General features: G+C 41.1%; 7 protein-coding genes across 8 annotated transcripts; 2 read left to right on the top strand and 5 right to left on the bottom strand.

Annotated features, from left to right (window-relative positions):
- Positions 1-3,018: 3,018 nt before the first annotated feature.
- itga7 (integrin, alpha 7) lies at positions 3,019-36,198 on the bottom strand. The gene is made up of 27 exons (XM_061070146.1): positions 35,981-36,198; positions 19,559-19,686; positions 19,066-19,145; positions 18,617-18,872; positions 17,294-17,425; positions 16,530-16,637; positions 13,072-13,279; positions 12,653-12,849; positions 12,232-12,320; positions 11,969-12,096; positions 11,682-11,777; positions 10,828-10,889; positions 10,343-10,512; positions 9,920-10,069; positions 9,255-9,370; positions 8,676-8,862; positions 8,476-8,550; positions 8,265-8,344; positions 8,055-8,132; positions 7,527-7,629; positions 7,212-7,412; positions 7,139-7,147; positions 6,442-6,561; positions 5,996-6,109; positions 5,420-5,518; positions 5,106-5,231; positions 3,019-3,412 (listed from the first exon to the last, which is right to left on the bottom strand). The coding sequence occupies exons 1-27, from the start codon at positions 36,196-36,198 to the stop codon at positions 3,257-3,259; spliced, it is 3,486 nt and encodes a 1,161-aa protein (XP_060926129.1). The 3' UTR covers positions 3,019-3,256.
- Positions 36,199-41,078: 4,880 nt separating this feature from the next.
- On the bottom strand, positions 41,079-44,062 carry LOC133000573 (protein shisa-5-like). The gene is made up of 4 exons (XM_061070520.1): positions 43,954-44,062; positions 42,946-43,088; positions 42,090-42,239; positions 41,079-41,366 (listed from the first exon to the last, which is right to left on the bottom strand). Coding segments are annotated over exons 1-4 (444 nt in total). The 5' UTR covers positions 43,956-44,062; the 3' UTR covers positions 41,079-41,217.
- Positions 44,063-45,092: 1,030 nt separating this feature from the next.
- LOC133000429 (protein shisa-5-like) lies at positions 45,093-56,549 on the bottom strand. The gene is made up of 5 exons (XM_061070367.1): positions 56,350-56,549; positions 54,348-54,501; positions 52,684-52,823; positions 48,505-48,759; positions 45,093-47,158 (listed from the first exon to the last, which is right to left on the bottom strand). Exons 1-5 carry the CDS (start codon positions 56,414-56,416, stop codon positions 46,983-46,985), a joined length of 792 nt encoding a protein of 263 aa, XP_060926350.1. The 5' UTR covers positions 56,417-56,549; the 3' UTR covers positions 45,093-46,982.
- A 3,461-nt stretch (positions 56,550-60,010) lies between these two features.
- Positions 60,011-65,407, top strand: alas1 (aminolevulinate, delta-, synthase 1). Of its 2 annotated transcripts, none has more exons than XM_061070365.1 (11): positions 60,011-60,175; positions 61,222-61,433; positions 61,579-61,743; positions 61,845-61,991; positions 62,204-62,423; positions 62,944-63,128; positions 63,298-63,477; positions 63,590-63,754; positions 64,299-64,567; positions 64,710-64,872; positions 65,072-65,407. In XM_061070365.1, exons 2-11 carry the CDS (start codon positions 61,226-61,228, stop codon positions 65,230-65,232), a joined length of 1,863 nt encoding a protein of 620 aa, XP_060926348.1. In that variant the 5' UTR covers positions 60,011-60,175; positions 61,222-61,225; the 3' UTR covers positions 65,233-65,407. The 2 variants fall into 2 exon arrangements, with proteins under 2 accessions (XP_060926348.1, XP_060926347.1); XM_061070364.1 differs by having other exon boundaries at positions 61,203-61,433.
- Positions 65,408-75,775: 10,368 nt separating this feature from the next.
- LOC133000713 (B9 domain-containing protein 2-like) lies at positions 75,776-76,395 on the bottom strand. Its single transcript, XM_061070683.1, has one exon. The coding sequence runs from the start codon at positions 76,393-76,395 to the stop codon at positions 75,868-75,870; it is 528 nt and encodes a 175-aa protein (XP_060926666.1). The 3' UTR covers positions 75,776-75,867.
- A 3,011-nt stretch (positions 76,396-79,406) lies between these two features.
- Positions 79,407-80,117, bottom strand: LOC133000615 (B9 domain-containing protein 2). The gene has a single exon (XM_061070561.1). It carries the CDS (start codon positions 80,028-80,030, stop codon positions 79,503-79,505), a length of 528 nt encoding a protein of 175 aa, XP_060926544.1. The 5' UTR covers positions 80,031-80,117; the 3' UTR covers positions 79,407-79,502.
- Positions 80,118-81,460: 1,343 nt separating this feature from the next.
- poc1a (POC1 centriolar protein A) lies at positions 81,461-107,971 on the top strand. Its single transcript, XM_061070516.1, has 9 exons — positions 81,461-81,632; positions 81,844-82,023; positions 82,233-82,340; positions 82,818-82,933; positions 84,857-84,990; positions 88,377-88,445; positions 88,577-88,726; positions 100,065-100,337; positions 107,852-107,971. The coding sequence occupies exons 1-9, from the start codon at positions 81,472-81,474 to the stop codon at positions 107,969-107,971; spliced, it is 1,311 nt and encodes a 436-aa protein (XP_060926499.1). The 5' UTR covers positions 81,461-81,471.
- The last annotated feature ends 16,327 nt before the right edge of the window (positions 107,972-124,298 follow it).

The raw sequence follows: 124,298 nt of genomic DNA, 5'->3' as shown, positions 1-124,298 counted from the left end.
ACTTAACCCAGCTTACCAAGTAGCCACAGACAAGGCTGACACTTATGTCTCTATCAGCCTACTACTGCAACTACTACTTCTAGAACTATTACTGCCACTACTATAACTTATACTGGTGGATTACAAACTTACAATTACTTACAAACAAAGTATCAGAGTTTTGCAGGGACCCTTAAACTGCAAAATCTTTCTGATCAGTACATGAATGCAGGAGGTGGTCAGTACAATGTCATAAGGTACTTATCATAATTTCACTTTGTGGAGTAAAGATTACATGATGCACTTTATAATTGTCTCTTGAATTGTATAGCCATGTTTTTGACGTCAACTACGTCAAGAACAAGAACTTGCAAAGTGTTTCAACCACACCATCAGTCTATCCTAAAGAACAATCACACTCAATAGCAAACTTTAACTTCAGTTTAATCAGTCTATGGACGTGTATAAAAATGGATGACATGACAGTTCCCCAAAGTAAAAAAAAAGTGTCTTGATCACCCTCTGGTGGCTGGCTGCAGTATAGGTTATTAACCCCGCCTCATCTATGTTAGTTGATGGAATATGGACCCAACTAAAAAGTCAAAGTACATGTCAAACTAGAAAATGCATCCTCCGATGAAAAGTGTGAATGCTAACCTGCTGAAATGCTTTACTCAATCAAACTGAAAATTGATGAAAGTCCATGATTTGAATGTGGAGCTGCTGAAATGCTTTTCTCGATTAATTTCTTCATCTTTGTTTGGTTCAACAAACATACTTTACCGCCAAAATAGGAATTTGATGGCAACACATTGCCAAGATCAAAGGCATGTATAAGACTCCCCTGATCAAAGGAATCATGGGGATGTGAACATGAAAGGCTGATAGCATCATTTGATGGTATCGCCAGTAATATGATGTCAGGAAGAAGAGGCAGATCCACTGGATGGCAGTAATGTACCTTGACGCTTGTTGCCAACCGCAAATAAAACGAACAGAAGAAGAAGGTGTAGAGTAGATGGCAGTAATGTACCCTGTGAAAGAGAAGAGCTGCTGTTAACATGTGAGACAGTCTCACATGTTAACAGCAGCTCTCCTCTGAGCTAGTTTTCTAGTTTGACATCTCACTGACGGGTTACTCAGTTAGATGCTTCATCAGTGGAAGCAGGACACTTGGATATAGGGAGTTAGAAGCTATAGGCGAGTCTTCTCGCCACCAACTTAGTCAGTCTTAGAAACCTTATTAGAATAATATTCTACAGTGCTATAGACTCTGACCCTTCAAATGGAGACCTGAACCAGCCACCCCTGTACTGCGGTGGTACTGGGATCACACTGCCTTATGTAGCATTAGCTCATCTTGTAGAGCACTCGCTCAGTATGGTAGAGGTGGTGGGATTGACAGATGACCATTTTGCAAATTTCCCTATTTTGGGACTAATAAAAGATGATCTTATCTTATATCTGTGCCTGTTCTTGTATCTGTTCTGTTTCGTGTGTGCAGGAGTTGCTGCACGACTCTCAAACACAAACACGCACACACACACCTAGAAATTTTTTTTTTTATCTTGCTTAACTTTATTATCCTCTCTTTTTTTACTTCACATTTGTGTGAAATCAATTCACATCCACACAGAGTTATTACCTAGTTATTACTCCTGGCAACATGAGAATGGACGACTCACACCAAGCATCAGGCACACACAAGATTTCTCAGGAGGATTTTTCTAGTTTTATCTACAATGTTAAAACAGTGCAGCCAAACAACAAAACATAAATAAAATACAGAGTCTTGACAAGGAAAAAAGTTAAAATGGGGGAACGTCAGATCAGCAACAGGAGCTTCATGCAGCTAATACAAGATTGTCCAGCAATATCCAAAGAAACAAGCTGACTCTTCATGCTTTACAGCCACTTCATCCATTTAAAAAAAAAAATAGTGTCTCGTTTTGATAAATTCTTCTCTTTTAGAAATCTTCTCCTGTATTTGTGTTGTGTTGGAGAGACGTTGACGTCCAACAGATGATCCAGGGCAGCATGATCTCATTCGCAGTAGCCTCGGGCTCTTAACCTGTAGCTCACAATCTGCCGCTTTGACCATAAGGCACTTGTACGCAGTTAGAAACGTCAGTACAGAAATTAATGTACAATCTCACCCTGACTCAGGATCAGTGCTACGAGCAGGTTAATGTACTTCAACTAAATCTGGAAACAGCAAATTATGTCACCGGTGAAACATAGTTACATCTCGGTAAAAAAATAATGGCGAGTTATATGAGTTATATGTGTCATTTTCAATCATACACAGTATTTCAGGGTTTTCATTTTTTCACACATAATATGTTATACATGGTGGGAAATGAGCCAGGACATTCAAAAATCTATGTTTGTATCAGAAATTGAAATGCACATTTTAAATATTGCTTCACTCCTCTGACACTGGCTATTACGGGCTGTGTATTGGTGTTCTTGCTCTGATGACCAGTGCATTTGACATATAAACAAAATTAATGCAAAGATACAAACTTAAAAAGGTTCCTTCATTTAGAGGCCTTTCTTTTCCTTGAACAATGAAATACAAAAACCATCAAGTTAACTTATTTATATGCTTTTTTTTCTCAGCCAGCTCAGAGCAAACAGCAAGCCCAGAAATCAACATTCAATGCTTTGGCAGATATTATCTTACATACTGACATATCCCCCTCTGTTAACCAGTCTATGGTGCTAACTAAGAGAAAATCCCCAAACATCCAATTTGTATAAAAAAAATTATCTTATTTTTCCATCGCCTGTATCAGTTGTCAGTCTTACAGTAGTTAAGGCAAACAAGTAGTGTTGTAGTTGTGGAGGCAGTGGCGTCTTCTTCAACAGTGTCCAGTGTGTGTGTATGTGCATCTACTAAACTGTAATGTTCATTCATTCATGCAGTTCTTTGAGGTGTGGGTTTCTTGTCGTCCTTGTTGTGCCACTCAGACTGTGAAACATTCTGAGCAGCTGAACTGGTCCTTCTGCTAAACACTGGTTAAGATGCACGTTATAAATAGACTATCCAAGGCCAGCCATCATTGGGGTAGAGTATGGGAGAATATATATCCAGTGTAACAGGCCACCATGATGTACGTACTGACGCAGTACAGTGTGCATAGGATTTCACGATCTCAGTCTATGTGCACTTTTTATTTTTTTAGTCCGTTAGTTCCAATGCAAAGACAGGATGAGTGCCTCATGTGGTGATTTTTCTTCATGAATTCAGTCCGTCGGGGGGCTTCTAACAGAGTTACGAGGTCCCGTCGCTCCAGTGCGTTGACCATTCCTTTTTATGGACGACTCCCGACTTCTCAGTCTGGAACTGTGGCCTGTCCTCGCGAGGAATCTTCACTGCGTGGTACTGAGGCAGTTTTTCTTTGTAGTGGGCCCGGCGGAAGAAGCCACACTGTCGGCAGCAGGAGGAGGAGGAGAAGCAGGTGGGGTCACAGGTAGTAGAGGGGAAGAAGGGAAAAAACAAAGAATGAACTTATTGCATATAAGAGACTGTTTTTGCCCTCATTTGACTTGATAACATGGTCTGCTTCCAATATCATGCCCAGTTAGAGATCTATAAAATCTATTTTATTCCTATCAAGTAATGTCTTGTAGTTCATCTCAGACAGATGAAATGAAAACCTGATTATCTCTTGGTGACTTTGTGCAGTCACTGTGACATTTTAGTACAAAACCAATCCAACAAAAAGCATCTCCACATGCTCTTCATTTCTAATTCAGCAACAGAATTAAGTGACTTTGATTCACACACCAACACACGAGCAAAGTGCGATTAAGAAAAATCTGCACACATATGGGCAAAACACCAAATGATCCATTTAACACCTGGGATAAGCAGTCATTCATGAGATGCATGTGTAATGGTTTAATGAGGAAATTGAAAAGGGCATGACAAGCACGTCAGGAAATTGAAGTCCTACATTGACTGGTGTCAGATAATGATATATAATTTCAGCAGTACCTCGCTCTACAGTCCTCTCACAGCACAGAGGGAGGGATGACTGGATAGTGTTCAGGAGAAATAATGTCCTGAATCAATTTTTTATATCACTAAAACCCTCATTTAATATTTAAGCTCTAATAACAGAGAATAGCGCCACGGTGGCAAAAATGGATATTGCAGGTTATTGTCACTGTAACTATTACCTCTGCCAAGGAGGTTGTGTTTTCATATGTGTTTGTTTGTTTGTTTGTTTTGTTTGTTGGCAGGATAATAAAATACTTCAAAGTTATTGCTGATTAACTTTCTCATCGTGAAGTTATAAAATGTTTTTAATCTGCTCTGGCAAACACAGGAGCAATAACTAAATAATATAAAGTATGTTTAGAAAAATGGCTATAAGATTTCATCTGTATTTTTGTGATAATTATTGTTATTAGTTATTACTGTAACAAACACCACAAGCAACACCAGCGTGAGGTCGAGGAACACAGTGAGGATTTTTACCGCTTGCAGGGAGAGGAGGAGGGGAGAACAGGCCAGAGTGAAATATGTTTGATATTATAGTTCTGATGCCTGCTTCTCCACCTCCGAGGGTTGGACCCCCAAGTGGGCACGGTAGAACTCCGTCTCATAGTGTCGGCGCGGTTCGCTGCGTTTGAAGAACCCACACTGGTGCAACAGATCACCGTGGGGAAGTGAAGGAAAGGTAGAACAGTGGGAGAGAAACAATGAGAAACAGAATATAAGAAAGAAGGATTTAGGGACGGAGAGTTCCCAGATGGGATAGAGAGGATATAACATAAAGGGGGACGAGACAGAGGGAGGACAAACAGAAGTAGAAAAAGAGGACAGATGAGAGTGAGCTGGAAGGAATAAAATGATTACAGGACAGAACAAAGCAGATAGAACTAATTGGACTGACATGGAAAGTGATGAGAAAATGTCAGAGTAATTAGGTAGACGGGATGAAGTCAGGACGTCTGACATCAATATTTGATATAAAGGGAACTGTGAAGATTGTCTGTACCATAAAAAAACAAATACTGACTGTTTTGGGACTTGCAATAAGAGTCACGTCACCTGTGTGTATGCGTGTGGGTGTGTGTGTCTGTGTGTGTGTTTGTGTATGTGTGTGTGTTACCTTCCACAGGAGGCAGACCAGTAGAGTAAGCAGCAGGATGCCTGCCAGCACGGCTATGAGGATGATCCACCAGGGGATCGAGTACTGATCGACCAGACCAGGTTCAGGGTAGATCATCACTGGAACCTGGAGAGGAAAAGGACCCATTTCAAATACATATTTATCACTGCTGGATTGACACCATGTTTGTTTTTTTGTTAATTCATTTAAAAGGGATAATGCGTGTTAATCAAAGTGCATATTTGAGTCCAACAAGGTAAATGTGTGTATAAAAAACTCAGTAGTACATAGAGTGAGTGTCATGTGTTCAGTACCTGAGCAGCAGCATCCTTGAGGACCAGGTGCTTGATGCTGGACTTGACTGTGATGTTGACTCTGACCAGCAGCTCCAGAGCACTGACTGCTGGGAACTCCTGAGAGACACAGAGAGACAGTGAGCACTGTGAAAACTTGGTATTTTATAAGTTGTTTAGTTCCACTCGTTGTGCTGTCTGAGAATTCTGCATTTTCTCAAAAAGAAAGTCCCTTCTGTTGATGTCCAGTATCAGATCATTTGTAAAGTCACAATAATGTTCAAATCCACATATGGATTCACATGGAATAAATCAAACCACCGTAGAAAACCATGTTGGGTGAACAATGTATTTCTTGTTACTCTTGGATCTTTGCTGAATATTAAAGCTGCAGCTGCAGGTCACTCAGTGGTCAAAGCTGACAGTTGTAATCACAGACTGCTGACTGTTTTAACCCCTTATTACTCATTCAGAAATGCACTTCCTGCAGGTCTCCCTCATTCACACACATTACTTTCTTAAATCAGTGTGAGCACCGGCAGCTCAGAATGAGAGTATAATGTGTGATAACACAATGATGTTGTAATTTAATTTCACCTCTATGAAACTGCTATTCCACAGCCGGGCGTGGATCTTGAGGACAGCCTGACCAGAGAAGCTGTGGAGGGGACACTGGATCAGGACACAGCGTGCTGATCCCAGGAGACAGTCCTGGAGGGAAGAAAGCGACAGCTGAGCACTCTGGGTAATTATTTGAGTGAGACTGAGCACAAATATAAGCAGTTACAAAAAGTAGTGGAAACCAAATGGCCGAAGGCTGCATCTTTTTGTCTCACTGCAAACATCTATTCACCATAACACCCCCTTATTCTTGCTCCTTCTGTCCTGTGGCTCTTTTATATTACATTATATGTCAATTGTATCTATGCAGATGAATGAGAGATTGCATGAATGTATTTGTTTTTGTTTCTGTTCTGCAGAAACTGTATTGTCCACCTGGGACCATAAAGTCTTATCTTATCTTCTTCTCTTTCCCCTCTTACCAGTTTGAGCGACTTGCGTCTCTCTGAAGCTGCCACAGCTGGGGTGGTTCGTCCCACGCTGCCCTTCGTCATCACTTGACCTTCGTCCTCCGGATGGGAGCGGCGCGCTCGCCCAGCCTGCTGATGCGTTCAAACAGAAAGAGATGGATCAGTCACTTGAGACGGTTCAGGAAGAAGAATTAAGGTGTGTGTGTGGACGTGACCCGTCCGTGAACTGTGCAAATTTGGATAAGGAGGATGATGTTCCTGCTACGGTCTTGATCTCATGTTAGCTCAAATGCTGCTGAGATGCTGGCGCACTAGTGCGGCCCCTAGTGGCAGTGGATATCTCGGAATATCCTTTAAAAACACACATTTTTGTCAGTATCAATTACTGATCATTATTTTGTTTTGTAACTGAATGAATACTCAGTGTAAAAAAATCCAGAAAACATAAAAGTTCAGTTATTCTTTCCTAAAACACAGCAGTCATAAACAAAAAAACCTTGAGTTTACCATCGTATAAAACTAACAAATATTCACATTTGACAAGCTGATACCATCGATATTTGGAAATTAACAAAATCATTTATTCTCTAGAGGACGGATTTGTTTCCCGAAAATAATGAAACTGACATTTACAGTTTGGGTCAATAGGCTCAATAACAACAGAGATTAATCCAACCACGCCACTGAGAAACCTTAAGGGCAGCAATACATTGACTGACTGCTTCTTCTTTGCCTGAAAAGTTGAATCTACACTGTGAAATAATAAACTGTGCGCTGCTAACCTGTGGAAGCTCTGCAGCTGAGGACCTCTGTAGCTTCAGAGGATTCAGAGCTGCTGAGGGGACGCAGTGTGTGTCTGGGTGACCCTCAAACTTCAGGCTCGCGGGATACAGGAGCCACTTCCCATTGGCCAGTTCATAGGGCCACATGATATTCAGGAAGGCTGAGCCCAGCGTCTGCAGGGCTTGTCCGGTATTTGCCACCTGAATCAAAATGGCAAACACTGCAGTCATGCACTGACACACTACAGCACACATACAGTTTGAAGGACTCACACATTAGTATCCTCTACACACACACACACACTCATTCCTCACCACAAACTCGAAATCCACAGGGCTGCCGATGTCCTCCAGGCTGGTCATGGCACTCTCTCCCCTCACCGTGCCGCTGAAGAACAGCTGGTGAGGACGAGCGAGCCTGCAGTGAAACACAACATCACATCAGTGTGTCACACAGCTGCAAACACACTCACACACACTTACAGGGCTGTTGACTAGTTAAACTGAGTTTTATTAAATCAAAAACTTTTTTTGTTTTAACCTTCAAACTCACACTAACCTAGGAATGTAGTTTCTTTTTTAGGTTTCAAACAATAAAACAATAGTCAAGCTAAAGTTGAGAAAAAGCTTATAAAACAATACACAAGACAACTGGATTTTCAGTTCGATTGGTTTACATTCGGTTTAAGGTATTTTCTTTAATATAAAACATAACCAAACATCAATACGGAGTTGAAAGAAATGAATGGAAAACATGTGTGATGTTGGAATAAGATCATTTCAACAACTTTCAATCTTAGGGAAAGCAAAGGGAAGATGTTAAGGAAGTTATTAACAACTCACCCACTGACAGAAAGGGGGAGCTCTATCACAACTTTAGCTAATGCAGTGGCTGGGACCAGGTCAGGCTGCTCGCTGATGCTGAGAACAGAATAATGAACAAACACAAAGAGAGAGTCAGTGTTTTATCAGAACAAGTCAAATATCTCATATTTATATATATGAATAAACTGAAATAACGCACAGCTCCATCCTGTCGGGAAAATAACTTACGTTGTCAGTAGGAGATCTGCTGTCAGCTCAGTCGTCTCAATGGTGATGTTGGATGTGCTCAGGTTGATGGAGAATTTCAGCTGAGAGTCAAACACACACATACACACACACGGATTTATAACAACCAATATCAAGTGAAAAGACAAAAAATACACGAAATCAACAAATAGTGCAGAGCTGAAATGAACAGTTCTAAACTAACATTATTTACCTTAGTGTCTCGTTTCACAGGGTTTCCCAGCTCACATTCCACTTGGGAGCCATTCTGGTTCGCTTGACATCTCATCTAAACAGAACATTTTAGATTTCTAATGAGTACAAGAGCCAATATCATCGTTTGGTGTCATTGACATCATTGTCAAACACAGATTTCAAAAACTTGTTCCAAATGCTGCTGTGATGAACTCATACCTGAGGTGGGACCCTGGAGCCGGCGTACGACAGAGTGTTTGGCAGGGAGATAATCAGCTGAGCAGCGTGGGCGTCGTCTCCGTCCTCATCGGGGTGAAGGGGGTCAGAGGGTAGGTTGGTGACGGTGACCTCCAGCACCACCAGCCGCTGGTCTGACAGGGAGAACACCTGGACATCGTCCTCATCTCTACAGAGAGGACAAACGAAGAGAGGAAGAAGAGATGGAGATGAAAACACACGTGCACAGACGTCCAGCAGCAAATCAATTTACTGTGACGGCTGCGTACACATAATATCAAGCAAAAGTAAAACTGTATATTAATCATTGTATATTAGCAGGTCATCCCACAATATTTTATTTAAAAGAAAAAACACTATACAAAAAAACGTTCTAATTCGTTTTAAATCCCTTTCTCTACTATGATAATAGTCACTTTGCAAATAATATTCCCTTAACTTGTTTTTTCCTCTGCAGAGGCCTTATTGGAGCTGGGGTGTAGGTTACTAAGCAACAGTTTGCTGGGCAACAGGACACACTATTAAAACCACCAGCTCACACAGACTGAGACAGATACTAACTTTGGCAGAGGCGTGAAGAGGTCGGAGGTCAGGGGTCGTGTTCCAAACTGGTAGCTCAGCTTCAGGTTGCTCTGGCAGATTTTGTCACTGCCACATCCTTCTCGCAGGAAGTTCACCTTCAGGGGGTAAACGAGACAGACAGGAGGAATCAGAGTTCGTGTTTTGATACATAATAATGTAGAAAGACATGTTGTATTGCATTATACCTTCTATGTCTGTATAATTAATTTAGTACATTTACTGCTTACAGAGATGTAGATACTTTCCCTCCCATAAAAAAATGACCCCACACATCAAACAAGCAGTTTATTAAGACCTTGTTGATTAATGTGTTTTTATCCCTTCTTCAACTGAGAGTGAATTTCTTGTGCTGACTCAAAAGCTTCTCTGTTACTTTATGAAGAGGAGGTTCTTTTCAGACATGTTGTATTTAACATTTGAAGCAACTATTGTACAAACACAGGATCATCTTGAGAAAGATTTTGCAACAAAAATCCTGTGATTTAACAAAAATCTATGTATTTTTAGGCTAATTATGATTCTCTATCTATATCTAATGAGTGTGAAGTATTAAAGAAAATCTTATGTTGTTTATACAGATATGGTGCATTGTGAGAAGCTAACTGAGCAGTATGAAATACTTCTGCTTCCTGCTGGTTACTGACCTCAGAGTGCAGCGTGTTGGACGGGGACACACTCAGCACAGGCGCCAGCTTCTCCAGCTTCTTTGCACCCGAGTGTCTGCGTGGCGGCACAGGCTTGATTGTATGGGTTATTGCCAACGAGATGGGACGCAGTTTGTCCTGGATACTCTCCTGCGAGGACAGAGATGATGATTAGGGGTAAAGCAAAGTATCTGGTCATGGAGTTAGGCTGGGGAAAATGTAGATTGACTCCTATTTGTTAAAATGTTGAAAGAAAGGAAGTATTTGGGGCACCAAAACTGCACCAAAAGGCAGATTTTTACCTTGTATACATGTACCTACTATTTACCTATTATTTAAATGGATTTTTGCAACCAGAGCATAATGAAATAAACCATAAGCATGATGTATCTGACTAGGAACAAGCAATCAAATGTTTCTGACGTGGAGTTGGAAGACAGCAGTGGTGCACACTGGGTAACGCTGGAGATGCAGCTCCACCTCCTCCGTCTGCGTGTACTCGGGCTCGAGTGAACTGCGGCCCAGGAAATTAACACGGTGCGGGAGGCCCAGCTTCCTGCGCTCGGTGTCGGCTTCGAAGTGCACCACCAGGGCTTGATGGGAGTGAAGAAGAGGGTGAGAGAGAGGGAGAGAGAGAGAGAGAGAGGTTGAAATATCCAAAATTCCCGGACACGCACACAGAGAGCACTTCAGGAGCCCACCAGGGGCCGAGCATATATTAAACCCCTCATCTCGGGGAATACAGTGTTACACAGCTGTGAGTTAATCATAATAAAGTCTAACCTTACCACAGATAAAGTTACTACATCACTGTAAATAGAAAGGTCTCCTGTCACTGGGCAGCGTGATACGCAGTCCCACGTGAGAGAACGGACACAAACGCTGGTGAAGACTGAGGTGCGACTTACTGATGTGTGGTGAGTAGTGCTCCGGGTGGGCTGTGAAGGTGAGGCAGGCCTTGACCTCCACACTGAAGGAGTCACATGGGGGAGAGGGAACAAAATAAACCGTTAGAGGTTTAAACAACAATCACAGTTAGTTTTTAAAAGTTTTATATATATATATATGTATGTGATTTTAAACATTAATATAACAGCCAACAAATATTTGCTATATAAAGACAAAGAAGAATAGTGGCGACCTTGGTAGGCAGTCACTTTGCGTGTTGTAATCTGAGCTTCTTTGTTTTGGTTGCCAGTCTGGGCACACGTTCATGTTAGTGCATGTACATGTGCATGTTAGTCGTCGTCGTCCCCCCCCCCCCATGTAAAACCATTGGCCCTCCCCACGTTTATAAAGTAACATGGCTAAAGGTCCAATCAGCAGTGATATAAATTTGACACCCGGGTGGACAGGCTCTTTTTATTGTCTCTACTGCACACATCCATCATGGATTCTCCAATTAACCTAACCCCAATCTCAAAGTGTTTGGACTGTGGGATGTATCCAGAGTAACAACAGAAAACCCTCGCAGATCCTGGATCCCTCGGTTCTACTGAACAAAGGAACACTTTGTTTAGTTGTGCTTCTAGTTGTGTGTTTGGATACCACTTTCATTGGGCTTTGCAACACCCAAGGACTGTATATTTAACACCTTGCTGGGAACACACAACTAGGGGAAGGTGTGGTTGACCATTTGTCCGAGAGGCTGGTACCAGTGCGACACTTAGCAGCAGTTAATATCGTTTATCAGACCTTTGAAATCTGGGTTTGGTTATTGGTTAAGTTATACTGGATGTTTTATGACATTATCAGTTCTTACCAGTGTCCTTGTCTGCCCTTGCAGCTGTACTGCTCCAGATCAATGTATTGCGGATCAATAGATATATCTCTGATTACATGAATGACTGGACGAGACCTAGGGACACATAAAAACACTTTTTAATTGGTAACACAAATAACGCCCAACTGATGCTAAAACAGATTGCGATGGTAAAGACTTTGTTTCTAGCATCCGGCAAACTTAAGATTCTGATCGTAATTTTTCCAATAATTAAAATTTTATTGATATTATTGACAATCTCGTTAAGATGTAATTTCATTTCTTACCTGAAGAGAACCACTGAATCATTAAGAGAGCCCACTGCCATGTCTGGATATTGATTATTGTCAATGTCCAGACCACCTGAGATGGAGTATCCAAAACGTCTCACGTCAAAGTCCCGCCCGTCCAGCACCTGACGGGATGAGAAAAATGAGAATCAATAGTCTGTATTGATTTAGTGTAATATTTCCTGTTTCCTTGGTGCAATCCTTTTATTTTTATCCCTCTTTTCATCTATCCATTTACTCACTCGTCTTGTGAAACTCACCTGAGCAGGTTTCGTCTCAATTCCAGAATCTGATCCTCTGTAGATGAAAACTTTGCCGTCACCATCATATGGCGCTCCGACAGCAATATCTGTTCACATTCAGGAACAGAGTTTTATTAGACACCACAGTCTATTAAATTTCTTTATATCGAAAATACATTCTACCCTTTAACAGTTTAAGTTCAATATCAAATCCAATGCATGGTTTATTTAAGTTAAATGCAAATAAAATATATAATAAATATAATATAATCGAGAATTCCTACAAATTTAACAAAAAATTAAGTTTTAAAATTTGTAAATTAAGTAACTTAAAAACACAAAGTTCAACACTTGCATTAATGAGGCCTGATCCCCTGAATGAAAAACACATTGAGGTCATTAAACACTCTCTGGGTTTTTTGGATACAATTGTTCTCACCTCCATATCCATCCTGGTCCAGATCTCCGATGTTGCTGACCGTAATCCCGAACATGGAGTCATACGTCCCGTTGAGACGGATCGGCCGAGCGTGATCGTCCCAGTGGCCGAAGGGATTCAAGTAAACGTAAACGGCTCCACCGATCTCGGCCTTACGGTCGAAAAAATTGGGAGCACCGACGATGAGGTCTGTCCAGCTGAAGAAGAGAAACAGGGTTAGAGAAACCATCTCGTCATTTTAATAGAAGGTTTGATAGGGTTTTATAAGAGTGTGTAGACAAAATTGTCGCTGTCAACATTTCTTAAGGGCACTTCAGCCCATATCTTTTCCTGCGAGTCCAGGGAATCGACCCAACAACCTTCCCATAGCCACCCTACTTGCCACCAACTCTAAGACCTAGGCCTCAGCATTTCCTCACCCGTCCCTGTTCAGATCCGCCGTAGCTACCGAGTACCCAAACGAGGAGGCCAGCTCCTCCCCCCAGAAAATGTGCTGTGGCACCAGCCGGTACACGTTATCCTTCCTGAGCAGCACCACCGCCCCTGTGTGATTGGCCCGGGGTGCGCCTGCCACAAAAGTCAGTTCTCCGAGACTCGTTATCCCAAAGGCTGAGTCCACAGAAAACCCTGTAAAAAGAAGGAGGAGAAGGAGAAGGAAGGCAGAGTGGAGGAGCAGGAGGAGGAGGAAGGGTCATGGGTTAGTATTGAGCACGGGTCTCAGAGGCTAATCTCCTCTCAGTGTAGCGTGTGGTGCTCATCTTCTTACTAATGAAATGTGTGCCTTAAGTGACTATTGATTTTATGCCAAACTCATGAGGGGTATGAATGTCCTGGGTGCTGCGTTTGTGGGAGGAGAGCGAGCGGCTGTGCATCCACCAGCGGGAGCAGAAGGGCAGAGGGAGATGTCTGATGTCTCCTGAGATTCATGATCTTGTTGTTCTGTACCAGCTGCCTCTGGTGAAGACAGTGTGTAAACACAGTGAGTGGATATTAATCAGATTTATGGCCTAAAGCATCTCCTCCTTTGTGCGAGTGTGCATTGTGGTAGTGTGCATATGTATGCTTGTGTGTGTGTGAAGGAATGTGAGGATGTGTTTGCATATAAATCAGATAAAGCAAGGGATTGAACAAGTGGAAGGGCGAAGGGTGTGTGTGTGTGTGTGTGTGTGTGTGTGTGTGTGTCTGTGCGTGTGTTTCGTCGTGTTGTATTTTCTGATCAAGCTGTGAAAAATGGCACATCATATCAAACATTTCACTTTAGCAGAAGCAGTCGCATGCATTTGCTTCGCTATTTCACAAAAGAAAAACGTGCAGAGGGTGTGAAAAAGGAGGATTATCTATCAGGACATTTGTTAGTGCTGAGTAAACATGCAGAAGGAGACAAAACAGAGACAAACAGTGGGCAGCTCTAGGGTGGCAGGTGTGGAATGCAACAGTCTGCATCTCAATTCCTGTAAAAGCCCAATGGACAGAGAGAACGGACTATTCTTTCCACACAGGCCGGCTTTTAACACACAGGCTTACGACAAGGTCGACACTGTAAAACTAAATGGCCGATGGAGGCTTGAGGACCACAGAGGGCTTTTAAAAGGGGGTGGGGCCCTGCATCCGCCTATTAAAGGTGGGACCAGCGATAGTGATTTCAATTAAGTGTGAGGATTTCCCTTAATTTCACTGGCCTATAAGAAATCATTTGTAATAACTGGTTCGCATGTTATTCTTGAAGGGATTTTTTTTAAATCATAATGCAACTCTAAGGCATTACAAATTTATGTAATCCATATTAATACCTCTGCAAAGGAGGTGATGTTGTCATTTGCATTTGTTTATTTGTTTAATTTTCAGAAGGATTACGCTAAAGCCACAGGACAGATTACCTAGAAACTCAGTGGCAGGATGTGGTATTGGTCTGGAAAGAACCTATTCAAATTTGTTGTGGATCTAAGTTTACGATTTCTTTTCACTTTCCTTAACATTGAGAGATTTTTTTTTAATGTTTTTGTTTATTTCTCAAAGAATAATTAATGGATATTGAGGTGAAAAGCATATTTAGGGGACTGATATTGAAAACCTTGAAAAAGGTGCAATAAATGTAACAACCTCAATGGGTAAAAAAAATGGCAATTTAATCACTCCCCAGTTAAATTAACAGCCTATTAAATACAATTTTTGTTTATGATTTCTTTAAGCCTTTACAGAGGTAAAAAATGATGTATGCCTTTTATATCCAGCAATGCTCCTTGGATAAATAGACCGGTAAACCTATCTGTTGATGGATTTACTGTTTGTATACAATCATAGTAAAAAAAGGAACAACTGGAATCCTGTGCCATGTGAGATTTAACAACAGTTTAGGATAAGACTTCAGGAATATAAATAACACTGTCTGTCATTTTAGTAAACATGCAGGTGTGGCATCTCATCTGGTTAGGATCAATGGAAGCATGTGAGTTATAAATGGAGGCTAGAAGGTCATGTGGGAATTAGTGTTGTCAAGGAGACGGCTCAATATGGTGAGTGGGAGGGTAAACAGGCGTGGAGGTATGTGAATAAAGAGATTTATTGCAGATCCAAACACTTAGTCAAAGTAGAGATAGGAAGCACATGGCAACTGTAAACAAATAAAAAACAGCCTGACGATGAGTCATTGCACATCGACAGATTATCTTCAAAAAATTAAACACATTGTAATCCACCACCTTGTCCACACTAACTTCCAAAACAATAGTAGCTCATACTTTTTTGCTATTGTTATAAATTGGGTATGGCAGTGGCCTGCGAATGCCGGTAATGTGGTAATGCTAAATTAAGCTGCAAACTTCTATTTAGACCTAGCAATGGTAAGCACACAAAGAATAACCAGTATATATCCACCTGTGACATTGTTTTTCCAAATACTTTGATTTGCATGTATACAAGTTTGATGAAAATCTGAAAGCATTTGTATAAAATCTGATGGGAGGCCCAAACGCCTGCAAAATATTCCCACTCTTTTGTGGACAGGGCATGAAACAGGTCAACAACTGCAGGATAGATTGTTGTGATAGTTGATACCAACATTCATGGTCCCCAGAGGATACCACTGAGTTTTGTGATCCCTAACTTTCCTCCAGCACTGATTTGAGATCAATGTTCTCACTTATCCAATGAAAATATCTTGTTCCTTGTTTCCATGACGATGCATCGTAATAACTTTGGTGATCCTTGATTTTTTTCATCTAGCATCATCATCAGGTCAAAATATAAAAAAAATTCCAGTACTTTGGTAGCGACAGAACTAACCTACGCATTGTGTTAGCTTTTGTGTTTAGTGCTATCAGAAAATGTTAGTATTTTAACATTCTAAACTAAGTTAACACAGTAACCATTATACTCACTGAAAATCAGTACGTTCTCATTGCGAGCATGTTAGCACACTAATATTAGCTCAGAACACTAGACCCGTAGCCTTGATTGTTAGTTGAACCCTTTTTATAAGTAAAACGACGACAAACCACGGGAAAACCACCGCCACCTGGAAAGCTTCGAACCGACACACACATGCAGACTGACTCGACACGCGACAGACATCTACAGACACAACAGACAAACACCTGCTGCTATGAAAAGAGACAACCATCTCTAGAATTAGGCTACTAGTTAAGGATGAAACGGAAAAAAAATCATATTCAAAAACAATATATGAAAGGGTTTATAGTAGCCTTTTGGTTTTGGATGGTTGTCTCTTTATAACAGCGAAGGTGATACTGTCCCATGTTGTACACACTCAATTTTATACACGTAGACACGAGGTAGACAGGATTAAGACAAAGAGGGTGGGACTACTTCCACTACAAGCCCAGTCCGGTCCAAACAACAACACGCCACGCCTACAAACCTAAGTAGCTATTATGAGCTACGTCCTCAAATGGCGTGGGCCGGCTGGAGGGCTCCAGAGTTTTGTACAGCAGTGCATCTTCAACAGGGCTAGCCATGAACAAGAGCCCTACGGCCCGAGACAGGAAGAGAAAGACAGAGAGACGTACAGAGTGCGGGAGGGGAGTGATGGGGTGGTGAGGAGAACAAAAAAGAGTGAAAAGAGAGAAACAAAGGGGGAGAAGGGAGGTGCAGGTGAGACAGGCTGTGATTGATTGGTGTTTTGTCGCAGCGGGTTTCTCTTCCCCCTTGGAAACCACTGGGTACCCAGTAGAGAGATGACGTTCATGGCTCAGACTGTAGCCCGACACTGGACAACACCCACATAACTGTACGTTTTGACATGTTTTCCCACACTTCATTTCTAGAAGAGGGCGGAGGATGGCATGGGGGTGACATCATTGTTTTGTTTTTTAAATTCATGTCAGGCCACAATAAATTTGGACGTATTTGAGGAGTCCACCCACATTCATATGAGAAAATGTTGGAGGAGTCTTACACAGGGCCTCATGACTCACAGCAGAAATACTTCGCCGGGAATTACAGGGACACTAAATCTAATTGTTTCTCTCTACCAGTCAAAAGCAGTTGCTACTGTTGCTGTAGCCACTGTGGTAATGTCCGTCCTGTTTGGGGTACAGTCTGAGCCCTGGTGTCGCCCCTCCTCCGGCCTCTCGCTTTCTCTCCCGTGCCCCGGCAGCAGTGAGCAGGGAGGGCAGATCCTACCCAGGTAACTGTGGTAAGGCAGAGGGATGAGCTGAGCATTAAGTTCTTTCTGATCTGCCACCTCGTAGGGTCCGTCGTCATAGAAACCGAGGTCAAGCAGAGTCTGGTTTACGAGCTGGACGCGCATCTCACCTGGAATGGAAATAGGTGAGGACACAGGAAAGCAACAACAGAACTTTGGCAGAAGACGTAGAGCTACAGGCCCTCATGCTCTTTGCTTCAAAAATACACGCACTTATGCTTACTTACACAGTTTCATATTGTATACACGCAGAGGAAAATATACAGTTAAACATAGCATTAATCTTCTGTTCCAGACGATGACGATATGACTGAAGAAGATAAATCTCAGTACTTTCTTTGATTAGCTGCATGCTGCTGCTCTGCATAGGTTCACTGTCCAATCACTAGATTGGCTTTTGAATCAATTACTTCCCCCCTGAGTCCTGTCAGTAGTATGTCTATAATTAGATTGTTTATCAGCTGCTGGATGTAGCTTTATAGTTACCATATATACATGTCATTGTTCTAATATAACTCTTTTTTATCTTAATAAGACACCAAATAAGTATAATTGCCTCATTATTCAGTCATAAATCAGAGAAAACTCTGAACATGGTGATGGCAAACGAGAGAAAGCACTGCAAAGTACGGAGTTCAATAAAATGTCAGTATTTCATATAGATACCGATCAAACATCTAACATCACATTCTATCTGCTGAATGTGGCCAATTTCTGACAAACATATAACAAACACATTGGCAATAACATCTAGGCCAAGAAATAAAGGCTGGTAAATAGCTTAAGAGATAGTTCACCCAAAATTTGAAATGTACTCATTATCTAGCACAAACTCTCACCTCTATGGTCTTGCCCAGGGGTGCATGCTTTTGAGGTGTGTGCATGTGAATGTGAATGCGGCTCCAGAGGAGAATATCAGAGGATATTTAGGATAAAAACATGGTGTAGATTAAGTCTTGCGAAGTCTAATTTGAATGGTAGGGCTTGCGGACACTTTGATGACACCACACAAGCAGTATGGAGGCATTTTATATATTTTTTACATTTGAAGAAGCGGTCACCATTAACTTCAATTGTATTGGATTTGGCTGCAATGCTGATTACCCCTGAAACTCCAAAAGTTTTTTTTGTTGACTCAAACACTTCACCCACCCCTCCATAGGATGGTTGTGAGTAGATAATGACTGAATTTTCATTTTTGGGTGAACTATCCCTTTAGTATGCTTGTTGTTGCCACCTAGAGGTATTACAAGTCTGTGTTTCTATGATCCAACCTTCAGAAGGCCAATGAGACTCCATACCTTTCCAGTTGTATGTTCCCGGAGCACCAAACAGAATGAAGTTGTTGTCTGGGGTGAAGCTGACAGACAGGCCCTGCTGACAGAAACCAAACTGCTCGTGTCCCTGCGGTCGCCCCTCGCAGAACTTCCACTCGCCTCCGTCCAGGTCGTCTCGCTCCGTCAGGTCCTCACTCAGGACGTAGCAGCGTCCAATGGGGTCACGAGTCTCCGAGGGTTGATTTACACGTTGCCTGAGCTCGTACAGGTGAGCGCAGGTCTGATAAGAGACAGGCAACAGCACAATATATTTATTTTCACAATTTTAAGGGAGCGATGACAAAATAAGTTATAAAAGTTAATTTAATGGGATCCAAGGGAATGTATGTCCATGACTGCAGAACAACAAGGTAGATTATCACTCTCTTGGATTCCCTGCACTAATGAATTTACATGATGTGGTCTTTACTCACCACCACCTTCCCTCCAATCCCCTGACTTTTCACAGTCACTCCCAGCCACTGGTTGTCTTTGCTCTCTCGGTCCAGACTCACTGAGGGAAAACACAGAAGGAAACAGCAAACATGGACCACATTTTAAACCAATTAGAAACTGAGCCAACGCAAGAAAAAGCACGTTGTTATACAAGTTCAAGGTAAAGGTTATTTTATGTGAGGCAGATGCAAAATTCAAAACAGGAAATGTAGAGGAAATACGTTTTATAGTTAGTTTTGAAAACAAAGGTTTAACAATGTGCACATTTTTCTGCAGCCACCCAGTGGACCTGAAGGCTTACATCCGGATTCAACAGAAGGAAGGAAGTTGCATTAAATTCAAGGATCGTCTCAGTGGAAAAATTTAAAAAACAGTGGGTATGTTTTTAAAAGTGCTTACATTTTTATATAATATAATTGTGTGTGAATATTCTTTGAACATTAATTGACTGATCATTTCAGTTTTACTCACCTTCTCCGTCAATATCCACCCTCTCACAGTCATACTCCTCTGGTGTGATCGGACACCTGAACAAGGCTCCTGGTCGACTGCCCCGCAATTGACCTAGCCCTGCTGCCTGCGGCGCCCCCACCAGGATCCTGAAAGAACATCAGTGACAATTAATTTAATCACATGGTGTAATGACGGAAGTTTGATTCCACGTCAATTTCTGTTGGCTGAAGGATAGTTTTATAACAGCAAAGAGCACTTAGCTTTTCTGTCTTTTTAACTGTGAGTACAAATATAGATTTTTTTAAAGCATGAAAATGAAAGTTATTTTTTAGGTTGTATAGAACCCCATACATTTTCAGAAGTAATGTAGGCTAGCCTGTATGTAATAGGGAGCAAAGCTCCTGAAGATTATTGGTGTGAGTGTCAGTTCATAATCAGAGACATCAATTAGCAATTTGTTTATTGACCTTCTCCTGTTGGGACTGTAGTGTTCAAGAAAACTTAAGTGATGAAAATACCCAGACACAACCACAATGCCCTGGGCAACAACTGAATTCTGCAAAGTGAGTGTGCCTTGTTACCCCATCTACAAAGGAAGTTACACCCATGGTTGTTTCACAATTTTCGCCCAATGATATCCTGAACTTACTGAAGCAACAGTTGCTCCGAAGTATAAACACTGCTGCAGCTCAAACTGAAATCCTGCTGACGGCGCCTTCAGGAGAACTGTCCTGTTATCTTGGCCCAGAATTGATTCAAAGCTGCTCTGTGGAGTCTCCAGCTCCTGTATCTTACTATCAATGGAAGGAAAAGTTTTATGCCCAGTGAGGTGGTTGCTGATATTCTGGGGCCAGTGTCAGTGCCCTCTGCCTTATTAGGACCGGCTGATTCAGACTAGGATGCTATTTAAAAACTGAGCGTTGAGCCACATTCCACCCAACACCGTCAGCCGTGGCACAGACTACCCTATGCATGGAAGCGAGACATGGGGAAAGTGAGCGAGAGCAGACAGAGCACAGAATGTAAAGATGGAAGGAAGAAAAAGAGCAAGAAAGAGAGGATTTAAACATAAACAATAAAAGAGACCAATCCTAAATTTGGTGCAACAGCAGCCGTTATAATACAGCTAAGATTTAATTCAAACAATGACGTTGGCCAGGAAAAAGCTCGGCTCCACGTCGTGGCGGCAACTATCTGCACTGCCTGTATTAAAAGTTCCCTCCCTTCATTTCTACCTTGTTATGTACACACTTAAATTAGAGCTCTCTGTGGCTGTGAAGTGTTTTTGCCTATAAATACAGAGTAGCAAGCTGATAGCACTGCACTGACACAGGCAGGAAAACAGGGAGTAGACGTCTGAGTGGTGTCAGAGTGGCAGCCATAACAGACACTCCTCTTCACTCTTGTGCTGGTTGATGGTTGGGTGTTTGATAGAACTCATTATAATATCGGTTCCACTCTGTTTTTGGTTTCAGTAAGTGGATAACGTTTGATAGAAAGGCAACAGGTGAAGACACAATACTATTTACAACTAGCCTAGTGGCGAAGGCATAATGAGGTTTCTAAATCCTCGTTCAGTAACTGCACAAGTGTTAGATGCTGTCCTCATCTTTTTATGTTTTCATCTGGAAGCAGCATCTCTTGGTAAATCTATCGGTACAAATCATCTTTAAAGCATCAAATCGAAACCTATATTATGTTAAGGCACTAAACCCAACAGTTCAGACAATGTGAACACGAATGGCGACAGTGGAGACAAAAAACTCCTGTTCGTGTGGCAGAAAGAGTTGATTCAGTATAATTGCTCCAAAACAGCGTGATGTCACCTGGCAAGATGCTATTGGCCCGTCTCATGAATTAAGGCTCATTCCCACAACTGCACTTCCCTGTCTCACTGGTACATGAAACAACACACCCACCAACCCAGCCTTTGGCAGTGTTTTAATGAAGAGCAAATGTCTGTCTGAATGTGGCTTTATGCTTTGTCCAAAATCACCCACTCATTCACTTTTCCCTACCTCACTATATAGAGATAACTATATAGGGCACTACATCGAGAGATCATCTGGAAAAGAAGGATAGGACGTGCAACAACCTAAACGTCGACAACTGGAAAATCCCACAGTAAATTTTAAATGATCATCTTTAAATGTAGAAATAAACTTGTCCTAATGCTCTTGCTCCTCTTATCTCTCCACCATAAGCACAATAGTTAAACACTACTTTTTATGATGCATTATGGGAAAAAAACGTGTGCACTATATAGTGTATGAAAAATTTGGACACGACTACAAAACGGAGTCCGCACTATGTTGTGAGTGAATTCAGACACAGTGTTTGTCATGGAGTGATGTCCCAAGTGCTGAGGTCACAATTGGGCTCATGCTAGCTCTAATCCTACTGTTAGCATGGCTAAATACTATGACGTTCCACAAAACCATCCACTTTTCTTCTTGCCAACTTTTGACAGTAACTTCCATCCACAACCATTGTGGGACATTCAGCATTAACATTGGGGCCACTAATCACACAGAGAAGCAACCATGGGAACCCTGACATGTTGAGGGTGATGGGAAAGTAAGATGGACTCTAGTGTTCTAAGTTACATTATTGTTGTAATTTACAATCCAACAACAGCAGTAAATATTGCTTTAACAGATACACAAATCAACTGTGATACCATCCAGACTGCCACACAGCTCTTTTCTCTTCTACTCCGGCCTCTGCTGCCTCTGCTGAGGGGAAGTCATGCATCAGGAGTGATTTCCCTTTCCTTACTGAATGACAACCCACAACAGTGACCCAAAGCAGAGACATCTCATGAGAAATAATGACCACTAAACATCACCGGTGGTCCAAGTGAAAAATCCATCCAACCAGTGTTGATCCAATGTAAACATATTAAACAAAAGGGATCTGGATAAGAGGAAGAACGTATCACTAAAAAAAGCTGATTAGATCAGCTCAGCATTCCAGGGGCCTCTGGTTTATGTTTAGACGTTACGATGATACCTCTCTCTTTACCCCCCACATGTAGATACACAGGCAGGTGTCGGGGTGTGAGGGTGGGAGGTCTGTTAAGCTGTCACACCACCACTATTTGGATTTAAGAAGTGGGATGGTTTATAACATGTCTGTGCAGCAAAGCGTTATCTGTGGTCATCTGTACTGCTCCACGAGATGGAGGTGATTCTTCGGCTAGAAAACATCTTACTGTCAAATAAAAAATGATGAATGCTAAAATAGGCTAAGGATTTATTCTTGTTGGCGTCACATTTAAGTGATTGTAGATGAGAACATGGCTAGTTGTTGATTACTGCACACCAGGGCATATCAGGTGAGGGACTTAATATAGGGAAAGACAGATGTGTGCTAATGTCATTAAGTCTTTTTCGTCCAAACACTACAAAGCATCACTTGCTGTACATGCTGTAGTTTCGTTTGCCTGCCTTGAAAATAGTTAAGTATGTTTACTCCACTTAATCTCTAATAGAGTGAAAAGCATCCTTTTGTAGAAAGAAGAAAAACATTTTGAAGATGCTTGGTTCAGACCAACGTGTAATGAAATTTTGCTCCAACTGTTTCTGATATATCGTGTTAACAAGAACTGGAAGGACATGGTGACCTTTGAACCTCAACACCAAAGTGTGTGAAAGTGAAAGGGTGTGCCAATCTGAAGCCATTTGTAAAGACATTCCTGAGATGTCACACTCAAGAAAATAAACCCTCTTGTCCAGACAATTGGGTTGACAGTCTACTTTCTCCAAACCTTGCTTTTCACATATGAAGAACGCAGCAGGAGATTGTCCAAGTCAGACACGTTCACAACAACAAGAACAAGGGTTCAGATAAAGGATGGTGGTCAGAACTTGCCTGAGGCAGGATTTGAAAGTCATGGCTGAGTAATGCTTTCATATATTTGCCCTTTACCCACTGCTGAGTTCACTTCATTGTTCACGACTGAGTCAGATAGTATGATCACGATTTCCACTGCCAAGCTCATCTTTCAGCAAACCCACATTTAACATGGAGTTACACAAGTGCTTGTGTGTCGGTGTGTGTGAGTCTGTGTGTGGGGGTGTCTGTGTGTGTGTAATGTGAGTGGTTACAGGTATGTTGTTGCTGCTGCTGCACACTGAGCCTGGAGGAGATATCAGGATATCAGGGCGTTGAGTGTGAAGGTGATGGAGACTAGTGAAATACCCACATGGACCCAGACACCACAGGCACCAGCATGGCTGAATTGTTGTGTGTGTGTGTGTGTGTGTGTGTGTGTGTGTGTGTGTGTGTGTGTGTGTGTGTGTGTGTGTGTGTGTGTGTGTGTGTGTGTGTGTGTGTGTGTGTGTGTGTAGATAAGGCACCTGGGGCCTTACAAATCTGATGAACTGATTAAAACAGAGTCTGCAGTAATTCTGGTTGTGCAGTTGTGCTTAAATTCTAACATCACTATTCACTATGCTCTTCATTTGCGTTTAGCCTATGCTAATAAATGTGAATATTCCAGGTATTTGGTTTGAAATCCCTTTACTGGACACATTCAATGTTTAAACTTGATTATATCGTCAGTGGAAAACGTAGACACTTTGAACAAAAGAATATAGGATGTATCCTCTTGGTCATACATGCATGTATGAATTCATGGCAATCCATCCCTTCATTATCAATCACAGTGACGAATGGATAATTTCCTTCACTATGAACTTTTCTATATGACCGTATGAAAGTAGAGGCGTAAATTCACCGAAGACACATGAGAGCAAGTTGTGATGTTATCCGCCAAACCAACTCCGGAGATGGTCAAGGACGAATTGTGATGATACTGAATGTGTAAATGCATTTTCATTGTCAATAAACACAAACACATAAATGGGTAACTGCAAATAATCACATGTGACTGAAGTAGCTAAGCACATAACAACCATTAGCCAGTAGGTCCACAAAGATCCTCAGTCCTCAATTATGGACGTTGCTCAGGAAATCCGAAAGCAAGCAAATAAAACAATCTCACATACTCTCACAAGTGACAGGAGGACGTTCTCCATGTGCCTGTGTGTTAGTCTCTATTTTCTTCTCACGGTCAGAACATGAAGGTTAAATATATTCGGGAATCCAAATTGCTTGTAGGTGTGAATGTGAGTTTGAATGGTGGTTTGTCTTTATGTGTCAGTCCTGTAATAGACTGGTGACCTGTCCAGGGTTTACCTCACCTCTCACACAATATCAGCTGAGACTGCGTCCAGCCCCGTGCGACAGTTAAAGGACAGCTGATAATGGACGGATGAATGAATGCCATCACGGAACCAATAGCAGTTTACTCTGTCAAAACCATGTTTGACAGTGTTTTATAACCACACATCCTCGGTCATCATCCTCATTCAAACACAACACAACCCACAGCGGCCTCGTTACACTGCACTCACGCTCATGTGTTTTTTCATTCAGGGGTGTGTGCAGTGACCCCAACACACTCTTTCCACAATCCTGTCTGCCCCTCCCCCTCGGTCAAACCCCTACACACAGACACACACTCAATCCCATCTTCCTTCACCCCCCCACACTATTATAGGAGTCACATCCCTGCATAAACAGCGTCAACAAAAGTGACAGAAAGACTGTACAACAATGTGGTAGAATTTAAGAAGAACATCACACAATTCAGACCAGCATGAACTCTGCAAATATCGCAGAAGTAGACAAGAAATAAAATGTGTGCGCGGGCTCATCTCATTTTAATGAATGACTGACAACCTTGTAACATGATTAAGTCCAGTAATCTTCAGTGTGGCGCCCCCATACACTTTCACTTGCAGCTTGTTAAAAACCATTTGGGCTGTTTTTATGTTTTACATCGCAGGATCACATGCTCCTCGAGCCCCGGCACAATTCCCCAGCTCTTACGCTGCTAAAACATCACTTCATTCCCTCTGAAAAGTTCACTAACATGAGCCTGAAAACAAACGTACGTACACAGTCAAACAAAACACGCAAGCATCTGCAAAAGGATTTTCAGTAAAGCCTTTTTCCATCTTCCAGAAAATGTCCAGACACAACGGAAATCATGTTTTTTTTGTTTACAGCACTTTGAACCTTTTTCATCCTGGCATATTGGCTACATTTGTTTAGTTATTACAGTTGTGCATCTGTCGCATGTTACAAACATCATCACTCACTCGCTTTAAATTTCCCAGACGTTTCCCTGCTGTATTCTCCCATGGGCTCACACAGACATTTTTCAGGACATTTTACTTTGGGGCAGGAAACGTACAGGAAAATGTCTGAAGCAACTGACTCAAGTATTTGGAGGTGGCTCGGAGAGGTGATTCGCACAGCTCAGACTAGTTGGCCAATCAACTCTCTCCGGATTCAAAAGGAGGAGAGACTTCATGAGAGCTGAGCTGCAAAGCTAGGAGCATGCTAAAATAGCTGGCAAGCTTATGTTAAGTGTTTGTGAGCTTATCTTTGATATACTAAAAATATGCTAAGAAAGGAACTGGTTTGTCTCTGGCTGTTGTGGTGAGACCCCGTAGGCATCGTCATATGCCAAACAGCCCCTCCAGAAAATTGTCCGCAGTTCAATACACACCTAGTGGCAGCTTACAATATTTCACAAATGTTTTAGAAAATCCAAAGAAAAAAAAAAAAGTGGAAAACACATCCAGGCGCTTTACATCAATGTGTAAAGGACTCAAATTTGTTTTTTCACTCTCAATTTATTCAGAAGATCCTTTTCAAGAGCAACTTAAACAGCAGATACAAACTTTTTCAAAAGAAAACCCTTCCTTGGTATTTTCCAGGCGTGGGTATTTAAACCATTAAAACGTTTGTGACACAATGAACCAGTCACACCCCAAATATTTCCAATACTTCGTTTCCAAACCATCTCAGTCGATGCCTTCTAATCCGCCTGCTCACACCCTTTAACATCTGTCCACCTCAGAGCAGCTTGAGGCTGCGGCTCTTTACACAGTGGCTCTACAGGATCAGCAAGGGGGCCAGGGGCTCTTTAGACCTTCTGTTGTTGCCCTGAGGCAAGATCGTGACCTCTGACCTACACACACAAACACACACACACACACACACACACACACACACACACACACACACTCACTTACACACTTACACACGCAACATGTGCAAGCATGCAGACATTAAAAGAAGCGCAGGGTGTGCAAATAACCAGAATTTATATGCACACACACAAATATGCCAATGTGCGGATACACACCAGACAACAGAAGGCTGTGCAGCAACTGTGTAAGCTAGGGATCGACACGCTGGCTGCAGCCTGTCCAACAACATCCACTGTGACAATCGCTCCCATAAAACTGAGCTAAAGAACTCGTTCCAGAGAATCCCTGCTCTCACACCTGACCCCTCTGCTTTCAGTTGTGCTGATGAGAAAACAGCAGCTGAGAATGAGGGGACCGAGCTCTGAATCATCTCGTTCGTAACATCTCAACTCTCTCCCCCAAACAGGTTCGGTAATGTACAAATAATGTGCAGACAGTGAGTGAGAGAGACAGAAACAGCTGCCAGTCCCTGCAGAAACCCCTTTGGGACATTGAGGTTCACTGCCCACGGCTGTGACTCAACTTCCTGCTTAAACGATTCGTTCAACGGGCATCGCAGAGGGCACTTTGGTCTTCCTTTATGAAACTGAAACATTCAGCGAATTAAGCCCCTTTTAACATCAGCCCAGAAGCAAAAGTATATTTCAGGAAGGTTGAAAGCACAAACTCCATGTTTTCCAGTGTATTAAGAGGAGGAAAGTAACTCCATCCTCACTTCACATGCATCTTTAAAAACCCCTGAGCTCACCACCTGCCCCATGACGGATCAATACATGAAGGGCGGTTTCCAGGCAGAGCTGAGGTAATGATTGGCCCTCAGGTCCAAAGTGAAGATGACACAGCCCTGATACCGTCCCTCCCCTCTTTCCTTTTATTCTCCTCCTTTTCTCCTTCCCCCTTATCCACTCATCCATCTATTGATTTGACCGTATAGATGCTTACTCAGTTCTCATATTACACCTTCGGTTGCTCTGTCTGTCCTGTTCTTGATGTCTTTCTTCAAAAATAGGCAATTACCACATGGTTCAGCTAAGGTCATGTGCATCATCCATCCATCTTTTCAGGTTTCCACAGCTCAGTTAACGAGAGAGAACAAAGAGCAGAGAGACAACGAATGATTTCTCACCAAATCACAAATAAAGCCTGATGTGAACCTCTGCTAATTTCCGATTTAACATTCAAGTCATATTGACACGGATGTGGCTTAATAAAAACCCTGCAGCTCAACCCTGACCAATATTTGGATAATTATTTGTAGGTTGACAGTCATGTTCCCTGTAGCTATGGTTATTCTCCTGGGTCTACTTCAGTTCACTTGTATTGACTTCAATGAGATGAAAAAGCTACTTAGATAATGTATTTACCAAAACATGGTGTATTTCTGTCTGTTCCAAAACAACCCAGACAATAACCAGAGGTTTTGATTAAACTTTGAAATCTATGACAGATTTGACACCATGTCCACTATTCACTTAAAACCTGATTCAGTTTTATCTCTCATTCAGCTGATAATCAGCTCATAACTGCTGGAGGAAATTAGAAAAGGGCTATTGCACAACACAAAACCACAAACATCCACAATAGATTCTCCCTGCCCATGTTTCCTGTCCAATAACAGTAGAATGCCACAAAAGGAATCTTTAATGGATGCAAAGGGAATATATATAAATAGCTTTTGAATCTTGACCATTTAAGGTTATCCTAATATAAACAAAAAGCCTCCACTATCTTTCGCAATTTCCTGTTTCTTTTTGCTTTTATCTCCGATGTCAGTTCAGATCAGTTCCCACTGAAGCTGCCACCCGCTGATTGATTATCCTGCATCTCTATCAGCCCGATTGCCTTCAAATGCACGCAAACACACACACACGTGGGCACACTTAACACACTCGAGGGCACACATTCTCCCTCTCTCTCTCACACACACACACACACACACACACACACACACACACAGACACACACACACACACACACACACACACACACACACACACACACACAAACACACACACACACACACACACACACACACACACACAAAGATCTTTAATCAAAGGGACGGCCTGCCATGATTTATTCATCCCTGCAGCTCCCGTTCCCATCCGACCCTCTCCCCCTCCCCCACACACACATCATACGATATTCATAGTCATGTCAAGGTAATGCATTAACAGCTACTTTATCAAGCAACAGGGAAAGCAAGCGGCACTAGCACGAGCAATTCACACCAAACATAACGATTAGCTGCTCTGATAATGCAGCGAGACGCCGGCAGACATGGTGACATTGCCAGATGACCCCATGTTCATCTCCTGAAGTGAAGATGCAGAATCTCACTGCTTCTCCTTTCCGCTGCCAAACTATGTCTCTGCATCTCCATCAGGTCTGAGTTGCATGTTTACCCCTGACTCTGCAGATTGTCCCTTTCACTCCAGGGAACACGTGGTCCGCAGAGTAATATTCCTGAAAGCTCGGGGCCAGGCAGCGCTGCTCCCCATCGAGCTTTTGTCCAAACCGAGGCAGTGGAGGAATGGGAGAATGCTAAATAGACAGAGAGTAAGTGGGAGGTAGTAAAGAGCATTAACCGTGTGTGTCTGTGTGTGTCTGTGTGTGTGTGCGTGCGTGTACTAGACTGTAAAGCCCATGCCATATACCCTTTGCTCTTTCTGATTTCTCAAGCACTGCGACAGGGTGAGTTCCTACATTTACGAGGCTTTCACTTGAATGGCCTGAGACATTTAGCAACAAGAGTTACTGTGGGACAAGCTGAAAATGGAGAGGAGAGAGAGAGAGAGAGAGAGAGAGAGAGAGAGAGAGAGAGAGAGAGAGAGAGAGAGAGAGAGAGAGAGAGAGAGAGAGTCATGAATTGAATTAGGGAGGAGAAAAGGGGAAGGTTCATTCTCAACTGTTAAGCTGGGGGCTTATAAAGCAGCTTTTATCTCGCTATTTTAATGCAAATCAGCAGAAATTCTTCTTTGTGATATGAATGTGAGACGCAGTTATGCTGTGTCCCATTTAAACACAATTATAGATGTGTGCATATGTAAAATGTAGGGTCCAGAGGATATTGAGTTTGTCCTCTTATCCATTTCCAAGAAAGTGGAAACTATTGCTTCAATACAAAAACATGTTATCTTTAAGTGTCAACAGGAGCACTGCTTTGTTTCTTATCTTTTGCATTTCACTTCCTCTTCAATCTCTGTAACCTTACAGAGGTCGTCCGAAAATGACTTCCATGCACCACTCTTGTTTTTTTAAGCTGTGTTCATCAAGCCTCTAGTTCAATAAGAGGATTTGTTCAGCTTCAGAAACCCTATGGTCGATTCTTATTCAGCCAGTGAAACCGAACTGCAGACTCGATGTCTGGGCTCAGCTACCTGCGGCCCTGCTACCAGTGAGACTATTCTGGCTCAGAAAGGAAAACCAGGTTCTGAGTAAACATGAACCTTGTTGCAACCTGAGACTTTCTACCTTCTTTGTAAAAGCAACCACGGACAGTTGTAGGTCTACTGACGCACTGATGAATCCCAGTCTGACAATACTGTCAATGACACGTAATATGCGGGACCCAAAAGAGACAAAATCGTTGTTTAAAATGTATGAACTTGCCTCAGAAAAAAATATTAAGGGAAAGAGACAAGAACCAGCCCATAAGGTTTCTCTCAAGGCGAAAATAAACAACAACAGATAATTTGTGTCCTCCATAAAACCATCAAAGCAGACCTGCCTTCCCCCCCCTTTGTCGATGCGCTCTCATACAGAACCTTTACATTAAATCACAAGATCAATTTAAAGAAAGACATGAAAATGGAAAAGCTGGAGGTTTTCCAGCCAATAAGAGTATGCATTGACCTATACATTTCTATCTGCAGAATGCTTCATGCTTTATCCTGCTGCCATGGGGCTGTGGTATGTTGACTTATGACATTAAAGACTGCAGTACTCTCTGCTTATAGTGAGTATCTGTGTTTTCAGGCAGAAGAGCAGGGTGCTTCTAGGGACTACTACGGTCCTGACTAAAATAATTCAACAAATATTAAATGAAATACCTTGAATGTCCTCAGAGTGATGATTCCCCAGAGTCTGAATCTGACTGACGTTTTATCTAGTTTGAAGTTTTATGTGAAAGGTCTTGAAAACTATTTAAGGTACAATAATGGTATGGACATTAATGTTCTGTCAGAGCTTTGTTGATTTCATTATGTTAAATGTTTCTATTTGACCAATATATTGGTTTATTACCAAATACCATCCAAGCTAATGACATATCAGGTTTGCTAATTCAGGACAGAGACGTAAAGAGAGTTTATGGAGATATGAGCCGACATCAGTTTCCGTGTGTTTTCAAGAAAATCACGTGATCTATGCAGCAGAGTTAATACGTCACTTCCTTCCTCTGCCTGCTGCACCTGCCTGCTCCACCTCTCACCTGGGTAACGTGGAGGATTTGATGTTGTTGTGAACGCGTCTGTGCAGAGAACCTCACCATGTGTTCTGCATGTGTGAAGGGCAAACTCTGGGTAAACCACAGCCACTTCTTGTGGATTCTTGTGGCTGCTCTTTAGACCAGTCCTGCTACTGCCCACGATTCAGGAGGACAAATACTTCCTAGCTAGTCCAGGTCAGACAACAAATCATTCTCAACCAATTTTGATTTTTTAATCTGATTTTCCTCAACCCAGTACACAACATCCATCTGGCTACAGGAGCCCTTTGGCTCAAACCTGCGGAATATGCCTTTTACTTGGGTGAAATAGAGTTTGGGTCACGTTGCCACCACAAATAAACCGCTCCAGCATTTGTTTGTGACTAACCACTAACTGTAAAGGGTCTCAGTGCAGCTGCTTGATTTGGTCCACACCCAAGTATGATGCTGCGTTCAGATCTGCACAAACTCCACGTGACGAGCAGGAAGACAACAAGAGTCTGGTTCAAACGAACAACACCGGTTAGACATCTTCTTTGAAGTTAAATTGTAAGAACAACATGAACATATACAGTGTTTTATCCATTGCCAACACAACTAATTCTCCTTTTTCATTAGTGGTCGTATATAAACCGGTATTTTCCCGTTATATGTTATCTGGCAGATTTATGACAGAACAGAAAGAAACATGCAGAAGCTGTGTTAAGGAACACTGGCAGATGAGGGATTAAGGTCATGGGGCCTTCCTGTCTTCACCAGGCAATGAAACTATTCGTGGAAGCACGTCTCATAGCAATACAAATAGCAGACCCCCACATAACTCAGACTCAAATACCCTCTCATCCCATCCTCTGTCTGGCATCAGCAGTAGCACAAGAAGCCCCCTAAGTTCAGCTTGGGGCCTCAGCTGCAGGACGACAACAACGGAGATGGAGAAAACAGAACGTTTGCAGAAGTCTGAGATGCCAGATCAAGGCTCTGTGTGTGGCATAGCCCTACTTCCTCCTGACATGTCACTGAGCGGGATCTCCTTACTGGACGTCAATCATCGTGAGATCATTGTGTCAGGAGGGTTGACCTTTGCCTTGGTCTTTGGTACCATATTGAAAAGGAAGTGGAGGGAATGGAAACAACTACAGTCTTGTACTGAGCAGATACTGTAAAGCTGAACAAAGACGCTCATTCCATAGACCTGCCATATCTGTTCTTGTAGTTGACTCTTTGCGTTCCCGGATGTTGTGCAGCTTCACTTTGAAGAAATAAGCATAACTTCTCTGAGGCTCTAATATGACGGAGTATAAGGGTCATATTGAAGGAAAGAAAGGGAGATTTCAAGAATAAAGTAAAGTTGTAATGTAACAAGAATAATTTGTGGTCTCATGAGAATTAAGTTGTGATTTAGTGAGAAAAAAAAACATATTTGAAGAAAAATTCCAAAAATCTGAAATTACCAGCATGTATTCCCTAATATTCTGACTTTGCCCCTCTAAAATAGCACATAGCCAAAAATTACAAAAGTGTTCTCGTATTATTATGACTTTATTCTTCTCCTTTAAGAGGCTCTACTATACTGTCATACTTGAGAAATCAGCCTCAAAACCCAAGAGCTGTGTAACTCTACAAGAGCGACCGTATGACTAAGCGGATCTGTACGAGCACTTTAACAATAAAAGACTGCGTGATACAATCGTGAGTCAGCACAGGACAGCACATCAAAGCACATAGATCATTTTCAACCTCGAATCCGGTGGCGTGACACAATAAGCGCGACATAGTGTGGCCACCGGCGACAGTAACACAAGCCTCCAAGATACAAAGAGAGGATGAGTCCACAGCGTCTCATTACAGCAGGTTTCAGGCAAACTGTTTCATGAGCGTATATCAGAGGAGATATGAGCAGAGATGATGGGACAACCTTGGAAACTAAACTCTGATCTGAGGCGCAATGGCACAGAGAGGGCACTATCATAATGCTTAATGGAAAATGTATTATTCAGACAGGAAACATAATTGCTCTGTTGCACTACCTGAATAATACATTATCTGAAAATGTAACAACAGAAACTCCAAAAATATTCTGCACTCCAAATTCCAAAGTCCATCTATTTTTACCGGGCATTTGGGGGTTTGAGGGGCCTGCAAATTTAGATTCTATATTAGTGGTTGTTTTATAATCTAAACTTCTTATTTCACTCGACAACTTCAACTTGCAGTAGATTTAATCGATATGTTTTTGTATCAAATTAAAATATGAAAAGTACTATGACAATGAGAAAGGGGCTTGTTTATGGTGAGGAATCTAGAAAATGATTTATTCTATTTTATTCTTTTTTATTCTATTTTATACTTGAGCATTGCTTAAAGAGAGTGTGTGACCCAAGCATTTCATTGACAGTGACTACTTCATGTTATCTCTGTTCATTTGACAATAAAAAATCTTGAATCTTGAATCTTAACTGTCAACATAGTATTCTTTAGACTTTCATGTTGTTTTCAAATGCATCATGAAGCAGTTTTCAGTGAACTAGGATTCAAAATCAACTGTTCATTATGTTTCAGCACCAAACAACAGACAGTCACAGGTCGCAACTATAGCAGGTAAACGTAATGGAGCATGTAGCATCTAAAGATTCAGAAAAGTCCCTCAGTTGCTGGTGGAGACCAAAAATAGAGCTAAAATAGACTGAATATTGAACTTAAACTCACCTAACAGCCAGAGGGATGTATTTATAATGCTACTGGATATGTAATTAAAAGCATATCCTAATTGGCCCTCTCAGCTTATAAGGTAGTGATTTATTGGCATGTGTTTAAAACTTCTAACTGCTGCTCCCAGTACAAAAAGTAAGTTATAGTTTATCAAAGGTTCCTCTATCGACTGAGAACACATTCTACTTTTACATTTAAAGCAAATCAGACTTTTTCTGAATGAAATTAACTGAATCACAAAAGGGAAAAGGGGTTTTCCTTGATCATGAGAAGTTGAGATTGAGATTCATATTTTTTACAGAGCAGAAACTTTCAAGTTGGGAAAAAGGAATATTTACAGTTAATGAAATGAATAAAAGGTTAGGAATGAAAACGTTTTTCAAAAATAAGGCGATATAATCAATTTGGTGTCAAATGTTTTCTGGGTAGGGGGCACATTGACCCATGACCTCAGTATTTCTACAGCAAATCATGTACATGTCCAGGAGGTGTGATGTCACCACGTACTGGAAGCAGAATTATTCACACCACTCTCTTTCCAGTTGGTGCATCACATCAGCACTTCGGGTTAGGCTCATTTATGCCCCATCTCCTGGCACTCGCTGCATCAGCTCCTCTGATGCAGCGTGGGCCGTTTCTCTGCTGCACTTTGAAAGAGGCTGCAGCAGAGAACACTTACAGCTCCTGGTCAGCTTTTTAAATAAGTTCCAGGAATGCTGCTGGACGATGAGCAGCAGGTTTCAGAGCGGTGACACAACTCTCACTGACCGACTGTGTGACTGCTGATGTCATTCCCCCTGTCTTACCAGGCGACAGGGTGACTGCAGCCGCGGTTAAACTGAGGAGCCGACTGTTAAATTTGGAGCTCTAAAACAGGGACCTGTAGTAGACTAACTCCTGTTTACTACTGTTGCTTTTCTTTCACCCACAGGTGGAAATACCTATGTGCAGTTTTGAGCAATTTTAAGTAACTTTATATTTATTTAGCACCACATTTCTGAGGGAAACATTGTACTTCAAACACTTATTTTACTACTATTACTAGTTAGTGTGCAGTTACCAATTTTACACAATATTTAATGTATTATAAAATGAAATATCATAATTATATATAATACGAATTATGATTATAATAATTAAAGTGTTAATCTATAGTTTAATACTCACTAGGGCCATTGTGTCTGTCCAATAGACTTGACTTTTGATACTTTGTTACCGTAATGGAATGTTTTATATTTTGGTGCTAAAGGAACAGACAATTTCTTTCATCACTGGTGAGAATTATATACATATATGTATTTACAGTCTGTATCTAGTCACTGGGTTGATGTCTCACGTGGGATGCTTATTTTCTTCTCTTCTGAAGGCTGAAGGCTTTTTGGGTTTAAAGGGATGTGCATGAAAACCAAGTGAAGTTGAAGTTAAAAACAGCAACAAAGACCTACGTGTTTTTGAGAAAAAAGTATTTTGTATGTAGGCCAATTACAAAATAATTCTCCATGGAACTTAGTCTGAAACATCTCCATATTTGAGATAAAATAAGGTTGACCTCTTGTTTTCAGCCTCGCAGTAAACACTTCAAAACATTTACAAGCAAACCAATTGTTATGACTTATTCCTAATTTCTGGAGGACTTCCAGTCACACTGAAAAACACACAAAAATAGCTGTTGGCGAATAGCAGATCAGAGAACAGGGGACAGTCACATGGACAAGCAAACAAATATGCACCAGTCAGCCAACACACACAGTACACTTTAGAGTCTCCTCTCTTTGTCCCATCTGAGGATGTTCAGCATCTTCACCTGAGCTGCTCTGGGACGATCACACACCTTTTTCTCCCTTTTACCGAAATCACTGATTCAGCAAAGCTCCTCTCATCCACTTACTGTAAATCATCATCTATTCACTCAGAGCTCAGGCTGCTCCCTCTCTCTCTGGACGTGTCTCACATAAACATGCTAAAACTCCTGCATCCAGCTCACAGTTACGACTGTGGCAGGGACTGAGCAGATCCCAGGATTGGTGCAGCACAGAAATGCTGACTGTAGTGACCACACAGCTAAAACAAAACCTGCTTTTACTATGACAATGCATGTGTTTGGGATCATTTTGTATTGTTGGTGAAGAAGCAGGTGCAGATACACGATATCACACATTTAAAGTGAGCATATAACCACAAAAAGTCAGAAATCACACATGGACACACACTCAAAGCCTCATCATCACTCACCAGCTCTGAGGCTTAGGGGTAAGCTGCTGGTGGAGGGCTAGGGAGAAACCAAAGAAGGTGCCGTGGTCTCCCAACTTGTGCAGAGTGTGGGTAGTATCCAGGTTGAAGCCCCTCACTTGGCCTGTGAGGGTCAACAGCAGCCAGAGGAGGGTAGTCCAGCCATGTGAGGAGCAAGATGAGAGGGAGACTATGTTCCCACGTCCCACCGGTGCTGCCATAGCTGGGTGCAGGTCCTTCAGCAAAGCAAAGTTCAGCTCGAGAGGAAGCACAAAGGGGAAATAAGAGGGCAAATCCTGTGAGTGTCCTTTCCCTCCTTCCCTCTCCCTCGTTTCCAGTCCTCCCTCGCTCGGCCGTGCTGGCTCTCCGCTCCGTGTGCTGCTGTCAGTCTGGAGAGCAGGCTGTGAAAATGTGGCTGCTGCTAGTATGTGTGTGAGTGTGATTCTCCCAGTGCATGTGCGCCTCCCCCCTCCTCTCTGCTCGCAGGGAGACAGAGGACAAGTGCCTTGAATAGCCCGCTCACTCCTCCTCCCCCTCCCCTCTCTCTTTTCAGCCTCCCCCACCCTCCATCCCTCCCTCCCCTTCTCTCAGCTGACATCAACACTCAAGGGACTGCTGCCAAAATACCAGGCAAGGTTGTCAAGATACTTGGAGGCTATTGAATCAAGAGGAGGGAGAGAGCAGACTGTTTTATCTGTGGAGTTCACACGGTTCCGAACTGCAAAGCTCCTTCCGAGGCCGCACGTTGCTGCAGGTGCTCGGGGGGGGAGAGAAACACTGAGGGACAAACCCTGGAAGTTAAAAAGCCACTGAATAGAAGGGTTGTGTTTTGTCCTGCAGGACTCTGGAGCTTGAAAGGCCTGATATCTGACTTCTGGTGGCAGCGATCTGGAATGAATGTGGAAGACAAAAGGGCCCGAAATGTGCACAGTGACCCGGGAAACTTTATTACGGCCTTTTCTGTGAAGGCAGAGGGGGAGAAACGGATGAGCTGTGACAGAGCAAGGTTTAGACAGACATAATCAGGAAGATTGCAGGATTATGACACAGCAATATCCTCTGATCTGATATGAATGTGTCTTGTCTTAGTTAATAGCTCAAACAGCAGAATACCAGACTCTCTGCATTGTCTCCATGAGCTTCACCCACAGCTGCTCCGGTTTAACCAGCTGATTCTTTTTTGTTTCTCTCGAGTCGATCTGTGCGCAGCTGTCAGTGAGTCACCTCAACTGTCCCGCACTATAAACCTCACACTCAACAGTTGCACTGACACAAACAGGTGAAATGTTTAGTGTACAGGGTTTTCAGGAGGGTCTATTTCCTGCAACTTCTGGTAACTCTCTTAAAAACGAGCTGACTGTGGTTTGAGGTCGTCAAGGGGGATGAGACCTGAGGATTTGAGGATTTCACACAACAAAAGAAGATAATGATGGTGAAAACAATCACAAGAGCCTGCCCAGTTGTCATAGAAGTAGTCAAATCTTTATTTTCAATTTCTAAAATAGTGTCTTCTATTTAGTCAATATACAGCACCCTTTATTTAAAGTTGACCTTTAGTATAAATGTATTTTTGACAGTCATTAGCTATCTCTTGTCGAGCTGATTTAAGTGAACTTGTTCCTTTTCAATCTCAAACTAATTAGAGGAGAGAAGGGACTGATTTATTTAACTGCATAACTGGGCCTTGGGGGGGAAAGCCCAAATTAGACAAAACTATTATTACCTACTTGTGCAAATACAAATTAGTGCAATTTGTCAACAGCAGTTGAAATTTTCATTTAAGTGTTTTCATTCGTATTCTTGTGGCTAGAAGTGCTCGATTAATATATCTATTATTCAAGTGATCCCAGTTGTCTGAAAAGTCACTGGGAAATCCAAATGAAGACTCAAGGATTTAGGATTAATTACAGAGCATCAGAAGCCTGAAAAAAGCCTGGTTTAACAGCGACAACACAAAATATCCCAGAGATCATGATGTGGAGCTTCAGTGGCGTGTTATATATGTGGTGCATTGTAGATGCATGTGTTTTCAAACAGAAAAATGGCGTTAAATAATGAATTAAAAACTTAGTTGAAGTGTTGACAAAAAGGCAAATCTGCACATTGAGGAGGACTAAACTGACATAAAATGAGTGTGTTGTCCTGAATGTTGTCTACACTCACCAGATTCCGGGCAGACGAGGTAGATCTCCTCTCATGTGATCTGGCTGGCATCACGAACAAGCCTCTGGTGTCTGCCCCCTGCTGTTCTTAAGTGGTATTTAAAAACAGCCAAAGAGTTTTTCTCTTTATTCACCATAATGACAATTCTGTTCATGATATTTACTCTTACTTTAATTCACTTTATTAAAAAACACAAACATGGGCCTAATGTCAAAAAAAGGGAAATTTAGGAGCTTATAGAAGTCATTAGGATTCATCCACTGGGGACAATGAATATCTGCACAAGCAGCTATAGCATATGAATGAAAACAACACTAAGAACTTCAATCTTTTGAGACTGAAGCTTGTTATCAGGTATATTTATTTGGGGAAAAGATTTATAAAGATCCAGATATAAATAGTGGCTTCATGTCTGTTTGTGTTTCCATGCATGAAGGAAAGTTTCCATCTCTTTGCAGCACCCTGGCCGGAGACACACTGTTTTTCCTCTGTCAGCAGCTGCTCCCACACACAATTCACCAATTTAGAGCCCTGAATCTTAAACCTGATCAAAAAGTAGATTTTAAACGGATATCCACAAACACACTGTGTTCCTTGTCCATTGTCTGTGTGCCCGGATGTGAGATATTCTGTAAATATCGCAGTGGAACAAGAATAAAAGGGAGTGGAATGGCGTGGGATGTCGAGAAAATGCTGAAAATATCATAATGGCTCCTCGGGCTGGAGGCCAGAAAAATATCGGCTTCAGACAGAGGACAAGGAGAAGAGATAGAGGAGGAGAGAGAGCAGGAGAGTGGAAGAAAGGGATGTGAATACAGGAAGAAAACAGTGATGGTGGGATGTAAAGATTTTGTGCCACGCTGGCCATGACATCTCTACACCGTAGAGCTCATTAGCAGTTTGAGCCACACTTCAAGGAGAGAGCTTATTTTAGATGACAGGCAGGCGGCAGCAGCACATGTTGGGGTGGGGGGGGGGGTGGGGGGGGTCATTTTTCCCGTTAGGAGCCCAGTCACGTCGATGACTGAAATAGCCGCAGTCAGCACAATTGCTGTATTGATTAATGGATATGGTGCGGGATGCTTTAAGAAGGAGGGGCCGGGGTTAATATGGAATTAAATGCGAGCATGGCCACTCTGACTCTTTAACCGCATATGATCCCAATGTAGCTTTTTCATAGAGTAGGTGGGTAGAACATTATGGATCATACAACAAACACTGATTTCATTATAAGATGATTTATGAAGTAGGCTAATAGCAGAGTTTCTCCAATGCTTTGATGCACTGTGACACAAACACAAAAACAAATTTCCATGAGCAAAACTGCAAAGCTTCTCTGGATAGTTCTGATTATGCATTTGCAGTTGTGATCACTGCGTTTAGAACCTTTATAATACAGCCTGTGATTTACAGTGTACGTTTGTGTGGTGAGATACCATAATACTGCTCATTTCAAACAGGTACTTGAACAGTGGAGGAAAACAAGAGAAAACACTTGAATTACAATTGGAGATTTAAAGGAAAGAAGAAATAAATGAATTATTTAAAAATGTAAGAAAAGAGGAAAACTGCAATATATTCGATTTGAAAGAGAATAAATGAAAACACCTCATTCTCACACATATGTTTGTTCTTTATTCTCAAACTGTTAACTTTAGTGTTAAACTGCAGCTTCCCTAATGCTCAATTACATAATTTATGTAAATAAAGTAGTTAAAAATATTTACGGTCAGCACTTTTTATCACCGATACACGCCTGCATTGGGAAAAACATTGCACACGTTTTGAAACCTAAACATCTGTCAGGTCTCTAGTATTATGCATGTTGGCAGAAGAAGGTCATTGTTCCTCGTGAAAAAAAATGTCCACGGTGAAGAAAGGCCTATTTGTTCATTTTGTACATCACCAGTATCTTTATGAAAGAGACAAGAACTTTCAAAAAACTGTTGTGCAGTTATTTTAAATGAACTAAAACCTTGTGTGATTACGACACCAGGAACGAGGCATAATCACCAGCGTCATTATCAACCTCATAACATTATAGGTGCAACTGTTCCTTAATGTACAATCACACAACCGAAATGGACTCAGGACGACAGGATAAAAAGTTTGTTTTAATAATTCAGTCTACATACTTGGGCTGAATAGGCAAAAGCTTGTACTTTAATGATCTCTGGAGATGCTTTAGTTTACACAACACTGAAAGTTTTGTAGGAGCCTGTGTTCTTTTGTTGTGCTGCAGATTCATCCAGTGTAAGTGCCGCAGCATTCTGGTAAAAATTGCATAATTTTAAAGCAATTAAAGGCTTCAGATGATTACACTGTGTATTTCTGTTATAGACATCGAACTGAAAGTTTCAAGGTGGGAGTGTGTCCGCCTTGATAAATTCCCCTAAACTTGAAACAGAGCAGTAAACCATGTTACCCGGTGCATCGGTTGGTTAAAATGAAGGCACCTGTGATTTTTGAATCCTGGATCTTTGCGAGAAAATTGAACTAATGTTTTTTGTTAGGTTTATTTATTAAAATTTGAAACCACAATCCTGTGTAAAAACAGGTTAAAGTGTACCCTTCTTTATACAGAAGTGGGTTGGTGGCGACCTCTAGTGGCAGTTTGAGTTCAATAAAAAAAGCTAAAGTGGACTCGTCGTTCAACTGAGAGAATCTATACTTCAGGGCATTATGAATATTAATAATGGAATCTGAGTTGTACTGATGAATGGATATCAGTATAATTGCCCTTGATGGTTGTGCTCTCACTGATTTGAAACGTGTGTCTGATCTTTCCCTTTTTTTATACATTCAACACTAACATATATACATGATCATATTTTAAAATGGGAAACTGCTGAACAAATGTACTCTGAATAATTAGAATAAGGTGTCCACATACAAAAAACAGCAGCAATACGCAGCAAAGATTTCTGGTAGTGAAGTTATAAAATTTCTACTTTTCCCTAATAACATGAATGTGACATCGAACAAAGCAGCTTTACAGTAATACACACATCCACTCACACAGTCCCATGAGAAAGGTGCTGCAGCCACACCTAGTGTCTTATTATCTGGTAGGCAGTTCAGGCCTTTGGGCCAAATGATGGGTTGTAGGGTGGACGTTCCCTGTCGTCTGAATAAGGTGGCGGTGGTGGATAATACTGTCCAGGAGGTGGAAGCAGGTTCATGGGCTGGCCCGGAGGAAATTGAACTGGAGAGTAAGCTGGATGAGCTAGAAAGGCAGAAATACATATTAGTTTATTGTTAGCCGGCTAAAAAATGAATGAATTGTTTTGTTCTGTAACAATCATGATAATAAAAAATCATGAAAGGAGCAGCGTGTTGTTATTCTTTATATTTGCTATTGTATATAAATCTATAAATGAGTTTAAATATTGCCTCAAACACCTGGGCACTGTAGTTCTTTTAGAAAATATTACTCTATCAGCATTAAATAGTGGTTGCGACTATTAAGATGCAGATGTATACATATTAGTATTATGATGATATAATTTTATATCAGGCTTTAGTTACACAGGCAGTAGATGTTAGTTGGATTAATTGATTTCTGGTTTTGTGTGCGTGTTTGTTTGTGTGTGTGTGTGTGTGTGTGTGTGTGTGTGTGTGTGTGTGTGTTTGTTTGTGTGTGTGTGTGTGTTTGTTTGTGTGTGTGTGTGTGTGAGTGTGTGTGTGTGTGTGTTTGTTTGTGTGTGTGTGTGTGTGTGTGTGTGTGTGTGTGAGTGTGTGTGTGTGTGAGAGAGTGTGTGTGTGTGTGTGTGTGTGTGTGTGTGTGTGAGTGTGTGTGTGTGTGTGTGTGTGTTTGTTTGTGTGTGTGTGAGAGAGTGTGTGTGTGTGTGTGTGTGTGTGTGTGTGTGTGTGTGTGTGTATCGACGCTACATAGATATGCTTTATAACCAGGCCTTTATAGCTTAGTGTGTGATCAAACAGCACTCACCTGCGTCCATGTATGAATGTGGTGGTGCTGTGGGTCCAGGCAGGGCTCCATATCCATGCAGGCCAGGCACAGGCTGGTAGCCTGGGTAGGATGGATGAGGGGGGTGCGGCTGCATGGGTACGTTGACTACATGGGTGGTGGTTGTCACAACTAAAAGTGAAGTCATAGATTTAGTTTGACAATAGGTTAGACTGAGATACACTGTCATTTGTTGGAGAGATTCAACATTTCGGGAAACACCCAACTGTATCTGCGTCCGTGCCAAGTTCCGAAGGAAAGAAAATATTTTCTACTGGCCCCACTGAAAGTTTATTAATCTGCACTGTGTTTTACATCTGGTTATGATTGGTTGAGCAACTGATCCAGCTTCTCCAAAAATATGTAGTATGTACTGGTTTGAAATGATATGACTAGAATGAAACATGACTTAAGTTAGCACCTACAGCTATTGGCTTTAAGGTCATATTTAGCTTAGCATACTGGCAGTGGAATCAAACTTTCCCAAAATGTTGAACTTTTCCTGAACTGTAACTGTGGTCACCATAGATTATATTTAAAGATGGATGACACCTCTCCACTTCTTCTCACCATCCAGCAATAAAGCCAAAATAAAATACGAATGCTACCATCTTATGGAGTCTCATGCCAATACACATGTCACAATTGTTTTTTATAAAAACTAACCTTTGAACACACAATAGTGTGATAAGAACTACCAAAATCACAGTAAACATCTTTGAGTGAAATGTATTTAACGTCTCCATATCCAATCCACTAATGTGGAGGAGTACATTATACCGTTTTTACAGTGTAGTTGCCTGCACAGAGTAAACCTCAACAAAGAAAGTTATCCTACCTTGGTTATGTCTCTTGTGACAGCTTTTGTAAATCAAGCAGCAAGGACACGCACAGCAGATGATGAAAACGAAAAGCAGGACAAAGGCAAAAATTGATCCAAAGATGACTCCAAGGATTGCAACAGGGTTAAAACCTGAATACCTGGGGGGGGGGCAGAAACATTTAGAAATGTTACTGAATTAATTTGATCTTCTTTTAACCCTTTCAAGCATGGAGGTCACTACAGTGGACAGCTATTCAAAAGATATTTTATCGCATGTGCAGGGTTTTTTTATGGAATAGTTGCACATTAGCCACTACACTGGACACTAGTCCATCGTCCTATACACTTCCAACCATTGTTTCTTTAAATCCAAACCAAGATGGCAGACAGGCAGCCAGAGATGCCTAGTTGCTCCCGAATATCCGTCTCATTCTGCTATGAGACCCTCGCAGATAAAACACATTTGTCACGTCAATTAACAACCAAGGTCATGTATTTGTAAAATTTTCCAAGTATTGATTTGAGATTTGGAGTAGATTTTGATCTGCAGCAGTATCTTGTGTCAAAGTGTCCACAGCAGCACCACAAGCCACATTGCTGAGTTTTATGGTAGAAACCCTCCGTGACCAAATAGCTACTACAGTGACTCATTGGTTTGTTTCTTCAATTGAGTAAAAGCATCTCAGAAAAAAGGCTCATTATTCATGCATGAAAGGGTTAATACTCAGAGTAGCCAGTGAACTGATAGGAGACACAGATTTAAAACCCCAACACACCTTCGAACACGGTATTCTTGTTTTTTACGAGTTAGGCGGGTGCTTTCTAGTCCACTACAGCTTGTGTTACATTCTCCACTTCAGTATCACAAGCCACATTGATGAGAGATTACAGAGTTACAGTACAACTCCGCAACTCTCATTCACATACAGTACATGTCAGTACAAGCTCAAAACAAATGTTAATGGTCCTCGTGTGAATTAGAAGTTGAAATCACAAAAGTGTCGCGCCCGATTATGAACTCACATTGCTTCACTGGATCCTTTTCCCTCGGTGACTCTTGACAAAAAAAGATAGAGCGTGTCCTTATACCTGTTGAATAAATACCGAAAGAGAACTCACCCCATACAGACAGGAGCAACTGCTATAAGGTGTATTAGCATAAGGAAACGACTCTGACTACTGAGATAACCATTCAGCCTGACTACCTGTGCCACCCAGTATCAAGTGACCCAACAACATTCCTCAGTTCATGTGAAAGAAATACGCTGGAGAGTTTGTTCCAACACCCATTGCTGCAATAAATGAATGTAGGTGGTAATAAATACAACCGGCCTAACCCTCTCGATTTTTTTTTAATTCTTTAATCCAGAACTTAATAAAATGATCTTAAGACTTGAAACTGAAAGCAACTACGTTTCAGTGGAAACTCAGTTAAGGGGTTGGTGTAGCATTTTGATATTTCAGTTTCGTTTCCTGTCAAATTGAGCAATAGGGTGAAGTAGCTCCACCCAAATGCCGTGCCTGCATCACCCACTCTCCTTTGATTCAAACACTAAATCCTATGTATCAGCTTTATTCTTCATATACTGTCAAATAAATTCAATATTTGAACCTGTTCAGTTGACCAGCAAAAAAGCATCTTGGTAACATGTCTTAATTAATTTAAAAAATGAATTAATCTCTAATGATCATTTAATTACAAAGTACTGTATGGTTGCTTTGTTTTTATATACATTCAAGTTTATTTTACTAATCTATACAGTGTTTGCATTTTTGTTTCTAGTTTTACATTTGGTATATATTTTATATTTTTAAGATAATATATATTGTTTTTATGTGTATGTGTATGTTGCATATCTTTGTAACCGTCCTAAAAGCTGCTGGATCCTAAATGTCCCTCTGGATCAATAAAGTACTAAGTATGTATCAACCAATTAATCAATCTTAAACTACAGAGCCCTGAGATAAACACTCGTCATATTCTGTTCTAAGATGCATAGAAGAACAACGGAGACTTATTAATTCCCTCAAATTCTGTCTATTGCTTCAGGGTTTTCTTTTATCAGAACAAATCTGTCAATTCAGATTTGTTTATGTTATTTGTTATGGGTAGTGTTTATACTTGATACAAATAGCTGACCATTCAATGATTAAAGTTGGGGGAAGCTGAAAATATATATTTTATTGAACTCTGCAGGAAAAGCAGTGTTTTTTTGTTTTTTTTACAAAATGAAAGTTGCACATATATTCTCAAAGTAGCATCAACGGCAATTATTCTTCAATGGGAAACAGAGGGAACAAGAATGGCTACAATATACAAATACAAGAGAGTCACCTTGAAGAATCAACACTGGCCAAAGGACGAAGTTCACGGGCAGATTTGACACACAAGGCAAATCCACGATGAGATACAGGCGAATCAATTGGTCGATACAGGGAACATGCACACTCTTCACAAATAAACTACTTTGGATATGTCACGATATTAGACCCTTGTCATTAGCTGATGTCTGGTCTGGTAAAATAAGCCACAGCATAGATATGACATTCTGAAGACAATACCTGTGATACGAACATATAATGTAATTCTACTACTTTCTTTGACCACAATCAAAAGTTGAACAGTCAGGCATCTGGTCGGTCACATGAGCTGTGACTTCTTACGAGAAAAAAAGGTCACTTTTGTTAAAACTATATTCAAGTCATTTCAGTAGACAGAAAGCAGGACGGGGGGCTTTACTGCAAAACACTAACAAAAGTTTTTTAATCTAAACAATAAAAACAATTGCTGTAAAATCCTCACTGCAACATTAGTGCGACCAAATAAAAGCTATGGTGAGAAAACAACTTAAAATGGATGTGACGTGGGCAATAACTGAATACTGCATAAGAAAAGAATCATAACAGTTTGGTTTGTCACTAGAAGAGCTGAAAGGTTTCAGAACAGTAAAGTACACGCTGAACATGACACACTGCAAAATATTGTATGTTTTTTTTTTAATCTGAGCCTTTATGAGGACAGTTAAGTACAAGTAACAGAACAATATTAGAAAAACACAACCAAACACTTGAGAATAAATAGAAAATTTGACTGTAACGTGTTCTATACGACATGCACACTGTTAATAAGGTGTTAAGGCTAAGAAGGCACAGTTGTTGAATTCGCAGACGAGCTTTGATGAATGTTTGGTTGATTGAGAAAAACCTGCCGCTGCATTTTAGCTCAGTTAGACATGCATGGCAGTAAGATGAGAAAATTAAAGTGATTTAAAATAACTTGAAACACATACAAGTTCAATGTAAATTTGACCTTCCTTGTGAGCAAGGCTTATCTTTGTATGTTGAATATTCCCTTTTGCTAAGCAGTTAAACGACAACCCTGAAACCTCTGAATATCGATAATTGAGGAGGACATGATTCCTTTCTACATCCTCCAGCGAGAAATAACACATATTTTGCCGGTTAGTATTGTGTACTAACACGTATGAAGCATAACACCAGAGAAAGTACATGAGAAAAGAAAGGCTTATAACAATTTATCGGTCTGCAGTGAGGTCATGGCAACAGACACTAAAACTTCTTCTCCCAAATTTGAATGTGACGGCACTGAGGTGGTTGGATTAAAGAGGTTGAGCAGGTTCGGCTGGTGCACGTCACAGACAAGGACTAGGAGGGAGATGTTGAGACCTGTTCAGAAGGCTGGAAGAATGACAAAGCACTTCACATACGTTTTTCTTTTACAATCAGGCTCAGTGGTTTTATGTTTAATTCACTGAGATGACTAAATTGGAGGCATTGAGAAATATAAAAACAAAAGTAATCTCACCACTTCTATATCAACTCGACGCAATATGAGGCAAGACGTGTCAACATTTTCACCTGGATACTCTTCTACAGCACTTCTACAACGGCAGGTTCCCATATTAACACATGGATGGAGACCCTCCGGGACAACTGTCATCTTGATTTAGATCGAACATTTTTCAAATTATGCAAAGCTCCTGAATGCTGCAGCATGTTTAAAGTGGCTGAGAGTGTGGCACTGTGGTCCATTATCCAGTCCGCGGTGCCATATATTCTGGGTTGTATGCAGGCTGCGTAAGGAAGTCTGTGTGAGGTGGGGCATTGGGCCCCGGCTGTGCAGGAGGCTGTAGAGGGTACGCTGGCTGGCTGGGGGAGAACGCAGCCTGGCTGTAAGGCATCTGGTTGGGGGGGTAGGGAGGACCGGCTGCAGAGAAATAAGAAACACAGCATGAGGACGAAAGGATTGAAAATGCTAACAGACTAACCACAAGTTAAGTTTTGCAGAGAAAAGTCACCATAAATGTATCATTTTCCTGTTTTACAAAATCCAGACATGACTAACTGTAAACCATCAGCAGTTATTCCACCTCTGCTTCCTGAATGCAGCTATTTAAGAACCAAAATTGCAGACTGTGCTCAGCCTAATGTGACATTACCTTGTGTTAAAGACTGCTTTTCTATAGAATGCTGTGCGTTGCTAAAACACTTTACAATCATCAACTCTGCGTAATGAGAATCTTAATCCTAAAAATAAAAGCATGTTTTCTGTCCATTCCCCGTTTGAGAAAAACTGCCATCTTAAATTAAACAAATTTTTCTTAAATGAGGAACTTGAGTTTCATTTTTCATTTGCAACATCAGAAAATCCAAGATGTGGCCGCCGTTAAAAAGAGTTGAGAAGTAGGTCCTCATTCATACTGTAGGTGGAGCCCAAGCTCAGAGGCCTTTCTAATTTAAATTTAGTTGTAGTCATTTCACAAAAAGGCAAACAAGCTTTAACCAATTTTAATCAAATCAAATATATACAATTAACCTAATTGAAATCAACAAAAACTCCATGGTAGTCTTGTTTTATTAGTGAATTTTGTAGTTGTCTAAGTATTCTAGAGCTTCAGTTTTCACCTTCATGTAGTTTTCATCAATCATTTTAGAGAAACTGATTATGGTTAATATCAGACTGTTATGTTTCACACACACCATCCCACTCTTCTCTGCGGTAAAACTCATCTCACCGCTAAAACACAGATAACTCTCTGCTTTTAGCTTAAGGTGAGCAGCTACAATATTGAGTAGCACAATCTAGATTGGATGAAATTTATCACGAAACACATGAATGTCTACTTATTGAACTACTAATAAAAAAACAAGGTTGCACTTATGCTACAATCACATCTACTGCCAACAAATTAACAAATGTCAGTGTTACTGTCTTATTTCCAGTAGGATTATATGTAAATGTCATCCTCCAAAAGATGCAATGTGCAATTCAACTCTGCTGCAAAAAGGTTGAATAAGACTTTGCATTAAAACAATAATCGGCTAATTTGTCCATTCATTTATCTTTGGCATCATCATTTAGTTTTTAATTTATTAAAGGAAAATGTAAAACTTTTCACTTTTGTTCTTGTTTGAATCTAATCAACGAATGATTATCATCGTTGTTTTTGCTTATGTGTAAACAGGAAGGCGTCTTTACCAGGACAACAGGCTATTGTCACATCATATCGGTCACATTCTAACTATGGTTATGAAAATAAAATGCACACTCACTGGCTTCCTGATATGTTGGAGGTGGCCCTGCTGTGAACGGCTGTCCCGGGTATTGTACTGGGGGCATGGGCTGAGCTCCATAAGCCTGGGGCATGGGCTGAGCTCCATATCCTGGCTGCACTGGTACGTGCTGGTAGGGTTGGTACTGGGCTCCCTGGTAGGACTGAGGGTGGCCGGGTGATGCAGTCGACTGCTGAGGGTAATTCTGAGGCGTGCTGGTGATCACTGTTGTGTGGGTGGTGGTAGCTACCACAGCTGTTAGTAAAGAAAAGCAGTAACAAGTGAGGACATACACTTTGGAAATACATGCAGGCTTATAAAAAAGGTCACTGGGGCTGACAGAATAAAAGTACCCCACACATAAAGAGACCACACTGTCTGCTAAAATATGTAACTAGGTTGACCAGCATTTGAAAACGGGAAGTACGAAGTGTCACCATATTACAAAGGGAAGTTTCGGTTTCACACAGAGAGATTTTATCTTGTTATCTGTTAAGCTTTGGTGGGACTTAGTTCAGACAACTTCCCCATTAACTTAACCAATTATATAACACTTTAAGACTTTTTTAGACCATAATGAATTCTATTTAAGACCTATGTCAAGACAAACATACGTAGGAATATCAGTCCCAGGATTAACTTAGTAGAGAATAGCCCCCGAAACACCAAATTATCTTGCAAAATACAGGAAGAGACAGATATCCATCGTCTTTCCCACAGCCCCACAGGGTGAACTAAGATCAGTTCTGACCGGGGTGTTTGTAGTTTTATTACAGCATTTAAATATCTGTAGTGATGACAAAGGCCTTAAATTCAAAGGATTCAATTTTAGAATCTTAAGACCCGTATCAAATCAACAAGACTGCCAAAAAATTTGCTGTCCTATTAAAGTTAACTATCACTCATATTATATCACACTTTTACAGTTTTATTTTAATTTATACTCCAAAAGTTATCTCAACGTTTATACAGTGATCTGAGTTTTATCTGCAAGAGAAAGTGCGTGTGTGAGGTGCAAACTGTCCAAATTTCACAAAGAGTGCGTTTGGATTTCGTTTGGATTTGTGAGTTCAACTGCATGTCACCTTAATGTGAAGCGTGTGAATTGATTATCAAACTGATAATCAATTCACACATTTTTTTCTGTTTTGTTATATACCACCAGTCAGGGAAAGCATGTTACTGGAGTCATAGAAAGGCATATAAATTCACAACCAAACCAGAAGAGAGAGACAGAGAGTGGGAGTCAGTACGACCACTTCCTGTAAATGACGTGGGAAGTTTCCCCCGCTGCAGTTGTCATGGAAATTATGAGTCAAACGAGGTGGAGCTCTCACATTCCTAGATGTGATCCTAACATGCATCAGCCCGATTCAGGGAATCCAGATACTTGCTTGTGTAGCATGTGCCAGAGCAAAGTGTCTGCATGGCACAATGTGAACAAGCTGGCTGAAAGTGCAAACTGACAGGAAGTGCAAGAGTGTGTGTATTATTAACAGGAGTTTACATGAGAGAGAGCCAACACAAATACACACATCGTTCAAGTGCTTTTCCCTACAGTGTGGGGAGTTTTGAGAAGAGGGTCAGAGGGGAAAAACAATTGATATCTAGTTGAATAACTGAAGAGAGAAAAAACAGCTCTCTGGAAAGAGCAGTGGATAGAGACTGTCTGTCACTGACAGCTCATAAAAAATGAGGCGTCTCTTTATTCATATTTCTCACAAATCATCACACAAATGTAAAACTCCAAGTGATAATCGCACCCTTCATCGGGTTTAAATAAGGGATTTTAACATTTTTGGTCTAGCTTGTGAATTAGTACTTGGACTCTTATACGAGGAAATCTCTCCGTTTACGATACATCTATGTAAAAGTTCATGTATGTCTTTCTTAATATGTCAAACTCTTCAGTATGAAAGAGATTTGATTGACAGAGCGAAAATAAGATATATGATCTGCCTCTGAGACGTAGATGAAAGTAAGAAGGAGGCTTTGTTACAATCCTCGAGGGAGTAATTTAAAGATTTTTCAAAAGTCACACTTAATGATGGGGTAGGTTGACTAGTTGGATTCTGACGTCTTGGCTAAAAAATAAATCTTCTTGTGGGAACATGCAAGTTGCTCAAAAGCAGGAGTGGTCACAACCAACAGCAGCAGTAGTTAAACCATAATGTCTGTTCAGATAACGACCCACTCGCATGAGAACAGGAGCACTAACCAAAACGCTGAGGCAGGAAGATACAAACAGAGTGTGTGTGAAGTTTGGTGCACTAATGAGAACAGTGAGATACAGACAGTGTGTGGGATTAACTCTATATACAGTAAACTACAGTGGCCAAGTTCACCGCCATGAAGGAACATGTCGTTCCTAAATTATGTGATTAATCGCAGGCCGTCTTTTAAAGACAAGGACTCAAGAACCAATTTTCTATACATTTTCCAGACTTTGTCTTCCACGTATGAAGAATGCAGCAGGAGATTGTTCGCGTTAGATGCATCACAACAACAGGAAAATATCCGGAAATTCAGAGGAGGGGTGAAGCCTGGTTACAGCATGAAGGAGGCTGGGCATGACGTATAAATTCCACTGTGGAAGTCATACGTTTTTGTTTACAGCACATCACATGTCCATCCGGCATTAGAATTGTCAACAACACAGCCACTCGCTCGCTGGGAGGTTTTTCAGACATTTTCCTGCTGTGAACTCACATGGCAGGGAAAAAATGCGAAAAATGTCCAGAGAAACTGACCTGGACATTTGCGTTCTCAAAAACAGCCTCTTGAAAAGTTCAGGAAAATGTTGAGTGCATGCCTGACAGCAGCTACAGAAAGGAATAACATCCTGGCTCTGACGACACAGAGGCTGATGTATTTCTAATGGGATTTGTCAACTCTAAAAAAGATATGGATAAAAACTATACATTTTAGGATAACTTCACAGACGGATCTTCACAGTCCTTGACTTGAGTGAAAAACATATTTTTAATTTTGCCAGCGTCTTATATAGTTGTGATTTAAGAAACATTAGATCAGTTTGTTCTCTGCGAACCCAATGCCTGTGTTGTTAGTCAGACCAAGTTACTGCAGTAATAAAAGTCATGTGGTGGGTGGGCCAACAAACCTCTAATGAGTTCCCTCATGTTCCCCTTTTAAAATGAGACAAATACTCCAACACACTGGAAACCAAGAGTCTGACTCCTTCTTTTAAATGGAGAGAAAACAAATATGACACTGCATGTAGGTTGAGAAGCTCTCAACACCCAGACAGCCACTCAAAAAATACTGTATGTTGCTTGTGTGCAAGAAACCAGCACATGTATAGCAACTTGTCGCTGCTGCAGTAGCAGCACATGTCTACAAGCTGTCAATGTATTTCTGTTGTATCTCTGCTGTGGGTTATTGAGGATTAACTGCCTGTTAATGTCAACGTTTAAGTTTTGGCACATGGATGTTTGTCACTGACTCTAGACTTTCAGACACATGGTCAATGCTCAGGCAACTTCAACATTCAAGTGAAAGTGAAAGTGGTCTCACACTTTGGACTAAAATCTTTTTTAATTGGTCATTTAATTCACAGATTAAAAGAACCTGGAAACATTTACATTTGAGAAGCTGACAACCGTATTTTGGGGTACTTTGACTCACTGACAAACTGTTTCAGGTTAAAAATTCCTCAATTTTGACAATAAACTGCTGACACTTGAATTATCCGATTATTGTAAGGACATAGATCAGTACTACCTAAAATCACAGAATTAATCTTTAAGAAATAATTATATGTACTTTTACTTGTAAGTTTGGTTCGTGTCCCATCCACTGACATGGAGGAAGCAGGGTTTATGACCTATACTGCAGCCAGCCACCAGTGGGCGACCAAGACGCTTTGGCTTCACTCTTGAGGAGCAACCATGTTGTCGATCTTTCTATGACATCTATAATAGCATGCAAAATTATACCTTCGATACATCCCTCTACATTATCTGTTTTGGTGTTTAAAGTACGGCTTACAAATATCAACACTGCTAAGAAAATCCAAAGACAATTGAGACACCAGTGCCTCACTGATACGTAAATGTTTGTATGTATAAAAAAAACTAAACAAAACCGTTCTTGAAAATCTAACTTTTGGCCAAAGAACTAACACCAGTCAAGATGAATTGTTGGTGACAGGCTACTTACGTCGTGGCCTGCGGCACATTTTGTACAGGCAGCAGCAGGGACAGACACAGCAGCAGATGACGACGAGCACCACGACGACAAGGGTGACACTACCGATGATCATGGGGAACTGGGGAGCATGATTCTCAAACAGCGGGAAACTGAAAAAGTACAAAAAAATACAGCAAAATGAATCTCAAAAACATTGAAGATTAGTAGAGAATAGGGGTGTCACGATACCAAAAATTCAGCAGTCGGTGCCAATACCAGTAAAATAAAACGATTCTTGATGCCAATTTAGATACCACGGTAAAAAAAAAGGATTTACTAAGATTCCAAAAGTGCATTCTTTGGATGTTGTTAATTTCATATATGGTAGTTTAATGTGCTTGCGCATATAATGTGGGTTATACGGTAGTTGCAGTGCATTTGATTGACGTATGTGAGTGACACATTGTTGTGAGACACGTTACGCATTAAAGCGAGCTTAGCATTGATTTACAGTTAATATGAACCAGAACTCACCTTGAATTCTTTAAACAAATCCGGATGACGGTCTTTCAGGTGCTTTGATAAATTGGAAGTATTACCTCCCTTGGTCTGAAGACCACAGTAGCATCGTTTGCATAATGGCTTCTGCGGATTAATGATAACGCCTGGGCATCTTCGGTGTTTTGTTATTTTAGCATCGAAAGGTATTGTAAGTATCGGTTCTCGTGACATCCCTAGTAGAGAAGATGCTGAATAATGTCAATCCTGCATCATGGATATAAGCTAGACAATCTACCTCGCGTCAGCTATGCCTGCTGCTGCACACTAGAGAATAATCGTCATGGCACTTCAGCTTTCCTGACTATCGCAGGGGCGTGGCTGATTTTAAGGCTGATCTGAGCAGAATATCTGGTTAAATGATCCTGAAGATTGACGGGTTGAGAGACATAATCTTAATGTCATTTACTTAATTGGGGGCCTCCCTGATTGTAGAAACATTTTTGATATTTAGGTCTTGAAACCAGGGAGACTCATGTAGTTTGAAAGGGACAGCCACTGGGCGAGTGAGCTGAAACCCACAATAGCCAATAGAGCGAGCTGACTGTGAAGTGCCACCAAACAGCTGTTGCGCTTACGTCCTGGTGTTTGGAACCAAAACATGGTGGCCTAAGGCATAAATAAGGCTGTGCCAGGTGTAGTGACAAACTTATGGAAATGTGGCAACAGTTTGAGGGCTTGTTTAATATTTCCTAATGTTCATGCAAGACATTACACAAACAAACCCAACTACCTGACGACACTGTTTGTTTTTTTTACCCAAGTCACCGAAATCACTGGAATCCTGCGTCTCTACAGGAGCCTCGAGCTTGTGCAGTATCACGAAAAAAGATTACAAATCGGTTACATCTAACATTATGTTTGTGGTTTCCAGTGATTTAAACAATCACTTAAGATTTGAAATTCCTCTAGTGTGAAGCAGGCATTAAAAAAGTTAAAGACTGCTGGAGCAACATTTAGCTGGTTCACCACAAATTCATGCTGGTGGTCGTGCACAGGAAGACACTACTTCCTGTTTTATAAGTGCATAAACTTTGCATCATGGGTTGCAACAACACATCTCTCTTATAATCACACAGGAACAGAGAGGGCACACAAAGACAGCTCATCATCAAGGAGAGAATAAAATACAATACCAGTCTTCTTGTTCGTCCTCAGAAAGGTACTGGGAACGTGAGCGACAACAATGTCTGTTGTAGCAGGAACCACAGCAAAACCCAATGTAGCACGTTTGGCTAGAGTGTGAGACTTGGTGTGTATCTCTGTAGGCCAAACAGTTCGAGTCCTCAGCTGTAACAGAAAAGAAGAAAAAAGAGAAAGGTTAGCCTCTGTTACCTTACTGCCAAAAATACCGGGTCAGCAAATACATAAATATGTGTATAGATCCAATACCACGTCAAAGTTTCTAAGATTCTCCTCTATCAAAATGCAATTTTCTGTTCCCGGAAATCACCTCTTCTTCTCTGCTCAAAAACAACACCTGCACTGTACTTTCACCGGCAAGTGCTGTTCTTCAAGCGGTGAAGAGGAACTGTTTAGTGCTCTTAAAAGGTCTTTTGTTTTTATTAACTGTGGCTGCAGTCTAACAGCCATGCAAAGGAAGTAACTGTTGTGTATTGCTAGATGTATTTATCATTCAGTTGTGACCGCCAAACTAGATAATAAAAAAAGGTATATTCATAGCATTCATTATCTTGTATTTGTTTTACATTAGGGTTTAACCTGAGCCTGGCCATACAACAATGATAGCGATCATCCCTTCCATGCCGGGTTAGACAGGGTTAAAAGGATGTCATAAGGATGTGTACACAAGTTTGAATTTGTGTGTCTGGTTTTTTTTTTTTCAAATTTGTCTTCAACCGTGTTCTGGATGTATTTCTTATTTTTTATTTCTTCAGTATTCGCTGTCAAGTTGATGTTCCCCTTTTGACTTAACATTGGAAGGATCTTGTCTGTACATAATAAACTTCTGATCCTAAAATGTTTTAGCTTGTGCTCTGTATCGACTAATACCAAAAGGATGAAACATCTCTTCCCCTGGACCCTGGGAAATAATAACAGGCGCTAACTGGTAGAACAAAGATATTACAATACAACGGCAACTACATCACTAAAACATTGCATTTTTGTTGAAACTGTTTTAGAGGTGTCAATTAAACGTTGTGGTTGTTTTAGAGGATGTAGTCTTCGGTGCTGTTGACCCGCATCGTGCTATACACACACGTTTTCTTCCTGTATTCCCCTCACGTTCATTACAGCATGCATCCATCCTTTGTTCATCCTGTTTACACTACATTACAATTGCATTCAGCACAACAAGCTAAAACTTATAAATCGCTACCTTCATGGAGCTTGGTTTCCGGTGTTGATTCAGCTGGAGGTTTTTACTTTGTGGTGCTTTTAAATATTACTTTAAAAATCAAACGTTATACCTTTCATTGGGGCAGGGTTTAATTCATGGCTGCCTCAGACTTTATGGGCTGTTTGTATGATTTCTGTTAAATGCATTGTTATTTTCACTCTTTAGTTTCCCATTTAATTTGGTTTATTCTCTATTTAACTCATTTGGACCTTATTTTGTAAATTGACCATTGTCTTTGTATCGTTGCTCTCACAATGGGCCGTGCTTTATTTCTGTGTGATGTAAAGCACTTTGAATCCCCTTGTGGTTTGAATAAGGCCCGAGGAATAAAGCTGCTGTACTAGTAACTGTAATAATTGTTTACTGAAGTCTGAACACATCATTACTTCGACTTTAAGTGATTCCAGTGATGAAAAGGGACAGGACCATTGGAACCAGCAGCCACACTGACAGCCAGCTAGCTGACTGGTTTCGGTTTAAACCTGTTGTCTTTTTCTTTGTTAACCTTCGAGTCTCAACACGTGGAACTGGGTTCGGTTGTTTATCAGTTGAGAAACTAATACTTAAAATAAACAACCATTATATCTACGTTAACTTTCCCCCGGACAGCTCTGGAGCTAACGTCACTGGCATCGCCCCGATTCTAAATAAGGTTCGTCTGAACCATGGTCTGAACCCCCCCGCGTTAAAGAACACCCACAAAACCCGAGTTCCCGAAGCAGCACCGACGAAATGACGATTATTTACTCTTTTAAATGTCCATAACTCGCACTTACCGAAGACATTAGGGGCCAGAACGGCCCAGAGGACGAGCACAACAACACCGCACAGGCCGGACGCCATGGCTTCTGATAGAGATTCCCGGATCCAGGCGCGGAGATGGGAGTCTCCGTGCAGAGCAGAGAGGAGGAGCTGTGTTCCAATGAGCTGCTGACGCCAAAGATCGTCTATACGAGAAGGTGAGTCACTCCGAAAGAGTCCTGCCCTCTTCCTGGAAATGGCTTCTCTTTCTCTTTTCTTTCTCTTCTTTTGAAATAAAGAATAGAACAAGAAAGTAAACGTGGGGTTATATACAATAAGGAACAGGGGACATATTCACAAACAAGCCAGGGGTGTTTTTGTTTGTTTTCTGTTTCTATTGTAGTCATGTCACCTTGTATTTTGTCTAGTAGTTAGTTGAGTCCATTTTCCACACTTTATGTATGTATAAGTCAAAGTATTTGTTTAGTCAAAGAAACAAAATATGTCAGCACAAGAATAATAACAACTTTAAACCCACATTTTAAGTCAGTGCTTTAGTACATAACAGGCCCGAAGGTAACACCGTGGCTGCCACTTTGAGATTCATCTTGTGCTTTTGACTCCAAACTAATTTCCACATAGTTAACCTGATGCCTACAGGCCCTTCAATGATTTAAGGCCTGAGAGCAGTTATTAAGTTTTCTCAGCAGTTATCCAACCTTGTCCCAAGGTGACAACTCTCCAAATGTTTAATTTAACTAATTTACCTGACCAACAGTCCAAAACACAAAGATGTTAAAGTTGTACCCAATCATGACCAACTTTTGCTTGATAGATGACTTTAAGTTTGTATATGAGCTCTAACACATTAAACAGCAGCTGGCAACTGATGGCTCCCTGAGCTGTGAAGTCACACATGTAAATTGTAATTTGAGCGTCTCTCCCCTGTGCTTTTCTAACCGCCGCACGTCCATGTGAGGTGTTTCTTGTCAGATGATAGTTATGATGAAGCTCACAGCCTGTTCCTGATTTTTTCGGTAAATGATAAATAGCACTTTTCCAGTCTTATCGACCACACAATGCACTTTACAGTAGAAATCACATTCACCTATTCACAAATATACTCCTAGAGCACTTCACCTACCGTGCTTATACTGTCGGCACAGCCATCAGTTGAATTTCAAGTTCAGTATATTGCCAAAAACACATCAGTAGTTCCACCTAAAACAGCTTAAGAAACATGTTCAGACTTTTCATGTCCCGCCGGATCCTTTCACCAGTTGCCTGAGTATAGTTTTGCACAGTCACCAGTTTATTTGGAAATCATAGCAGCCTTTTGTTCTTGCACAATTCGAAAAGTATTCACAGGGTTGGCACACAATTTCACAATTATTACCAACTCTGAAAACTCTGAAGTGGCATCAAGGCAATAAAGTAAAAAAAAAGTCAACTAGCCTTCATGAGATTTACAGTTCTCCCCTAAAGTGTATTTAAGGATCCATGTATATAGTATGCTGGATTTATCTGTATCTGGACTGCTGATAATAACCATTCAAATCTCTCCATTCCGACTGTCACACAAGTAAACCGTTTTCAGTCCGATTGAACTATTCCGGTTAATTTCAACAAAATACAACCTGCCACAGGTCGTCCAGATTACATAGAGGCCAATTGTTCAATTGGCTTACGAGATCGGTAGGGGGCAGCAAAAGACAATAGAAAGCACGTAACTTGGAGTTGAGGTTCAAAACACACAAGAATCCATTAACAGACCCAGAGAGATAAGGGCTGCAGCCGCGGGGGACAGCGAACAGGGACCGGGCGAAATGCTCCGTAGTGCTGCGTTTTGTGCAAGCCATCAAGAGCAGACACGATGAAAATGTAATGTATATCGAATTAAAGTTGTGAAACGAGGCTTACCTCCTTTTGGCAGTAGGTGGTGCTATCACTATCTTTATCTACAGACTAATAGATCTGTTCAGGTCAAAAACACTCCTGTTTCTCTTTAGGTCGTATACATCTTTCACTTTTGCATCAGGCTAAGACATCAGAGATTCCTTAGAGGTCATGATCACTGACACTTTGAAATTAAAGCAATGAAAAGGAATTATTTGCTTATCCTTTACTTGTTTTATATGCTGCATGGATGGAGTTAAATAGTAAGTCACAAACAAGTGTTGTTCTTTCAGCTTTAACCGTTTGATACACAACATTCAAAAGTTAAGCAGCTCAAAATTGCATCATTCAGTATTTCAGGTATCCCTCAATTAACCTGTTTTTGATCATCAATAATCTTTATTTTAATTTTTCCTTAGTTACTTTTTGAACAATTTTTTTTTGTGTATCACTACCCTTCTAATGCCCAACATGTCTTTGTATTCATTTCCTGTGTTATTTCATGCATGAGGGTTTCTTTGCTATATGTATGAAATAAATGAATTTTATCATTTAACATTCTATGTAATCATTAAAGCCTGACGCGCCCATGATATTGGATGAGTTTTCGAGTATGTTCAAGCCGACAGAAATGCTCATTTTAAAATAGTTTCTACAACACACACAAAAACCTTCCAAAAAGTTGCATTTATGGCAGGGCCGCTGGGTCAGACTCCATTACTTTAAGCAGTTGTTACTGGGCATAACTTATAAAACGGTAACTGTCTCTACTCTGTTAATGCATAGTGAGTTTAATTACATAATGCATGTAGTTTAAACGTCTTGGATATATTGTAGGTTGAATAACCGGAGTGTAGATACTATAATCTTCCGATATATAGAGAGTTTGATATCCACACACATTGTACTGTCTGTGATCAAGAACCAGCTAATGAAGCTTCAGTGACTCTGTTTCAACACCTGAGGTCTCACCTGCACAGGTAATACATACAGTGTTGGAGGATTGGGAACTGTAATTTCTGTCAACTTATATTAATCAATGAGGGGGGGGGGGGTGCTTTAATTATTACAATTATTAATAAAGAATGTCTAAAAAACACGATTTACAACCTTCAGCAAAGAGTCTAACGATACATTTATTTCAATTATCACTCTGTTTAAAAAAAAAACAGGGAAGTCTATACAGCAGCTTGTACTGTTTTCAAAATATAAAAACGTTTTTCAAAGCGTTAACAATGAAAGCATGAAGATTTATTTTTATTATTATAATAATGTCAATAACCATTTATATAGCACTTAAAAATAACTGAGTTAACCAAGTGCGTTGACAGCAGAGCAAGAAATGTAAACATAAGACAAATACCAATCAGCAGGATGCGATGTGACAAGGAGAGCAGACAACCACGTTTGAAGTGGTGTCCAATTTAAATGTATAATTATAGAGCAGTGAAAATTTGAACACATACAAACATTAGTAAAATAAAAGGTGATAAGAAAGCTATAAAAACACATCACATAAAAGCAAGTGTATAAAAGCAGGATTTAAGAAGTGATTTGTTCATGTGTGTTCTTTCGTATGTGCTGTGTAATTGTGAATTGTTTATTTAATTGTTTAATAATTCACCTGACCTGACCTTTACTCTTGACTGAACTGGTATGACCGGTGTGTGTGTGTGTGTGTGTGTCGCGCCCCCCCCCCCCCCCCCCCCCCCCCCGTGCGCTTGGGCCTGTGACTCACGCAGTCTGGAATCTCGCGAGACTGGGGCTCGCTCACCCAGCTCTTAAAAGCGCAGGCGCGTGCTCGTCCCCTTCGTTCGTCCTCAGTGCAGGATAACGAGACAGCAGCGCCGGCTCCTCACGCCCCCCACACCCGGGTCTGCGGTTCTAACACCTCCGATCAGCTGCTGCCATCTTCACCGCTTCACCACCGAGCAGCAGCCCCGAGAAGATCTGCTCCTTTTACCGGTAAGTTCCCTCTTAACCACCGTTTCACCTCCACTCCTGGGTGTAGCTTCCGGAGCTAATGCTAGCAGCGGAGCTAAGGTGAAGCCCGAGGAGACGAGCTAAGCTTCGGGCTCCTCTTCCACCAGAGTTTCCGAAAAAAAAACAAAAAACATTTAGCCACAACATGTCTTGTGTATTTTGTGGTGTCCTCTCCACGTTGGTCAAACACAGGAGTCGTGACTGCTGTTCTCCTTGTGCGTAACTGTGCGTCAGAGCCAAGTCGCCGGTGAACGTGACTGATATTCTTCAGCTTTTTATAACCACAGCGACTGATCTGCTCCCAGTGCCTCTGCTGCTGTTGTGTGGATGGGATCCACACACCTTTGATCATGTGGTTGACATAAGGATACCGTCTCCAGGGGAACACATGGGTCCAATTAGTGGATGGAAATCGGTAAATGTGATTTTATAAAGAGTGTCGAGTTGTCTGGTTATCTATTGGCTCTCGTTTAAACGGGTTAAACTGGTAACTATGGTGTCTACGTGGTTTGTGTTACTTGTCCTCGAACATTTTCCCATAACTTGAGATTGGAAAAAAGTACGCGAGTGATTCCTCTCTCTAGGAATGTGTGGACTTGGCTCCAGCTGGGGGAAGGGGGATAGCAGGGTCATACGTAAGCCTCGAAAGTTTCCCGTTTTACGCAATCCCACTTGAGCTCTTACGTGCCTGTTACCTTGGAATGATCACACACTTGTTGCCTAAAGTAGTATTTCCTGTGGGAATGGAGGCGTGGCCGAAACCTGTTACTCACTAAGCCAAAGCACTATTCAGAAAACTCAATCATGATTTAATATCATGGTAGGATGATATTCCTCTAATGTATATCAAAATTTAAGATCAAATTTCTCAATTGCAAGCTGCTTTTCTTTGGCACATTTATAAGTTTGATATTAGGGAAAAAATCTGTAAATGTACTTTGTTGAACTTGAACTTTGTTGAAAGTATTTTTTTTTACTATTTTTAAAAATCCTACTTTTATCTAATCAGATCTCTGGACAATCCTCAGGACTATGGATGTCATTGTGCGCCGCTGTCCGTTCTTGGCTCGCGTGCCCCAGGCCTTCCTCCAGCAGTCCAAGGCGTCTCTGGTGGTGTACGCCCAGCGATGCCCCATCATGATGGAGCTGGCCTCAAAGCCCATGGCTCCGGCCATGGTACGGGCCCTCTGCTCATCCTCCTCCAACCACAGGACTGAGGACACCATGTCCGCTGTTGAAGGTATGTTTTATCATTACAACGTGTTTACATTACATATGAGGTAGTTAACAATCCGAGTTAATATAATTGATTAATTATTGCTGGCTTTTATATTGTTTGCAAGTTTAGATAAACCCTTAGATCTTAACTTCCCTTTTGTTTGCAGGCTCCAGCCGTCCTGCTGGTCACCCTATGCCCCCCCAAGGCCAGGCCGCGGCCTCCAAATGCCCTTTCCTGGCTGCTGAGATGGGCCAGAAGAACAGCAGTGTGGTCCGCCAGGTGGGCATGGAGTACCAAGAGGATGTTCAGGAAGTCCGCACTGTCCAGAAAGGTAAGAGTTGTTTGGAATTGATTTGATTATTCCGTTTCTTACCCAGTAATTCCCCCAGTATTCAATGCTATTCTGTTTTTTCCTCTCTTTGCCATTTCCAGAGGTTTCCCCTTCCCAGCTGAAGAAGCCGTCCTTGGCCAGCAGCATTCAGGGCATGGGAGGAGAGCAGGCTGACATAATGAAGACCCTCTTGAAACAGAGACCTAAGAGGGTCTCCCACTTGCTGCAGGACAACTTGCCAGGAAGTCGTAAGCTCTTTTTTAGGTTGTTTTACAATATTATAATGGGAAGGTATTGACACAGACCTGCCAAACCAGTTTGAAAGGCAGAGAGGTTTACTTACTGAACCCAGTCCAAGTTTATGGGCATACTTGCCACAGCTGTGAGCAATTTGTTCACCCATTTAAATGCAAGGCGTGTTGAGCCACATCAAGCTAACTTTTGTTTCCTGTTCTCACAGTGTCCCCCTTCCATTATGATGAATTTTTCGAGAAGAAGATTGAGGAGAAGAAGAGTGACCACACGTATCGCGTGTTCAAGACCGTGAATCGTCTGGCCAGCGAGTTCCCCATGGCCGACAACTTCACTGACTCTCTAGAGGAAAAGAAGGAGGTGTCTGTGTGGTGCAGCAACGACTACCTGGGCATGAGTCGACACCCTCGGGTCGTGCAGTCGATCATGTGAGTGTTTGGGATGGGGGGGGGGGGGGGGGGGGGTTGTTTGTGTTTGAGATGCAGGTAAATACACTTTAAGCAGCCCCTTGGGTTCAGATGTGTGGACATGTAATGGAAAAACCTGTTGCAGTTTACCTTGTGTCCCACTGAGAGTGCATATGGAAAGAACCTGATAAAGAAGACACAGCACCTAATAATTGAATACAACCTGACACCTGGAGTCTGTTGTTTGTGGGGTTTAGAATGTTTCTTGGCCATAGTTCACATCTAAACCCCAAAGGCCCAAGTGAAGGTGTTTTGTTTTTCTCAGCGCTTGTTTGAGCTTGCTCAGATCCTATTCCCTCTGCAGCAGTGACTGCTTTTCTTTAATCATGGTGTCAATTACTCAGCATCTCCTGTGCTATTCTATCAAAAATGTCCCACCAGGTACCCTTATCTCAAATCTACACCTAATGTGTGAACCATATTTCCCAGTGATGTCGCAGAAAAACAGGTCAATAACATTGTTTGGTCTTCCCATCTGCAGGGACACTTTACGAAAACACGGGTCGGGGGCCGGAGGCACCAGGAACATCTCTGGGACCAGTAAGTTCCATGTGGAGCTGGAACAAGAACTGGCCGACCTCCACAACAAGGACGCTGCCCTGCTCTTCACCTCCTGCTTTGTGGCCAATGACTCTACCCTCTTCACCCTCGCCAAGATGTTGCCTGGTATGGAAATATTCCAATGTGTTTGCTGTACAATAAATTGAACATTTCCCTAAATATTTATCGCCGCCACTAAATAATGGTTGTCATCTGTGATTGAAATGGTCACAGTTATTTAAACCCATTTAAGCATTTACCATTCTCACCAGCTCTCTACTTTGAACTGTCTAAGGTTGTGAGATCTACTCAGACGCAGGCAACCATGCCTCAATGATCATGGGAATCAGGAACAGCGGTGCGAAGAAATTTATTTTCCGCCACAACGATGTTGCCGATATGCGAAAGATGCTGCAGAAGGGAGATCCCAGCAAACCGAAGATCGTGGCCTTTGAGACCGTCCACTCCATGGATGGTGAGTTTCAGATGTGGATCTATTTAGTCAATGAAACGTGGTTGATGATAAATGTAAGAGATGGGGATTTACTTTTTTAACTTTTCTCTTCAACCCTCTTTCTGTAAAACAGGCGCTGTGTGTTCGCTGGAGGAGATGTGCGACGTGGCCCACGAGTTTGGTGCCATCACCTTCGTGGATGAGGTTCACGCTGTGGGCCTGTATGGCCCCAGAGGGGGGGGCATCGGAGACCGAGATGGTGTCATGCACAAGATTGATATCGTATCAGGGACACTAGGTCAGCATTTAATCTCTACTCAATTAGATAACTCGTGGTATTATATGAATCTTTTTGACTGTCAAGCCGAAACTCAAATGTTACTGAACCATTTCTGGTTGTGAACGTGCACAAATCTAGTGTTATAGAATATTCTATACTCGTATATTTCTATTAACCCAAATAAATGCTCACAGAAATCCAGTAGATGTTTGTTCCTACACTGTAATAGGATTCAGCTGTGTCACCCATTATGCCAGAGGGCTTAAAGAAGCTGGAGCAGCTCTGTTGTTGCTAGGAGACTGTGGGCTTTTGTTGTTCACTTATTGAATTACCCGCTGTCGCTGTGTGTCTTTCAAGCTGAGGGGACAATTATGTCTGACTGAGAGCACCACAGCTCTTGTACTTCTGCAGCAGCCATTTCCCAAATCTGGGGTGTAGGATCAGAGTGGGCGATTATGACAAGGACCACTGCAGTGACCTCTTCAAGAATCATAATGGTTTTAGGGCTGTTCCATCAATCAAAATGAAATGATAACCACCTTCATGTCATGTCCTCTTCCAGGCAAGGCTTTCGGCTGTGTGGGCGGGTACATCGCGAGTACCTCATCCCTGGTTGACATGGTGCGTTCCTTCGCCGCTGGTTTCATCTTCACCACCTCCCTGCCTCCGATGCTGTTGGCGGGAGCCCGGCAATCCATCCAGGTCCTCAAAGGGGAAGAGGGTCGCACTCTGAGGCGCAAACACCAGCGCAACGTCAAGCTGCTCAGACAGATGCTGATGGACTCGGGGCTGCCCGTGGTGCACTGCCCCAGCCACATCATCCCCGTCCGGGTAATTCTCTAAGAAATCTAGGGCTCAACTGAGCTTGTAGACAGAGCCACATTAAAATTTATAACAATTATGAAGATTTAATTTGTCTGTCTTCAAAATGCCCCCAGCCTCATTATTCTATTTGTTTTATTGTAATTTCCAGGTGTCAGACGCAGAGAAAAATTCTGAAGTCTGTGACATCATGATGAGCCGTCACAACATCTACGTGCAGGCCATCAACTATCCCACCGTGGCCAGGGGAGAGGAGCTCTTGCGCATCGCACCAACACCTCACCACACTCCTGAGATGATGAAATTCTTTGTTGGTAAGATGGTGTTTTAATCTTGTTAATATCAAACGCATTCAGAAATGTAACTACGTGTTAATTTACAATGGCATAGAGTTATCTTTTTAGTTACGGTCCTGTTTAAACAGTGCACCTTTTAATAGCAGTACCTGTAGTTGTCTGTAGCTTTATCTAGATGTTAAATTAACCTCCCTTCTTCTCTGTCTCCCCTCTTCAGAGAGGCTGGTGGACACATGGAAGGAGGCGGGCCTGCCGCTGAAGCCCCACTCCTCGGCAGAGTGCACCTTCTGTCAGCAGCCGCTGCACTTTGAGGTGATGAGCGAGCGAGAAAAGTCTTACTTCAACGGCCTCAGCCATCCCATCTCAGCCTGTGGCTAACCAAGCTCGCCACCGCTGGCTCGAGACGGCACATATACACACATTACCCATTCCTCTGTCACTGTCATAGAATGTATTAATTATCTTTGGGATGTCCTCCTACACATATTATTTAAAATATTCTATGTTCAGATGTTCTATATACCCCAAATAAAGTATCAGAAAAATGAAAGAATGTGTGTGGTGTTTTTTTTTTCTTCATGTTTTAAAAAGAAAATGTAACCTAGCAGAGTTGATGAGGAACCACGAAAAGAATATAATACGAGATGGTTAATATCCCTCGTATCTTCTACCGCTTAAGTTCTTAATGACTACCACTGGTTGATGTGAGTGACATGTATTTCCAATGGTGGAAGGTAACATAACTCAGGCTAATTATAAAATGAGTTCAGATGATTGAAGACAATTGATGCAATTATCCTCTCTACTGGGTTAATGATGCTATGAACATATCACAACAAGGTAGACAAAGCTACTGATGCTCACAGATTGACCACTTACTGGAGAAAATTTATTAAAATCTACAAAAGTAGGTCAAAACAATTTGTCTGATTCAGCACAAACAATGTCCCTGTCTGTGGTGGTCACCCACATTTTTGATCCACTGACCTACTTGGGCTTGTGGGACATTAAAAAAGATTGTATGCTACTGATAACAAAAAATATATTCGTTTGTTGCAAATTTGCAATGAGTCCATTTCGAAAAGTTCTGATACACATTCAGGAATTGTAATGAAATGTATTAATAGTGAGTATCGCATATGACTACACATCTCAGTAAGGTTTGAATGGGACTGACCAACATAAGGTACTAATCCTTTTTCTTAGTTATATGCTATATAACCTTCGGAAACACAACATGATATGAATCCAGAACGAACAGGTTAAAAGGTTTTTTTTCTGAATGCGAGGGAGACCTACTTACCCACTGTCCTTTGAATTCAGACAGAAGTGACATAAATGCAGCTATGACACTTAATATGACGCAGATCCACAATATTAAAGGCTCCACTGGTCACAGCCAAGCAAGCACACATCCTCCAGATCCACTTAAGCCTCACAGCGACTCAGAAGGCTCATGTTCGCCATCAACAGTGTGTTCGGACATGAAACCACACCAGCCTCACCGTCCCCCACCACGCGGACAACCTGTGATATTTTGTGTCTCGCTCTTATCAGCTCTTATTCATTCAGATCACACACCGGTACCGAGAGTTTGCATAATTCAGATCAGCTGTCGTAATAAAGCCACAGTTGCCTCAGAACTACTGTGAAAATGGAAGTGAGACTAATACTTGCAAATGTTTTGTGTAAATGAGGTGACTTCTGCTTTTCAGATGACTCTTCTAATGCGTGACCTGTCAGTAAAATCACAACATTAATGTGGGATTTATATGGTAGTGTAAGAACAAGAAAAGGTGATGCTTCACCTGCTTCCCTACATTGTAGAAATTTAAAATGATTTTATTGATAAACAAAAACTACTACATAAATATGTTTCATCTTAGATGAACATGCAAACAAAACAAGGCAAAATCCAACACTGTGAAGACCTATTCCGCTACAGTGTGTAATTTGAATAAATATTCAGATTCACTCGTGTCACAGTTGTAATTTTGAAATGCAGCAGTGTGAATGTGTACAGTAGAGTCGCACTAACGCAGTATTTCAGTATCATCTTGTTAACTGACTCCTCAGCTATTTGTATACTCTCAACTATGCTACTCACACCTCTCCTCCTTCACACATTGATACATCAAAATAAACCCACGTGTATAGTGCCAGCATTTAAAAACAAGATTCAACACATTTAATCATACTTGCAGTTGCCATGAAACAATTGTTTGTGTGTGCAATAAACAAGCATTCATACTGTAGAAATAATGAAAGTAATATTATAATAATAATGATAATGATGGTAAACTTAAGTTTTTTCATCCTTTGTCATCCTTACTCTCTCATTTCACTCGTACTGTTCTTTCAATAAAGTCAAAAATGCCCAAAATATATTTACTTTTAATGTGTTTTACAAGGGGGGGCTGTGGTTCAGGAAATAGAACAGGTCATCGGCTAACCAGAAGGTCGCAGTTCGATCTGCCCCATGGTAGAGGTACAACTACGGAGTGCTATTCTAGATCTGTTCCAAAACTGTATCCACGTTTTCTGAGAGATAGTTAGTGTGGCTGTAGTGTCTTTGTTTATTTGTAGCACAGAAGGAACTAGGCCTCAGGAACCAACTGTCCTGTGCGTCAGGCAGAAGGAAACAGCCCCTGGCTACTGAGAAATTAGCCGTGCAGCTCGACTGATTGAAAGATTGTTGTCTCTTTTAGAAAGGTCACTTCCTCATTACACAGAGACAAACAGATGCCATTTAACGAGGCTCCACTGTATGTTTAGCAGACGCACAAACACAAACATCATGAATACACAGTATGTAAAATGTATGTATTCTCTGCCTCTGTCCTTGTCATTGTGTGTCTTTGTAGTTCTCTTGTGCTGAATGAATCTTATTAAAAAAGGATATAATTTTTTCATCTCAAGGATTTAAACATTCCTCAGGGAGTCCCCCTGGTCGCAGCTGGGTCTGGAAAACAATTCATCCCTTATGAGGTTTGCAGAGTCATCTTTCAAAATGAATTTAGTTTGAAATGTAACATTACTGTCTCATCCCTCTGTGTTCCCTCAGAGAAGCAGAGGGAGGCGTTTCTTTATTGGGATCAGTAACCTTAACTCTACATTTAATAGCTTAAAAATAGCTGAAGGAGAGTTTGACAGAGACAAACAGACAATAAACAAATGACATAAAATACAAAAAGACAGTGATGCAGAGGGTAAACTTGACACCATTTCTGCTTTTCAATGATTTAATAAATTACTTCCATGCCTTTATCTAAATAGATATGACTGTTGAATTCATATACTGCTATAGCTATCTACTCATTGAGGTTTTATTTTAACAGGAATAGTAATTCTATCCGGTCTCGTGCTTCAGTTTTCTTTGGCACTGACCTCATCACTCTTTATCTGCGTCGGTGCAGCCGTCAGGGTCCAGATAAGTGCAGGTCCTTGAGGCCTCCTGGAATGCTACCACGTGACTGGCTAGTTTGGAAGGTGAGGAGGGCATGTGTCTGCACAAACTGCGTGCAGTCATATGCATAGTAGAAAATAAACCATAAGGATACACAAGGACTGTGCTAGTGTTACAAAAGCTGTGTAACCTTGTGGTTCTATAATGCATTAAAGACTATGGAGGCCCAGGTAGTCTGATTGTGTTTGTAATTAACCATTTGAATCTTAACATTAACACTTTGCACAACGATCAAATGATGTGCTATACAGTTTATGAGTTATATAATATTATTATTGTACCAAAAGGTGCCTGTATACAGCACAAACTCCATTATATTCAAGGCTGCACACTGAGCAGCCATGAATAGTTTGATTGTGGTGACACGCACAATTATCAGTCATCTATAAGCTGATGTAGGCTATTAAATGTATTAAAGCTTATTTCATTACTGTTGCATTAGAACCTCAGCCACTGCATAAAAGGTAAATTAGTTGATAAGCAAATAAAAATACACAGAGCAAACTGAAAACACAGAATAATTTGTCCTTGCATGTGTAAATGTGTTGACATTGAGCCCCGAGGACAAGCGGTTATTGCACTGACAGTTGCACAATTACAATCTGTTGTGAAGAAAAAAGAAAAGATCACAAGAGACATGTTGGTTCCCGCAACACTGCAAAAAGGAATGAAAAACCCCCGGAGAGCTGTAATTAAGACTTCCTGTTAAGAAACGGGAAAGACACATTTTCCGGAAACTCCAATTTGATGCACGTAATGATAAGAGCAGGTTAAAAAGTTACAGCAACACAATACATTCTCACTTTATAGCCTTGTTTGATAATTACTTCGTTAAACAACTGATACCAAATGCGTGCAACATGCAGTATGTACTGGGTGCAGCCATGGACTGTATGTGTGCAACACACAACTACAATGATAAGCTTTGTTTATTTACTGCAAATCTTTTTGTTTATGGCAGCAGAAGTTTCCTCTTTGGCATGAGACCACAGAGGATTGAAACGCAGAATTCTGGCTGCTCAATGAACCCAACCCTGATGTGTGTGGAATGAATGACAATTATTTGTTCACTAATTAAGTGAGGCATTCTTCAAAGATCACTGACAACGGGCATCATTAATTCAAAGAGGAATATATTTGTGTCTTTTCTTTTATGTAAGCCTAGGATGTTATCACCACTGTCCGTTTGTTAACATTTATTTTAGTTTTTGTTTGTGAGCAAGATTATGCAACAACAACTGGACAGATGACCATGACCCTTGGAGGAAGGATGCATTATGGGTCTGGAAAGAACCCATTCCATTTTTTTTTTTTATTTTGTCATTTTCCTCAATTTCCAAGGGAATGATTCATAGTTATTGATGTTAAAAAATCAGGCATGTTTAGGGGACAGATCAGCTGTGCGATTGTGAAATTTGCTCCCGATCCAAATAAAAATCCAAATATAACAGATGTAAATGTTGTTTCAATTAGTTCCATAATAAGTGTAAAGCCTTGTGGCTTGATAATCGGTCCCAGAGCATGAGATTTAAGAGTTTGAGGTTAAAGCTGGCCTTGTTCCTTGCTCAAAGACATGGACACAGTGGGCCAGTGTCCAGAATCACCAGCTGGACATTCCTCTCCCTCTGTGACCTGTCATGTCCACTGACCTGCTTTAGAAACACCTCCACAGACACACAAGGTCATGTAACAGATGAGGGCAAAACAGGGCAAACCTGAGAAAAAGAAAAACAACTGCTATTGCTTCTCAGTTTCATATTTTCCTCTAGTAAGTAATCTGTTATCATTATTTGTCAACAACATTTTTTTATGTTTTGAAAGATGAGTTGTATATTAGTCTGTCTGTGTTATTATTTCTAATGGTAGTAGTAGTTATCAGTATAAGGCCACACCAGGAACAAGGATGTGTAAAAGTAATGTAGCTCTCGTAAAGGCCACCACCTCCGTCACTGACGCTATTGTTCAACAGTGCTGGTAACTTTTCACTATTTAGTCCACCCCTTCTCCTCAGGCTTCTGGTGTTCCCTTTCCGGCTATTTTATTTTGGTGAAAAAAAGGCAATAGTATTTACTCATGCACATAAAATGTTTAGGAACTAATAAAGTTTATGGAATTTTACATTTTACTCACAAAAGTGGGAGAAATCTGAGTAAAGACATGTCTCCTATTGCACACAGCCAGTAAAGTGGAAAAACAATACATTGTGTGTTTTCAATGACATATAGAGCAGGAGTATTGTTTTACAGTGTACGTGCATGTGCGTGACACCATAGCAGAAGCTTGGATAAGGTCAGGCTAAGCAACACACTGGTCTTCCTGTGTTTCATAGAAGCCCTGCTGATAAAAAAACAGTTCATTGAACAAATCTGTCACGCAACTAATGCCACTCAAGCAAAACCAGAGGTTAGCATAATCATGAAAGTGTTAGTTTGATTTCACAAATTGTCCTTTCATGGCCAGTGTAATCTGTGTTGGTCCTGTGATAACACTGTAGGTGAGAAGGCATCACAAATATCAGCCAGATCATGACCGCTGCTCCGTGTTCTGACTTGTTTCCATGCCATGCAGGCAAAGGGTATCTGGCAAGAGCAGCTGAACCTTTGCTCTCATAACAAACAAGGCCACAGGTGAGTCTGTTGGATCATTGAATGACACATGACTTTATTGCTTGGATCTCCATGTACTGTGCTTCTGCCATTCCTTCTCAGAATCCTTCACAAAGGTTAGAGGAATCTGTTACTGGACAACAGGAATGAAATGCCTACTATGCCTGCTTGGTAAGGCGACGCCCTTAGGTTGCACATTTATTGCCAAGTTCAGCGTCTCCACTGCCAGTATTTACTTCTTTCATCAGCTCTCAATGTGGGAATGAGAACTGCTCAAACTAACTTCAAAATACAAATCATTCATTCATAATTCAGTTCTCTACATTTCACATTATTATGTTTTTTTTTGCACAAGAAGATAACTATGCTAACTACATCTGACTGTGCTTCAAAACTCTGACAAGATTCACTGTGACTGTGACGCAACTCATGTTTATCAAAAAAATATCCTATTTTGTGGTTGTTTGTCACAGATTGGTTTTTGCTTCTCACCTCGACAAAGCAGAATCCCTTAAACAGGAAGATTCAAAACCACATTTAAATTCACTGGATCCAGATTATTAAATATCAGTCCCCTAAACATGCCCGATTTTCTTCATCAAGATCCATATGTTATTCTCTGATAAATCCATGAAAATGATGAAAAACGCCCTAATTCACAATGTTAAATAAAGTGATAACAAAATGCCAAGGTCGTATCTAGATCCACACCTACATGTAATGAGTTCTTCCCTGACCCATACTGCATCCCTCCACCAAGTTTCATGGAAAAGAGGATGATCCTGTCTAATTTACACTTAACACTGAACAGTTGGCTGCAGAAAATACAAAACAACAAATCAGGCTCATATTCTTCCTAGTTTCCTTGAGATTCAAAACTTGTTTCTTGTCAAATCATGTTCACCTTATGCGTGTTGGTTACTCAGCTTTAATTTACACACATCCTTCAGACAAAAAGCTCAGTTTGAACTTCCTGAGCACTGAAAAAGAAAAACAAGACTTTATTGGAGAAGGTCATGAACTGACCAACAGTGCTGGGCGCCTGTAGAGAACATGTACCTACAGTGTATACTTTGTTTTTAAGTTCATTTCCTTTTGTGTTGCACAAGCACTGAAGTAAACCTTGTTGTGACAGACAACACTGCAACTGCACTGTACCTATCCGGAGCAGTTTAGTGCATCTGTGAGTCTTTGAATTTCCTCATTCTTGAGTTCTTTCACTTTTGTCTCTGAAAAATGAAGCTAAAATAGATCACATTGTTTTGCTTGTAGGCGACACTCTTCACCTAACGCTGTGGAACAATGGAGTGAAATTCCCCCTTTGCGTTTGTCTGGCTCTGTAGGAGCTGACAGGGTGAAGCTGCCTTTGAGCAATCGTGGAAGAAGGATGTTGTGGAATTCTTCTCTCACGTAACTTATCCATCACATGCAAAGCTATTGTTGGTTACAAAGCAGCCGTCAAACAGGGCAGATTTTTAGTTTTCCACAAGAAACCACGACGGGTGTGAGTCAAAGTCTGTTTTGTGAGACTTTATCTCACACACCTCATCGCCAACATGCTGTCATCAGTAGACACTCATATGACAAACATGGTTACACACTGATTATTACAAAGTGAGATGAGTTGTTGTTTGAAGAACTACCAGTGAATAACATTACCTCAGTCTCAGTAATAAAGACAACCTTTGTTTTCACACCATTTTGTTTTCTCTTGCCTTACTATGTTTGACCTTACTATCAGAAATTAATTTTGTCTCTTGATGTCATCATTGCATCTGACAAGTTTGTATACTGGACTAAAGTTGTTTAAAGTAATTGAGATGTATCATCAGCGTAGGAATGGTAGGAAACATTGAAGGAGCATGTATTGATGGAGGTTTGAGACCCTTCATAGTTGACACTGGACCTCAGTGGTGCAGTGTTTCTTACAACTTTGTGTTTCATAAAAATATTTTGACCTGATTTAATTTGTCTTTCCTCCACATCATGATATGGAGCAAAGCTGACATCTGGGTGTATTCACAGACTCATTAAATTGTTGTTGACAAGATTCCAGTTAATTGACCTGCTCTTCCTCGTTCCTCCTGCTCTTCCTCATTCCATTCATCGTCTACTGGAAATGAGTAATTCACATTCATTAGTACAAATTCATCAGGTGTTGATTTATTGAACAGAATCATTTCAACCTTGAAAGCACTTTCTGCACATCTCATGAGACTTGCACCAGGTACAGGAACACTCGGGAATGGGATCAGACAGTATAACAATGCAACTGTCTACATCAGCGTCGCTTTGCATGATGATGTTTTCTACTGTCGTGTATCAAAAGTATTTAAACCTCTTAACTGTTACTTTGAAAAAAGAGAACATAAAGCCATGGTTCATGCAGAGTCTAAAGCGTTCACTCTCCATTATACTCTAATTACCTGTGTGAGGCTGTTATAGCTTTATTTTTTAATTATTATAATATCAATTCTTCCAGGCAATTGTATTGATTAAAGCCAAAACCGGTAATGATTATTATATGTTTGAGAATGTCAGACACTTAGGTTGAAAAGAATTAACACCTTCAAGATGCAATAATTGATGTGAACCCACTCACATACAATTAGTTGAAAATAGGATGAGGAAGTAATTATGATTCTGAGAAAATGTCTCATTAGGTCAGAACAAGTTTGGTAGGTTTTGTAAACATCTTCTGCTGAAGGCCTCAAGGTACTCAGAAGTAAAAATATAAAGACCGTTTTTATTTTATTTGTATTCTTTTGTCTGGTTGCTTGTTTCTTGGGTTAACTGTATTGGTAACTTGCTCTTCCTTGAAAGGAAAAAAAAAAAAAATCCAAATATGTAAAGAACGTAGAAAATGTTTTCTAGATTGTTAGCAGATGCAGCTTGTTCCTGTAAATGTATCCTACAAACAGAAATGACTTGGTGTGAAGGTAACATGAAAACAACCTGTTAGCCCACAGTTTGTCATAGTACACAAATACGGGCAAAGGAGGTTGACCTATTTGTGGTGTGTGAACTGTTGGATATGTGGCATAACATCCCTACAATGGAAAAGACCCACAGGGGATTTAGTTAAAGAAAGGGTTATGTTGCACAAGTAAACAGATTTGATCCTTTTCTTGAGGCATTTACAACTGAAAATCCACACTTGAATACCTACACCATGCGTTTGAATGTGTTATATTTGTATACCACTTAAAAATTGACAAAGTGCATAATGAGAGCAGAATATTAGCATGAAATGATAAAGGCTTGGGTCCCACTAACGGATGTTGAAGTCCTGTCTTGTGGAAGATATCTGTTTCAAAATCTTCCACTTTTAGTTTTGTACTTACTGTATGTATGGTGCATTTTCCAAAATATGTGTATAACCATGAAACCTAGGAGGGATGGGGATTTGATTGGGGATAATAGCTTTTGCTCCTGGCCTTTCTCGTATTTTACTTTATTAAGTATTGTTGGCGAATGCTGAATTTCGGCAGAGGAGGAACTTATAGCGGCTGTGTGCTAAATAACCTGTTGTGCAGTAACAGCATCAAGGCAAACAGTGTGAAGAAAGGCCACTGTCAGTTTTACATTATGATTCTAGAACTTTCTGAACCAAGAGCCTTACGTCAGTGAACTCCTGACATCTGGCGGTGAATGTGGTCACTACACTTTGAAAATGGCCTGCACGAGGAACTTCAAGCCATTATCTAGATCGATGGATTGATTGGTTAGTTAACCTCTTCAATGGCCGTGCAGCACTTTAATGTCCCCAGGCGTGATGACACGTGTTGTTAGCTCTTAGCTGTTAGCTGTCAGCAGTTAGCTTATGTTAGCAGCTTGTGCTTTATTTCTGTTTGTCCGCACATTTGTATTTTCTAGCTCAGCTCCTCTTCTTTTTCACCAAATCATGTTTTTGCAGTTTAGAAAATTCCTTCTTATCTCAGCTCACTGCAGCAGAAAACCTGTTGTCCATGAAGATTATCTTTGGAATTTTTTTTTTTTTTTTTCTGTGGAATGTTTAATCATTGCACTTCAATCTGGTCACTTTATATATTTATATATTATATATTTTTAGGTAATGTAAATCACTGGAAATGACATGAACATGGAACCAAATTTGTTTAGACAATACTTTTATTTATTTACATTTACCTGGAATATAAAACACAAAAGCATTTTTAGAAAACAACACAATACTCAGATAAACAAAGTGGCCCTCTCCCAGCACAACCAAGTAGCAACCTAGCGTGACGTCACCTATTGGTTTTCCCCAAGTCTAACCGCTAACTGAGATTAGCAGCCTCCTAGGCTCACAGCTCACAGTTAAGGCAAGCCCAAATTTGCCATCAGAATCAGAATTCTTTTATTTGCCAAGTATATTTGCACATACAGGAAATTGCCATGATGTGGTTGGTGCACTGTACATAAAACATAAAACAACAATTGGACATAAAATAAACAATATATACAGTAAGACAACAATAAGTTATGGGCAAAAACTGTTCAAGTGGCACGAGGTTTTAGCCCTGATAGCCCGGAACCTTTTTCCGGATGGGAGTCTCTGAAATAGGTGGTGACTGGGATGGGAAGGATCAGCAATGATCTTGCCTGCTTTCTTACTGGTCCTGGAGTGGAACAGGTCTAGAAGAGCCGGCAGGTCGCAGCCGATGACCTTCTCAGCTGACCGAATGGTCCGCTGCAGTCTGCCCTCGTCCTTGGCAGTGGAGGCAGCGAACCAGGCGGTAATTGATGCGGTGAGGACGGACATCTTGATTGTTTGGAGACAGGCTGAGGGTTTAGGATCTCCACGGTATTACACTTTTAAGCACTTCTGCATAGGCTTCTTCTTTTGGAGCCGGAAGACCCGTCCATCTTGATTTACTGTCTATTATAACAAAACGCAGTCCATAACATTGTTCAGGGAGTCCCTTTCATTTCACTGCGTTAACTCTCAATGCCATATTTGTCGAAGTTTCTCATGATGATGCCTAGCTCTAGCTCCACGGTCCCCATGGCTTTGGTGTGCAGTCTGTATCTATCTGCTCCACTGTATATGAGCTCCGGGCTGCGGAGCTCGGGTCCTCCGCCAACAAACATATGTGCGAGCTGCTCCTGCCAGGAGCTGAGCGGCCTCCAGGTCACACAGCGGACCCGGTGGTGTCCGGGGCTGGACGGGAAGTGGCAGTATCCATACCCGAACAACTGGCAACGTCCAAACCAGTCCTGGTGCCACACCTGGAGGTGAAGCATCGGCCAGCCCTGGATCCCCTTGGTTGCATAGTGCAGATCTATCGGGTGACCCCAGAACGCCATTTCTCCAATCTGGGGGACATCCACCTGGGTCTGACCCTCCTTCAGCCCGGAAAGAAGCCGCCATATTCCTCCCATGTGAACTCCCCATTTGCAAAACAGGCTGTTCTCTGGGAAACCACTTGCCCCGACAATCTGGCCAATAACATGAAGCTCCGCCATGTTACAAACGCTTCTTCACAAAAAACATGAGACAACAAAGATCCTCTTTTCCCAAGTTTAACAGCTAACTGAGACTAGCATCCTGCGAGCATCACAGCTGCCTTTGTTGTCACTCTGCTAAAAGTTAACTGCCTTTGTTGTCACACTGTTTAAAGTCCGCTGCCTTTGTTTCCACACTATTTGGCATCAACGGTTTGGGGTCAGTTGTCACTGACCGACACTGTCACTGTTATTTATTCAATGAGATATAAACTGTTTTATGAAAGTTCATTAGATAGTTATTTAGCTCTCGGGGGGTTGGACTCAAAATGAATCAAGAAAAGCTCCACATCTACCAGATCCATATGCCTGATCTCGGTGTCCATGGATAGGTAAAAACTCAAAGACTGATACTGTGCCTTTATCCTGTTAAAATAAAGGGAAATGTACTGATATTGAACTGTTATGTATACTTTCCTGGTAATTTCCAGGAAATCTCCACTAAGGTTACCAAGTACAACTTGAAAAATAAAAATAATGTTGCTTTTGATGGAAGATAGATATTCATGTGTAAATAATCGCCTTTTATTTGTTATATTTGAGTAATTTATGCAAATGCTTTTCATAATAACTAAATTAAAGCCTTGTATTGAAATGACATATTGTAATAAATGTTAATGGAACCTTAAAAGCACTCAAGAGCTGCATTATCAGAAATTGCACAAGCAAACAGATTTGATCATTTTCTTGAGTGAATTTTGTTTGAAATACCACATTTGAATTCTTACATCAGTTTTTTTACGTGTGGTATGTGTCCACCATGATCCCTGGATAAAATTAGGTCAACGTTATTCGTGTTATTTTATATTTTTTGTCTTCAGTTATTGACAGATAAGGGCAAAACGAGAGCAAAATATCAGCATGATACGATAAAGGCTTTGGTCCCACTAACTGATGTTGAAGTCCTGTCTTGTGGAAGATATCAGTTTCAAAATCGTCAACTTTCAGCATTTTACTTACTGTATGTATGGTGCATTTACCAAAGATATTTGTATTAACCATAAACCTCACAGCAATTCTGGGGTGGGTGGTTTTCAAGTATAATAGCTGCTAATAGTTTTTGTGTCTGGCCTTTCTCGTATCAAGCACTGTGGCATTATGATACAATCTTGTCATAAATATGTGAGCACTTTGTTAAGTACTGTTAGCGAATAAGGAATTGCTGGAATGTAACCTCTCTGCAGAGGATAGACTTAAAGTGGCTGTGTAAGAAATAATATGATTTTGTAACCGTAGAAAAAGTATCATCATCATCATAAACATCATCATCGCACCAGTGCCATATCCATTATAGGGCAATGTTTCATTGAGGACAAGATATGTGACCCAGTGAGCACCCACAGGGGATTGGAGAGTCTTGCCAGAGGGAAACTGAGCAATGGTGTTGATTCCCTACTTTTGTAGATTATCCTGGGTTTTGCCTTCTTTCGGCAAGTAGAAACATTCTCACGGTGGCCCTGTTAATCTCTCCCGGAGAAACCAGTTTCTACACCAAAGACTGCGCCACATCCAAACAGGGGCGCTGAAAGGTCTAAGCCCTCGGCCCCTGGACACGATTTTAAATGTGAAGAGAAAGTAGCAAGTTCTTTGATCCAGATAAACATTTCTGCTGTTCAATAATAGAATCAAAGCAAACAGTGCAAATGAAGGCCACTGTCAGTTTTACATTATGTTAACAGAGATTTACCCAACCAAGAGTCAGTGAACTCCTGACATCTGGCGGTGAAAGTTTGTCACTACACTTTGAAAATGGTCCGCGCGAGGAACTTCTCTCGATTATCTTAATCGATCGATTAATCGGTTAGTTCAACTCTTCAGTGGCTGTGCAGCCTTTAAATGCCTCCATGCGAGATGACACGTGTTGTATTTGGTCGCCAGGGACGCTAAAGGTGACGCGTCCCCTTTAAGAAGTCTGTCAGCTGCTCGGCGCGGCATCACGGCGCGGAAACTCAACTGTGTTGTGGCTGGTTAGCAGCTAGCTGTTAGCTTATGTTAGCTTATGTTAGCGCTATTCTCATTCTTCAGCGTTAGCAAAGTGGGACCTGGTTAAATATCGGTTGTGACGATCGGACCCGACGACGAAAGGCTCTCAGCGGGCTCGTCTGCAGGAAACATGGCGGTGAGTGTGGCCGCGGAGCTGGAGCTGGTTTGTTACCGGTGGTTTCACTGGTTTCACTGGTTTCACTACTTCAGTTCTAATGGGACAGATTCATAATGATGGAATATAAATGTGGGAGCTTCCTGGTCAGCCTGAGTTTCCCAAGTGCTGGACTCATTTGTTAACTGTCTTTAATTAATACTTCAGCAAATAATTATTATATCATGATGTATTCTTTTGGTAACAATTATTAGAATTATAATTATATTGTTTTCCAGCGAAACACATATGATTGTATTTAACAAAATGTAGGAAACAACTTTAAAGAATGAGCTCACTGCAGCAGAAACACTTGTCTATGAACATTATCTTTGTGCAAATTAATTAACACAATAATCAGCTTAGATCAGATCGTTACCAGGTTTTAATCAGTTGTGTCTCCATAACGTATATTATCATGGTCCGTTATTAATACACAAGTGTTATTTACAATAAAAAAAATGCTGAAAAACAATTGTTTTGAAATGCTCAAAAATAGTGAAAGGCATATTTGATTTCCAACAGTATTCAAATGTGTAAAGTTTAATATGATGAGTTAGCACGAAAAGCATTAACTCCTTATATCTGAGAATATAGAAACATAAAATACTTGATAATTTCATATAAAAAAGGATTTAAATCAAAATTCAAGAATCAAAGTAATTGCTGTCAATTACGTTTAATCATTGCACTTCAATCCGGTCACTTTGTGGTGTGACTGTTATTTATAGGTAATGTAAATCAGTGGAAATGATATGAACACGGAACCAACTTAATTGAGACAATAGATAATTTATTTACTTGGAATATAAAAACACAAAAGCATTTAATAAAACAGTACAAAGCTCTGATAAAAACAACATGATCCTCTCCTCGCACAACATGATAGTCCATAACACAGTAATAACAAAGTCCCTTCCGTTTCACTGCATTAACTCTCGACGCCATATTTGTCGAAGTTTCTCATGATGACCCCGAGCTCCAGCTCCACGGTGCCCATGGCCTCGGTGTGCAGTCGGTATCTGTCCGCTCCGCTGTACACGAGCTCCGGGCTGCGGAGCTGGGCCCCTCCGCCGACGAAGGTCTGAGCGAGCTGCTCCTGCCAGGAGCCGAGCGGCCTCCAGGTCCCGCAGCGGACCCGGTGGTGACCCGGGCTGGACGGGACGTGGCAGTACCCGTACCCGGACAGCTGGCAGCGGCCGAACGAGTCCTGGTGCCACACCTGGAGGTGAACCTTCGGCCAGCCCTGGATCCCCTTGGTCGCGTAGTGCAGGTCGATCGGGTGGCTCCAGAACGCCATGTCTCCGGTCTGCGGGACATCCACCTGGGTCTGACCCTCCTTCAGCCCGGAGAGGAGCCGCCATGCTCCTCCCGTGTGAACCCCCCATTTGCAGAACAGGCTGTTCTGTGGGAAACCACTCGCTCCCACGATCTGGCCGATAACATGAAGCTCCGCCATGTTACAGACGTCCCTTCACACAAAAACATGCGGCGAAGTAGAGCCTCTTCTAACGTAGATTAGCAGCCTGCTAGCAACACAGCTCACGTCTCCTTGGCAACTCTGCCATCCGGTGTGCCCTCAGTTCAGCCTGACAGGCAACACTTCCTGTCAGGCTGTTTTCATTTCGAGTATTTTTAGATGAGGTTTAAAAAATATGAAGTCAAATCTGTGCCACATTAACTGAGTCTTATTCACGTAAATATAGTGAATTTGGCTGATAGCGTGCGTTTGGGGCAGTTTACATTATTTGAAATTGTACCTGACAAGCAAACTTAAGGGCAAATTACTCCAATCTCTATCTGGTTTCCTTGTTTTGCAAATTTTCTAAAACAACACATGTGGACTCTATGCAAAACAACGCATCACAATTTGTTACTGATCTATAATTAAAACACTGAGTTTGGCATCAGTAGCAAATCAGTGCAAGTTCGTTAGTTTGATCACAGCCTCTGATCGAGCATAAGAACAAATACATTGCAAAACAGCGCCCCCCCGCGGCTTCATAACGAGTTCTCTTTGCAGCAGAATACGTGCAATACATTTGAATGCAAAAGTTTGAATGAATTATAAATATTCCTCATTTGTAAGAACAAAATATGTAATAAAATAATTAAAAAGTGCTTGCCTCAAATATTAACGCATTGGTCCTTTATTTATTTATTTCATAAACTTAAAAATGACTTTAAAGCATGTAAACAGTGATTGTTTCACATTTAAAAGTGTGTCCAACCTATTGAGTCAGTACTAATCGAAACATTTGAGGAAAACTCATGGCCATACATAATGCCATGCTAAGAATCCAGGTCTAGGCACTCAAAATGTAAAAGGCCTTTTGAAGCATTAAAATACACCTACGCCTATCGGCTTATGCCTTCATCCGGGTGAACTCTGAGCTGATACGCGTTGGTGTATTTTCATGCTTCAATTCCATTTAAATAAAGGCATTTCACATTTTTCAAACAACTTTGAGTGCCTGGACCTGGATTCTTCTACAATTATGTTTGGACACAAGTTTCCCCCGTATTCCCTTCTATGAGCACCGATGGTTTGCGGGACACCAGTAGCGCTCCTGCCACTTCTCTCTTTAAGTCAGTACTTCGTTGGAACAAAGCTTCCGTTCTTTGTCTGTCTTCTATATGTCACTACTGCAGTCTCTTTGTCTCTTTTTCCACATAGACCGATCCAACACTTGAGAGACATTTCAAGGGTCACAAGGACAATGTGACAAGTGTGGACTTCAGCTGCAACATGAAGCAGATCGGTAACTGTTACCTCTTTCTTTGTGTTTGTGTCTGCTTCGCTGTTGTCTTCTTGTTTTATTTTGTTCAATGCTTTATTGGTCACACGCCGTGTCCCTGCTCCCTTACCTGTGCCTCCTGCTCCACCAGCCACAGGCTCCATGGACTCTTGTGTGATGATCTGGAACATGAAGCCTCAGATGCGAGCGTATCGCTTTGATGGACACAAAGATGGTGTGACTTCTGTTCAGTTTTCTCCCTCTGGCCAGCTGGTGGCCTCCGCCTCCAGAGATAAAACTGTACGTCTTTGGGTGCCCAGCAGGTAAGTTTTTATATGGAACCTTCTGTAAGAAAAATACCACAAATGACATTTCTTCTAACTCATAAAAGCAACAAAATGAGATGATCTTGCCAAATAAAATTCCCCTGCTGCTTCTACCAGCACAGAGGAAGGCTCACGTTGCAGAACACTCACTGCTTTTTATTGTTGTCTTCAATTTTAATGTTGTTTTGGTGTTTGTGTGTGTGCACAGGAAAGCTGAGTCATCAGCTTACAGGGCTCACACGGCTACTGTGCGCAGCGTTAACTTCTCTGGCGATGGACAGACTTTGGTCACAGCCTCTGACGACAAGACTATTAAAGTGTGGACGGTCCACAGGCAAAAGTTCCTGTTTTCTCTCAACCAGCACATCAACTGGGTCCGCTGTGCCAAGTACGATACATGCGCATACATACTGTTTCCACAATTAGCCATCAACTGCTGCTCCAGATATTTAGACTTTACATATACTAAGATTCTATATTTTACGATTCTGAATTGTTTTACACCTTAAATTAATGGACCTACGTGTAATTAATAAAGATGTAGCTGGGCACTTCGCTGAATGTGAGTTTTTGATTTTAAAAATGTATTTCTTGCAGGTTTTCTCCAGATGATCGTTTGATTGTGTCATCCAGCGATGACAAGACTATTAAGTTGTGGGACAAGAACAGCAGAGAGTGTATTCATTCTTTCTATGAACATGCCGGGTGAGCAGTTAAGACCAGGCTGATGTGTGTCTGTGTGGGAGAAAGAGATGCACTAACAACAGAGACCAAGAAGACTCTACATGAATAATGTATAGGAATATATTATGTACTGTAGTAGTATAGGTTATGGGACACTATCACTTCAGATGATTTCATAGTAGTTGTTGTTTTTAGTTCCTCTAGCTGCAGCCAGGACATAGTATTTTAAGTAGACTTCGATTAAATCACATGTTTCAGCAACAACAAGGAAAAGAGGTGACTCCTGATCATACATCCTCTTGTTAAAACACTATTCCTGTTTCAAGTGTTAAACATATTCCAGGTCAAAATATCCTCTCCTTCGGTCTTCCATCAACATTTCAGAAAAAAATGGATTATGTTAGTTCAATAACCTACTGGAATGACTAGTGATAGATCTGTAACAGTTGGACTAAATGCCTTACTACATTATATCTTGTGTTTTTTCTTCCTCTCAAGTTATGCAAACCATGTGGACTTCCATCCCAGTGGAACCTGCATTGCTGCTGCCAGTACTGACAACTCTGTTAAGGTTTGGGACATCAGATCCCATAAGATGCTACAACACTACCAAGGTGAAGCAATGCAATTTGCACACAATCAAAGCATATTTGTAGCTTTATTTATTTTGATTTGAAGTTATTATTTGTTTTAACTAGTGTGCGTTCTACACCTCTCACAAATCTGCTCACCTGTGTACTCACAGTCTGGTGAAGCTTGATTCAATACCAGGACCTGCACTGGAGAATCAGCTGTGCGGGTCCGAATTGCACCAAATTCCACACTGCACGTTGTTTAGCCTTTAACAACACACATGTCAAGTGTGAAGTCGATAAGATAAACCGTTCTCGAGATATACGAGCTACAGACAGACCAAGAGATTTGTGAACTTTTTAGATGGATTAGGTGAGAGATTAAATAGGAAACCACATCTCAGTGAAGACTTGCTATTTGTTTTTTCTAAGGCTCTCAAATTATTCAACCCTGTTGCCTTATACTTAATATATTCATGAAACAACACAAGTGACTTTTTCAGATGGCTATTGTATGCTGGATCACTGCCACGGTAAAGAATGAAGATGTCTCTTTGATGGTTTCTCCTTTTCCCAATCCCACTGGAAAAGCTTATGTGGTCATCCACTCTCACCATCCAATTTCCTTACTACAAATAACTGAAAAAACAGCGAGATAAAATAAAGATTAAAGCTCACGACTAAAAGTGGTAATCGATCAATCAATCAATTAATTCGTCTTGCATATTCAATGAGGCAAATGTTGATGGCTTTCTAAACTGCTGCCCGGCCTGATTGCTCTAATCAGCTCTTTTAAATGGATTTAAGCAGCGAGATCTAATAATGCGTAATCACATCTGTCTGAGGAGATGGAGCATAAAGTTAAGAGCTTTTCCTCTGCCCTCCCCTGCACCAAGCTGCACTTCACATGCTGTACTTAATTATCTATTTAACCAGCCTCAAGTGTTAAACTGTGGATCAAATGTGGTGTGGTTACTGTTGGATACTCACGGGAATTATACGTAATTGCGATAATGGCAAATTAATTTGTGTAATGTAAGGTTAAAGCCTCCTTATTAGCAAAAGCCTTAAAATACTGCCTCTTTAAGGAGTCATGTACGAACAGTCTTTGTCGTCTCTTTTCAGCTGGTTTTGTGTTCATTGAACTACTTTTCAAGGGAAATATTTATTTGTAGTGAGATATCATGCACAGGTCATTTCAGTGTGTTTTACAGAAATAATAGAAGCATAACATGCAAAGAAAAAAAGTAAATGTTATTATGGGACAACAATGTAAAAAGCACAAATTATAAAACTGGTTATGTCTAATTTAAGTGTAAGATTAAGTGAAGGCACAGAATAAGCCATTTCATAGACTTTTCATCCTATTCTTGCAATGAAAGGAACCAGAATGGTTTATGTTTGTCGTAGCATGTTGCGGCCAGCAGAGGGACCGTGTCGCTTGTTGAATGTCTGCTGCTGTCCACATTTATTTTGTTTCTCCTTCCAGAGGTCGTTCACCACATGTTAGAATAACCTCAAGTCTGGATCACTTTCAACAGTACTTTACCGCTCAGTGCCTGAAGGGCTGGATATAGCTGACCTCGTCCTCAGATTTCCTATAAAGAGCGTGAAACAGAAGCAAATTACTGCAAGAATCGATTTAAGTATAGCTCTATATTTTCATAATATTTTAAAGAATATTTATTATATGATAATAACAATGACAATAATAACCTTATTGATACTGCAATTTTCAAAATCCACATAACAGAGTTCATTACAATGGGAGCAAAATAAAACAGAATACTCATCAGATCCTCTTTATTGATTATTTGATATCACACTCAAAACATTATTATCCCAGTAAAAGTCATCTGTAACGATTGGCACTGCAATAATTAGTTGATTGAGCCCTTTGATAATAATACATGATTTAAATAACCAATTATTGTCTAAGTCACCTTTTTCTGTGTGTGTTTCCAGTCCACAGTGGTGTGGTGAACAGCTTGTCGTTCCACTCGAGTGGTAATTTCCTCATCACTGCATCCAGTGATTCCACCATGAAGATACTGGACCTTGTAGAGGGCAAGCTCCTCTACACACTGCACGGACACCAGGTAGATACATACACAAACACAGAAACACATATGTGAACACTGTTAAGTTATCCTACAGGTTTAACTGGTGGTTACCCAGTCGTGATCGTGATAGGTCATGTCTGAAGTGTGTATTTCTGTATTTGTGCGTGTGGACAGTTCTGTGTGTTATGAGTGTGTTTGACATCTCCCTTGTGCATGTTTGAATCTCTGAAGTTTGTGTGTGACTGTGTGCATATGATGCCTTTTTGTATGTGGTGTATTTTAGTACTTGCCAGGCGAGCGGGCGGCCCACTCATGGTGACTCATCTCAGGGTTGTTGGGAGGAAGCAGCACTGTTTGTGCCTCTGTTCTCCTGGATCTTCTCCTCCTCCTCCTTCTCCTCATCCTCCTCTCGGTTTCCGTCCCAGCCTTTTAACACACCTCTTTCGGTCCTCATGTTTCCTGGGGATGTTTCATTGTTGCCACCTTGATTTTCCTCTTTATCGTCGTCTATTTGCACCCACAGTACATCCTCTCTTTCTCCCACATCTGATGTGAATGTTTGGCCCTCTTGGACTAATTGTCTGGATGGCTCACTGACTGTGTCATTTTGTTTGAACAGCTGATGAACTGGCTCGCTGGCTAGTTTGGAAACCGGTAGCTTGCCAGGACCACATTTGGTCCGTCTGTTTATCAATCCCTCTGTACACGCCGCCTGTCACTCTTGTTCAGTCCTTTTCTTTTCTTTTTGTCTGTGTCACCTGTGTTTCTCTCCGTTTGCCAAGACTCATTGTCAGATAACAAAAAAAAGCTATTTTTCCCCTTTCTTTTTCCACACCTCCAAATTTGTCATCTCCTGCATCGTGTCTCCGTTTCTGTTTTTGGCCAAATGGTGACTCCGCCAATCTGTTGGAGCTGGGAGCTCACAGGGTGTTAATTGTCTCTCTAGTCGCATAGCTAGAGATGGAAGAGACCCCCATCTGTTCGATGTGGGTTTATGTGGATTTATGTGTCGGCTTGAACGTGTGTTCTACTGTGTTTGTGTGTTGGTCTATGTGCATGAAATTTCCAATGAGACACACAAGGGCTCTGGGGGAGTGTTTTACTGTTGGATCTGATAAATGTGTTGTTTACTGCGCCTCAGGAGGACCTTACCTGGCTGAACACAATCCTGTTAATCTGGATTTATTTGTCTCTCTGCCCCTCTGTCTCACTACTATCTTTACAGTACGATCCAGGTCTTTTCATGAAACTTAAAAAACACAAGTTAACTCTAGCTCTGAATTAAAATGGAAATAGTTTTCAATACATAAATGTGGTAATAGGGTGGGGGGTCAAAAACTTCTGCCCATAGATGCACTGTGTTAATGGGTGAATGGCATAAAACTGTACTGCATCAAGACTAGAGAAGCTCTATATAAATACAGACCATTTACAGTTCTAGCAAGACAATAGATCTTCAAAATTTTAATCTTTGCAGATATTTCTTTTATTAGGAAAGGTACATGCACTCCATTGAAATTTGCCCCATCTTTAGACTTTTCCTCTTATATCCATCACACACATTACAAAGGAGATGGAGGAGGATAAAGAAGAGAGACATGATTTTATACCAGGAGTCGGCTATAAAGTGTGTTTGACTGGTGTGCGCACACACAGATGTTGATAATGTTGGTGATTTACTGTTGTCAGCCAATATGCATACAAATTACTGGTATAGAGTTTATAGTATTGTAACATTCAAGGTACAGATGAGACACTTCTTCTCTTTTCATATCTCTTAATAGAGACTTTAATAAGCATTTGTTTCTGCACTTCTCTAAAATGTAAGCATTACATGTCTCCATGTTTGCAGCCCCTTTGCAACATGGACGACGAAATAGTATTTCATGTGGAGTAGTGATAAATCTTATTTCGTATATATAACTTTTGTTAGAACTATATTTTATTTCACATGAATAAAATAACATGTTATCGCTTGTATTATTCAAATTTTTATGGAGAACAGCAGGTGGGGCCTGTCTTGTTTCTGTAAAACCTATTTCTCAGTACATGAAACGTGCCAGTTCGGTTCACTGCCCTGTCAGACTGTGTGTGTCTGTGTGTCTGGCCATGGCGAGCGCCAGCCTGGCAGCAGGCATTAGTCAGAGCAGAGACAGAACATGCTGTCTGTCAGACCGCCGCGTTGCCATAGTGACACTGTCTGCTTCTCTCAGGTGCTTCTGGGAAACCATTCCTCACCCAAACCAGCCTGTCTGAGTGCCAGCCACAGGACACGGCTGCTTTTTCCTTCCCAGCAGAGTCCCTGTCCATTTTCTTTCCCTTCCTTTTGTTTGCTCTCTTCTTCATCTTCTCTTTGAACGCAGTCAGAGAGCCCGGGCTGTAACAGTTGACCCTGTTCTGCACTGTGAACAGGAGAAAAAGAATAAACCTCAAGCGTGTGCGATTTCTAAGTTCTTAAAGCCCAATCCTGTCTACGCTGCAGGTTCAAGCGCGCACATTCAAGCACACGCGAGCAGCATGCCAAACTCCTGCCATCCCCAGGTGATCCTTTTTGGCTCTGACCAAGTGTGACCTTACCCCACCTGAGTCTCTGTCTTCTGTTATTGATTGCTCTGCTACAGTCTAGCACAGACGCACACAGACACACTTCTGTTTAGAGCAAGTTCACTTCCCTCACATACTTTAAAGTGTTTCCTAGATTTCATGAGCCACCGACTCAGAAAACCTACCTTTTAAAAAAAAAAAAAAATTGTATTATGTATTTAGTCAAATTATTATGCAGCAGCTCTTGTAAATTACTTGGCAGAGGAAAAACATTTAATTATTGATATTAATCAAGGTCACTGTGTAGAGCTTGAAAATCAATGTATAGACCGAATTCAACACGTTAACGGCACCACTCTCAAAGCTGTTTTCATTTTTAGCACTGCAGTTAATCATAAGGTCTATGAAATGTTAAAAACCAGTAATATAACGAATGTTCATCGCCATTTCCTAAAGGTCAAGGTGAAGTTTTTAAGGTCCGTGTTTTTTTCTCACCAACAGTTCAAAACCCCAACGATATTCAGATCATTTTCACAGACAAAGGCAAGCAGCCAATATCCAACACAGCAGCAGTTTTCTAATGAGTTTCTGATTAATGAGTCTGTCGATTGACTCATCAGTTATTTTCAGAATTTTTTTTAAACCTCAGCCTGAGACTTTGTACTGGCGTGGTACAAATGAGGTTCATGCTTGTGCTTTTGTTCCTTACGATCTGTTTGGCATTGTTCTGAAACTCCAGACATTGCGTCAGTGAGATTGCTTTTTGTCTTCATTTTGAACATTTAGTTTCAGGGTAAGAAAGATAATGCGGAACTGAAGCATAATTCTATTTTTCACCTCCATTCTCCATCTCTTTGTTTGTCTTGCTCTCACTTCAGGGCCCCGTGACCAGTGTGGCCTTCTCCAGGACAGGGGAGTACTTTGCCTCTGGAGGCTCTGACGAACAGGTTAATGACTGATACTTTTTTTCCAACTGATCTTAAAATATCGAACTTCATATTCCCAGAGTTCTTTGACTGCTTGTGTCTTGGTAGCCATAGGTCCTGTGCCTGCCTCATAACGCTATTTCGCCCAACAGGTAATGGTGTGGAAGAGCAATTTCGACAGCATCGACTGTGATGACACCGTCAGCCTACAACATAAAATTACCTCCAGCATTCAGGCACCAACAGCCAGCTCCACGGCTCAGCCCGACTTCAGCATGCATCAACATGTGCTCCGCAGCCAGGTGAGTTTAGACAGCTGGAGACAAACACCATGAACTGACCGCAGGTCTACTTTGATTTGGATCCAGCATATTATCCCTCCTGATCTTTTACATGAATAAAAAATTTTTTAGCCTCGATGCCAACACACACCAGTCAAATAACACACATCCATTCCTTTCCCCATTACTAATGTCCTCAGTTCATTAATTTAATTCACTCTATTTCGAGTTTGTCTGGCCAAACATACAGTTTATATGTTTAATTCAGTTTAGATGAATTACCGATGTAAAATATGTTTTGTCCAATTTTGACGTTTGTAGAGCAGAATTGTTCATATTATGTCAGGGAATGGTAATATGTTTTTAACCCGGACAGTGAAGATACAGTACACACTGTAGGTTGTTGTGCTCCTCTTATGCAGACTTTTTACTCAGATAGCTTTGAAACCGTCTCCTCCACACCTTTCCATCATCAGGAACAGGGTTCTGTGTGGAACCATTTCTGTGACTTTCAACCACAGTCACATCCGCTTCACTGAGTGACTGGTTATCTGTGTGAATGTAAAATAGGAGAAAATGATTGAACTTTTTTCATTTGCTCCACAGCTATTTGTGCCACATGTGAACAACTAAATGCAACAATCTGAAAGTTTGTGCCTTTTATTCCTGCTTTCAAGGGATGTCGCATCTCTACCCTCTCTAGGAGGCTGTTTTCAAAAAAACTGGATTTCTGATGCGGTCAGACATGTCTTTTGAACGAGTTCTGAGAGACCAGGCAGTTTCCTTTAAAAACATATTGTCTCATATTCTAGTTGATTTAGTTGTTTCCAAAGTTTTCAATGTTGAACTATCTGATTTCTAGGCCACGGAGTTCCATAAATGCAGCTGTTCTAAGACCAGTTTAGATCAGACACTTGAGTATGTTACTACAATAACAACCAACAACACACTGATGATTTATATAAACTATGTCTTAGAGTAACTAATAGTGCAGTAAAAATGTTAACTTTACTTTACGTTACTTTGAAGGCGGCTCGAACAAAATCTCTCACTGAAGACTTCAAAATGTTTTGTGAGGGTCACTTAGTTGTTTGGTTTAGTTTGTATGTTCAAACACATGTACACCCACAGATCACTGGAAGAATGAAAGTGCTCACTTTAGCACCAAAAAGACTAATTGAATCATCATGTACACACATTTTCATGCCTGTCTGCCAACTTGGCTGAAAAACAAACATAAAGAGACATGTGCACAGATGCCCCTCAGTACTTCATGCTGCCTGTGTGGCTGGCTTATTTCCTTTTTGCATTTCCTTTATTTGCACTGTAGCCCAAAGCTACATTCTTATCTCACATGCAGAGCGAAAAACATACATAATTTATTCCGATATCTACGCTTTGATACGGGGGAAGTTTTATTTCATCCCTGTGACCACAGACTTTAAGTACTCGTTACTGATGCTCAGTTACTCCTTATATTCATTTATTTATTTATTTATAAATTGATTGATTTATTGTCCTTTACAATCTCATCTGATCGTCTCTTTTTTGGCATTTGCAACTTAATAATACAGTGTCCTTATTCCTAATGTCACTGTAGTACATGTGACACTGCACTTTCCTTAATCCTAATGTGTTTATTACATTTGACATCTAAGAGGTTAAGATAATATTATGTGGGTTAATAAATGACAAAGTCAGTTAAGCTTGAAAAATATGTTCTGATGGAAATCAAGCCTTCCGGACTACAAAGCCCATTTACGTGGCAGCATCGCCTCCATTTTCATGGCAGTAATTTCATCAAACATCATTCTGTTTTTTGTTTTTTTGAAGGGTCTGTACTTTCACTCACTGCTGTGTAAATGTGTCCAGGGAGAAAGAGTAGTTAATTTACTGTCCAACAACTTCCTGTGGCTCCATTAAAGAAAATACAACTTCTCAAAGATTTGAACGATCATACAGTTTCAAAAATCATGGGTTAAAGAAGTTTTTTTTTATATATATATTTGTGATTCAATTCATTGTAATTCAGCCCATTTCTTTGGGTTTATTTCAGCCTTATTCAAGCTGAATGTAATGCCAGATTGAGGTCATTGTTACAGCCACGATGGGTAGCTGTAGGTGTTGGGGACCACCGTCTTGTCAACACGCTCGCTGTACGCTAACATGCTAATTCGATCCACAGTTGCTGAGAACTGTTTACTTGCCGTAGCAACACGCACAGCGAAAGCAATATAAAGTGATAACATTTAATTGAGTGTTTGATTTGCCATGATTAAGTATATTTTCTCCAACAATAATACAAAAGCATGTACACACACACACACACACACACACATATGTTGTCATAGGTCACCTTTACATATTTACAAACAGAGTTTCAGAGGCTAAGTGGGGAACCTCAAGGAAAAGTTTCAATTTCAACCTCTTTGACATCTAGAGTTCTACTTACATCAGCAAGGGCAGAGCTAAGGTCCTCATGCACACACACACACACACACACAAACACACACACACACACACACACACACACACACACACACACACACACACACACATGCACACACTCCTCCTGTCTCTCCTTTCTGTTATCGATCGCACTGTTAGACGTATGCGTCCACCCGCTGCCTTTCCTGATCACTTTATCGGCGATCCAGACAAGCCCCATAATGACTCATAATCAAGTAATTTACGATGGTGTGACATTAAACTGGCATTGAATCTTAATTTCTCTCAAACTCCATCAGGTTAGTTTACGCCTCGAAAACTTCTGACTTATCAGCAAATCCTAAAGAGCATAGTACGTGGTGCAGAGAACGAATCAATATATAAACAAAAACCTAATTTGATTGATGTGGATGAAAAGCAACTATAAAGGGAAAATTCCTCTTGGTCAGACTCATGGATTGTTGTGGTTGCTGGAGTTGCATAACAGCAATAAAATGTTACATCAACGCGTAAGTGAGGAATTACAACCTTTTTCTCACAGAAAACATAATTTGATAATACTCAATCATTTGTTTTAACCTTAGTTGAACCAATGTTTCAAAGACAAATCAGAATTTTTCGACAGTCATCAGTTTTTTTTAAGCATGTGTTGAAGCAGCCATGTGATTATTTCTAGCATCTCCTTTAAATTTACTTAATTTCTTAAAGCCATCTGTGGACCCTGTGGGTTTTGTCTTTTTTCGTGCTGCTGTGTGAAAGATTTGTAAATGGATTTTATTAGCTCCTGCACTTGACAACGTTTATTACAGCCTTGCCTCAAAGGGTGATTATCAAATGGGCAACTGAACCATGTGAAGAGAGATGATGAATGCAATGTTTGAGACATATTCTCTTATTCTGAGAACTGCTGTTCTTGTAAAAACACCACTGAACCCTAACAGCAGTCTGAACCGTCAGTACTAATGGGAAAAAAAACAGCACTTTACATCTGCCGTCGTCCGCTCTCTAAAAGATATGCACTGACCAGACACATGCTCCATATTTTTTACTGTATTACATGTTCTCGGGTTTTACCCTAAGTACCAAATAATCACATTGAACGTTTTTGGCAACGCAGATTCAGGGATCAATATTCTTTAAAGCCTGCGAGAAAGTCCACGTTACTACCAAAGGTAAAATTGCTGTTAAATTGCTGCCATATTCAAGGCTACACCGTTGAAATATAGTCCTCTAGAGTCCTTATATCTCCACTACTGTTTATAAATGAGAACATACTCAGACAGGTTAAAAGGAAAATGTAACATTAAAGGAGAATTATGCTTCTTCAACTGGGGAAACAAAGTTGTTTGAACCAAGCCACAAAACCCCATTCCTGTAAACCGGCAACAGGGGGCGTTCCTGCTTGTTTGCAAAGAGTGAACCAGATGTGCTTCTCTGCTTCTTCCTCTGGTTCTGTTGGCTGCTCGTCCTCTTCCTGATTCTCGTCTTTGAGCTACACCATGATAGTTATAAAACATTAAAAAAAACATCAGACATTTTATTTTGCCAACTTTGTATAAAAATATTTTTCTCTTTATAGCAGCTGTCACATTTGTTCCGTTGAAATTACCGATTTTCATCAGTATAATTGACTTGTTCCACTTTTCCATTACAGTTACACCACAGTCAGAAGAAATTATAAACAATCTCAGAGATATAATAGAGAAATATTGCCATGATATTTTTCTATTTAAATTAGCAAAAAACAATGTTGCTCCTTGTATCACTAATGGTATACCTTCAGGCTATAGACGCTTTGGATTCCACCATATTTCCTCTCTGGTCAACTAGCCCTGTAGTTAGTGTTGTGGGTGATACGTGTTCATGATTTGTGGGGGTTCATTCAGTGCTTATATTCAGATATTAAACAATATTTCTCCTGATTCAGTTACCTTCTGTCAGTTAATGTGCCCATGTGTGTTTTTTGGATGTTGATCATATCTTTCATGATGGCTGGTGCCACTAATCGCCACTAATTTCTAAAACACATCATCTCGTTCTACTGGCAGAAGTGTTTTCTTTCTAAGATGAATATTTTTTGCAATGTTGAAACTACACTTAACTTTGAAATTAATCAGTTTTTTGTGGATTTTCTGGTCTCTGTCAAGTTAAACATTGATTATGATATTTTATACATTGGAATGTGTATTGCACCAAAACGAACTCTTGATAGACAGGAAAACTTGCAGTTAGACAAGAAGTTTAGTCTCATGCCTGTGATGATAACGATGTCGTTTTTCTTCCATGTGGATAAGACAAATGAGCGGTTTGAGGTAAACAGACACACAGGGCTATGAATGCATAATGTGGAAAATTAATCACTGCAAAAGCCACGTGTAAACAAAGTGTTTGTTTTCAATTCCATACCCATTTGAAGTTAATCAAATTTCTGCATAGAGCATTCCTTTCGGTAGACCTTTTCCGTATGTCGTGTGATTTAATGTGTAACATTACTGTGACTAATGTTCCTGTCACCAAGAAATCTTTCTTACTCAGTGGCAGGCAATATCCAAACACATCCTTCAGCTTTAACTGAAACAACAACATCATAAAACATATGGTTAAATGATTTATACAATAATAATAGCTCCAGCTTCCTGACCAAGACCCAAAAGAAGCATGAACTGCTACGAGAACTACTGGCATAATGTTTCAATAATACTGTATCTACTAAAATGACTGATTGTAGGCACACACACTGAGATACACATCAACCTCGTCAACCTAAGTTGTTATTGACATTTGTTTCATCCTCTTCTATAAATCTGAACGTGCAACTTGTTACAGATAAATAATGTTGGCACCTGCACGTGGAAGTGGCAGCTTCCTAGATTGGTCTTTTCATGTATAATTTATCCATCCATAATGTATTATTAATACAGCCCCTTTCATCTCTCATAAAGTCACACACACACGTCTCACACACACACGTGTTGCCTGAGAAAAAGCAGAGAAAGAAATGCTACCAGCTCGTATAAACGTGTTCATTTCCTTCTGTCCTAGAAACAGTTTCCAAGGGTTTTATGCATTTATGTGGAGGGGAAAAAGAGGAGAGGTAGTCTGGTATAGGAAAAGTGGCTCTAATGTGCTGTTGTAAAAGACTTATTTTCAAAGAGGTAGAATATAGTTAACAGGATGTTCTTTGGCGAAATGGAACCATGTAAAGAGTTTTGGGACACGGCTGCCACACATTAAACCAAATACCAGCCTGATGTGGCCTAATTAAAGAGACACACAAAACTAAATGTTAGTCAGTTTACTCTCAAAATGTATATCAGAAATCTGTAACCCTATTCTGCCTTCTGTAATCCTGTTATTACAAATTAACAGTTTGGCAATAAATGCCCCCCAAACCTAACCCTAACCCTTTCTTTCTACTGTTTGCCCTGGCTTAAAGGCATTCTGGGATACATGGTTACCTCAAGTTCTCACAAGTTACCTCCCAAAGTATCGTTGATAATTTGAGTGGGGCAAGAACAGTTGCGGTCATATTGGACTCTACTACTTGTAGGCTTTGAATTGAAGCAGTACTCGGGTTGAGACTGTTGAGATTTCACATGTCTACGAAACTGATAGAGAAATGACCAAGTACATACAATTATAACACCTGGCAACAAATTGAGCACGGTATGATCTCTTCTCTATTCATAATATTTTCCCATTTATCAAGAACAGGATTCAATAACTACAGCTCCCACCACAGCTAAGAATCATGGAGTATGTTGCATATACATATATATATGCTTGTATTTTTCTTTCAGGAAGTACAGTGAGATTTCAGTCTATGATACAAACAGAAATCATAAAACGAATAATACCCGAGACTTGTGGTACCGATGCTGGACTTTTCTCTGTTTTCTAGGTTGTGTAATGTGACCTAGGTGTTAACACCAATCCCTCTCGCTATGCCGAACATCCACTATTACACATTAACGCCTTAGGCTAGAATTCATTTCAACAGGAAGAAATTGACAGTGATGCTGTGTCTGTTCATACAGAAGCAAAGGCCACCCATGTCTGCTGCCCTGTCGGAACCGTATCTACAGGGAATTTATTAGTATCTAAATTGATGTCCTGATCCCTTAACATGCCTGGAAGCTCGCTAATGAGCTGCTGATGATGGGCACTATACCACAAAATGCTGTTGAACACAATAAGCCAGCTTCAAAATGGGGTCTTTGTACCCAGAGACTGAAAATGTGTGGTTCAGTCAGGCTCTCCCTGCTCAGCAGAACCAAGCAAATCTTTATCTACCACTTTTTCATCGAGTGAATATAGACACATAGGCATATATGTGTGTGTTTGTGTACATGTGCATGAGTGCCCACCGTTGCTGACAGGCAGATCAGCTCTCTCTGATCACATCCGCTCTAATCCCTCTATCCCCCCCGCCCTCCAGCCCCCATCCCCTCCTCCCTTCCTGTCTCTAGCTTCACATCTGGGTCTTTCTCCCACTCACGTGTGCAGACAGACGAGCTGCACACTCGCAGCAGGCATCCCTTCGCAGCTCTGAACACACACACACACACACACACACACACACACACACACACACACACACACACATGCAGACACACCACTGCACTGCACCGCTCAGCTTTAGGATGTGGATTGGAGCGAGGGGAGGGGGTTCAGAGACTGCAGTAGCTGTGTGAACTTCTAACTCCTTTACATGTATTTTATTTATTTACAGGAGCTCATATGCCTCCACCACGAGGCTTTACATAACAAACACTTTCCTTAATTAAAGACTGAATCGCAGTGGAAGCAATTACACCAATCGTGGATTGCATTTGACTGTAAACTGCAGTTTCTTATATAGTGTTTGTTGTTGCATGTTTGCATCTTTATGATACTGGTATGGAAAGGCAGGTGGTATTGTTCTAACAGTGGGAGCTGAATCCGTGACAGCAGGGGAAAGAAAGAGCAAGAGAGGGAAAGGCAGGGGGTGTGACAAGGGATTGTGGAAGACGAGATAGAAATGGAGTTAAAGAGGCACTAATGGTCTAGTGGAGCGAGAGAGCAACGGGTGAAGATTGAAAGGTAGTGAAAGCGGAAAAACAGGGTGAGCACGTGAGGGAGCCGGGCCAAATAAGAACACAGAGCCATGGAAAAAAAATCAGGATGGGAAGCAGAAGAAAGAGAATAAAAAAAAGACTAATCTGAAAGCCATTACCAGACACCTGTTCATCCTTGTTATACCAAAGACTCTACCAGTACTAAGTGCTAAATCAGTCTGACAAGCTAAAGCAGTGCACTAACTGAAGTGCAGAAGAGAGATAACTATGACCTGTACCGATAAGTTTACTGAGTCGTATAAGGACTGGTACAACTGGGAGATAGATACAACACAGTCAGAGATAGATAGCTGCTGATTCAACTTGGCACCTAGATGTTTGTGACTTTGAGTGAGTGAATGTTGAAATTTTGATGTAGAGATTGGTCGGGATTAACAATAGTTAGACTTGATGTTTATTTTAAGGTGGCAGACCAAACTGATGTTAAAACAGATCTAACTGATGGAAACTGATAGATTGTAAAGAAAGAGACGAGATTATCCTGCTCTTTGTATAATACTGATAAAGACACAGGCCATTTGATTCTGTAAACATTGAACATGTTATATAAAAGTTTTTTTTCCTTCCATAAAACCATATAAGTCAACAGACACATGCATGCATTACCCACAGCAGACAGTTTATCTTGTTATCATAGAAAAGGCACAGGAAACCTAAAAACTGAAACAGCTACATGGAGTTCAGACATCATTTGATTATTTACACCTGTGTTTTGCGGCCCCTCTGGGGTTTCAGGATGAATTCAGGAAAAAAATTAGCTTGGCAGATGTTTGCCGTTACATGAGGTTGAACTTGGCCCTTCAACTATTAGCACATCACCCTGCTGCTGCTGTAGTATGAGTGATATAATATATTAATATAACGAATCAGTGTCAGTCCTGTATTACCTTAATATTCTTGATTGTCTTTATTTCATAAGAATTGTTTGAGGTGATTTTCTCTTCAGTCTGGTTCAGATACAACCAACCTTCCCTCGTACTCAGAACCAACCTTGATAAATACATTAGCTGCTGAAGCACATTAGGGAAATTTCATATTTCACTTCACTTCTCTTCTCTTCTCTTCACTTTCCTGCTTAATTCTCCGAACATCTCAAGCAGGCTCCTTCTCCGTGTGAAAGTGTGTAGCTAGACGAATGGTTGTTCATGCAGCTTGCAGGATGTATTGACGGCCGGCTGTGTCAGTCCAAGAGTTTAATTTGGGCCTCAGGAAATTTTCCACTGTTGGTTTTTCCACTCCAGGTGATTCATTAGGAGGGCGGTTACAGTGTGTGCTGTGTTTGCTTGAGCATGTGTGGACACTTAAGCATATCAGGGTTTTCCCTGGCCCCACGTAACACTACTACGGGACAGGACGTGTTGAGTTTGCAGGGCTATATATTGTTTAATCATTGTCACATTGTCAAAGACGCTATGTAATAAGCCAAATTAGATGCTCAATGGTATAGTCAGTGTATTTTACTGCATAATTGCTGATGACTGCTAGGATGATTACTTTTATGACTTATCTGGAAGACAGTTAGTCATGATGATAAAATTTAATTGTGATTGTTAAGCATACATTGAAAAAATCTTGTTGACTTATGGAAAATGTTTAATCTAACAGTGTGAATCGGGTGGATAATCCTTTTTCTATCGAGGGCCATTTCAGTTTTTATGACATCCTTTATTCAGACAAAAAATAACTTCCCCAAACAAATCCTCAACTTTGGTAGTGCCATGCATTGTTATATAGAGTGCCCATTCTAGAGCTTTTGCACCACAATGGCTGATTACATAGGTCAGAATTTGAATATAGTCTTTCATTTATATATTTTGAATCTTGTGGAATTGCCAATGACAGTGTTTTGTGATTACACAGTTCTAGTTAATGTGTATTATTGTATTGTTTTCTCATGTTGTTTTGGACATTAAGGTGTTGCATTACACCATCCGCACTTCTCTAATATACTCCACCTGTTGAATCCACTTATTTTATTGTCTGAGATATTTCCTCATTAAATCTAAATATATTCTATCACAAAAAAATGTACAAATCTAAAATATTTAATAAATTATTAAAATATAGGCCATGAGGAGTGAAGTGCTATTAGTTATAGTGCTGTAATTATGATTGTGTACAAAGATGCACTAACACAGATTCTTGAAAAGAAAATTCCCATGAAATACCCAGATTTTAGAGTCTGGTGACACAGCTGAGGCTTTAGTGACAGCTGCACAAAAACTGATGTGCACAATGTCATGGATACACTTTGATTTTGAGAAAAAAATACTCTTGCTGAGTGTTTGGACAATTTCTTTCCTCTTAGAAAAGTTAGAGCTAACACCTCTGTTTGCTCAGTCTAGGCATGCACCGTGCACTGAGACAATATTGAGCGCAGAACCGATTGCAACTTGGCTGCAACATATTTGAGGGCAATGAGTTCAGGTTCTGCCATTTTCTGCCCCAGTATACTATTGATTCTGGCCCTGTCATCTCCTTTCCCCATATTACACATTCTGGCAGAGTTTGCCTTTCTACAACCAACCTTTATACTATCTGATTCTTTGTCACTTTCATGCAATATCCAAAGGCTACGGTTTTACACTTCTTTGCTCATGTATTTTATTATTGTTTCAGTCACTGATTGCCACGTTTAGTGAAATGTATTTCCATGAAAATTATGTTCTCTTTATTTTCTTGTTTTGCCAGAAATCACAAAAAAGTACGATGATTTTCCAAGAAACATGTCACAGCACAATGTGTGTGGCTGCTGGGAACCGCTTCCCCTTTTATTGTGTATTTATTACTTATTGTCTGTGGCGCCTGCTGATGGTTATTGGATGTTGCATTCAATCAGAGACACACTTATACACACACACACACTTTTTTAACAACTAGACAGAGGGCTTCAAAAACAAACAGAAAAATTAAGAAAAGTATAGAAGTGTGCTCACGGCTCACATAGACATGGCGATGGAGAAATGTGGTCACTGACGCTCATGTGTTTATGTCTCATTGAATTAATCACAACACACGCAGACTGAGTGGCAACTTGTGTGTGTGTCATGCGTGTGTGTTTGTGTGAGACTGATTCAAAATGATGCCTCCTTTAGATTCCATATACTTTCTCAAATCAGAGTAACAAGCTCCTTCACTGAAAAACAGATCATCCAAGCAAGTAGATTGGTTTCCATTTGCTGGGCACATTTAAGGTTCTATAAGAAAAGTGAATAGTTAGTATATGGCTGAAAAGTCAATCGATCTGTTGATGGAAGGTAAATAGAAAATTAGGGTTTGAAATCAATTCAGCACCAGGTCCAGCTTCTCAAGTGTAAAACATCTGTGTCTTATGTTTATGGTTAATATTTGGCCATTTCTGACAGAAAGGCAACTGCAATTATAATTTGGTGAAAGTTATTTTGATTTTATTGTCATAGTCATTTTCCATACAAACTATTGGACATTTCCTCTCCAGTATTATGCTTATTGAACATTAAAGCCAGTCCTTTGGCAGATAGTCAGTCAGCAGAGTTCCCAAACACTGACACATGCCAGAATAACTGTTTTCGTTGATTGTGCTGTTTGTTTATTGTTTTACTTGTTCATGAAAAATAAAGCAAACATACATTTGAAGAAAAACACAAACTAGGCTAATTTTCCCAGGGGTGGTCAAACTTTTGATAATAACTATGTTAATGACACACTGCTTTACAATTGAGATGTTCTTTTATGGATACCATGTTCTAAGTGAAACACTTCCGACCCTATCTGAATTTGAACAGCTCTAGACCTTTCATCCTCTCTGTTTTCAGACCTGTGACCCGTCAGAAGATTTTAACAGACAGGATTTCCAAACGGCCGCCCATCCCCAGAGCAACAGTCGCAGCAGCATCCACAACAAAGCGGCTCAATCCCACACCCACAGAGATCCCACCTCGTCCTCCACCCATCAGACACAGACCCCGGGTGTACCGCAGAATTCGTCACATGTTCAAGAGCAGTCCCAGGCCTCAGATGGAGGGGTCCACCCTGGTCTAGCCAGCACTCTGGAACACATCATAGGTCAACTTGATATTCTCACTCAGGTGAGTGGAATTATAACAGCATACACCTTACTTTTCCTCTGCCTCCCACCCACACTGTTAAGAACACAAGCTTCCTTCATTTTTTAGCCTGTGGGCCAGAGATACACAGAGACACAAACATACTAAAAACAGAACCACCTGTTCTCTGCTGTTTGAACTACATTAGACGGAGACAACAAGTCATGGGCATGTGTGTGTCTCTCTTTAGTGTACTCTACACTTCACATTTATAATAAATTCCTTTATTTTATCAGGAAAAACTTTCTACAGATGGTAGTAAACATGAATATAAAATGTCCATCTAAGTATTAATTGTAACGCTAAATTGCACCGACACTTCAATCTTTTATCACGTGACATCAATCTACTGGACGTGTGTTAACCTAATGTCCTTTGGTTAATTTGGTTATCGCCACATCATTGTACAATTATTTGTTTTTAGAACTTCTCCTTTTTCGTGTCTTGACGAATCCCAAATCATTTTATTGTATGTTTCCTGTAATAACATGCAGATTTGCTAACTATATTAATGTCATGATTCAAGTTGAGACATTACATCGAATTGACACGTTCTAATCTTTTTTTAATCTTACTTTATATTCTTAATCATGATATAATCGAATAACACTAAATCGGATATTGACACACTTGGGACCGAAAAAACTGTTATTGTCTTTATCCATCATGGATGTCATGATAGATGTACACAAACACACTCTCTCACGAACGCCCCCACACACACACACACATTTTTCTGGTTTCCTTGCTTGTGTTGAGAAGCAGTAAATGAAACTGAACACTTTCTGCAGATGATTAAAAGCCATGGAAGAATCGCCCGATTATTTTATACTTGTTGTAGTCACTGGCCATTCCTGGTTTAATCACATAAACCCACATTTTTGACGTCAATTCAAAGTTGTATACCAGCTGGGGGGAGGGCAACATTATCATGTAATTGCTGCATGTTCTGTCCCGAGTATTAAGTTTAAGCTTGTTAAAAGAATGACCGAAAAATGAATCACAAGATGTGTGATGTTTTGCCAGGAACAGTTCTTAGACGTCTAATCTCAGGGCAGCATCCATGATCCGGTTCTCGCCTAATACCAACAGCTTCTTGCACAAATCTTTGTTCTTTATTGAACTGAGGATCTGCGTGTTTCTTTGAATTATGTGTGCTGTTTGTCCATTAAAAATTGATACCTCACTTTAAAGTTACAACAATACACATTTACTGTTTTGTGTTCTTGCTTGGTATGAATACCACAGCACTAAAGGACTTTGTGAGACATACACTTACTGTAAAATAACTCTGCCCAGGCACAGCAAATAATAAATATACATCATCTATAATATACAGTGATAGGAAATATGGCGTTGCAGAGATACACACAGAGAAACAGTCTTGATCAAGCTGTGGTCCAGCATGTGGGAGCAGTCAGTACTGGCCCTGGGCAGCCAGGCATCTTACTAAGCTCTCCCAGGGTGGGGGTGCCAGCCTCTGCCTTTCAAGCCCCACGTACCCCAACCCTGGTCCCAGATGGACAATCTGCATCTGGTTCGAACCGTCAAGTCTTTGATTAACAGGTTTCATTCTGCGATGGTAGATTCATGTATGGTATATTTTTAAGGTTAGGTCAATAGCCTGAGAAAACAGGTAGATAACTATGTGAATGCAAACTTCTGATAGCAATGGTTAATTTGCAGTAGTGTCATTGAAAAAGCACTGTACTTCCCATTTAGTTGTGTCATACCCGTGCGTCATATCTTTTGTGGCTGTCATCCGTTTTTTGCAAATTTGCTCCAAGTCTTTTCTTTTGTTGGTTAAACCACCCGACTATCCACAAGGTAAAACTGTGCTGGAAACATCTATTCTCAGTGGGAAGTCTAAGATACATTTTCCTCGAAAGTACCCACAACTTAGTTTGCCTTGCCTCATTTAAAAACACCTTGCATCTGTTTCTGCCTTTTCCTCCCTCCTGTTCACTGTGGACTTTGACATTGGCATGAAAAAACCTCAATGACGAGCAAAGTGTGTTTCAAGGTCGGGAGATTATACAAGAAAACAATTAGAGTGCTTCTTGCGCTGGTTGTTGCACTGCTGGAAAAATAGGACCCATAGACATATCAAATGAAAAGGGAGAAAAACTAATAAGCAGAGAAAAATACTATAGAAATACTGAGAAATGAAATGAAAGTCTCTATCTTAAAGGTTACCTTGGGGAGTTGTTTAATCTCTGATCTCTTGATTATGAATGAATTCACAACTGTTTGACTTGTGCTGTGTGTGACACAAGTTACACTTTTGGCAACGACTGCACATTACTCCGCTGATCTACAGGTGGAGATGAGACGTTTTTTTCAGAAGGTTTTATGTCTCGAAAGAGTTTTGGTGCTGGACACTAGAAAACTCCACAGGGCCTTTAATTCCCTACCTGTCTAAAGGGAAGGACATGAAAATATATCCTGTAGAAATCCTGTAAAAATCAATATCTGTAAAAATGCCGCAAATAACAAAGCAGGCACAGGATCTGACACCTTAGCACTGGCTGGTCAGCATCTGATCTGTTTCATACAGGTTGAAGAATAGTTATTAAAATGGTTTCTATTGTACACAATGTGGTTTAGACCCCGTTAGTCACATTTGATTTGTATTATACTATGGGAATCAGCATGTAACAACTTATTCAGACAACTGGAAATTTAAATAGTTATGTAATATAGCACAGTACCTAAGAAACAGTGCTTGATGAAGCACAAAGTTGTCTCTGAAATCCAAATCCTAAATTGTCTGGAACCTTAAACTGTTTTGTGCTTTATTAAGCTTTCCAGGCAAAGTGTACCCCATGATGTATTATATCCCCTAAAATACAGACTTCATAAAACACTTACTTTAAATACAACCCTGTAGAAGCATCTGTCAGACTTTATAATACACTCGTGCAGGTTTTTAAAGCACCACAAAGTGTGAGGAGACTCCAGCTAAAATCGTGCTCTAATTTCTGGCTAATATGGAGGCTTAAATTACCGCTGTGCCCATCCTCTGGAGATTAGGCTGACTAAGGAACGTTATTTATTTCTGCACTATATTCCTGCTCCTTTTATGCGTCTTTTCCGCAGCATTATTTTTCAGTTTTATGGCTCTTTGTAACCCTAATAGTCGAGGAGACTGAGAGGTAAGGCGATGAATTATTCAGTGTTCAAACGGAGTCTTCCAAAGCCACAGTTTGCTGTGTGAGCTTCTTTTCGTGTCTCTAACTCCCCAACCCTCATCCGCCCATAACCGTTTTTTTTCCATGTTATTATTCATTGCTCTTACATATGAGCCTGCAGTCCGGACACGTACCCCCTGGCTCTGCTCAGTTTAATTTACTAATTCTAGTGCAGTATCACCCTTTCTTCCTCCATATACCATGGGCCACGAGTTCGCTTAAGTAGAGTTTGTGACATTTCTCTGTCACATAGCTCACGAGAGAAACCGTAGTAGAGAGAAAGTGCTGCATTTGAATTCACTCTTCGAAAACAGCCTTGCCGTCTAACTGCCAAATTATGCAGCAGCAACTCCACCTTTTCTGCTTCAACCGTGTTTATGTGACAATAGATATGATAGATACAGACTATTCCACTGAATTCATCTTCCTAATAGAACAGCTGGATGTGGAAGTGCAAGGAACGTGGCAGAGAGTAAAGAAACATTGATGTGTAGCTTCTACGTTTTTCTAAAAAACCCGAAACTGCTCGCCGACCAAACGTTCTTTGAAGGATTGCAAAGTTTAAAAGGTGTTAAGGATTTAAAGAAACTGGATAACTCAAGTCACTTTTAGATGTGAGATTTGAAAGAACTGACGCCACCCATCCTCAGCGCCACTTTGTCCTCCTCTGACGTATTCCGCTATTGTAGCGAGGGTCATACCAAAGCTATGAGACTTTGTAACACAGGCCAGTAACGCTCGGGGCGATGGAGAGTATAATGTGTTCTGGGGAGAAAAGAAAAACAGCTCACTCTATTTTAAGGAGCATACAGGTTTGGTTTCTACTCCAGATGAAAAGTATAGGCCCGTATAATGTTGCCGTTGCCTGGGGACACGTGCAGAATCAGACACACACCAACCCCAATAGCTGGCTGAGCAGAGGACTGGGGAGCCATATCGGGTTGGTAAGACAAACAGGGTAGTATTGATCTAGAAAATGGAGACAGGCTGACAGAAGGAGAGAAAGAGGAAATATAAGACCTTTCTTTCCCATGATGCACGAAATAGCAGGAGATGTTATCTGGCTCGGTGGCTCTAAAGAAAACACCCCTCGCTCACACTTTGTTGAATTCATTGTTGTGCGATGTGTATGTTGGACTATGGGATTATCTGATTCAAAGATTGGCATCACTTCCTTCTTGATTACAATGTTGGTAGAAGTGCAGCGTGTTTGAATGATTTACAGACATTTCTGATTACTAGATTTGCGGAATAATCTGTTGAGGGCTGAACTGAATGCAGAATTTCTTTCTAGATGTAAAAATCTCTTTCAAAATCCAACTGACTGTAGCTAAAGGAAAAAAGGGTATTTTATTTCAAACTTGTGTGGTTTATTTGATATTTCAGTTTTTCGTGGACTATCACAAATACGATTTCCCACAAGGCCGGTATGTCTGTGTGCTGGTTGAGCATCACATCATGATGGATGTGAAGAGTCTACGAGCGAGTGGAGGGGTCACGGCTTGTTCAGACATGTCTGTGATAACAACGAGACAGAGAGGAGTGAACAGGGGGAGACAGACAGAGACACAGATTACAAGATGGATTGATGAGAGAAATAGAAGATGGAATAGAAAAGAGCATTGCTTACATGTGACATAATAACTTTTGATCTCCATTCAAATGGATCTTACATGGTGAAACGTTGATGGATAGGTAAAGTGGATTTGGAATGGATGAATTTGGTCCAAAACCTAAATTACATCTGTATTGTAAATGTTAGAATGAAATTGTAGAATTGACAAAATACTTAAAATACCCAACTGAGTCCTTTAACCTGAATATCCACTGCTTGTACAATTTGTTTTATTGCTCCACTCTTGTATTTTACTTTGTCCCTTTCTCTGTCTTTTCAAATGATCAAAACTATAGAATTTCGAGAGGCCTTAAGAAATAGAGCAGTGACTTGAACTTTTTCAACAGATGATATTATTATAAGCGCTGGCCTGGTTGTATCAAGTGACCTTTAATTGATCATAAATAGAGACGTTCCTGGAATAGAAAGGAAACAGGATCCTATTCATATCATATTATAAGACGTGCATATCATGTAATGGTGTTGAGTTACCCATCATGTAGCTGAGATGAATTAACCTATGAATGGTTTCTTTTCCATTGTTGACCTGAAAGCTTGTGAGAGACGATGACTTCTGAGGTAAACTTGTGAGTCCGCACAGGACAGAACATTTGAGACACAGCAGCAATTCAAAGTGCTTTACGTTAACATATGTAATTTATAAAAGAGAGGAAACAAAACAAACAGAGACAAACTGTTGAATTACAGTAGTTTTAAAACATTTTAAAACAGTGTAACATCTTTAAGTGGCATCAGGAAATTCAATGGAAAGCTGAAACGTTTTAAACCTTCATTTATAAGTGAGTTGGGACATAAATACTACAGGTCAATCCAGAGAGCATCATCTGTCATGGGTTGATATTTCTTTACCCTTTGGTTGTTCCAGTTGTAAACAAAATATATTCTGCGAAGACAAACTATCCCAAACTGCTCACGAGCTGGAGCTGTGTTTGTCACGACGCAATATTAGCTCAATATTAAGCAATTATGTCAGAGATGCAGAGGGAGCTGTTGCCACTTAAGTGTCTGCAGAAGAAGACTCATTTAAATTACTGCCTATTCCCTGAGGATGCTCTGGTGTGGAGATATTCTCTCTGGTTAATAAAACTATTGGAAACTGCCAAGAGATGCATGTAGAGTAGAAATGTTACCTCCAGATTCCTTCATCAGTTCCCTTTTGCGTTGGAGAAATTTGGGCCCAAAGCCGTTTTCAGACATGACCCACAGTTCGCCTTTATCACAGACACGTTCACAACATCAACAAAGTCTACACATTATTAGGGTGAGAGGTGGAGCAGCCGGGTGCAGCAGGCAGAGGCAGGAAGTTGCGTATTAATTCCAATTTTTCATTTTTGCGTCTGTCGCGTGTTAGAAGCAATATCAACCAATCCAGTGGCCAACTCCTGCTGTGTCCTCATATCGGATTCTCCCGACTTTCTGCGATATACTAGGTGGACTGGGTGAGAAAGTCCTCAGATAATCCAGAGGCTCTCAGGTTCACATTTTTCCCTCCTCTGGAGAAAGTGTGGATAGTCTCTGGAGTTCAGTGCACATCTGAAAGCAGCGTTACACAAGTAATGTTAACTAGTTAGCAACGGACCAGTCATCACCTCACAGACACATGAAATAAACAAGTGCTACACAAACATGACCGATTTATTTTTGGACTGTCAAAGCTTCAGGCGTGTTTATTCAGCCGTGTTGCAGCCGTCTGCCACCAGGGGCAGATCAAGATGTTTGGGCTCCACTTTTGGGAGCTGTCATGTTGTCCTTGTGTATTTACTGTCACTGCTTTAGACCCATCTCCTTGTGTATTATTTTAGCCTCATAATTATAACTACAAGCCAACATCTAACTCTATAAAGTGTTGCTATTCATTAACAGATTAATCACAGAATCATTTTGCATCAAAGCAGGACTCTATGCTTCTGTTTCATGATGAAGAACCGCTCCAGTCCGTCCGCTCACATGGCATTTATTGCTGTTGAGGATTTGTAAATAAAATATCCTTCTAAAGACCATTATGCTGCCGATACAATTAACGTACTCAATCCTCCTGCTTGGATCCGGTGATAAAAGGCTCATTTAGTCGTCCTCTCAACAGACGGCTCGGTCCTCGGTGATCGGTTCATTCAGACAGCGACGTCAGGGAAAATTACACCTGGAGGCTCGTCTGATGAGCAGGCAGAGATGACACGCTTGCTCAAATGAACGAGCCCAAGTGACATAACAAACGCTGCACTGTCGGAGGATGCTGAGAGGGAAAGTATGTCGCTGTGTGATCTCACTACCCACACACGCCGGTCCTGTGTCGGAAAGTGACTTTCTTGTGCTCTTTGTGAGCGTAAGTGTGTTTATGCAACTGTGTGTGAGAGAGAGAACAAGGAGAACAAGAGAGGGTGCGTGCCAGACACAGAGACTCTGCTGTTTTCGGCTCAGCCAGCAGATCTCGCTACGATAATCAGCTGGATTGTGTTGCACGCACAACATCTGTCCCGAACACACACTAACTGCCTCTTTCACACACACAAACACGGCCATTATGCAGTCATTACTGTCAGGCTGATGCTGTGCAGCCCTCTCTAACATGCTCTGTCTCTCTCATCCATCTCCTTCCTTCCCCCTTCTCCCTCTCTCTCTTTTCGTCTTGTTCCTCTCCTCAATCCCCCCCCCCCCCTTTTCTCATCCAGACGGTTTCAATCTTGGAGCGGCGGCTGACGCTGACTGAGGACAAGCTCAAGGAGTGTTTGGAGAATCAGATGGAGATCGGTCTGCAGCTCCAGAGACGACAGGGGGAGGAGGAGGTCTAAAAGATGGCGGCATCACGGCGAGGTTGAGCTGCGGTGGGAGGGGAAGTGGGGTCACATCCTCACATCCTCCCCCGAAACAGAAACTAACATCATTGTTGTTAGATCAAAGTCAAATGTGAGATGAAAGTTCACAGACAGGCGTGAACAGTTGAACTGACCGGACCTTAAACGCACCTTGAGCCCGAGTGCTGATTTACTGTGTGTGGTTATTTTGCTCAGAGATATCAGGAGTGAAGGAGGTGAATATTAGAGAAGTTGTTCCTCTACAACAGTGCTGAGAGTGCAGTCCCCGTTTCTGCTGACGAGGGACCTGCTGCTACCAGTCACCGTGGGTGTGTGTGTGTGTGTGTGTGTATACAATGGCTGCCTGTACAAAAGTGTAGACACACGCAAGAGACTTTGTTACTTGCCTATGCACTGCACACGCTCGTTTTTGTGTGTGTGTGTGTGTGTGTGTGTGTGTGTGTGTGTGTGTGTGTGTGTGTGTGTGTGTGTGTGTGTGTGTGTGTGTGTGTGTGTGTGTGTGTGTGTGTGTGTGTGTGTGTGCCCGTGTGTGTGCCCGTGTGTGTGCCCGTGTGTGTGCCCGTGTGTGTGTGCGCAGGCTGGCACAGGACGACACTATCTAAATGATTTATTTGCACTCAGGCCAATACATTGATTTTAAATTGCCGACAGAAACTCAAAGCCTTTTTTTTAATCCGCCTGATATTGACCTTATTCACTTTGTTGCCTGCAGATACTTTTTTAGGTTTTTGTTGATTCCCCTCACAAGTAAAGGTACCCACAGTTTCAGACCTAGTAAAGCATCACTGCAGAGGCAACACCGTGCCTTTACTTTGAAACTTCTCTGTCAAATGGTAACTTTCAGGCAGTTTTTGAAGGATTGAGCTGGTGATGTTCTTTATTTTTCTCATCGTCAACAAATCTCAAAGACCAAAACCAACATTTCATTTGAGCCAAATCCTGATGTATCAGTCAGCTCCACAAAAACAATTAAAAGCACTCCTCACCATTTATGACAAGTTCCTACACTACAGGGGAACTGCAGTTTATTGTGAGTCATTAATATGCACCGGTCAATACCAGGGATCAACAGATTCCATTTGTTCCGCATAACTAATCCACATTGTCTGTGTCATTTTAAATATTGTATTTTCAGCAGTTCTCTTCACCTCAAGCCAGTGTATGGGTTTTAGTGATATCCCTGGCCTCATGGTTCATTACATGGAAATGTATATTTTATGGAAAACATTTAAAATTCTGAAATTTTGACCGACCGCAATCAATACAGACAAGTTTGAATGGCTGCATCCAAAATGTATATTTTGAAATAAACTTTACTTTGAATAACGTTTGTTTAGTAGTGTTATATGTAAAAGAATACCCTATATATGTATTTGGGACACAGGTTTGTCAGTAGGAGCGACCTGGGCTGAGGGCACGGACGAGGTTGGAAGATCACAAAGTGCTGACAAACAAAGTCGTTCTTGGTTTTGCTCTCTGAGGATTTGTTGACAGGGAAAATATTAAGTACAATACCAGTCATATACTTGAAATTTGTGGAATGGTGCTTTTTGCATTGGCTACAAGTTGGATTTGTTTTACACTGTAAACTCCTGATTGTAATAATTGCAGTCTGGTAGATCTTTTATACGCTGACAGTAAGTTATTGTGTCCTTTCTTAATAAATATTTTCACTCTTATCTCTGACTTGAAATTGGTTGATAAAACTATTCCTCTTCCACAACACTGGGGTTCGTCTGCGTATCTTGTGAAAGTTGGTTTATTTTCATAATCGCTGCCAAAAACAATGAGGTCACCCTTTCATTTTAAGAGACCCGTTTCCACTCTGATTGGTCCACAGGGCCCGGGCGGTTACCCGAGAAACTGTGACTTTCCTGTCTTCATTGTCCCCGGCAGAGACGTGAGCTGTGTCATCCATCGTTCACAGCCAGTCAGCTTCAAGCCAGATCCTGACGGGTTTGTTACAGAAGCATGGGGGCGTCAGCGAAATCCTCCTGCTCCCGCTCATGTTCAAAATCCTCATGTTTCACCCCCTGAGTAATTTACGCAACCTGACCACTGATGCTGGATCAGTAACTCTTATTTTTAGAATCTTCAATGAAAATGAACCCGAGGCTCAGACGCTCGCTGGTGTTCCTCGAGGAGCAGACACATCTGAGCCATGAAAGAGCTACACATTCATTTGAGTTTTTCTTTTATTGGGCAAAGTGGTTCTATGTTTACATACTAAAGTAATGAGTCACACTGAGGCCTAGTGCAGAGGACTCGCAGAACAGCGTGGCGTCATTAAGACGGGGGGGGGAATATTAATGACTGTTTCTTTAAGACCCGGCTCAGGCTCCGCACTGATGGAAAAAGAAGAAAAACAAAACCGGAATTCTGGAGCTGTACGGCCGGGCCCACGCTCTTCCTTCCTGTCTGGGGCCCATGGACACACACACACACATATATACACACACACACACACACACATATATACACACACACAGACAGACACTCATGCCAGAGAAAAACGGTTCCCTTTACTATGGGCCTCAACCAGACAGCCTGCCAGGAGCTCTAGTGGAGGAGAGGAGGGGCGTGTGCGTGTGTGTGTTTGTGTGTGTGTGCGTGTGTGTGTTTGTGTGTGTGTATGTGTTAAACTTAGGGGTAAATCTTAGGCTTGTGTTTGGTTCAGTTTAATTCTGGTTAATCAGTCTGGCAGATTATTACTACCTTTTATCAAGAAGTTAAATTTCAAATTAACTACATGTAGTAACTATGTTTCTACTTTGTTACTTCATACTTCTTCTCCATTACATACAGTCTATTGGAAACTGTATGTATACATTAATACGATGAAATACTTAAGTGTATCCACAACTACAACTTTATACTTAATGCTCACACTAAAATGCATCAACAATTATTAGTGAATGAAAGCATATCATATATATCATCCTGAAGGGTTCTGCATTATCAAAACTCTTACTTTTGGTACTTGTAGAATATTTTTGACATCAATACTTTTACACTTTCTCTCAAGGAAAACTTATTTACACGTATTGTATTTTCTACACCTTTAAACTTTCAAACTGTCACTCAAACTCGCCTCCAACAGAGCGTCCTGCTAATGGCTGGGCTTTGTGATTTCCATGTGAGGATTCTGTCCTCACAGGTATAGCTGTGTGTGTGTGTGTGTGTGTGTGCAGTTGTGATCATGCCAAAGAAAGAAAAGAGAAGTCGGAGAGCGGGCCTCTGTAATATGTAGCCCATGTGTGGCCCACAAGTGTGTGTGTGCGCATGTGTGTGTGTCTGTGTGTGTGTGTGTGTGTGTGTGTGTGTGTGTGTGTGTGTGTGTGTGTGTGCGCGTGCCTGTGTGCGTGCGTGCGTGCGTGCGTGCGTGTGTGTGTGTGTGTGTTGGAGGGAGGGAGGGGGTTACTAATCCTATGCAGAGAACATCTGGATATGTTTTTCCTGGTGTGCTGTGGTTGCAGCGGCTGCGTGTGTGTGTGTGTGTGTGTGTGTGTGTGTGTGTGTGTGTGTGTGTGTGTGTGTGTGTGTGTGTGTGTGTGTGTGTGTGTGTGTGTGTGTGTGTGTGTGTGTGTGTGTGTGTGTGTGTGTGTGTGTGTGTGTGTGTGTGTGTGTGTGTTTTAGTATTTTACTGGTTCAGTGTGTCAGGCCTTTGTACTCTCTGGCTCGTCTTGGCTTTTTGTTTCCTCAAACATTTCGTCATAATCTGTCAGATTTATGAGATGGAGATGATGCCCAGCCGCTGCTGTGCCCTGGTGCAGCAGGTGGAGGTTACACATCCACACACATGGTTTCACCGGGGCTGAAAAACAAGCAGTTTTCACAAAACATGCACTGCCAGTGTGTATTCTTAGAAGTACAAGTTGTACCAGCCTGCGTTATAAACTCTCTCTGCTGACCCAAACACTGCAATGATCACTTCATCAGCGTGGTGAAAGTACTTTTAGGGAATTTGTGTTGTGTTTGGAAGTAAATCGGAGGCAGCGTGAGGACACAGAATACACGGAACAGTTTTTTGAGGAACGTAGGACAGAAAAACCCAGTGTTTCGGAAACTATAGGGTGGGATGTACAAGAGTTTCCAGTGAGTCATCGCAAAGTCAGACACAGTTGCGTAGATGTGTGTTATATGTGTGAGTCCTCGAAGCAAATGAGCCAAATAACATAGCTCCAGAGAAACCACGAGACGTTTGACCAACATGCAGGTGTGTTGTTTTAAAAAGGTCAAATGTATTCATGCGTTAGTTGCAAAAATCCAAACATGACACTGATACTCGTCACTTTTGAGCAATATCATCATGTCGCCATTTTTGAGGCAAATTTTGCAACAATTCCGGAAACCATTTTACGTAGAAAACATTTGAGATAAGAGGAAAACTGAAGAGATGCTGCTTCAAACATCAAAGTCTGTTCCATGAGTGTGGCTGTGCTTCAGACCAGGGAGTCCCAAACCTTTCATGTACGCTGTGTAGTGTTGATGGGGGGGGGGGGAGGGCGCGTTAGCAAAGTTCTGCTGATACACGCTCTCGACCAATTAAGATAACTGTCGAGAAAAGTCTGTGTGATTTAACCTAAAATGGCTGAAAAAACTAAATTGACGTGTTTGACTTTTTAGTTTGGACCATGTCCCATATGCTTACATGCAGGAGGCGGGGTCTGTGAACTACTACTTTTAGCCAATTTGGCTTCACTTGGGGAGACGACATGTCGTCTATCTTAATTAACAGCCTATGGTCTTCACACAGATTTTTCGTGTTGGGCTGAACGAGGAAAGGTGCTGATGACGGAATGGATACTTCACATATTAATAATTAAAAAAACAATGTGCCTGGAGTTTGGATTTCTGAAGTAAGGATTCAGAAAAGACTTCAAAACAAAGGCCCCAACTGCCGATGAGGTTTAATACTTTGAGCTTTTTTGCCATGTTGTGCGGTTTCCTCTCTTTTGAAGGCCGTCTACGAACTAAATCAGGAAACATCTTAATATCTTTATGTGAACAGCCTCCACTGCCAAACCATTTAAAGGCAGAAACCCAAATGTGGTGTTTACATCATGCTGTCTATCATCTGTCTTTAACTAGATATTCGAGGATGATCAAATAAATACATAAAAATTTTCAATGATGAGTCGCATTAACATGAACCTGTACATGTGTTTGACTTTACACAAAGTCTTTACAGTTTTGTGTTTGAGCCTCTGTCCACCGCTGGATTTTGGCAAAACTCCCCCATGCCTCATTTCCTGCTTCACCCCTCGTCTCCCCTCCATTCTCTCGTATCATCGCCTCCCCCCTCTGAGACTGCGCCGTGGTTGTCGGCCGTGGCTGAGGTTTGGCGCTCTGCTCCTCCAACCCACGCCTCGGCTTCTGCTCCAAAACCAGCTTTTCCATTCGATCCCAATGGGAGTGAATGGATGGAGGGAGTGAGCTTTCTTTTTCTTTTTTTCCCCCCTTTGGTGTAAGATGATACAACAAGAAAAGGTTTTTAATCTTGTTGACCAAGTTGAATGGCAATCCGAGAAAAGAAGCCGCAGTTCATCTTAAAAGCTTCTTCTGTTTGTATTACATTAGATCCGTGGCTTTATATCTGTGGAGCGAAACCTAACTTTGTTCACATGCGTCTCAGAAAAGAACCTCATTCAAAACACATCTGTAATTTGTCATTTGGATTCACTAAATATATCTTCAGTTTTGCGAATACACAGTAGAGCATGAAGGTTCAGTGTCAGTTACTCCAAGGTCAGTTCTAAATCACACATGACTGCAGAGCCACTGCTCAGGTAACACAAATAAAACCAGCTCGCACACGCTCCGAGGGGTGTAGCTGTGCTGATGGTTTCAAATTGATGACCTACTTTACAACGGGCCAACCCATAAAACAAACGTGGCGATAAGTCGAGAGCGCCCGCACCCTTCGTACAACCACGGCTCACCTCTACCTCACCTGTGTCCTACTCACACCCCCGCCATTTAAAGTGGCCTCCAACCTTAATCTGAGCTGGCGGCTGAAGGTGAAATGCCGTGATCACCATGCTACTCTTCTGTTCGATTTTCTCATTTCTGGGGCAAAGCTTGTATTGCATAACCATGTCATAGTGATGTCTTGAAAACAGGAAATAACACAAGGTGTGTGCGGTTGCGAGTGCAGAGAAACGTTGAGCTTTGAGGATGTTGAACCATGTTGAGCTGCAGGCAGATTGTGATTTGTGAGTGTCGGCTACACAAATCAAATTTGATGATCAAAATGTCAGTTTTCAAGGAAATAACTATACGTCTAAGTCAGTGGCCAAAGTTCCATATTCTCAGTTGTGAGGATTATTTGTCCTTATGTAACAGCAAATGAATTGTTTGAGCGATTTCTAGTCATTTGAAGAAGTTTTGACTTGCGTACAGTCCAGATATGACACACCTAAACTTTGGCAGTGGGATGTTTTACTGTAAATCCGAAGTGGAAGTAGTTATGTGGTCATTTATAAAGTTTAACGCTGCTTTCATAATGTGTCGATGTTGTGTGAGTCAACTCCTGCTAGTCTGGAACAAGCTGAACTGAAACGGAACACGAAAGCAGAAACTCCTCAGGAGATACAACAGATCATTAGTGTTATTTGACCACCTTTGACCATCTACCTTTATGGCCCCGCCTGTTAGCTGTCATAGTGATATAATGGGGCTAGGATGAAGGCTTTGTGTGTGTGAGTGTGTGTAATAGAGTTAACACACGATGACTCACCTTGGTGCTTTTACAATCTTACCATACACAGTGTGTTTGCTCTGCAAGTTATTACAGTAAGCAGGGTGAGGATTACAGATATCTTTTAGAACAAGATTTCAACGTTCAAATAAAGAGTTAAACAGGTTTAGGCTTTTCTGTTGTTGGTTCAGTGATTTATTAAATCATCACTTGGACTGAGAACCAGTCAAATGTGTTTACAGGAGCTGATCAAAACTGGGAGCAGCAGCGGCACCGGGGTTTTCGGACAACAGGTTGGGTGGCTTGGTTGAGTTTGGATTTCTACCGTTGAATCAAGGAGACGCACGTTCAAACCCTGATCCAGATCAGAGCCCGGTCAGAAGAGATTTTTAGGAAGAGAAAAAGCTGCGCCCGATTGCACACACTCAGATATCAGGTTCCTATATATGCCTCAATTTATTTCCATCAAAATCCATGAATTATTCTCTGGGAAGTAAGTGTTGAAAAAAATATCAATAACTGAAAAACAATCCTGGTGTTCCTGGTGATTCATCTCATGGTTCTTGTGTAATCTTGCTTACACACAAAGTTTTTGTTTTTATCTATTGGTGCAGAAATTGTCAATGATTTCTTAGATGACGTTATCAAACCCTCCTGACAAAAAACAATGTCATTGATATTTTACATTTTTTAAATATTGATATAAGAAAATATTACCTCACAGTTTTTATTATTGTTTCATGTCATTGTTGTTTTCTTACATTTCATCCAGATGTCCATCCTCTCTCTCTCTCTCTTTCATTCCTGTGTGATATTTTAGTCTCTCTATCTCTTTACATCTTTCCAGTTTGGTCTTGAATAATGAATTCTGCCGAGAGACTCTGTGGCTCAGGATTCTCAGTGTAAGCACGTGTTCATAATAGACACACACACACACACACACACACACACACACACACACACACACACACACACACCCACACACACACACACACACACACACCATATTCAACCTATCCACTCGCTGCCATACCTGGACAATCTCAAGATTCCTGAAAAATTCATGGCCCCCAATGTTTGCACACTTCCACTGTAGACACCAGCGATGACACTGGCTTTTCTTTCCACTGGTGTGAAACCGTGAGCGCTGCACCAGTTCACCCCATGATCTCATCCCAGATGTTCAGGCTGTTTCAGCAGCTGTCTTTAAGAGAGAGCGTTCTGTTCTTCCATCACATTTATCCAGAATGAAAGCATCAGGTCCATGATGTTAGCTGCCTCGGGTTAATTTATACCAAAACGTACATGCACAGGTCAAATTATTGTTTTGCCTGAAACATCCGTGTACAAATCTGAGTGTAATAATATAATCTTGAATAAATCTAGAAAGGCAAGCAGACAGTGCATACTTCCACCAACAATTAAAGAGACCACATTTAAATTCACTAGATCCAAATTTAAGCTCATAAATACCATTCACAAAAATCTCTGGTTACGCTCCTTGATTCAGATATGCACAAATAACGAATGGCTCCTTCACTGACCCATAATGCATCCCTCCACCAAGTTTTGTGAACATTCGTCTCAGAGTTTTTGTTTTATCTTGCTGACAAATGAACCAACAAATAAACAGACAAGGGTGAAAACCTCCTCGGCGGACGTGATAAAACAAAAAAGGAAATCTGCACATCCTTTTTTCAAAATAAATGAAAAATAATGAATTGTTAGTGACGTTTGAGTTCCTGGAAAGTGAAATTGATATGAATGATCCGATTACAGCCACTCTATATTTTCTTATCTGAGCTCGAAGAATCTCAAACAGATTCTCTGTGTGTTGGAGTAGATTGGATGTTTTTAATGATCACATTTCTCCTTAAATATCCCGACACGAGCACAAGCGTAGCCGGAGATCTTCTGGTCGCTCTTTATTAATAAATCCCAGAGTGAGGCTAAAAACCAGAGAAGCTTTTTACATCCTCTGTGGAACCACACAGACTCGGTCTTTATCTCTCATTTCATTTCATACATTTTTTACCAGTAAGCTTTATCACTATCAGTCCCAGTGCCTGCACAGAGGACGTCTGGCATATTACTGAAGAGATACAAAGCACAGAACAGCCGAGCAGAGGCGGAGGCAGATCTTCCTGATACATTTTCCAGGCCTGTGTTTTTTTTATGTGTTGTCGACCTTAGTGTTTGGGGGCAAAGGAAACAGCAGAGGAAATGCCAGCGTTAGCGTGGGAGAGGGGTGGCCACCTCGCTCCATCACTGAGGTGAGTGGGTTTAAACCACAGTCGGCCTTAAAGAGACATCAGACACATACACCGAAACCAGAAGAGGAGCTCAATGCCTACTAGGTATTTTCCTAGTTTTCTTTAGGAAACAAGGTAAAGAACTTACATTGTAGTGGTGCAATACAGGCAACACATTTGTAAAAATGTAATGATTTTATATCAGGATAAAGCACAACAGATTCAAATAAATTTGAGCTACAAATGTCAAACTGAGCAAATACAGTTCAGTCTTATGAACATGAAGTTTAAATCTCTGCGGACGCCAGAAATGAGAACATTTTAGTCTCTGAAAAAATGTTTTGGAGCCGTTCCACTGACAATGAATGGGAGACTTTTTCTGAACACTGGATACAACCCAGGGTGATTTTCCAGGGATATGGGCAGATCTTCTGGTTCATAAATCATCAATTTACTGCTTTTCATAGGAAATAAAAGACCAGACAATCCACAGAGATCAGATCATTCTCCCAGTCAACCAGTCGGAAGTGCGTTTTATTCCAGAGAGATTCATCAAGGCTGAGCTGAAAATTTAATTCTCCTCACTTTTTTGCATAAGGAAATGTAAATTATTAAAATGCTGCAGTTATCACGCATACTCCAGGCGGGTGCTGCCTGGAACACATCACAGCATTCACACACAGAGTTCTGCTCCTGGATTAAAATAGTCACACTGCAAAGATTCAGCTGTTTCATATGGAACATGGGAACGTGCAGTGGCTACCAAAGCACCTTTCTTTGGCCTTAAAAGAAGGGCGTACAGGACGGAACAAGTTGTTGCAATGCTCTGTTTAATAAGCACCATATGTCGGGTGGCGTTGTAAACGTGTGCAGCCGTGAGGTGATTATTAAACCCTGCTGTCAGGCTGTAAGAAGCCAGGTGAATGAGGAAAATGTCACGGTGGATTTATGGTTCAAGCACTGGACCTTTCTTCAAGAGGCTGAGTTTTGACTTGCATGTTAGAATTAAAAGTTGATACTGGCTTTAAGATGATATTCAGTTTTCCCATAAATACGCCTTTTACACCGAAATTAGCAGTAATCAATCAATCAATCAATTAAAAAAAACAATCAATCAATAAAACTTTATTTGTATAGCCCTCATTCACAAATCACAATTTGTCTCAAAGGCCTTAACACGGTGCAACATGCTTTGTTCTTAACCCTGAGAAAGATTAAGGAAAAACTACCAAAAAAAACTAATAACAGGGGTCATAGAAAAATGTAGAGCCACATGTGAGGGATGTCTCTCCATGGAAGGACAGAAATGCATTGTATACCACATGTTTTTTTGTTGTTGTGGGGTCGTTGATGTTTTCAGAATGAGCGAGAGTGTTATTGAGATGTACTAAATAAAGTAAATGGGTGCACAGAGTGAGATAAGAGCTGCAGTGCATGATGGGAGTTCCTCCAGTAGTATAGGCCTATAGCGGCATAACTAATGGATCTTATGGTTCAGTGCTCACCTGAGTCTTTTCAAACTATAAGCTTCATCAATGAGTACTTTGTAGGTTGAAACTTCAATGTAGAGATGGCATCTGCCTCCCGAACCCAAAGAGACACAATGTTATTTATCTCCACTAAAAATATCTGCAGTTACTGTCACCAATAAAAACACCTCAGTGTATATCTGTTCCTGAATAGATCAGAGGAATGAACAAAGGATCAAAGAAAATGCAATATATTCCTATGATGGAATGGATCAAATGACGTTACTATGACAAGTTGTTAATGTTATAGATCAATTTTGCAATTTATTGATGACATCAGCTGCAGAAAACATCATTCTGTGCCTACAATCCTGAAGAGAGCAGAAGCATTTTGAACTCTCCACGATCCTCAGCCGAACTTGAGTCCACGTTTCTGTCGTGCTTTATCGGGAAGTAGATCTGCTTCGTTTGTCGACCATGCAAGACCAAGACATTGTGGCGAGCTTCCGCGCCGAAGTCCTCCAAGCCAAAAGTGAGATTGCGGCTCTCAAAGAGGGAAACTCATCTCTAAAAGATCAGGTCGAGCAGCTCCAGGATCAGCTGAAAGTAGTAGAAGTTATCTTAAAAAAAGAGACGAAGAAACGACGTGGTCGCTTCAGGGCCTATATGGGCTGCATGGAACAGCTCACTGTGTATCAGGCCAAGTATGAGACCTTGGAGGCCAGTCTGCACCAGGAGCCGGCTCAGCCTGAAACAAGCCGAAGCAGGGAGGTGGAGGTCGACCAGGAAAACCAGGCTCTGAAGCAGGAGGTCAACCTGCTCAAGACCGGACAGAGGAATCTTGAAGATGAGCTGAAAAAGAAGGACGAGCTTCTTCAAACCACCCCCTACCTTACCTGCCTGGCCACGCTCACGGTCAAAGAAAAGGAGGTCAGCAAGAGTCAGGTAAAGATGCAGGCGGCAAGGCTGCGGCATGAGACGACTCAGACTGAGGGAGTGAGCAGCAGAAAGGTGGACGCCGTTGAAAAAGAAAACAAGACTCTGAAGAAGCAAGTTGACAAACTACAAGGTAAACAGAAAGATCTCGAGGAGGAGGTCAGACGTAAGCAGGAGATGGTAAAAAATGAAAGCAGGAAAAGACAGTCTTCTACCAAGTCGTACCTAGACTGCCTGCACAAGCTCAGTGACATGGAGAACGAGCTGGAGAATAAGAAAGGTTTTGGGGGAGAAAGTCGGAGCAGCTGCAGACAGTGAAGGTGGAGGACTAAGATGAACTCCTGAACCAGGAGACGGATCTTCCTCCAAAGAAGACAGGAATGATAGGACGTTTGCCCTGAAACCACTCACCCATTTTCCTTCACACCTTCTTACCCCATCCACTACCTACTCCTCCCCCTGCCCACCTTCCACTCCCACACCCTTGTCTCCCACCCCTTTGTCTCCCACCCCTCACCCCTTTCCTACACCCCAAAACAAACCCCTCAATGCCCACCTCCTACCAATAATGTATATAACACCAGATGTATAACATCTACCTGTGTGTGTTTTTGCTGAATATAAAATAAAGGATGAATGGTTCTAATAATTACAACGGTGTTGTTGTTTTTTCTTTCGATATTTAAATAGGTCACAAGTTGACAATAGGAGTTCCATATCGTTGTGAATCAATTAGTGTGTGAATCTTTGCGGTGATGAGTTGAGTCTTCCTGCTCTTTAAGAACACTGGGTGAACACACTTCACTCTGACAACTGAGAGGAATAAAATTAAATGTCATTAATGCGTCTTTTACAACAAAATTATCAGTTATACGCAGGTTTAATAAATTCTGGTAAACCCACTGCAAAAGAGACGACTGACTCCCAGTGATGTTTGCTTCTCTGTTTTTTAATCTGCCTGACAAAATCATTTTTATGTTTGTTTCACCCACAGCCGACCCACACACCGAGTTCATCTTTAAAATTAACTATTATTTAATAAAAATAAATATTGACCTGTTACACATAATCTTTCAGGTTTCCTCCAGGTTCCCAACCCATGCAGAACTCTGATGTCTCTTGAAATACACAGTTTAAACACCATATTGATATTTTTGAATTCACAGAATGTAGCATTTCCCGCTGAGTATTTTATGCAAACACAGTGAATATACTGATGGTTGAATAATATAGCGCACCACATAATTAAAAAAAGATCAAAGCATGATCAAACAAAAGATCAAACAAAATATGTCAATGGATCAATTATCATTAAAGGTAAATACCTTTGATGCCATAGATCAAAGGAAGTTACTATGACAAGTAATGAGCGTAAACAAGTTGTAGAATGTGTTGGAACACTGTTACACTTTATTGAGGACATCAGCTGCAGAAAACGTCATTCTGTGTTTCAGTCCTGAAGAGAGCAGAAGCATTTTGAACTCTCAACGATCTTCAACTGAACTTGAGTCCAGGTTTCTGTCGTGCTTCATCGGTAAGTAGATCTGTTCCCTTGTGACGACCATGCAAGACCAAGACATCTTGGCGCGCTTCCGAGCAGAACTCCTCCAAGCCAAAAGTGAGATTGAGGCTCTCAATGAGGGAAACTCATCTCTAAAGGATCAGGTCGAGCAGCTCCAGGAGCAGCTGGAAGCAGGAGAAGTTCTCATACAACAAGAGACGGAGAAAAGACATGGTCACTTCAGGTCCTACATGGGCTGCATGGAACAGCTCACTGTGTATCAGGCCAAGTATGAGACCTTGGAGGCCAGTCTGCACCAGGAGCCGGCTCAGCCTGAAACAAGCCGAAGCAGGGAGGTGGAGGTCGACCAGGAAAACCAGGCTCTGAAGGAGGAGCTCAAACTGCTCAAGACCGGACATAGGAATCTTGAAGATGAGCTGAAAAAGAAGGACAAGCTTCTTCATACCAGTCCCAACCTTACCTGCCTGGCCACGCTCACGGTCAAAGAAAAGGAGGTCAGCAAGAGTCAGGTAAAGATGCAGGCGGCGAGGCTGCGGCAGGAGACGACTCAGACTGAGGGAGTGAGCAGCAGAATGGTGGAGGCCATTGTAAAAGAAAACAAGACTCTGAAGAAGCAAGTTGACAAATTAAAAGGTAAACAGAAAGATCTCGTGGAGGAGGTGAGACGTAAGGAGGAGCTGCTGAAAAAGGAAAGCAGGAAAAGACAGTCTTCTACCAAGTCGTACCTGGACTGCCTGCACAAGCTCAGTGACATGGAGAACAAGCTGGAGAATAAGAAAGGTTTGGGGGGAGAAAGTCGGAGCAGCTGCAGACAGTGAAGGTGGAAGATAATGTGTGTATGTGTTTTTGTGAATATAAAATAAATCATTCATGGTTCTTATCAATTATGACAGTGTCGTCGTTTTTTTCTTTTTATATTTAAATATGTCACAAGTTGACAATAAAAGTTCAAGTATTGTTAATTAGTGTGTGAATCATTTTGGTGATGAGTTGAGTCTTCATGCTCTTAAAGAGCACTGGGTCAACAGTGCTCCCTTTACATAAATGTTTATCATTAACTATTAATTAATATGAATAAATACAGCGACCTGTTACACATAATGTGTGAAGGTTTCCTCCAGGTAACCAGAACTCTGATGGCTCTCAAATACACTGTTTTAACACCATTGTGCGATTTTTGGAGCATTTCAAAATCAGTATTTTGTGCAAACATGTTGATAGTTGAAGTAATGTATCACACCATATAATAGTGATTTCAGATATTTCAGGATCTGTCACTGTTTCCCTGTTTCCCTGTTCAAGGGTGCTGTCACAGCAGAAAAACATGGATACAACTTAATTAAGTTTAAGTCAAACAAGAATATATCTGAATCTTAGCTCAACAGAAGATTCAACAGTTGGTTTCTGGATGGATTTTCACTTTGTCTACGTGGTAGTCTTTAATTTCCTGAAGTGCTCCTCTAATCCCTGATAAGAAAAGAAGTTCACCAAAAATATCTTCACATTCATATTCATATTTTTTCGTGCTGTTTGTGTTCTGCTTGGACTTGTGTCATATCTTTGGTGAGAAATGTGGCTTTTCATTCAGAAAACCAACTCGTGAAACCGGGTGTGGGGGGATTTCAGTCTCAGGCCTGGATTTACTAACGCGACTTGTCTCAACAACGTGCTTCAGAAAATGACATTACCATCCTGAAGTATAGACTTCAGATGAAATAAAAGGCTCTTCCATCTGGCAGGAGTCTTTGTCCCCCGGTGAAAAATATCTCTCTGTGTCAACACGAGATTTAGCATATATTGCTTTTCTGCTTGAATGGTTTCTGCTCTACAGTTCTATTTCTATGTGTGGCTCTTCTTTGTATTTCACTTCAATATGAGAACAATAAAGCTGATTAAAACCCTGTGGAGCAACGGTGAGCGGAGGAGGCCGGTTTTCTGTAAACTTGTCGTTTTGAAAACACGTAGTAGAGTTATTGTGAATCGGGAAATGCGTTCGCTGAGACCGACCTGAAAGGCTCTGTGCTTTCCAATATTGGCAGATTAAAGGCTTTTGATTCATGTATGAGCCAGAAGACTCACAATGGTGGGTAAGACTGGCAGCGGCTCTGTGTCTTTTGTCATTCAGACTCTGGTGAATATATATTCTGTTCTTTACATATAGGCTTATCTTATTCTGCTTTTCTTTGTAACGCATCCTGCTTGGTACCACCAAGACTCAGACGAAGAATTTAAAGACACTGAAAATAAATGTATTTCTCAGTCAACTTCTCGTTATGACTGACGAGGCCCCACATGAACTCATGTATCAGTCGGAGAAAAGAAACTGGCAACACATGCTTCTGATGATGTGATGATGATTGTTTGTTTACACATCAGATCAACCCCCACCCACACAGTCTCAATGAAGAGATTAGTTGGGTTTTCCAGCCTTTAATTCCCAGTAATATAAAATTGCTCCAACTTTCACTTTGATTGTTGGTTGAGAATATTTGAATATATTTGAATCATGACAGGAGTGAAATCAAATGAAAATTATTGTTTAAGATTGATTGTAAGAAAGTGTGACTTGTCTCTTTTATTATGGAAGTGTTCTGGGACACATGATTTGTTTGTTTTTGTTGGTTTTTGTTGGTTTGCTTGTTTGTTTTCAGGATTACGCAGAAACTTTTCAACCGATATCCACCAAACTTTGTGGAGAGCTGGGCCTGGAAAGAATTCCTAAAAGAAAACTATTACCACTATCAGACCACTTTCTTTTTTCTTTTAAATTTTCACAATGAGATTCGAACATGTTTCTGTGGAGGATTGTTCGGCCTTGACGGAGTTCGCAGGTTTGAGTTGACCACTTGGACAAAGCCTGAGTCACACCCAGCTTTGACTGTATGAAGATGGACGACATGACCTCAACAATGAAGCCAATGTGTTATTAAATGTTCATTATTATCAAAATCTAACATAATAACTGCGGCTACAACCCACATGTACAAACCAACCAATTACCATATGAGTTGATATGACACAGAACACCCTGGTATGCTATCATAACGCTTCTGGGCAAAAACATGCTGATGTCCAACTGACTTTTCAGAACGGCCGTGATCCAGCTTCACTGTCTCCTCCTCTTGAAGCACTGCCAGCGCCAAAGCTTGCTCATGGTTTTGCTGGGTTTTTGAAACACGAGAGAAGTGCAGGTGAATAATGGCTTTGGATGAAATGTGTCTGTGTAAATCAGTTTTATCTGTATATCGTAGCACTAAGGTTCACCATGCATTCATCTCACATAGCCCCAAATTTTATATTGTGCACATCGGACACAGATGGCGACTGAGACATTATCACCCTGTCTGCTGGGGCCTTCAAAGCCACAGGTTGTCTTCCTCCGACGAATTCTGATGGAGCGACACCGTAAAGAAAGTCACAGTCG

This window comes from Limanda limanda, chromosome 4 (genome assembly GCF_963576545.1).
Source record: "Limanda limanda chromosome 4, fLimLim1.1, whole genome shotgun sequence".
NCBI classification, from domain to species: domain Eukaryota; kingdom Metazoa; phylum Chordata; class Actinopteri; order Pleuronectiformes; family Pleuronectidae; genus Limanda; species Limanda limanda.
This window is presented reverse-complemented; position numbering and strand designations above follow the sequence as displayed.

Bases quoted from the DNA above. Each gene is read 5' to 3' on its own strand.
- itga7 (XM_061070146.1), bottom strand. From the start codon at position 36,198: ATGGCAGCACCGGTGGGACGTGGGAACATAGTCTCCCTCTCATCTTGC. The intron at 18,873-19,065 runs GTGAGTAAAGAC...GTCTCTTATCAG, and splicing joins GGATTGGAGGGAAGGTGGTG to ACCTGCGCTCACCTGTACGA. The intron at 10,890-11,681 runs GTAAGAACTGAT...TGACTCCTTCAG, and splicing joins AAGGGCAGACAAGGACACTG to TGTGGAGGTCAAGGCCTGCC.
- LOC133000573 (XM_061070520.1), bottom strand. The intron at 42,240-42,945 runs GTAGGATAACTT...CTTCACTTTTAG, and splicing joins TCACAAGAGACATAACCAAG to TTGTGACAACCACCACCCAT. The intron at 41,367-42,089 runs GTGAGTGCTGTT...CTGCCTTTCTAG, and splicing joins ACATTCATACATGGACGCAG to CTCATCCAGCTTACTCTCCA.
- LOC133000429 (XM_061070367.1), bottom strand. From the start codon at position 56,416: ATGGCGTCCGGCCTGTGCGGTGTTGTTGTGCTCGTCCTCTGGGCCGTT. The intron at 54,502-56,349 runs GTAAGTGCGAGT...TTTCTGTTACAG, and splicing joins TCTGGCCCCTAATGTCTTCG to CTGAGGACTCGAACTGTTTG. The intron at 47,159-48,504 runs GTGAGTGTGCAT...ATTTCTCTGCAG, and splicing joins TCCAACATATCAGGAAGCCA to CCGGTCCTCCCTACCCCCCC.
- alas1 (XM_061070365.1), top strand. From the start codon at position 61,226: ATGGATGTCATTGTGCGCCGCTGTCCGTTCTTGGCTCGCGTGCCCCAG. The intron at 61,744-61,844 runs GTAAGAGTTGTT...TGCCATTTCCAG, and splicing joins AGTCCGCACTGTCCAGAAAG to AGGTTTCCCCTTCCCAGCTG. The intron at 64,568-64,709 runs GTAATTCTCTAA...TGTAATTTCCAG, and splicing joins GCCACATCATCCCCGTCCGG to GTGTCAGACGCAGAGAAAAA.
- LOC133000713 (XM_061070683.1), bottom strand. From the start codon at position 76,395: ATGGCGGAGCTTCATGTTATTGGCCAGATTGTCGGGGCAAGTGGTTTC.
- LOC133000615 (XM_061070561.1), bottom strand. From the start codon at position 80,030: ATGGCGGAGCTTCATGTTATCGGCCAGATCGTGGGAGCGAGTGGTTTC.
- poc1a (XM_061070516.1), top strand. From the start codon at position 81,472: ATGGACTCTTGTGTGATGATCTGGAACATGAAGCCTCAGATGCGAGCG. The intron at 82,341-82,817 runs GTGAGCAGTTAA...CTTCCTCTCAAG, and splicing joins TCTTTCTATGAACATGCCGG to TTATGCAAACCATGTGGACT. The intron at 84,991-88,376 runs GTAGATACATAC...CTCTCACTTCAG, and splicing joins ACACACTGCACGGACACCAG to GGCCCCGTGACCAGTGTGGC.